Source organism: Arachis hypogaea, chromosome 3, assembly GCF_003086295.3.
Source record: "Arachis hypogaea cultivar Tifrunner chromosome 3, arahy.Tifrunner.gnm2.J5K5, whole genome shotgun sequence".
In the NCBI taxonomy this organism is placed as follows: Eukaryota; Viridiplantae; Streptophyta; class Magnoliopsida; order Fabales; family Fabaceae; genus Arachis; species Arachis hypogaea.
The window spans coordinates 2,531,764-2,675,072 of record NC_092038.1 but is presented as its reverse complement, the minus strand read 5'-3'; the positions used below and the strand labels follow the sequence as shown (position 1 = coordinate 2,675,072).

The window sequence follows — 143,309 nt, the reverse complement described above, 5'->3', positions numbered from 1 at the left end:
TTTTTATTTTTTATTTTTATTTTTAGTGTTTTTTATTTTTTAAACTTTTGTAAAAAAATAGAAAGTAAAAATAAAAAATAAAAAATATTTTTTTATTATTTTTTATTCACAAAATTCAAATAACAAAAAATATTGAAAATAAAAATAAAAAGTATAAATATAAATCAAACATACCTGACATGAGAGACCTTATGTAAGTTAAACATGTTATACTTGTTGTCTTTTTAAACTTTTTGTAAATGCTGAAAAATAGTTTGCATTTTCTTCTATGACACATGTATTTTTGGACATTTTAGAGGTTATGAAAAATAAACCAGTATATATTCTTGAACATATCACTAAAAATTTGTAAATAATCAAATTTGTCCTTAAAAAATTATTTATTTTTTAAATTAGTTTTTGAAATTGTTTTAGTTAAATTTATCTTTTAAAAATTTTAAGTTAATTATATTGATGCTTTCATTACTTTCTTTGTTGATAGTCGCAAAATTTACTAATATAATACGTTAAGTAATACTTCAATATACACTTAAAAATTTTAATTGACTATTTATATAATAAATTTATAAAAATAGTTTAAATCAAAATTTAATTGAGAAAAGACCTTAAAATATTGAAATACCTTAATTTAAAGTTAATTTAATTTAATTTTATAAATTTATTATATTAATTGTTAATTAAAATTATTAAATATGTATTATAATATCACTTAATATGTTATATCAGTAAATTTTATACTATTATCAATAGAAATAATGAAAATACTAATACGATTAACTTAAAATTTAAAAAAAAATTAATTTAAAAAATATATAATTTTGTAAGAATTATTTAAAATTTAATTTGTGAAATTTGATTTACATGAATATCCAATCATATGAGAGAGCTTATAAAATTCAAATTGATTTGATGTGGGTTGACCGAGAGAAGACTAGTATGTAAAGCGGGTACTGTGTGCACCTAACTTTTGACTATAGGGCATTGAATTGAACGTGTAATGAGTTAATGTTATGACAGTTGGAGAGAGTAGGTATGTATGAAGTTTGAAGCTTTGAAGATAGAAGACCGGTGGGTTAATGAGGTTGGCGATTGAGGTATATTCAATTTCGTGGCATCATGATCAAAGTCAGAACTCAGAAGTAGTCGCAGTGGGGGTCCAACATAATATACGTAGATGTGGGATTTTACTCGTTGACCATTCTGTCCCCAAATCTCTAACGTGTGAACTTGTGAATCCATCCACCTATGCGCCTATGCCATGTGCTACAAAGTTCAAACTTACTAAATCTACTATGGGCACAGAATACCAGAATACATCCAATAAGACATTCAAAAATAAAACATTTTTAGATAAATTATACTTATTATTCCTCTATTTACTTTTTTAAAAAATGCTAAAAATAATGTTAGTCACACCAATATGAAATTATATTTAAGTGTGTTTATGTTAGAATAAATTAATTTTATAGTCTAATTATTCATCTTAAATAATTAAAAGATATATCATATGCACAAATATATTTAAATCCATGAAAATAATTAAAGAATTGTCTGTTATTAACTTATGATGATTGAATTTTGATTGATAGTGGATTCTCAACCTTTTTCGACTAAAGTGTTTTGTATTTTTTATAAAGTTGAATAACAACATAAAAGAAAATATAAGAGACAACTTTAGCATATTAGAAACTAAAATTTTTAAATTACTATTTGTATTTGGAAGTGACTCTTATTAATTTATAAAATTCAAATAAAATAGAATATTTAATTTTATTTTCATTTAAACTTAAATCAAAAGTAATATCAACTTATTCTATTTAATATTTATAACAATAAATAAGATAACTCATATATAAGTATTATAATATGAAATAGTTGATAATAATTAATTATATTATTGCTTACAAAACAGATTAAAAATTATAATTTTTTAATATTTTATATATATTTAGAAAAATATTTTTTATGTTTCACTGAAATAATATATAGACACAAAAACAAATAGTGTCAAAGAAATGTCATATATAAAATTTAAGATATTATAGATAATTGGATATATAAAAACACTAAATCAGTTATCATAAATTTATATATAAATATATGTATAATTTAATTTATTTTTAATATATATTTTATATTTTAATATATCTTTACACAAATAATTAATTTTAGTATATAATGAATACGGTTGATATGATATATGTGTATATATGAAATATGATAACTCAATAAAGTTATTTATTTGTAATACTAAAGTTACCATACTAAGTCTAATAATGGAAAACTATATTTAATTATTTATATGTTTAGCCTTTATTTTGTTATTGATAGAAGAACGTGAATGGCAAGGTTAGAGTTGTTTTTTGACTAATGGTGACAGTGGGGAGGAGGAGGGGTGTAACAATGTCCCTTCTAATTTGCACAGCGGATATATGGGTGATTGCAGCATCGTCGTTTTCTCGAAGCTCCACATGTAAAATATTATTATGCATGGATCAAAATAATATTTTGGATGCTAGTAAGGTGTGAACAAATCGGAAATGGTGGGTTAGTCTCAGTTATCGGCGCAACAGTCCAATTGCTCCATCCAAGCCCACATGCATTTGCCAACGTCCACCATGCCCCCTCACCAGGTACAGGCCCCTCAAATCTCCATCATATATATTACTTCCATTTCGTACCAAATATGCAATATGTATAAATAAAAATTAACTCTCTAATTTATTATTCGTATAGAATATATATTTATATATATTATTTTTGGTTTGGTAATTAGGTCATAGATATATATGTACATTTGTAATTAATATTCATATTATTATATAAAAACAATTAGTTTGAAGCATTATAGTACTACTTGATTCATCATTTTTACACTTTATTGAATCAACTATGTTACGTTACGAGTTAAAAAAGCTAATTATTTATACAGAATATATAATAAATGTATATATAAAATATCGATCTATTACTAATGAAAATTAACATGGTAATTTAGGTTTTTTTTTTACATATGAAAATATTGGACATGCAGCAATTTATTGGCTAACAACAAACCTTTAAATGGAGTTTAACCTGTGGTGTTAAAAAAGTTGATGTGAATTCTTGAAAAAACTAGTAAGAGTATTAATAATTTTTTCTCCAAATGTCAATATTCTAGAAAATATTAATATTTTTTTTATAAAATATTTTTTTGGGTAATTTAGTGCATAAATTTTATTTTTATAAAATTAAATTTCATTATTTTTAAATTTAAAATGTTAGATGAAAATATTTATCATTTAACTAAATTTACATTTTTTTATTATTTTACATATTTAATAAATAAAAAGTAGACAAATAAATACATTAAATCTATGGCTTCACAATTTCCCTCGATTTCTCAACAACTTAACTCTACACACCGACATTATCGTATGTTCCCACCTAGTCACCTGCTGTTGACTCTACTACATTAATGTAAGCGCAATTCTTTTATCATTTAATTTACCTTGATTGTTTTTATAAAAGTCACGAGTTGCATAGTACTACTTTCTTATAAATTATTATTAGTGATGTATGTAACAATGATTCACGTCTTAAAACCATGATTATATTTATCATGTAAATTCATATAATGTCAATATTCTCATTATACTTTGAAACAATGAAACTTGGTTTATTGGAGCAATATTCAATTTCAATGTAAATCAATCTCTTTCTTTGTACTAATATAAGATGGTTCAAGTGATGAGAATCTTGATTCTTTAACTAAAATCTTTTATTCAAATTTTAGGGAAAAAAATATACACATCAATAAGGCTTTATTTGTTTTTTGAAATTGGGACTAAAATTGAAAACTAAAATTGAGTATTATGTTAAATAGTAAGATATTTGAATTAAAATTTTAGTTTTGAGATACAAAATTTTAATTTTTTTAAAAAAATAGAGATAAGAAATTGAAATTTTTAGAGATAGATCAGAAGCTAAAACTTTTTAAAATATTTTTTCATAAAAATACTCTCATTAAAGAGTAATGTTTATTTTTATTAAGAAGAAGAATAATAAGACATTTATTTTTGTTTGTGTTATTTTAATTTTATTAAGAACTTGATGATTTATACTATTTATAATTTTGTTATATTTTTTTAAGATTTTATTATTTTAATTTTAATTTTTATTTTAATTTTTATATTTTATTTTATTAATATGTATAAAATATGAAATGATTGAATTTTATATTTGTTTGAAAAAATTTGATTCTTTTGCGAGTAAAGTCGGATAAGGTAGGATTGAGAACTTTAGAAGATGGGTAGGACTATAATTCTCAACCCCAAAAATAAAGTAGTATTGAATTTAAAAAAAAATCAATCTCTAAAAGTAGGATTAGGGTAGAATCTAAACTCTATTCTACTCTACCTATTACTAGTTCTAATCTTTCAATTTCAGTCTTTCTTTCGAACGAAGTGTAACAGATTCTTTCAGTAGCGTTTGTTTTGAGGTATTGAGACGGAGATTGAGAGACTGGACTAAGTATCATGTTTGTTGGTTTAGATATTAATACTAAAATTTCAGTCTCTGTCCCTAAAATTTCATAATTTCATTATCTTCAAAAAGTGGAGATCAGGGGACTAAAATCTTTAGAACGGAAACTGAAACTTTAATAATATTTTATACCTAAAATACTCAATTTCAATTAATTAATTTCAATTTTACCTTTTATATAAATTACATTAGAACTTTATTCTTATTTCAACCTCTTTTTCTCATTCTCAATGTCTCTCTTCCAAATATTATCTTCTAATTAGTTGGATAAGACCAATTCAACTTGTGCGTTTGTTTTTTGTTTGTTTGGTTGGTGATTATGCTTTTGTCTTTGCTATGGATTAGAGTATTAGACACATACTCAAATTTAATTTAGTCTACTGTTGAAGTATTTAGTACTGCTTTTTTTTTTTTGGGTCGTGTCTGATTATAAACAAAAGCCCATACTCCCACCCAAACTCATGAAGAGAGAATAATAAGTAGTGCTAGTAAATATCTCAATGACGAATACATTAATTAGAAAGTTAAAAAATATATATATAAATAACTTTTTTAAGTTTGTATGCATTCATCGTAAAAAATAAAATTCAACGATTATTCTCTTAAAATAATCTATTTAAAATAGTTTTTGCTAATTTTTTTTTTTCATGAGCTTATTATTAGTGCAAGAGCTTCATTACGCACAAATGCACCATGTTACATGATTTTGATCCAACCAAAACCTTCTTACGTGAGAAGTGACATTTTACACGTCAAATCATGCACAAGCATTATTACTAATGGAGACTTAATTAGTTAGATTGGGCCCATTAATTAGGAGAAGATTAGGCTTAAATATCTACCTCCGAAGAAACTAATGTTAATGATATCCCTTCTAGTTATTAGGCCCAAAGAAGGATTTAATTTGTTGAGAATCTTATTATTCCTATACCTTTCACACATAAGGACAAATATGTCCAATTGATGATTCTAATTAGTATATATGGATGGCCAAACAAGAGATGAATTTGCCAAATGTTAATCAATTATTTTTGTCTTGGAAACTTTAATTTGCTAGATTCCTTAGCTTTTGTTTTGTGAGGTTCATGTATGTTGGGTTATGAAAAGGGGTGGAGAGGAAAAAATGGTTAAGAAGAAGAATAAATCACTGTTTGGACGATGTCTAAGTTTTAGAAAATTGAAGAAAAAAAAAGCTATCACCGTATCTAAGGGAGAATAATTTTTTAATACCATAGAAAAAGAGGGGTCTTTTATTGAACTTTTTATTTTTAATATTGGAGTGGTAGTAGTATTTTTTAAAATGTGGATTGTTGGGGTGTTATACTCAAATATAGAATCGTTTAACTAGAGAAGCAGAAATCGGACCGTCCGATTTATTAGAAGTACAGAAATCTGACTGTTCGATTTTCAGAGGTACACAAATCGGACCGTCCCATTTGTATTTAAAATAATAAAAAATTTTAAAGTACAGAAATCGAACCCTCCAATTTGTACTTTTCACAGTTTAAAAAAACACCAAAAATTACAATGTTAAAGTATATCACTACTTCTACTTCTATAACAAAAAATTAGCCTCTTTTATTCAATAAACTATAAATTATGATTTTTCTCCTTCGCTTTCCAATATCCATACTCACACATATTATAATCAATCAAATTAAACTAATAAATTAGTTTTAAATAGAATAAGATCCTTTAAATTATTACAGGTTAGATGGTTAATTCAGAAAGAAACAGTGCTGTAGCAAAGCCTAATGAGTTGGACGCCCCACAAATTAAATTAGTTGTGTAAGTTAAGATTATCGCATCATTATTCATTAGGCCAGGGTTGTTAAAGCAATGCAAGTATTGAATTAGTTATTTATTCTTGTAGTATGAAATAAAGTATATATCCAATCGGTGATGAGATTATAATGACTAACAGCAGATATATTCTCTAACATATAATTAATATAGCCATTAATCACTTATCACTAAGTCACATATATAGATCTTCTTGATTATCATTGCATATTGATTTAAAAATTTAATTTTTTCATATATTTTTAGTATAAAAAATTTATTCAGACAAATAATAGTGCATTATTATATTGAGAAAAATAACTAAAAGATATTAAGAGGTCAATACATTTTATTAATATTATTTTATGCTAATATTTATTTTAGTACTATTAGGATTTATGGTTTAAAATACATAATTAAAAAATTAGTAATTAAATATTAGAATTAATTAAGGATTAACAAAAATAATAAATTTTGTTAATTATATAATATTATTTTTTAACAATTATCTACATATATAACTTTAGTTAGATAACTGTCTAAGTCTAATACTATTTATAGTATTAATACATCAATCTTGTTTAATGTGTATAGATTTCAATGTGAATGTTAGATTTAGAGTGTCCATATATAGTTACAAGGCAACATGTATCTCTAGTTCTCTACTTATAGCAGCATAAGAAGAGCTTAGAGAAAATTATTTAATGATGTCCACTCCACGTTCCCCTAAACTTTGGATAACCACAAAAAGTAAATTGCACTATATATAATCATTAACAACTTCAACTTTCTAGTATGATGATTGGTGAAACCCATTTGTATATGCATCTATATATCCCATTAAACCACGTACCCAACATGTGAATATGGGGGGTACACGTTATTATAGGTCTCAGTCAGTGTCACTATTTAATTTTAGAGATTAATAATAATAATAATAAGCATGATAAGTTGCGTGTGCTATCCCTGCCTATCCACCACTAATTAATTTTGGTCGAAATATATAATATCCGTTTATCATAGACAATTATATTTGAACTATAATGTTAAATTTAATTATACTTATTTATGATATTCAGAACCGATATAGCAATAACTAAATCTATTTGCATGATACATGATCATTGACATCAGAGTTATCTTGAGATTATTCACGGTGGTCCAATTTAATTCGTTGGCGCCATATAAAATGTTCCTTTTCCTAATCACTAGATATTCACATTGAAATCCGTACTAATTAATAAATCAAAAGTAGATCACACTATAATTTAAACTTTATAATAATAATAGTTCTTATTAGTAGTTGTTGCTTTAGGTTTGAATTTTGATTTGGAAAAGTTCTGGGGCAGCAATTTTTTACAATGTTGGCCAGTATTTAACCATTTGATAGTTACAAAATATAAAAATTGCTATTCTCCTAACACTTCTCTTTTGATTATATAATTGTTTTGTTTGGATTTTGATTTTTTTTTACGGGTCGATTAAATTTATATTAAAACTTTAATTTAAGGAGCAAATATATATAACTTTCTTAAAAGAGAGTTTAATTCAAAATTTATCAATTAAATGTTGAAATTAATTTTGCAAATAGTGAACAATAAATAAACTGTATTATGTGTGTATGAATTGTCATATGGAAGTTCCTTCATCCATTTTTTATATTTTTATTTATAGACAATTGTCTTCAACTTAATCTTCAGTTCTTGATTGCTACCTTGGGTTCACCCACGTTCGTATTTAACTTGATTTCTAAAGATTTGAATCCACATATTGCGTTGATGGCTTCTCCAACAAAGATTTAATGATTATCATCATATGAAAATATATCATTTTGATTATTGGATAATAGATTGTAGAGCTTGATTTTATTTGAAATAAAAGTGTTACTTTTATTTAAAATATTACAAAATAAATAAGTTACACTTTTTAAAGAAGAATCATCATAAAAAGATGTTTTTGGTATGTTCACAGGAGTAACTACTTATTGCGCTTACTTGAAAGTTAAGCAAGTTGTCCCACGTGTTACCTATCAATAATGGTCTGTAAGTTACTAATTTCTCATGCATTTTACTAAGTACTTAAGACACTATTCACTCAACTATATATTTTTTATTATCATATTTTATATCTTAAATCCTAAATTTTAAATTTTAAACTTTTACCTTTTCTTCGATTTTAATTTACCCCTTAAGTCAAAATATCATTTTTATAACGAATATAATATACATAGCAAGAATTCTGTTACTTCGACTATTAATATTTTCGACCTAAACGTTTAGTATTGTGGTCAAAATTCGTACCAACAATAATTATATTTCTACTTATAATATTAAAATATTATATCAAAAAAATATGAATATTACCAACATATATATCTATTAAATACTCTAATTACACACACACATATATATATTAGTATTTTTCTTGTGTTGCCATGCTTGTTGGCCATTTGCATAGAAGCAGAGCACAAAAGTACAGCTAACACCAATATAAAGAGTAATCTTATTAGGCATGTAACAGAGATCTAATCAATAATAATAAATTAATAAATATTTTTAAATTATATTTTATATTAATTAATTATCATTAATTAATGATGATTTAAATTTTATTTTTTTAATAAAAAAAATAAAGGCAATTATATATTGAAAAACAATTGAAATAAAGGCTACTACATGGGATTCACCATTCCCAAATTAGTAATGGGCAATCTAACAATGGCAATAAATTAATCAACACATGATGAAAAGCTCATACCACATGACACCATTTAAAGATGCACGATTACATATACAAGAATTAACTAACTAACTTACATCGGTTAAATGGTTAATTATTTTATTTTTTTTAATAAATATTATGAATTCAAATTTTATTTTTTGTGTATAATAATAATTTATTGATCAATACTAAATTTTGAAATAAAATTTTAATATGTAATAAATTAGTTTTTAATTTGATCTGTTAAATTAGTATCATAATAAAAAAAATCATATATATATATATATATATATATATATATGTTATATGTGTGGGTGTGTGTGTGTTAATGTTTATCAGTAATTCACATAATTAATCTTTATCACTAGTTAGCTTCTAGTTCTAATAATTAAATCAAATAAGGTGGAAAGAAAGAGAAACCAATTAATAAGAAGATAATAAACCCTAGCTAGTGGTCAACCCACAATAATTTGGTGGCATCCACGCTACTACTCATCCTTGAAGAATATATTTTCCCACTCACGAACATCTTAACCTCATATTATCAAAGCATCCATATGCTACAATTTTTATAGTATTAATGGAGTTTAATTTTAATTCTAATTAAGGACTTAACTTGCATTTGCATTGTATGTAGTAATTAATTAATTAAGTGGTTTTTGTATATAATTAACATATACAGCTCGCAGTGATGCCACATCCCACTACTCTAGTCTAGTTTCTTCTTTCTTCTACTTATCACGTTGATTAATATTAACTTATAATTCGTGATTAGTAGCCCCTCAATCTGGTAATTGCTGTAGTGCCCAATGAGAATCGCACGGGGAATTCAGGCCTGAGTTTTGCATCCAATTATAATACATTTGAGTGTCTTGTTGTGGTTTAGCTATTTATTATCTTAATTAATTATTCCCTCCTCCACTTAATTAGTTTCTGAATGAGATTTGTTTCAGATCTTTCTAGCGAACCAAAGCCATGTTTAAATTGAAAAAAAAAATATTACATGACTAATAAAATTATTATTTATTCTATATGGTAAAAACTCAGGTGCAACCAACTTCACGTGAAGTTAATAGTTGAAAGTCGTTAGATGAAAATTTTGTCAAATAAGTCAAATCATCTAACGGCTTTCAGTTATCAACTTCACGTGAAGTCGACTGCACCTGAGTTTCTACTCTATATTTATCAATTCTAAATACTAATTTTTTTTAAATTTTGAATTTTACATTCTAAATTTTAATAATATAAAAGTAAATTATTAGTGTAAAATATTGATTAGTATTGATGACAAATATTAATCTCGTAACATTTTTCTTGAAATATATTAAAACTCAAACAGAAAAGCAAGTTTTACCAAAAATCCATAACATAATATACATGTTGATCTTATTGATTATTTTACGAGAGATTCTATATATCTTTTTCTATTGCGAATACAAATTTTTATTTCACATTACTTTTTTTTACCTTTTTTTAATTAAGAGAAAAATTTAAATTATTTCTATCACTTAAAATCAGACAAAGAGAATATAAGATGAGAAGACATCACATTCAACTCAAAATCTTAAGATAATAAATTAATGAGTTTTTTATCTTATAAATTTTTACTCTTTTTTATTTTTTTTTGATATAAGACTAACTTTATACACCCTTCACATTTATAACATTAATAATAACTTCTTTTTTTAATCTCCTCTTGAAGAGGTGAAGTGGAATAACCAAAAGTAATCATTCATGGTTCCAGCCTAAGCAAGCTAAGAATATAGGGGGGGCTAAAATTAAACTAAAAACCCATATCTATGTACATTTTAATATTGTGAGAATAGTAATTAAAGATTAATGATTTCATCCTACTCTCCACTTGTCTAAAGTATGATTTGTCCACTTCATCAATCATGACCTTTCTTCTTTTAGAAAGCTTCACCTTTCTAGTATCTTCATATATCTCTCATCTACAAAAATATAATTACTAATAATCAAGGCCCAAGGGACACAATAATCGATCAAATTGTGTATACAATGGTCAACTTGCATCATTGAGCCATTCCCCTCCACCCATTTCTTTTTTGAGATTTGTTCCATACTATTTAATTTCACGCACTACTATATATATTCACATTTTATTTTAGTTTTATAATAGCTAAATATCTCAAAATTATGTGGTGGTCCATTGGATAATTACTTATTAGGTTTATATAGTAATTGTGTGTTTTACAAATATATGTTATGATTATTATTTGTAGAAGTTTTAATATTTTTTATTTTAATAAATGTAGAACAAATATATTATAACATTAAAATTTGGTGTGTTTATTATAAAAAGTTTTTAAATTAGTGTCTTTAATTTATACAACATATTAGCTAAACCCTTAATTATTAGTTGAAAACTAAAAAGAAAAAATCTCACACTAACTTTAAATAAAGATAAATCATATAATGTAATTAAACACACTTAGATGAATACAACTTGATTCATCACTCGCTAAACATCTTTTTACAAACCCATCAAACTGTTTACACAATTATTATATATATATATATATATATATATATAATTTTCTCATGAAATGGAACATGTTAATTTTGTATTAACATTAATTGATTTCTTATTATTACATCTTTTCGGTTTTCATTGATCATATGCAATAAACAAACAAAATGGGAACAAGAAGTCAACAATGGGGAGGACGAATAAATAGTGGCACACACTGGCATTAGTGTTAGCTTGAGTCATCTAGCTAGATTTCTAGATATAAATGATTAACATGACAAATCAGTGATGGCCCAAAAGCAAGGGGTAAAGAATAACCAATAAATTAAAAGAAAGTCAGTTAGATAAAGATATTTAAAATATTTTTAAAAAATATTTTTAATAATTAAAAGTTAATATATGTAATTTATTAAAACATATTATTTTTATAATAACTAAATTAGATTAGACAAGTTGATTTGGTTAAAATATTAGTAAATAAAATTTTGAACCGGTTAAAATTAATATTGTTTTTATAAAAAATAACTACAATACTTCTATTATTAAAAATAACTAAAATATTCTTATTATATATATTGAAAATTTTAAATCCTAATCCTATAATAACACAAAGAAAAGAAAAGAATTAGAATTTAGAGTTATATATATAATAAGAATATTTTAATTATTTTTTATAATAAAAATATTATAATTACTTTTTATTAAAAAAATTAATTTAAATTGATTCAAAATTTAGTTCATTAATTTTTTAATCAAATTAATTTATTTAATCTAATTTTAATATAATAATATAATTTAATTAATTATATATATTAAATTTTAATTATTAAAAAATATTTAAAAAAATATTTTAAACGTCTTTATTCGAGTAAATTACAAAATAAAAATCTACCTGCTAAACTAAATAATGATCAAGACTTCAAAACCTATGCAATAACAATATAAAGTACTAATTCAATACTCTTTTAATAATAAAAATTGAAGATATACCAAATTAATGTAATACTTTCGTATATAAATTAAATTATTATCACTGCATAAAGATCCGAATATAAGAAAGATATAAAATAGAATAATATTTTTTGTTCATATCAGTGAATTTTTTAAATACTATTTTATTTATTTCAAAATTTAAATTATAAATTTTTTATTTTTTATTTTAAATTTTCAAAAAAATTATAATTAAAAAATAACTAATATTAATTTTTTATTTTTTTCAATAAATTAATAATTACGCAATTGATGATAATTAATCTATAGAGACCGAACTTTTGTTGTCTTGGATCCCTTTAATTTTCTTAATAACTATATAACATATTTAGAAGTGTGATGAGTGAAGAGGAACACGGTGGATATATATATTATTACCACAATGCTAGTAACTAATTCTATATAAGTCAAAAATCAGCCAACTGTAAATCAGAGGCATCGGTAATTTTAATTGGCACACAGATGTTTCTTTTTCTTGTAAATTGGATGATTTTTGATATGATTTCTATGTTTCATGTGTTACGCATTAATAAAACACAATTAATTGTATAGAACCAACTAATTAATAATCAAAACTAATTATAATTAATTATGTTGTTCATTCTTGCCTGATTATTAGTTGTTTCTATATACTTTTTCATATTATTATGAATTAAGAATTAAAATAAAGCAGAGTTGAGTTGTGAGAGAGAGCAAGCACACACGCACATACATATATATAGAGTGGGAGTGGCAGCATAACTCCCCACAATTCATCTCCAAGTTTCAATCATTCCCACACAGAAGAAAGAGGGTGTGTAGAGAGAGAGAGAGAAGATGGTTGAAGAGGAATTCCGAAAGGGTCCTTGGACCGAACAAGAGGACTTCAAACTTGTGTCTTATGTTGGCTTATTTGGGGATCGTAGATGGGACTTTATAGCTAAGGTTTCAGGTTTGAAGGTGGCGGGCGATAAGATACAATATAAACATAATCAAAATACATACATATATATGATTTTGTACGTCCTTCTTCGTCGTAGGTTTGAATAGGACAGGTAAGAGTTGCAGGTTGCGATGGGTTAATTATCTCCATCCTGGTCTCAAACATGGTAAGATGTCTCCCCACGAACAACAACTTGTCATGCACCTTCACTCCAAATGGGGAAATAGGTTTGCTTTCTTTACTCCCTATCTTTATTTTGGTAAAAATTCAGATGTACAGTTAATTTTATAATAAAAAATTATTAAATAATTTGATAGATTTGACTAAATTATACATAATAATTTTGCCTAAAAAAATAACTGTTAGTCTAAAAATAATAATAATAATTGAGAACTATTAAATAATTTAATATATTAATGCAGGTGGTCAAGAATTGCAAGAAAGTTGCCAGGGCGAACAGACAATGAGATCAAGAACTTTTGGAGGACTCAGATGAGGAAGCAGAAGGCACAGGAGAAGAAGCGTGCACCTGCAACCACACAATCATCTCCATCATCTTCGTCTACTAGTTACCAGTCCTCATCTTCTTCCAACAAGGATATTGGGGAAGAGAGCTTCTACGACACTGGAGGGCATAATGGTAATAACAACAACATCACTAATAACACGATGGTGAAAGAAGATGATGGAATAATAATTAATAGTGATAGTAACAATGTTGTTGATGATGATTACTCTATGGATGATATATGGAATGATATCGCCATGTCTGAACAACACAACAACTTTATTTCTTCTTCTTCTTCTTCTTCAGAACCACTGCCACTATGGATGATCATGGATAATCAAGAACAAGAACAAAGTAAAGTCTTATTCCCTTCTTCCTATGAACCACTCTTAACCACTTAATTAGGAGGATTCTTTTTTCTTTTTTCACAAAAATTAAGTTCATGTATGTATAAATACGTGCCACGTGTCGGTCTTATAGTGTGACACAGCTGTAATCTAATGGATGGCTGATGGATCTGGATCATGCACCTTCACTACCTTAGTGTCATGTCAATGTTTGTGCTTTAATTTCACTTTAATTTCAACAAACACTATTGTATGTTAATGTTCTCATCAATGTAAAATATCAACAGGCAATGCAAATTCAAGCTTTTAATCTTATAATAATGTGTTTACATATGGCGCAACTTTATTTAAAAATATTTGTAGCCACTAGGTAGCTAGTGCGTGAATAATTGTATAGATTTCCAATTAGAATAATGTAAGATGGCACCACGGATAAATAAAGAACAAGACCACACATCTTCCTATATATAATAGGAGACTAGTGGTTGATTTGGTGCTCGACAAGTGGTGGATCTATTCACCCGACACGTGTTGAGTCATATGATAAAGAAAAAAATAATATTTACTAACAAATTTCAACAAAAAATAAAAAACAAGGATCCAGTAAAGGTCTTCATTTTTCTCTTTTTGTACTCTCTTTCCATCTGTATCATATAAAATCCCATCTGGAAGAAGAATTACATGCATAAATCATTCTCACAAGTAAACAAAAAAAAAAAGAGAAAATGTCTCAAACCTTTGATTACCTGGCTGATTTAAATGCAAGAAAACTGCAATGGAATTTCAAAGTATATGTAATACGTGTGTGGGAACTCCCTAACAGATACAATGAAGGAGAAGTTGGCACCATTGAAGTGATTATTGAAGATAGTCAGGTAAATATATTTACTCTATTCAAAAGTTTCAAAATTTTGCGTGATATAAGCAAGTTCTAAATATATTCAAAAAACTGCAGGGCACAAGGTTGCAAGTCTCGATCCCTAAATCCCTGGTGAGCAAGTGGCGGGGTGTCTTGGTTCAGTTTCAAATGTACATTATGACCAACTTCATTGTTGTTGACAACCAAAAGGGTAACATATCAAGGGGAAAGTATTTATTATTCTTCAGTCATAGGACAATCGTCAGTCATGTTGAGAATCCCAGTTTTTCGCTAAATGCTTTTCGATTTAGAACCATCCGTGAGTTACTAAATGCTGAGAAGATCGATGACTCTGCATTGTTTGGTAAGTTGGTTTTATTAAATAGTTGTTCAACTTCTTTCATATTCAAATGCAATGCCTAGCTATGGTTCTCTCAAATGTGTGTACTATTTATTTTTTTTTAGACATGATTGGTGAAGTAGTTGGTAAAGAAGATCCAAAAGAGTTGATCACCAGCAAAGGAAAGGAGACTAAACGACTGGCTGTTATCTTGGAGGACCTAGAGTATGTACATTCAACACTATAACAACTATATTTCTGTGCGTATGTAGAAATTTCTATTTTCAAAGAGTTAATGTGATGTCTTTTATATTTATAATGTTTCAGAAACAATAGGATTGGGTGCACTATATTTGGTGAAATGGTTGACCAGCTACTTCGTCACATGCAAGATGGAAGGGTTGAGCCACTAATAGTTGTGGTCCAGTATTTTAAGGCAACCAGATGGAATGGCAAGACATCTGTCCAAAGCCATTTTGACATTTCACAGCTGCACATAGACTCCAACCTTAAAGATGTTGCTGAATTTAGGAGCAGGTTAGTTGAGTCTATCTTATATAATCACTAAAGTGGCTTGCTTTTATACTTTGTATGAAAAATTCTGTGGTCTATATGTATATTTGTTGATGAAGTTGATGATCCTTTTGAACCAATGTGTAGGCTGCTTGGCGGTGAACCATCATCCTCTGTGAGGATTAGTCAAGTTCCATCAAAAACAGCTTGGTCAGGGGTTGAGGAGCTTAAACAAGGTGCTGTGTCAGTGAAAACAATTGAAGAAGTCCTTATCCAACATGAGGTAATCACAACTATGTTTTTTCAAATTTTTGTTGCCCAATGTCTATTTAGATTGGTTGCTGATGCAAAAATACTTGACATTTTAATATGGCTTAATAGGAAGGTCCAGCTTGGATTGCTGCAAGTATTGTTGCGATTAATGTTACGAAGGATGATTGGTTCTATAAATCATGTAGAAAATGTCCAAAGAAAGTAGAAACTCCTATTGGAAACAGATATGAATGTGGGAAGTGTGGCCATACACATGGATCTGCAGCCCTAAGGTTCTTTTGTATAATATTTGTATGGAACTTTTTAAATAAATACATGTTCATTTGTATTTTGTTTGTATTATAGGTTCAAAGTCGAGGTGATGGTTTTTGATGGAACCGGTAGCATCCGATTGCTACTATGGGACAAGGAAACAAGTATGCTATGTGGGAAAAGAGCTGAACAGATTATGGAGGACGATGTAAGCACCTATTGTTATTCTTAAAAATTGCTATCTATAAGCTATATAGGAAGAGTGAAGTGTTTTATTTGTGTACAGGTTATAGTGGGAGATGAATATCCCAAAACACTTGATAACATGATGGAAAAAAGAGTCCTTTTCAAGATAAATATCAAAGAAGCCAACATTAATCAATTTGATCATGTGTACACGGTTATGAAAATCTGTGATGATGAGGATATCATTGACAAAAATCTTCCCAAAGAGTTGTCTACTAATCTTCCGAGTAATGTCAGTGTAAGTTCTTTAAACAATTTAGTGCTACCGATAAGCGTATATTCTTATACATGGTCAATTCACTGTAACATCTAAGTAGACCAATTCATTCCCTAAACACAGGAAGATGGCTGCAACAACTATTTGGAAATTTCAGAAAATGTGGCTAATCTTAAAACTGATTGTGATACTGAGTCTTCTATGGTATGTTCAAAATATCTATTTTCTTTTATATTATTACAAACAAGTGCAGATTTCTTGACAGCTTTTAAGATGAATTGTTTAACCTGATAGTTTTCTGTTATTTATGTGTTATAGGATGTTGTGGAGGAGTGCATCTCATCCCTCAAGTACAAAACACCATCCAAAAATATTACCAATGGATTGAAGAATTCTCCTCTAAGTCTGAATGAAGATGAGGAAGAAGGCCAGCTATCAACCAACAGGTTCAGTAGGAAGATGGGAAAGAGACAGAAATGTGTTAACCTTGATGCAGATATATGAGTAATTGAAAATTTGATTTATATTTTGAGTAGTAAAAGAAACTCTATTGCAGTCACCTAATTATGTGTTTTGTAATTGTATGACTTTCTTATTATCTTTTTATCATGTAAGACTTGGTTAGTCAGGTGGCATTCAATTTATGATGAACTTACCTAATTATGTGTTTTGTAATTGTATGACTTTCTTATTATCTTTTTATCATGTAAGACTTGGTTAGTCAGGTGGCATTCAATTTATGATGAACTTACCTTAGAAACTTGATTGATTCCTAATTTTATTTCTAAATACTTTGCTTTGTTTTGACATGGTCAGTAAGTACCTGTATATACACCTTAAAAGAATTGTTTTTAGTAAGAATTCTTCTGAATGAATTTAATCATCTAATGTATACTATGGCTAATTTCGGTATGTACACTAACTAAAATTGTTTCACATGGTTAGAAATAAACTATGTACACATCAGAGTAAAAAGAAGTATGCATTCACTATGAAATTTTGATATGGCCCGTACAACTACTTAGATAATAGTGTGAAATATGTATGAAATGCTAGATATTAAAATATAATAATTTCTAAACTACGTATGAAAAGTTACTATATGCATCGTGATTGAGTCAAAATAGTATTTTACACGTGATATTAGAACAAAAAGTAGATAAGGATAAAAAATCATTTAAATACAATTACATTCTTATCTTATAACACTAATAGAATTTAATTTAATAGAAAAGATGGTCAGGTAGAATATAAAGCAATATCCAGCTGAAATACATAAACTATCTATTTATGATGGACTATGTTACGCAAATTTTTATAGGTGAAAGGATACATATAATTCAGTTTCATATTAAATTTCTAACTTATATGTATCTTTACTAAAGTGGGTTCACTAAATATGGTTTGAGTTGTACCCAAGTGATTAAATATGTTTTTTGTTTAATAGATATATTAAATGAAATAAATATGCCATAAATTGGAACATAGTGAAATGTGACCTTTATGAACTTATTTGTTAGGGATATTGACAAATAATTAATCTGATTTAAACTATTTAATATACTAACTTTGGCAATAGAGGTAAAATTTTTGAAATGAGAACTATCTATATGTTAAATTTAACCCAATTTCAAAACAATGAATATAAATATTTAAAATGTAACTATCAGAGTTTTATTATCAATGAAGAAATTCGTTGGTCACATGATCAATTTTAATTTATAGTATAATAGATATTACGTAAAGTATAGACCCTAAAGCTTTTTTTGAAATATAGCCACAGTATACAATAAAAAAAGCTAACTTTATTTCAAGTAATCCCTGTGTACATTACGTGAAAAAGAAAGGTCAAAACATGTAAAAACATGTTAAACCAGATACAATGAAAAAAAGCATGATGGATACTCTGATAATTTTTCTAGGCTATAGACACAGTATAGATAGTAAAAGATAAATTTATTAATTGTTATTATAATCAAGTCCTCCCTATGTACATTGCGTAAAGAAGAAGCGTCTTCAATATGTACAAAAACTTAACAAAGCAGTGTTAAATGAGGTTATCGATGTACATGTTTTTAATATACATTACCATATATTGCTAACAAATAACACCACAGATTAAAGTAATATTGTTGATACCACTTTTGGCATTTATAAAATGTCAACTAAGACAGTCTATCGCTGAACCTATGGTCAATAATCAGATAGCTTTTAATGAGCTATGATAGTTGTGTAAAGTGCTATTGATTTTACATAGTAATATATATTATTCGAAATTTTCAAAGCTTGGAGTTTATCTAAAAGGATGAAAGTTAAATAAAGCCAACCCCTATTAACTGCATATCTTAGGTTCGGGAGGACATCACGCGATGCTATATGACCCAGTAGTTAATTTATTTTTGTTAAAATAACATTCTCAGACTAATATAAAATGTTACACATTAAATAAGTTTTGTGTTTACAAATTTTGTGTTTATCATTTATCTATCATCCATTACAACTTACAAGGACCAACTAAATAAAGACTTAGCTTAGATAGGTATGGTCATAATCGTAGGAATTTATATACTCTTTTTAATCCCAAGTCTCTTCAAAATCACAGCAAAATGGGTATTTTCAAATTTGGGTTTTTCAATCGTTGCATTGCAAATAAAAACATTAAATATATTAGGAAATTACAACCATGATTGTGATAAGGAAGAATTGAAAAAAAGATTTAATAAGTACATGACAATTTTAATCATCCTAATTCAATATTGAAATATTGGATTATGTATATTGATAATTCAACCATTAAATGCATTAGCATAGCACGTACTAAGTAGAGTTATTAACATAGAAATTTAAATTAAATCTAAATGTAATTTGACGAAAGAAAGAATTGTAAAAATTTATTGTAAGTCATTCTCACTGATAATTTACAATAGGTGAAATACTTGCAGTTAAAGCAGATATAATTTTTACATAAAAAAGTGAATAAGATTGATAAGACAAAAGTCTCTCAGAAGTAGAATATTTCAAATGTATCTCATAGGAACTACATCCAAGATGAATTAGTTATTCACAAAATGGGAATATATATATATATATATAAATAGCAAAGATAAAAGCATAAAACTACAAAATAAAAGTAAAGATATCTAGCAATGGGCCACATTATGTCTTATATCCACTAAAGCAACTCCATGGAATATTAATACAGCATCACATTAGTCAATATAGGATGAATGCATTCTAAATCATTTTTTGAAGTTGTATATATTTAAAATAAATTGTCAATTGTATAATGTTCCGGTAAAATTCATGATATAGCTACACGAGCATATAGTCATGTATTTGCCCATTTCATAAATTATTTTATTATACAGATGGGGAAAATGTCAGATATTTTGTTTTTAAAAATTTAAACTACTATAAAATAAAAACTTATAAAAATATTATGTGTGATTCCAAATGGCTCTACCGAATACTTTTTGACCGTTGAACATGGCTTGGAAATATTATTTCCTATAAAAAAAATTGCTTTAAAAGTTGATCTCCTAATATAGTTGCAGAGTATGTATTTGATAATGTCTTACTTTTTATGGTTTGCATAAAATTATGAATAATATTGAAAAGTGATACTTATACTCGGAAGGAATATCAACCATAAGGATGATATAGACACTACGTTCAAGGTGCACCAATCAATCACAAAATTTGTATAGATATCTATAGTAGACCGATATATTATTACTGAAAAAAATGATTAAAATATAATATAAAGTTATAAGTAATATACTCAGATATGCCTTCTAACTACTTCGTTCATACTAAGAAGGTACTGTTCGACATATACTATAAGTCATGGCAGTTAATAAAAAAATGTCCATATTTAGCGTTAATAAAAAAATGATGGTTAGGAGATTAAACTAAGAATAGAATGTGGTAATTTCTATAAAGCTTATATCCATAATAAAAATCACATATTTTCAAAGGATAAAATATTAGATTTTATGTATTATATTTGTCTTTGTAATGTTGGTAAAAAATAAGTTCAGGTACAAAAATTTAGATATTTTAAAAGATGAATGAAACACTTCTATAAGAATCATCAGTTACTATGTATATAGGTGCATGTGCCACCTTTTATTGAGGTTTAAATATAACTTATAAAAGAGAACAGCACAACGCCATAATTTCTTCTTAATTAAGATATTCATTTATAAATGTCATTTACGGCCTTATGGATGAATCTACCAAAAAATCTATTACTAATCATTTGTCTAACCTAGCTAAAAGCCTTTTCAAAATCATTTCTAATATGAGTGACATTACACACAAGAGAGTCCCCCTTCCCCATATCAACGATGAATTGTTGTGGAAGATTTTCAGCAAGTCTCATCATAAAACTGTTGGGAAGTGCAGAATGCTGAGCAAAAAATGGAGGCACAAGCTATCGAGCCCATACTTTGTCAAACAACATTTCATGGAGAACAAGCTCAGGGATAAGCGAATGATCATTGGGGTTGGTTATCTTCCTTTTGATGAAAAATCTAAGTGGTTTCTGTGCGTTGATGTTGCAAGCGGACAACAGTTCGATTTCAACATTCCTATACCCATAGACAACTTTGGCTATTATGTTCTCATTGGTTCTGACCAGGGCAACATTTGTCTGAAGTTTTCACAAGGTGGCTTCAACTCTACACTTATGATATTGAATCCTCTCACCAGGAGGATGGCTTTTGTTACTGACAAGGCTAGGAAGCATTGCTCACATGCGGTCTCTCTATATGCTTTTGGTTATGTGCTTGATACCATTGAGTATCGCATAGTGCATGTTTACAAGAAGCACTACAAAGACAAAGTACTCTCATGGACTCTCTACAATTCTTACGAAGCAGAGTGGACCTACTCCGGTAATTTCCAAACCAAGACTCAAAAACTTGGCCCAAAGAATATTGTAGACAAAGGTGTTGTCTATTGGATAGGTTGGGAAGGGGTTAGATTTGAAGAACCAACCTCTATAATCACTTTCTCTCTGCAAAGCAGATTATTTTCTGAAGTTAATGTTCCACATGAAGTGAGATCATCAAATAATTCACTCACAAACTTCAATAATGGCGTTGGTTTCATATCATATAACAATATTGGATTCACAAGGGAGGTTGTTGTCTGGGAAATCACTCCCAAAGCTAATGATAAACTTGGGTGGGAGAAAATGATCAAGGTATCGGGAATTGGTATCCCATACAACCCAACTATCTTTGTGGGAAAGGACATTATTTCTGTTATGGAGTTTCGGGGTAGCTTTGGGAGTGCGAATGACTCTGAGAGCACAGATCTTCTTATATCAAGATTTAAGTTCATGACTGCCCGCAGGAAGCATCTTCTCCATAGGAACTGGAACGAGAATGTTTATGTTAAGTCTATTTCTATGCACTTGCAAGGACTCTATCTAGTTTGAATCACTTCCAGAAACCTCATCCATATATTAGTGTGTTCTACTCTACTATTCTATGTGTGTGTATTTGGAGTTAAATGTTTATGGCAATGTTTTTAATTTTTATTATGGTTGTCAATTTCATGTTTTGAGCCAGCTTTGTTTTACAGTTTGTTCACGTAAGAGTAATGCTTCACCAATATTAAGTAAACTGCTACCTTTTGTTAGTAATCCAGCCTTATAAAAGGGTTATGGAGTCTGCCAAACAATGTGCAGCCTGTGTTGATGGAATATATGCATGTGTATACTACAACTAAAAAATTATGCAAACAAGTTTTCATTCTCACTGGGACTTTAGAAAAGTATTTCTGTATTCTGGACCTTAATATGTTGTCAAAAGTTAAATTAACATCATGAAGAGATAACTATCTCTTAATCAGCCTCACATCCCAAACAGTTGACGATGTCTTTATATATAAAAACCAATTAAAATAGCAAAATAAACTTCATAAAATTGATATAACAAATCCATTACATAGATTATAAAAAATATAGAATGAACCTCTGTTAATTTAAAGGAATTCAGGCCATCAGATGTGCAATATATATACTTAGAAAAAGGAGGTTAATAACCTATAGGATTTATGAGGATAAACCATTCTCAACAGGCATCTATATGGTTTTCCATAATATGGATTCGCATCTTGCCATTAAAACTCTATGCAATACTTATAAAACCTTTAAACATCTTTTAAATATATAAACAAATTAGTAATGTCAATTATAATTTGACTCGAGCAAAAAGTAAAATTTCATTTGATTATCTAAATTAGCTTATTAAGGAGTATCATACTTTATGTCACCGAACGGTTTTTTATTCCTACCAATAGCTATTACCAATACTCAATAATAAGTTAGTGGTATCAATTAAAATCTGCTTTGCCATCAGGTGATAGAACTTGGTCACTTGAAGCAAAAAATCCCACAAATACCAAGAAAGTTCCATCATATTATCTGCCCGATTACCCCTCATGTAATACTAACAAAAAAAAGTTTGTGAACATTGGTTGTTTAAGTCAATCATCAACACTGGCTTAACATGGAGAATATACAAAAGATGGAAAAAGCAAATGCTTCCATAGCAAGAAGAGAAAGGAGAGCTATTATTGAAGAGAAGAGGAAGAAGGCAAGGATATCAAACGAAGTTCACACTGGTTCTCAAAAGGAGTGCAGAAATCCTCTTCAAACAATAAACTTAAACTCAGACACATCCTCTTCAGGTATCATATTTGTGCATAAGCATATGGGTTATTAATGTCATTTATTTTAAAATATACTATGAACAAAACTCAGATTATAGAAGAATGGATACAGAATGCAAAATGATGTTTATTGGTTTAAAAATCGTTAAATCTTTAGGTTCATTACATGGCCAGCTGACAAAGTACATATTGTGTTCGGATATGTCAAACTTTCTAAGAGGATAATATAATTTGTATATTTGGTTTCAGGAGAAATACATACATATTTAAAGAACAAGAGGAAAGTTGATGTGTCGAATCTGTATGATAATATTAGGACACCAACAAAAAAGATAATGGGACCGACAATATCTCGAGATAGTGAACTAAATCATATGATGGGAACTCCTTTGTCAAGTAATAACTAATACTCTTACTAAATAATAACTTTATACTTTGACACCATGGAAATTGCTAATACATTTAAGCTATGCGCGTCCGATTCAATCAGGTTCCATACAACTATATAAAAATTACCTTGCAGGAAAAGAGAATAATATTTATTGGAAAAATGGTGACACAAGCATACAAACTTCCATAAGGTTAGAAGGCACGGTCAACAACGAACCTAATTTGGGTTTTCCTATAGAAAGAAATCTAGCAAGCAAGACACCTGACTCGAGAGGTATTTTATATTAGCAAAAATAATATTCAGGTTGTTTTGATAAATCTACTTCTATGATACAAAGACCATCATTAACTCATGGTGGTTGTTGTAGTTACAATCATTTATATCTTGACAATATTTTTCATACATTATAACTGAAAATGCAATTACTGTACATTATCATTAAGCAAAGTAGTTAATACTTCAAATCTACACAGATGATGCCAAGAATGCCAGACGAGAGAGAGCTTTGAAACTAGCTGGAAAAAGGCAAACCATTCATAAAAAATCTGCGGGAGGTATTCCACTATTGTTATCAAAGCTTAATAGACAAGTGTATTTGCAAATAAGAGGGCGATAATAAATATCTGTATTTTTAGGTAGGAGAGATTCTAGCATTATTGAACTAGACTTGAGCTCAATAACAAGCACACAAGAAGTTAGTCTCGATCAAAGTACATATTCAGACATAGGGAAAATGAACAATATGGAGGTTAATTCATTTCGGTGCAGCAATGAGTTTTCAGGCAATTCAATTTTTTTAATATATGTTTAGTGGTTTTATATTATATATATGATCCTTGATTAAATTGTACTTAGTCTAGAATTTGAATAATATACTATATTTATATTGACCCAGTAGAGCAAAGGAAGTTTATTAGGGGACCAACGACATCGCCACCAGCTGTAGGATCCAACACACGAACACTACAAGCTGGAAAAGGTATTAGAAGTTTTTCAACATGAGTAAAATTAAAAGTTTTGTTATGTTTATATCTCACTTTATATAGCATTGCTAAACAGATACAAGTATTATAAGACTGTTGAAAAACAAGCCCAAAACAACACATAACAATGCAAGCTCAGGTGCAGTGACTTTGGCTATTTTAGTATAAGATAGTGAATTTTGTCTAGAATACTATGTAATATGTTAATTATTTGTTTATAGGTCCTGAATACTTGAGCATTGGAGATCCAATGCATCAATGTGAGTATTGTAATGCACTCTTTTGGTATGATGAACGCACAAACAAGCACTACAAAGCAACTGAACCTAAATACACAAATTGTTGCAAAGGAGGCCAAGTTCAAATACCCCATTTACAAGATGCTCCAAAGGAACTATACAATTTGTTGTATGAAGATAGTCCTAAAAGCAAGCACTTTCGTGACAACATTAGAGCTTATAATAACATGTTCCAATTCACTTCAATGGGTGCAAAGATAGACCGAAGCATCAATCGCAGCAAAGGACCGGCTACCTTCATTCTCTGTGGAGAAAATTATCACTTGATGGGTAGCCTCATACCACCAGAAGGCAATGTCGCCAAGTTTGCTCAGCTATATGTGTATGATACACAGAATGAAATCCAGAATCGTATGAACATTTTCAGGTTTGTAACAAAATACTAAAATTTAACGACAAATTCCTGTTAGGATTCTATAATGGAGAGTATAGAGACTTCTTATTTAGAAAATGTTAAATATCTTATGTACATTGTTGTTGGTGTACAGCAGAGCAGAAAACCAGTTAATTCATGAAGATATTGTAAAGGATTTAAAGAAGATGCTAGACGAGCACAATGTCCTGGTAAAGGCCTTTCGTATGGTTAGGGAGTCGATGAGAGTTGACTCACGTAATTCTGTGAAGCTTAGGCTCTTGGGTAAAAGGGGTAAGGATGGTAGACGCTATAATCTTCCGTCAACAAATGAGATTGCTGCATTAATAGTGGGTGATTTTGATATTGATAACAATGACAGAGACATTGTCGTAGAGACACAGACTGGGAAATTACAACGGATTAATCAACTTAATCCAGCTTATCTTGGATTACAATACCCTCTTTTATTTCCTTATGGTGAGGATGGTTTCAAGGAAGATATCTCTCTCAGCAAACCTACATCTAATGATGGAAAAGGGAGACAACACATGTCTATGAGAGAATTTTTTGCTTTTAGAATACAAGAGAGACTAGCAGATGGATCTCCATTGCTGTATTCAAGGAGGCTCTTCCAACAGTTCTTGGTGGATGCTTATTCAATGATTGAATCATCTAGATTGAATTATATACGTCATAATCAAGACAAATTTAGATGTGAAATGTACAAACAAATAAAAGATGTTGTTTTGAATGGTGAAACTACACCCTCATGTAAAGGGAAGCGAATTATACTACCTTCTTCATTTACTGGTGGTCCTAGGTATATGATACAGAATTATCAAGATGCAATGGCAATTTGCAAAGTTGTGGGTTATCCAGACCTATTTATTACATTTACATGTAATCCTAAATGGCCAGAGCTTGAAGATTTTTTTGACAATAGAGAACTACGTGCAGAAGATAGACCAGACATGGTTTGCAGGGCTTTTAAGGTGAAGTTGGATTGTCTCATCAAGGACATCAAAGCAAATCGCATTTTTGGGAGGGTTAGTGCAGGTGACTCACTGACTATACTCCAAATTATATTTTTTTAGCAACTTTATTTTACACCTGTTTATAAATATAGGGTTAATTTTGATATGCAGAACCTGAAAAATAGAGATATTTTTCTATGAATATAAACTTTTTATTTGAGCAAGTTATATGTCTTTTGCATTAAAATGTGATCATATTGAAAGTGAATAGAGTGCTTTAGAGCAGTTTAGATGCAGTCACATGTTAATTTATTAATGAGTGATGATTTTTATCCATTTCATAGCTTATAATAATGAGTCATTAGCTATTAGATAAACAATCATTATACCAAGTAAAGGCTGACATAATAAATTTTTATATTTTTAGTGGTGTACACGATTGAATTCCAAAAACGCGGATTGCCTCATGCCCACATACTAATTTTCCTACACCCAGATGATAAGTATCCCACTGGAGAAGAGATAGACCAGATTATTTCAGCTGAGATTCCAGATAGAGAAAAAGATCCTGTTTATTTTGATGCCGTTGAAAAACATATGATGCATGGTCCATGTGGCAATTTTAGAAAACAATCACCGTGCATGGAAAATGGAAAATGCATAAGGCACTTTCCAAAAAGATTTGTTGATGAGACAACAGTTGATGAAGATGGCTATCCATTATACAGGCGCAGAGATGATGGGAGAATTATTAATAAAAGTTGTGTTGATCTCGATAACCGTTACGTAGTCCCACATAATAGGTTTTTGCTGCTGAGGTATGGTGCACACATTAATGTTGAGTGGTGTAATCAATCGAGATCAATTAAATATTTGTTTAAGTATGTGAATAAAGGGAATGATCGTGTAACTACTGCATTTTACAAAAGTGTTGGTGAAGACGTAGAAAGTGATGAAATCGATGAGATTAGTATGTACTATGATTGTAGATACATATCTCCATGTGAAGCAGTTTGGAGGATTTTCGGTTATAGCATTCACTATAGAGATCCTTCAGTCGTTAGGTTGGGGTTTCATTTGCCGGATGAGCAAAATGTGATATTCAAAGACCATGACAACTTAGATGAGGTAGCTAGAGAGGCTTCGGTAAAGGAATCTATGTTTCTTGGTTGGTTTGAAGCAAATAAAGAATATCGAGAGGCTAGGTCCTTAACATTTGCTGAGCTTCCTACTAAGTTTGTATGGAAAGCCCAAGAACGGATATGGGTTCCACGAAAATCGCATGCAGTCATTGGAAGAATTTTTTTTGTGCCTCCTGGATCTGGTGAAATTTACTATTTAAGACTACTATTGAATTTAGTCAAAGGCCCTACTTGCTATGAAGATATCAGAACTGTTGACGGAACTGTGTACTCAACTTTCAGAGATGCATGTTATGCACGTGGCCTTTTAGATGATGACAGAGAATATATTGATGCAATACAAGAAGCAAATAATTGGGGTTCCGGAGAATATTTGAGAAAATTGTTTGCAACACTTTTGTTTTCAAATTCTATGACAAGGCCAGAATATGTATGGGACAACACGTGGCATATTTTATCTGATGATATTCTACATAGGCAAAAGAGAATTCTTGACAATCCAGGTATTCTAAAGTTGATTTACCCCTAAGTTATCTGACATACTATTAATTTGTACATAATACAACTGGCCAATACATATTAATAGGTCGGATTAGGTTTATAATGTTGTTTTGGTTGGTTTATTACATTAGTGTTTGGTTAAAAAAATGTATTATAGAATAAAAGAGTGGTAATAGAGAATAAAAAGTTCTCATGATATAAAAATTTAGTTGAACAAAGTCTAATTTTTTTTGTAAATTAGGCATTAACAATGACTACTTCATACGAGACAGTAAGATTTTATGATCGAAAAAAAATTATTATCAACAATGTTTGTTCATATTTAGAATGTATACAATCAATATTAATGTAAAGAAATAGAAGGAAAAAGATATTTTACTCTGTATAACTACTCAAAAAGTTAAATTACCATTTAATGTGTTTATGAATATGAAATCATGTATATTGTAAAATTATAATAATTTGAAAAGTGATCTTGATAGTAGTTTCTTCTATGTGTTTTTACACATTTAACTTTCTCCATTACGTTGGTGTCTTTCACAGATTTAAGTTTAACAGAGCAGGAATTGAAGGATCTAACTCTTATAGATATTGAGAATAAATTGAAGACTTGCAACAAGAGTCTAAAAGAGTTCTCTTCCATGCCATTTCCAGATATGGAAATGTGTTCCTCTCATTTGGTTTCAAGCGGCATCAATCGGTTAATTTCTGATGAGCAACAATATGATAGACACAGATTAGCTGATGAACATAGCCTTTATTTACAACAGCTGACAGATGAACAACACCATGTTTATGATAGGATTATGCAATCTGTCAATGATGGAGTAGGTGGTGTTTACTTTTTATATGGATATGGTGGAACAGGAAAAACTTTTGTTTGGAAGACATTGGCATCAGGGTTAAGATCAAGAGGTCAAATTGTCTTGACGGTGGCTTCAAGTGGCATAGCTGCTTTGTTATTACCGGGTGGTAGAACAGCTCATTCAAGATTTGCAATACCACTTAATGTTGATGAGTTTTCCACTTGCAATATAAAACAGGGCAGTGCATTGGCAGAATTGATCATAAAAACAAAACTTATTATTTGGGATGAAGCTCCCATGGTCAATAAGCATTGTATAGAAGCACTTGATAGGACAATGCGAGATTTATTGAGATTCAAGAATGTTCATAGTGAAGAGCAACCTTTTGGAGGGAAAACAATTGTGTTTGGTGGTGACTTTAGACAGATACTCCCTGTTATACCCAAAGGAAGCAGGCAGGATATTGTGAATGCGACTATCAATTCATCCTACATTTGGAATAGTTGCAACATGTTGAAACTAACAAGAAATATGCGGCTACAAGCGGATGATGCTAATGTACATTCGTCTGAGTTAAAGGATTTTGCAGAATGGATACTAAGCATTGGCGATGGTAAATGCGGGGAGTCTAAAGATGGAATTGATACAATTCAAATTCCCAATGACATTCTGATAAAAGAATGGGAGGATCCTATAGCTGCTATATGTAGAGCAATTTATCCCGAGATGTTTTGGCCTTCAAATTCTGTCTATGAAGTCGAAGATCGAGCTATCCTTGCCCCAACATTGCAAATAGTAGATGAGATTAATCGATACATGATGAGTTTAAATCCATGTGAATCACAAACATACTATAGTTCTGACAAAGCATGTCCAACAGAGCCATCTAATGAGTTAATCGCATCAATACACACTCCAGAATTTCTAAACACAATTAGGTGTTCGGGGATTCCAAACCATGAGTTGACAGTCAAGGTAGGAACACCTATCATGTTACTACGGAATATTGATCACTCGGCTGGATTATGCAATGGAACCCGATTGGTGATAACAAAGCTAGGAAAACACATTATTGAAGCTAAAAGCATGACAGGAAAGAATGCTGGTCAGAAAGTTTTTATTCCAAGGATGACCCTTAGTCCATCTGACCATAGAATACCATTCAAGTTTCAACGCAGACAGTTCCCTATAATGGTATCCTATGCCATGACAATTAATAAGAGTCAAGGACAATCCTTATCAAAAGTTGGATTGATTTTAAAGAAGCATGTTTTTACCCACGGACAATTGTATGTGGCTATTTCGAGAGTTACAAATAAAAAGGTCTTAAGATACTCTTATGTCATGAAGAAGAAAGGAGCAATGAGACAGATAATGTTGTTTTCAAAGAAGTGTTTAGGAATGTTTGACAAAGGCTATATGTCTGCCACATTTTATATCAAAGTTCATCTCAGGTAATTTATAGATTTGAAGAGTTTTATTTAAGCATTCTATATTATTTTGGATAGACTCGCCCAAATCACCACAAATTTTATATTGAACCACGCTATCTTTATATATTCAATTATTGATGTGCACTAATGAACATTTTTATCTTTAGGTGCCTGGTGTAAACAAATTAATCGAGTTCACTTACTATTGTGTCAGGAGACAATTCAAAAAAGAGAGACGGAGAATGTTATGTCACGAGAGGTATTCTCCATTAGTTTTTAGAGATTGTAGTGGATAATTCTCAACATATTTTTGCTCTCAGCTTATATTTTAATAAGCTGAAAGATCAATTATTTTTTCATTATTTAAAAATTTCTGGAATTCGACATATTTTTTTGTTCTAATCATGATTATGATTTTCATGTTATTTGTAGCAAGTTTTTATTTGAATAGTGCATATACATATATACTAAAACAGTAACAATGTGATCAACTATAACAAGAAAAACACTACTCACAAATCAATTATTAGTCAGACTAAAACAAAATTATCACCTAAATCTGAAATCAATTATTAGTCAGACTAAAACAAAATTATCACCTGAATCTGAACTAATATATACATAACTAATAAAACACATAATTATTGTCCACAATACACAACAAAGATAACCCAATCCAATGCTCAAATAATATTATGAAACATCAAGACATGAAAAATACAAGTTAAAAGATGAATATTATGAATCAGTAACATACCTGGTGTGCCAGTATAGTTCTCACCATGAGAGAAATGTAGTTAATGACAGCACCTTCTATCAAAATAACAATGTATTCCCATTGTTCCTCTTAATTATGTTGTAAAACAACACTATACACGCAAAGAAAATTTCAATTAGGCCTAAAAAATACACTCACACATGGATGTAACAACATCTAAAGAGAATTAGCAATAGAATCGTTATCCAGCGAGTTGCATTGATTAGTTGGCTGAAATCAATTTATTTAAAAATCATCTACCTTAAAACAAGCAATGACTATTTAAATATCAACATTTATAAATATGATAAATAAACATTTCAAATTTAAAAGTGATTATTTACACTTCAAAGTTACAATAAATTTATCCAGATGATAAGTTTTGGCAAAATATCATTACAAAACCATCTCTATGTAAAATTGTATTATTTTACATGGAAGCAATATCCCTAAAAAATCTCTTACATTATCAGTTGTTCGAACATATGAGATTTCACAAATTGGATGAAGCTAAATAGAAACATAGAAGCATATAAAAAGGCAAATAGATAAAAGTATGCAAAACAATTAAGCCAACTGCCATTATCATGTATAACAGATAAAAAGGCAAATCAATAAACATATAATCATACAATTGTAATAAAAACTATCAACTATACTCACAAAAAAACATCATGTTCTTATATTGTTTACTTTTTTAATTACCTCATAGTATGAAGCTTCTGTCATGAGTGGTCACCACTTTGTTAACAAAACTTTATCTACAATCTTGCCAATTTTCATCTAAATATCATCCTATCCACCATTGTCAGGAGCAGGACTCTCCACACAAATTAAGAGGGAAACACGTAATAAAAGTCAAAAAAAATTATATAAAATTTACAGAAACATTAACAATAGATTTAATTTAATTTGTTAAATTTAAAGATGGAGGCATAATCTATTAATTTAAACAGATCAAGTTATGCAGGCACATTTTGAGAATCTCACTAACTTACTTATAATCTGGTGAAGAAGTAGATCGACGCAAATCCCATAACCAACCCGTCAAATTCACCAGTATGATCTATAAATCTGCAATATCTCTGCATCAGATAAACTATGTTAGTGAAAACCAACATGTGTAAAACTAAATCTATTCAACAGAAACCCAATTTGAAAAATCAAAAACAAAAATAATATAATTTGGTGATCTCCGAAAAAAAGATACACCTGTTATTATTAGAAATAGAACGCTCTTATAATCGGAGACTCTCAAATCAGATCTCATAAGTACCTTTATATTTCAGATGGCTGCTCATGGGGTAAGCTACAAATCTCCTGTAGAATTATGGCGGATGGCATGGTAAAAGAATTGTAGAAATTGCATCATCAGCTGCACCGTTATTAGCACCGTCAACACCATCAACGGTAATCCTTTCCTTGACAAGGTCAACAACTCCAAGAAGGAGAAGACCACTGGTGACAAGAAAGTGATATATTTCTCTTGATTTTTCTTAATGCGTGTAATTAGTGAGGAGAACTTCTGATCTAAATCCACTAAGACTCAAGAACTATAGTTCCTGATCTGATCCAGCTTTCTAACTCTTGAGCATCCCAAGTTCCCAACTCTCCTGACTGTTTAATATTCTAACCTATTAAAAGTTGCATCTTTTTCTTGATTGGTGAAAAGTTAGGTGCCAATTTAAATTTGAATGGTAGTAATAGTAAATGTGTGTATATCTGTATATACAAGTGGGAGTGGAAAAGAGAAAGATACGTTTTTTTATTATTATTAAAATATTTTATTCATGACAATAAGTTTGAAAATGATTTTTAAGCGGGAGTTATGATCTTCTCTAATTCAATTAGTATATATAGTATTATAATAAATTTAAATATTTAGTTGACCAATTATTAGAAAGTTATAATATAGTTATCAAACAAAAAAAATAAATTAAAAAAATTAAAATATATTTTTTATTTTTAAAATATGTAAATTTTTTTAAAAAGATTTTATTTTATTTTAATTTATTTTTATCTCAACAATTTTTAATTTACATTAAATATATTCTTAATTACTATTTTTTTATTAAATTTTGAACTAATTTAACAAAAAGTTAACAAAAATAATTCTTAACACAAGTTAATCAAATATGGTTGTCATATATTATTATTGGATAGATCATAATTTTTTTAAAAATTTTAATTGTCAAGTCTATACTTTTAAGATAAAATTAAAATAAATTAAAATTTTAAATATTTGATTAACTTTTAAAAAATTTTAAAAATAAAAAATACTTTTTACTCTTATTAAAATATATCAACTTAAAAATTATTTTTTTTTAGTTGACGTAACAAAAAGCTTATAATTCTTTTGAATAATTATTTCTTATTAAATATTAAAATTATTTCAAATACAAAAATCTACTGTCCTTTAATTTTTTTTTCAAATGATACATGTGCAATAACGTTAACTAATATTTTCAAATTGTTAATTATTTTATTAATATACTTTATATAAATTAGACCATTTACTTGAATGAATTTTCTATGAATCGAAATCATCGATCTAACGAATATTTTAATGTATACATTATACCAATTATTAACTTATACGAAATAATATTTAATTTGGAGTCAATTTTGAGTCATTGTTTTTAAAATTTATTCTTATTAAATCATATCATTCCATTTCACAATTTATTTATATATTTATATATATAATAATTCAATTATATAATACGATGAATAGTTAAATACATAAACCGCGCATAGCGCGGGCACTAAATCATTAGCAACAAGAAAAGTGTAAAAAAGAAGTAAAAATAAAATCCATCAAGAATGTGAATTACAATTAAATTTGTATTTATCCAACTCAATCATATATTATGATGAGAGTTTCTTACTTGATAATTAAGATTAGTCCTTAGTTCACATAGAACAATATTCTGATAATTGTTATATCAAATTAGAATCAATTAAAGAGAGACTTCTTTGTCATTAGTCTTTTCTTTGACATGCATCAAAAGAGAAATATTTATTTAGTTATACTATAGAAATTGAAATCCTCTATCAACCTTTATGCACTTATTTATCAACAACTAATTGCTTAGTCATATCAAATTTTAATTCGATTGTTATGAAAAAAAATCTCAACGGTTGGAACTTAATTAAAAAAATAAAAATCATTTTCACTAATAAACTTTGAGAATAAAAATACTCATCTTTATTTTGCTCCCATTCACCAGCATTATCATGTATATTGGCATGAAGAGCTACCTAAAAAATAAAAAATAATTCAATTGAACAAAAGAGTATAACAAACTTTATTAAAACAAAATTATAAATTCTGACAAATAAATTTTCAGACTTTAGCCTTCTATTTTTCATTTGCAAACCACTTCTGTCGTTGATGGTGGAATGCAGAAGAAAATTTTTTGTAGATAACCGTATCCACTCCACAACAACAAATTCATTCAGCGACAAACTTCATACATTTTTGTTCGAATAGAAAAATGGATTGAGACCATTTTCTAATACAGAATAGAAAAGTATTATCAGAAGTTGTAGAGATTCAATAGAATTCAATGCAAATTGCCCACTTTAAGTGTGCGAAGATATGGCTATTAAATGTTGGTGATTTGGTAAAGGTGGAGTTTGATACTCTAATTTTTATATGCACAGATATTAAATGGATACATATGTGCCATCAAATTTTAATTAAAGAATTGTGTTTAGTGTGTATACAAACACGTGTATTTTAGTTTCTTAAGTGATCAACACGTATCATATTAGGTGGCTTCAATAGAGTTTTTTTAGTCAAATTTAATTATTTTTATTACATCAATTAGTCTTTCTTTAAAATTTTACTCTTGAATTAATCTGACATTTTGATACATTTAATATTTTAAATTGATCAGGCCCAAACTAAAGCACATGACTGAATGTAACAAAAGATTGGATCGGATATAAATAAATGTTGATATTTTTTAATTACTGATACTTAAAACACATATTATTAGATTTTTTTTACATATTTAGTTAAAATGTATTCTAAATATTACTAACTAAATAACAAAAGTGTAAATTAATAATATTACTTAAAATCTTAAAAGATATTAACTATTTTACATTTTATATATTTATCTTTTTAATCACTCATATGTTTAACAAATTTTTTTAATCAATATATATATTATTTTTTTGATAAATTAACTATTTATATACATTACTATAATAAAATAAATTAAAAAGTTTTTAAACATATCTAAATCATTAGTATACTAATAATTTTAACTGCTATTTTTAATTTATATATTATAGATTTTTTTAATTAAAATTAATAATTAAAAGTATTAATTTATTAATGTATCAATACACTTAAATCTTTTTAAATAAATTAACTACATGACTCGCGCGCAGCGCGGGCCATACTCTAGTATGAATTAAAGTAATTAAGTTAGACTTTTTCATTAAGTTATTGTGTGACCAATTAAGATAAGATGGGCCATAGATTAGGCCCAAGGTTATTGGTCCATCTCCCTAATGGTGCTGACGGAGTCTCCCTCCACTGCAGGTAATGCAATTCTATCTGTGAGGGACTGCAATGAATGGCATACATCACACTTCACACATGTTTTTGAAAATACCGGTGTGCTTTTAATTGAGTTTTTCTTCTTTTGATCCTTTAATCATGATTTCAGAAACAAATTTTGCAGTGGTGCTTTAAAATAAAATGATCAAATTTAAATCCATATATAAAATTTATTTTGACCCTCTTGTTTTATTAACAGTTATATATTTGAAAATAATTTCTGATCCAAATTCCAAAAGTAAAAATATTACATGGGTTGGACTTTGGAGTTAGACACACGTAACAAACTAATAGTTGACCACACCCTTAACGAACTTAACTAACTATTTCTAGTTATAGTAACTCTTTTTACTTAACAGTTACCACAACTCTGGACATATTTAATTCCAAGAAAATGATATTTGTTCATTTTATAAAAAAAATTAAATATTTCATTTTCTTGAGTATGTGGCACTGTTTATGAGGCGCAGAGAAAGGAATAGCAAAAGAGGAAGAATGGGTGGCTTATCAAAACTGTATCTCCTCTCTTACAACTCTCTTCAGGCAATTGGCTGGTAACTTCATTACTCCTTCATTCACTTTCATAATTCTCAATTCCCTTTTTGTCCCTTTGTTCATTGCTCCCACTATGTTCCCTCCACAGGGCTGTTTCGTCATTTCAGATTTTGTGCAACCTCCTATCCACTTCTTCTGTCGCCGGAGCTTACTCCTCCGCTGGAAAATTGATAAGTCAGTTTTATATTCCCAAACTACCCTTCCCACGTTCCTTTAAAACCCTAGTCATGAGCAATTCAGCACTGCTTATTCATAATTACTATCTTAACTGTATACAGATCCAATTTTACTAGTGTTTCTGAATTTATTTAGGGTTAATTTCTTAGCGTAACAATGCAATTTAGGTTTTCTGCAATGTGCTGCATTCTTGGAAGTTATACATGGAGCCATTGGTGGGTTTTACTCTACACTCGAAAATCAAAATCACATTCCTTGCAACCAATTTCATTTTATCAACATTTACATTGCAATGCAGAAATTAAATTGTGTAACTTTTCAGGGCTTGTGCCAAGTGGAGCATTGCTTCCTCTCATGCAATGGGGAGGGAGGACACATTTTCTGCTTGCTATTGTTAGCAAACTTGATGAGGTTCTTCACTTTCTTCTCTTTCACCATACACTTAATAATATCATGTTTGGTTTAGATTTTGGTGAAAAAAAAAAACTTGTTCATTGTAATGTAGCTTTTGTGCAAATTATGCTTTCTGCAGGTCCAGCAGTTACCTTCAGTTTTTATCACCTTTTTCGCATGGAGCATAAGCGAGGTGATTTGATTTTTAATTATTCTATGGATTGGATTGGATTGGTTTGGTTTGGCTTGGTTTGGTTTCATTTAATTTTCTAGCATGACCTTGCAATGTGAACAGTCATAAGTTACAAAAACATTACCAAGTTCTGATGCACATAGTGTGTTATCTATGCACATGCATGACATGGCCATTTTCCTAATAAGATTTATTAATAAGAAAGATGATTGTGCTGCAAAAATCTTTGGAGATGCAGGTCATTAGATACTCACATTATGCTTTTAGCTGCATTGGAAATTGCCCTTATTGGATAACCTATCTCAGGTGATTCTTCTATTTTATCACAATTTCTCAGACTGTCACATAAATTAACTGAAATCTGAGTTTAAAGTGTTCTGTTATTAGCACAATACATTTCAACTTTTTCTCAAGTCTAAGCTTGACTTGTTTTATCCTTTAATTAGGTACACTGCGTTTATTGTGCTGTATCCTTTGGGAGTAGGTCCTGGTGAAAGTGAGTTTACATATTATATGGCTATCTGGTTTTCTGAATTTTGTTTCTGGTTGACTTTAAAATTCACCCTTTCCTTTCATATTGTAATGTCAAACTGTTTTCTTTTCTTTCTTTTCTTTCTTTTCATTATATTAAGTATTGCAACTGATCAGTGAATATCATGCAGTTTGGATCATGTACCAGGCACTTCCAATTGTAAAGAAGAAGAACCTCTATTCGGAAACCTTTTCAGGCCTCCCATTTAGCTACTATGATTTCCTTAAGGTATGTTTAACATTTTGTTTAGATATTTCAACAATGATCTATTCTTGTAGCTAGTTTAGTTATGGCTATTATCCCTTCAAAAGAAGGAAGAAAAAAAGAAAAAAAAATACAAAGGTAACTGCTATGATATGTTTCCTATAAATGGAGCTGGTATTTTAATTTGCATTAAATAGAAATTAGAAAGAGTGGTTATATATAAATGGTCCGACTTATACTTTGCTATATATATTTCGTTCATAATTATCTTTGTGAAGTGTTAATTTATGCTTCATTTCTTTGAATCAGGTTGTACTTATCATTTATCCATTCCTTTGGCTCAAACTTTATCTGCATTTGTTCAGGCAGCGGCGTTCAAAACTCTTTAAGCGCCAAGATAAGAAAAGAGCGTGAGGAGCCATTGATCTTGATTGTTATTGACACCTTGTTGAACTTCTGAATTTGTATTATTAGTTCCATATACACACATAGTTTCGTTTCAATCAAGCTGAGATGATAACTTTCTTTAATGAGGGCACTGCAGACACTGATTTGTATTTGCATATACGAATATTTTTCTGACTTACTGACATTGTAATGATGCTAGCTAATGCAGTTCTTGCTTGCTAGAGAATGTGTAGTTCTGTAAACTCTGCTGATTTCTACCTTTTGTGGATTCATATTGAGTTATTGACATATTCAATAAAATAGCTTAGAAAGTTAGCTTGTTCAAACTAGTTCACTCCTTTGGAAGAATGTGTATGTTGTTGCTTGTTGAACTACAGATTTTAGTGTCAAGATTAATGGTTTTTGTCCAATGATTTTAGTATCAAGATTAATGGTTTTTCTTTTTCAGTTGATCATATGTTAGTGTAGAGTTTGACCGAAATGATATTTTCTTACAGAACATTGCAAAGTAAACAGGAATCAACATCTTGAGAAAAAGGAAATATTCCAAGGTACAAACAAAAACAACAGAGATCAAACACCTATATGGGAAGCCAAACAAACCATCCACCACACTTTTGATAAATATACCCAAGTGTGTGGTTATACTGTTTTACCCTTCATCAGGAGGAGTTCAGGTCTTTCAATAATCTGTGGTTGGAAGCTGCTCATGAGTGTTTTGGTTGATGAAGAAAAGCTCAGAGACATGTGCAGCAATTCCTGCACCAATAAATGGGCCAACCCAATAGACCCAATGGTTGGCCCAGGTCCAGTTAACAACAGCAGGCCCAAATCATGGATGCACCATCAAAGGCACCACCAGCCAAGATGTTTGCACCAACAATGAAGCCAATTGCAATTGGTGCAATTAGTCCAATGTTACCTTTCTTTGGGTCCACTTCAGTTGCATAAACTGTGTACACCAACCCAAAAGTCATCACTATCTCAAAGACTAATGCATTTGCTGCTCCAAGCCTCCAACCCCGGATGAAAGTGCAAATGCAGATGTTTCCTGCAATAGCATGAATAAAAGGTTTCCTTAAATTTAGCACAAAAAGGGAAACATTTATGATCACTAGTCAGGAGGGAAAAAAATGGTTAGAATTACGGCCGAAAAATTTGCTTATCATTTTCGAAAAATGTAAATTTCTTTAAAATGGACTTAATTTTAAAAATATAGGTCTAAGTTTTTTTTACAGGTTGTGAAAAATAATATTTTATCCTCTTTCGCATTTCATAGGTTACAAAATTTTTTTTTTCTACTTTGTAAATATTGAAAAAATTCAATATGCGAAGAGTTATGATAAATTAACTTGTATGCGATAAAAATAATAAAATTTATAAAAAAAAAATGATAAAAACTTAAATACATAGAAACAAAATAAAAGAAATAGATGAATGGAGTACAATAATTAATAATAATGTCTTATAGTTTATAAAATAAATCAAATAGCAGAAATAGTGCATCATAGGAAGCAAAAAATTTTACCCAATAAAAAAATAATTGGTAAAAAGAATGAGATTTTTTTTAGCATATATGAATTTTTATAATGAATAAGTTATGAAATATAGAAATAGATAAAATAAAAAAAGAGTGAAATTGCGTTTTTTTAATAAATTGAAGAAATATTCATGACTACATAATTGACGGTGGAAATATAATTATTAGATAATAAATTACATGAAAATATTAATAGAAATATTAGATTTGATATTAAAATAAAAATATAAATAATAAATAAAAATATGAAATTTAAAATAAAAAAATGAAAAACTTTTGGTAAACAACAACTCAAATATTAATGTGATAATAAATTAACTCAAACAACATATGTTTGAATGAGTTGAATCGATATAACAAATTAGCTATGATTAATTGATTATTTGGTTTAGTAAAATAAATTAAATAAATAAAAAATATCTTATAGATATGCTGTATAAAAATTATAACACTTTTAAAAATCATTAATCAAAATACATTAGATAAAAAATTAAACAAAATTAATTCATTTATTTCAGTTAAATCAAATAATTAATATAATTAATTAATTATAATTAATGTAATCAAATAAAAGATTAAATAATTTAATATTTATCTCTATTAAATCAAATAAATGATTAATTATAATGCTTTTAAAAACCATTAATCATAATACATAAGATAAAAAATTAATGCGAATAAAAATAAAATGAATTTATTTATTCCAATTAAATCAAATAATTATTATAATTAATTAGTTATAATCCAGTCAAATCAAATAATTAGGATTAATTAGCTCTTACTTAAATTTGAGGAAAAATATTAAAGATTTAGAGTATAATTATAATTATTTAACATATATATATTTATTATAAAATATTACGTTTTTATTATTTTGATTTTTGTAAGCCTATAAATACTTTTTTATATTGTATTATTTTACACAACTTAATCAGATATACAATTTTTTTTTCTTATCTTTCTAACTATTTATATAGAATTTCCGGTGCCATTTGTTAACTTAATTTATCAAAATAGCATCCAAGAATGAGAATGAGAATAAAAAATATTACTCTATCTTTTAATCTTTTAAATAAATTGTCCAAAATATTTTAAACTATATTTAACTTTGACAAACGTCTTTTTATTCAATATACATTTTAATATATCATGATTAATAAAATTTATTTATACTTTTATACCGTATTTTTTTAATTTTTATTTTCAATTAATTTTTTTAATTTTTTTTAATTATCTCCAAAAATACTAAATAAAATTCTCAAAATTACACTATAAATTACTATCTACCGAAAAATATTAACAAATAAATTAGTTTATTTTTCAAAGTCTATATGATTTATTTTGTAAGAATATTCACATCTATAAAAATCTATCTTCTTAAAATTGATTATATTATATAATAAAGTATATAAAAAAATTTTTATTATATAAAATTACTAAAAGATACAAGTCCATTTTTATGAAAGAGAGTAACTTCACAATATTTTATTATTGTTGTATATTTTTTTTTTTGAATAGTTATATTTTTAATTATATACAAGAGCATAGTTGAAAAATAAAATATCTCGTTATCTTTTTTTGGTGACTATCTCGTTATCTTTGTTATACAAGAGTATTAGACACTTTTATCCTAATAAACATAAATATATTCTAACAATCTATATACACAAAGTACTTAAGAGTACTAAAAAAGTATCTAAGGGTACCTAAAAAAAATACTTAATTAATAAGATAAAATACATACTAAATTTAAATAATTATATATTATAACTTTTATAATACTATTTAATATACAACCTTAATTACAATTACCAAAGATTGAGGTAATATCTTTCTCAACTATCTTCATGAAAGCTAAACACATCCAAATTCTCTCATGTAAAAAACTTGATTTGAGTCTAAATGCAGTGACATTTGGAAAAAAGTGAAATTTCACTGTAGGAATCTCTCTTGAATATGTTGAACATGGCATACCAAGAGAGGGATGAATTTAGTGACAGTGTTTACAATATAATTCTTTTTAAAGTTTCAATTGAAAAGTTCTCTTCATTCTCCATGGTAACACGCTTAACATTAATGTAATAAAATGGATGACGCCATGATACGAGGGTGAAACGTGCTAGGGAACTCTATTTTATGCAAACCAAATCTTAAGATACTTGTTTTTCCTACGGAAGAAATGAAATATGAAAATCTTTCTATACCAAGCTGTTTGACGAAAAAGGACCTGGTTCGGCCCAATTGTACAATCCAATAGTTATAGCCAAAGATGATTTTTTCTAGTTCTAAGAGAGTATCCGTGCCTATTGTTTTAATCCAAACTTTGTCACTCAAAAGAAAGTCTTCTGTAAATGTACCTCCCAAATATATTCTTGTTTCAATGGACACTTTCAAGTATGTATAATTTGCAATCAATACCTAGGCAGTTACACTGTGGATCATTACAATAAGGAACTTGTATTTTTGCAAGTTAGAAGTTTTTGTGGGGATTTATTGAGTCCCCACACTATAGCACTTCCAGTGTCCACTAAAGCTTCTGTGTCAGCAAATTCAAAATCATGTCCCACCGTGAATCTTGTAAGTTCGTTTATCACTTTAGTTATGGCACAGGTGTATTTGGAATTATTGCTCCTGTGCTGCTGCTTGCATAGCTCTCCATTTGTACAGCGATAAAAGAATGATTCTTAGAAGTCTTGCGTGCATCGCAATCACAAATTATTAGCATTGAAAAGTCATTTTTGGTGGTGGTAGTGGTGGTGGCGGTGATGGTAACAAAAGAGGTGAGAAATATAACCTTGCTAAATTTTCAAGAAAAAACATTATTGGGAATAGAAGGATTAGGAGATGAAGACAATTCTATTAATGAAATAAAAGGATGTGAAAGAAGTGATTAGAAGGAGGAAGTGGTGATGACGGTTGAAACTAGAAGAAAGAGGTAGTGATGCAGTGTAAATTGCATTGAGTGATTCTTCCACCTTAACGTGAGATCGGTCAAAATGTGTATTTCTTTATTGTCAAGCAATTTATTATTATACTTTAGTGGGAGAACCTAAGTGCTTTCTCTTACTCTCGACTATCCTTCTGCTCTGAGCTCTCACCGAAGTAACCTGCGTGGTGGCTTAGTGACACTGCGGCTGTCTTCTCCTCTCCTGTACGTTACTTTCTGCATTTTCAGGCCTCCCATTTAGCCACTGTGATTTTTTAAAGGTATGTTTTTCATTTGTTTAGATATGTCAAGAATTATCTACTCTAAATGGAGCTGGTACTTTAATTTGCATTAAATAGAAATTAGAAAGTGGTTATATGATAAATGGCCTGACTTATTCCTTGCTAAATATATTTTGTTCGTAATTATCTTCGTGAAGTGTTAATTTATGATCCATTTCTTTGAATCAGGTTGTACTTATCATTTTTCCATTCCTTTGGCTCAAACTTTATCTGCATTTGTTCAAGCAGCGACGTTCAAAACTCTTTTAAGTTCCAAGATAAGAAAAGAGCGTGAGGAGCCATTGATCTTGGTTGTTATTGACACCTTGTTGAACTTCTGAATATGTATTATTAGTTCCATATACTGATATACACACATAGTTTAGTTTCAATCAAGCTGAGATAATAACTTTCTTTAATGGGGGCGCTGCAGACACTGATTTGTATTTGCATATACGATTCTTTTTCTGACTTACTGACATTGTAATGATACTAGCTAATGCAGTTCTTGCATGCTAGAGAATGTGTAGTTCTGTAAACTCTGCTGATTTCTACCTTTTGTGGATTCATATTGAGTTATTGACATATTCAATAAAATAGCTTTGAAAGTTAGCTTGTTCAAACTAGTTCACTCCTTTGGAAGAATGTGTATGTTGTTGCTTGTTAAACTACAGATTTTAGTGTCAAGATTAATGGTTTTTATCCAATGATTTTAGTATCAAGATTAATGGTTTTTCTCTTTAAGTTGATCATATGTAAATAGTGTAGAGTTTGACTAAATTGATATTTTCTTACAGAACATTGCAAAGTAGTAAACAGGAATCAACAACATCTTGAGAAAAAGGAAATATTACAAGGTACAAACAAAAACAACAGAGATCAAACACCCATATATGGGAAGCCAAACAAAGCATCCACCACACTTTTTAAAAAATAAACTCAAGTGTGTGGTTTTACTGTTTTACCCTTCATCAGGAGTTCAGGTCTTTCAATAATCTGTGGTTGGAAGCTGCTCATGAGTGTTTTGGTTGATGAAGAAAAGCTCATAGACAAGTGCAGCAATTCCTGCACCAATAAATGGGCCAACCCAATAGACCCAATGGTTGGCCCAGGTCCAGCTAACTACAGCAGGCCCAAATGACACTGCTGGGTTCATGGATGCACCATCAAAGGCACCACCAGCCAAGATGTTTGCACCAACAATGAAGCCAATTGCAATTGGTGCAATTATTCCAATGTCACCCTTCTTTGGGTCCACTGCAGTTGCATAAACCGTGTACACCAACCCAAAAGTCATCACTATCTCAAAAACTAATGCATTTGCTGCTCCAACCCCAGATGAAAGTGCAAATGCAGATGTTTCCTGCAATAACATGAATAAAAGGTTTCCTTAAATTTAGTTATCCAATAACCAATGCACTTTTTATCAAATAACAGTTTTCTTCTTACCAATCCACCAGTGGCGAATTTAAGGAGCAAGCAAGCAACAATGGAGCCAAGCAACTGAGCAATCCAGTACAAAATGCTTCTAAGGAGGGTAATGTGGCCACCGACAAAGGCGCCAAATGTGACGGCAGGGTTGACATGGCCACCGGAGATGTTAGCACCGACGGAAACCGCCACGAAAAGTGCAAAGGCATGGGACAGAGAAGCCGCCACTACACCAGCTGGTGTTGCTGCACCATTGTTCGTCAGCTTGTCTGTCAAAACCAAACATCCACCCATTAAATTAGTATTAGAATTAGTCAAAACTCAGGTGCAGTCAACTTCACGTCAAGTTGTTAAATAGTTTGATTGATTTGACTAAATTTTCATCTAATAACTCTTAGTTATTAATTTCAGGTAAAGTTGGTTGCACGTGAGTTTCCACCAACAAAATTATTATAATTGAAAATTTAGAATTTGATATTTTGTTAACCATTAAAAAAAATCTAAATTAAAAATATAACTATTTATGTCTTTTTTTTTTCTAAAAATTTATTAGGAAACACTTGTAATATTATTTATGTGAAGATTGTTAGAGCTTACTATAAGCCATGCCAGAGCCTTCCCCAGCAAAGACAAAGATAAGCATGGAGATGAACTCTGCAAGCGCAGCCTTAAGTGCATCAGCTTGGCTGAACTCTGAAGCATTTCCAATGGCGATTCTAGAAATCGGCATTTTTTTATTTAATTAAATGTTACCTTAGGTTGCTAATAAGCTTCTTAATGCGATATTGCTCCTAAACTAGTTGTATATATAGCACTTAGAATTTGAATATTTGGTGTATGTAACGTTGTCGAAGTTGAAGAGCAAAATGGCACAAGGAAAAAATGGTTGAAAAGAAAAATGTCGGGGCCTCCGGTTTGTTCTGGTGATGCCACGTGGACGGTGTGATGTGATGCTATGGGGGCTGGATCACCGACCGATGACTGACTCGTGATTAGTGGGGCCTTTCATTACCATTTGGACCCAAATTTATATATTCACGAGTAAAGTCACAGATAAATTCAGAATATGTATATTTCGAATAAATTAATTTTTTTTAAAAAAATATTAATAAAAGTTTTTAAGATAATAAACATAATTTAGTTAGTTTAAATTAAGATTTTTTATTCTAATTATAGAGATTAATTTAAAAATAATATATTTATATCTATTATTCTAAAAAGTTTTATTAATATTTTTTTGAGGGTTAATCTGTTCAAAATATAATTTTTTATGAGTTTATTTGTCACTTTATTCTATATTGATTTACTTTGTTTTGCAATATAATTTTGTAAAGATTTTGCAAAAATTAATTCTTAAAATATTACTTTCTGCATACAAAACTGACTTTATTATTTTTTCTATTATATATGATGTATAATAATTGTCATTTTCATTGTGTTTGGAAGGGACAAACAAATTCACGATGATAACTATGCTACATTAGTTACATATAATTTTTGTTATAAATTTTGTTACCTCGTTCTTGTACTAAATAGCAACAATTTTTTTTTCTTTCTAAGATTAGACTTAGCCTAATTAAGCATTATGTCACTATTCACTATAGTATTAGCTAATTGCTAAAGTGAGTTGTTAGATAAAATTGAAAAATAAGTAGGTAGCTTTGGGAGAAGGTGGAACATAGTGGGTTGGATTTATTTGAATGTATAAGCATATAAATATAAAATCATGCATAAAGCTAGTTACGACTGCTAATTTTACATTAAAATAATAATACCTAAGTTTATGGATTGAATCTGAACCACTAATATAGCTACCAAGTACTATTTAAATGTATGTCCTCAAATATGATGGATCCACAAGTATTTTTCAAATTTTTAAAAATAGTTGTCCTATTATATACCCCCTGGTTCCTAGCCCTACAAAAATGTCTTAATATTTAAACTTATCGGCTTCATTAATTTAATTATGGACGGCTTAAAGGGGGGAATAATCTAAACCAAGTTGACATCTCTTTTGGTGTGATAACAGAGAAACAATGCAAAATAACGAATTTAGAAATAACTGGATTTTGGAATTTGATAGTGATGTTGTATGTGCTGTGACTTGTGAATTGTGATGATAGGAGTGTATTGGTACCATGATATACCAAGGTAGTATTTGATTATTGTCATGGATTTGAAAGTGATGAATCTAGAGAACTTTATAACAAGAATTCATCTCTTTTTTTTTGGGTGTTAAAAAATTTATTAGTGCAAAGGGAACTTAAGACTATACTATTTTTCTCGAAGGAGGTTCTGAGAAGAAAAATAAAAGAATAGAGTTCAATACATTTTCTTTTCTTTTCTTTTTCTGTGTTTTTGGACATAGTTTTTCTTTTTTTAAGGGTCGAAATTTCAGTACTTCAGAAGCAAAAACTTCAGAAGGTTCCATCATTGCAATGTTGATCCAGTCCATGTTTAAATGGGCCTAAAATTTAAGGTTTTAGTTGTTATAGGGAAGTCTGAAATATGGGCCTACTCAATCATATCTCTGTTTTATGGGCCAAATATAAGCCCTAAAGTTTCAACCCAACTTAGTGTTGACCAAAAACAAATATAGGGGCCTAACATGCATTATTTTTCAGTTCCAACAAAATAAATTAATTTAAAGAGAACATATTTATTTTTGGCATGGTGATTTAATTTTAATTTCAATATTTACCTGAGGAACAAGTATTAGAAATCCAGAATCCTTGGCATATATATACATGATGAAGTCATGAACAAACTTCAAAGTAAAGCATAATTATTAGTAAGCATATGTGTTGGCAAAAAGTGTATATTCAAACGCTGAGCGACATGATTTACACTTTGTACTTGCATTCTAACTCTCTCCATCATTTTTGTACCTTCGGATTTCTTCTTCTTCTTTGTTAAATAATTTCATTTTCACCTATTCACAACCTTGCCAAATTTTCATTTTAATTTAAAAAAAAAAGTCATGCATCTTGGAAGTAATTATAATTATTATTGGAGCGTTACACTTTTAGACTACGATCCCTTTAATATTCCAATCAACAAGAAACAAAAACATAAGAATAAGGCAATTGCATGTGATGTTATAGTTTGGCTACAATACTCTTTTATATTCTCAAGGAAGCATCTAACTAAAATCATTGCAAATTGAAATTACTTTGAACATTATTTGACCTAAGTTACTATTTATCTAAAAAGGAAGGATTAAAGTTTTGAGTAGATTCGGTTTGTTTTCATGTGGGGGGCATCACACATTCACACATAACTAATAAACACCAACTCATTCACCAGCTTGTCTCCCTTTCTGCAATAGATAGGAGCCTTTGTGCCTTTCATTTCTATGTAATCATTATAGTTTTGTTCTAAAGTTGAAAAAAAAAAATTAAAGGGTTCATTTTTGCATTGCTTTTTGGCCACTTATTTACATTGTCTGGTTATTATCCCGTTATCGTATAATATCTTATTCTAGGATCCTAGAAAAATAAAAACAAAAAAACTACTGTTGTTGTTGAACTTTTAAATAAATATCAACACCAGGAACTAATTAGTTAGATAAGCCTATAATAATTGATGTATGGAAAATAAACCTGGCTAAGTCTCATCCGATTATGTATAACCAACTCCAACCAACTGAGTTGGTTGAGTGGTTAATTCATCCGGTCACTTAGGTAAATATTAGAAATTTGAATACTATTTTATAAATATAATAATTCATTAATTAATGACAAATTTTTAAATAAAATTTTAATTCGTGATATATATATATATATATATATATATATATATCAATCAGATACTATATGTGCATATATAGTATATAAAAAAGTATAGGATATTAATATACTATGTGTCAATTTATTGTCAATAATAATTAATTATTATATTTTAAATACATGTATAAGAAGACACATCTAGAAAATATATTTATAAAAACATTTCTATAATACAGCCATAAAACAAATATTTTTATTAGACACATTCACAAAAATATTTCTATTAAATATAGCCATAAACAAAAGTCGGTAGAAATTGGTAAAAATATTGTTGATAAGATAGTAGTATTGATAGTATATAAATGATGCGTAGAACGAGATCCCTAATTCTCCATGCATTTACTTGTAACAAACCACAAGCTAAGTTGCATTATATTGCAATGCATTGCATATGTTACAATAATGAAGATTGAATTTTAGACTCTTTTTTATCTTAAAAGTTTTTATGAACTTTTTGAATTAATAAAATTGAATTAACAGATAAAAATACATAAATAATTATATCTATTAAAAATGAAAAATATATAGATATAAAAGTTGAAAGTTTAAGGGACTTAAACTAAGTGCCACCCCTGAACTATAGTCTAGAGTTGATGTCCCTGTTTACATTTGAAAGTGAGATGTGAAGTGTGAACATGCATACATTAGTGATTAGTAGGAAGAAGTAGAGAAGTGAAGTTGGTGATGGACGCGTCTCAACCTTGGATGCTGCACATGAATCAATCTGCTGTCTCCATGTGCATTTCATTCCACAAACATTATCTAAAATAAGAACTCAACTCCATAATCTAAGCTCTTAGGAATGGATATAAATATATAATTGCCTTTTAATTTGAATCTCAAGTGTCAAAAATAACGCCGCAGCACACCGATTTCATAGTCTGTATACGTAGGATTTAATTTGTAAGCTAATTTGTCAAAATAATTAAGCTACATATATAGCTACAAATTTCTCATCAAACGTGGTCTTATAAATTCATAGTAATTGAAAACTGCTTTGTCAAACAAGAAAAATATTATGTTACAGCTCAATTAATTAAATTATTTGATCTAATTACATTGCTTGAATTAATCGCAGTCATCTCGTCCGTATATATCAAACATGCATAATCCATAAATTAATAATGTAAGGCTTTCTGTAATTAATTATACCTACACAAATGTGAATCTAACTTCTACTTTTTTTTTATAGTCTTTCTTAATTTGACAAGTCAAAAATTAATTTAAAAATAAAGAGAATTCAATACAATAAAATGGAGCGTTAAAATAAACAAAACACTAACAAACAACAGGCTGACAGCTCAAAGTTTATATCAATTCTAGTCATCTTTAGTATTGTCATCAACAACCAAAGAATTTACCATACCAAACCATTTATCAAAAAAGTTAAAGGACCTCTACCACACTTAAAGCTTGATTTTTAAAAATTCTGTCATTTTTTTAGTCAAATTATCCAAATAACAGTAAAGAATTCAATAAACCACCACTTTTTCTCATCCTTTCTTGCTGAAATATTCGTCCAACTTTTAAAGTTATCCAAATTTTATTTACGAGTCTATCTCAAATTAATAAATTAATACATATATAAAACAAGGTTTATATCTCCTTTAACAAATAATTAATTATTTATTATTATATTAATAAAAGTAACTAATTTCTAAATATATAACTTAAATTTTTTTCTAAAAATGTAAATTTAATTAAATGAGAGCGTTGTAAAACTCTTCATACACTGCATACATTAAAATTAAATTCATTTGCTTAGTCAACTTTTTGGAGGTGCATATAAATGACGACAAAGCAAAACAATAAAGATTATTATTATTATTATGTGAACAAACATTACACAAACACGAACACAAATGCATGTGCATGTGTTGTTGATGAAGCTACATATAGTGCTAGATACATCGTATTAAGGTGTTAATGACTTTTTCAATGATAATTAATTTCAGCAACTTTTGTCGTATTCAAAGCTTTGTTGTTATGTTGCATCCATTAGCTTGTGCGGCTTTGTACGTTTCCTCCTTCAAAACAAACAAAAACTAAATTAAAATACTAATAATATTTACCAAAAAAAAATATTTATTATGAGAGGAGCACTAACAAAGTTTTTAATTATTGGATGGCACAATCTAAGCTAATTACATAATAATTAATTATTGTAGTAAGTGATCAGGGAAGTGAAGTTTTGCTTTCTCTTGTTTAGTTGCTTTAATAAGAAAGACTTATTATTTAATTTGTCTATTGTGTGAACTTCTTTTTATTTCTTATTTCGGCAGAAAATCAATTTTAAAAGTAATAAATTTATTGTGGGTTACTTTCTTTTCTCTTCAAAGATAAAAAAAGCCTTTTTTTTTTTAAATACATTCTTAACATCAATAAACTAAATCAATTAATTGAGTGTAAATTCATTCGTTTAAATAAATGTTGAATATAAATTTTATCTTATATGCATAAAAATATATTATTGGAGATAAACTCTAGAATAATACTTCATATAAACTGTGTGTATTAAAATAATTTATGAAATTCAAATTATATTAATTATGTCTCTGAAATTAGCAAAAATATATCATGTTAATTTCTAAATAAAATTTTATCTAAAAAAAGAAAGGCATAAATATGGGGACATAATTAAAGAGGTGGTATCCTGCTTCCTCCTGCCATGTTCCTAAACTTGTATAAAAACGTGAAAGGGGCAAATGATTGAAATGCAAAATAATGGCAGCTATAGAGAAATTAATTAAGGGCATGGATGGCAAGTCAACTATTATATAGCCTTCAGTTTTATCGGATAGTACAGGCTTCAAACACATCTCAATCTAGTATACTATAATATAGTATACTATAGTATTGGGTATGGTAGTGTGGCAGTTGCAAGATAATGTTAAAAATTGTGTCCAACATCTATGTTTTTTTTTCGCGGTTTTTCTTAATTCGACAGATCAATGACTAATTCGTCGCGGTACTGAATTCCATTTAAGGGTTTGTCATTGGTCAATGAATTGCTGCATGCACAAGGTGAGATTCAAACCTCCGACACTTGCTTAAGCGGACTAGTGAGCTAACTATTAAACCAACCCAACTTAGTTCCCAACATCTATGTTTTAACACTTATAAATGTGGTGACAAAAAAGCTTTTTTTTTTCTTTTTATCTGCCATAATTTATGTCTTCAAACAATGTAAATGAATGTAGGTAAAAGCTATACCAAGTTACTCAATTTTCAATTGTTTTCAGTATTTTTTGAATAAAATCATTTACGGTAAAAATTTAAACTGATAAAAAAAATATAATTTATTATCATACAAGAGAATTTTTTAAGTTTAAAACACATAAATGATTATATATAACAATATTTTTGGTTTGAAATGTAAATTTTTTAGAATATTAAAAATCGAATTTTAGATCTTTTAAAAAAAATTAAATTATATTATAAAATCACATACTTTAAAATTTAAGTAAATAATTATATCACTAATAATTCATAGATAGAATTTTAATATTGCTCTTCTAATTGAATATGAAAAGTTTTTTTTTATGATATTGTAAAGTAAAAAAGAAAAGAGAAGAAAGGCAAGGGCTAACAATATAATAATGACTAAGCTAATAACCTCCAAGCGTGTGTATTAATCGAAATTAGTTGTAATTGAAAATAAAAAAAAATCAACAGCTGTAAGAAAATAAAAATTAAATGATGAGCTGTTGGCGAGGCTAAAAGATTTGGATATAAATTTTTTTATGTGTTATTCTCAAAAATAAGTAGGATTGAGATCTTATTGTAACAACTATAAAAATAAAAAAATTTTCTTTACCACAAAAAGTAAAACCTTTCGCCAAAGGGTGTCTAGGAAAAGAACAAAATGTGAAGCAGAAACACCCAGATTTATAGAAAGAGTACTTCAGCTGTTGTTGATTCAAAAACAAAATAAAAATGACTGAAGATAAAAGTTAAAGTGTTTGAAGTTTGAACTCAACAAAAAATAACTTTTGTGTTCCTCCTAAGACAATGTTATTTTCTCAAAAAAAAATTTTACAAGACAATGATTTTTTTTAGAGACAGAAACTTAAACTAAAACTAAACTAATATAAACTATAATTTTTGATTGGACGATTGTGCTTAAATATAACCTTAAAAGTATTGACTTGTATAACAAGTAACCTAAAATTTATATTAATACATATTAATTAATTATTACAAACAAAAATTAGACTCATTTAACAAAATTACATCCCTCCCTAATTAATTTACATGATACCAATAATAACAAGTTTGGATTTAATTGAAAAAAAAGAGTACCGCATTAATTAAAACATTAATTCAGATAGCTCCTCTCCTTTACCCCTCAAGAATAATAATAATAAATAAATAAATAAATAAATAATAACATACTTATTGGTGTTTTTGGTGCAATGATCATCGTCATTCTCCATGTCTTCCTCCTATATATAAAAGAGAGAATAGACTATATTTTAATCGTTCTCCCTCTCCTTCTCCTTCCTGCTTCATCAGTTTCTAGCTTCTACTCTCTTAGAAGCTTTAATTTCAAATTAACAACAATGGAAGACGTGTATTATTCGGCATTGATTTGCCAACAGGTGCGGTGTTTCACATTGTTTCTTTCTCTTTCTCTCTCTTAATTTTATGTCTTGGTTTTCAACTTTTCATGCATTCTCTTATACCCAATTATCTTTTATGTTTTATTTATGCTTCTTGTACATTCTTGTTTAATTCTTGTTCAATACTTAAATTCAAAATATTGAGAGTTATATATTTTCTGTTTAATACATATAGTATATAGTGTATGTTGCATTTAATTTATCTCCTTCAATCTATTGATCATATGTTAAAATTTTCTGGAAAGAAAAGAAGGATTAATTAGTCCTTGAATATTGCTTTTCCCTTCTTTATACATCTTCTTTTCATTGTTTGTTTGTTGTGTTGAACGTTCTGTCTCTCAGTGAAGATATTTTTATTTTTCTGTGCATTATTACATTTTCACAGGGCCCATTTTCAAACATGATATATGCTCCATAATTTCATAGTTGACCATATTTTTATTTTATTTTCTACCCCTTTTCTTTAGTTCTGGAAAATTTGTCCTTTATTAATGTCCATATTTGTTTCCTTATTTACCAAGGAAGGATTTTCATCTTTTTTCCGTAAAACATTGTATTCAATTAATTATAGGTTATATATATATATATATATATATATATATATATATATATATATACTACATGGTTATATGTGTTGTTTAATTTGTTCTTTCCTAATAAGAATCTTTGACAAAACCAAAAAATAAAAAGCTAGTGTGTCAAATCTCACTTTAATGTCTGAGAAAAGCATCAAAATCATGACATTGATCTTGGAATCTTCCCTAAAACAAAATCACTTTCTCTATCTTTTGTTTGTTATAGTTTACTCTATCTCCATTCCCTTAATATTCGCCTTAAATTCCAACCCGTAATTTACGTTTCATTCTCAGCAGAAATATCAGCATTGTGTTTATATCAAAGTTCTTATTTTTCAAGAGTCAATGAGTATTTTACATAAGTAAGAATTGACCCAGTTTCTGATTTTTTGTTTTTTTTTTCAGAGAGATGAAGAATTGAGGCAGAAGCTTGAGGATGCAAAACATGAAATTGAAATCTTGAAGAATGTGAAGTTGGAACTCTTGAATATGTTGAACATGGCATACCAAGAGAGGGATGAAGCAAAGTTTCAACTACAGAAACTAATTAACAATTTCATGCCATTTGATGCCAATAATAACAATTATTCTTATTCAAGCATCACAGAATCCAAGAGTGTGTCACATGATTCACTAGATTCTCCTTTCTTTGACACTGTATCTTCTCCTGAATTCTCAAACATCAACAATGTAGTTGTTGATTCTTCCAACAACAACAACAACATGGGGCATTATCTATATCAGAACATGGTTCAAGTTCAAGACAGGAATTTCTCAAAACATGATCCTGCTGCTGAGATTATTGATTTTCTTGCCAAAGGTAGAGTCTTGCCTCAAAAGGGTAAGCTCCTTGAAGCTGTGCAAGAATCTGGTCCATTGCTTCATACCCTTCTCCTTGCAGGGCCACTTCCTAATTGGAGAAACCCTCCACCATTGCAACAAATCAATGTTCCACACTTAACCATCAATGAGGATTATTCTGTCAATTCTAATTCCTTTGTAGAACATGGGAATTCTTTATTGCTGCAGCCAAAGCTCCTTCCATCATCACAATCCTTAGTGTGTTCTTCGAATCCTCTATCGGTGTGTTCGGCTTTTATGCTCAACTTTGATGGCGCTGCTGGATCATCATCATCATCATGGAACAATGCACGGCAATTGAGTTCATCAAGTCCTAGTGTTAGGTTCCAAATTCCTTCAAGGAAAAGGCAAAGGCATCAATGAGCTTAATTAATTTCTATTTTTGAGAGTTTCATTCCCAGAGTCCTAATTTTTCCACTATGTAAATGAAGTTAACAGCAATCAATGTAAATGTCATATCTTGCATTTGATTATTGGCAATAGATTTTGGTTTTAGTTTAAAAAAGGTTCCTTTTCTGTGTTCTGTTTATCAAAAATAATGTCTTTGGATGCTAAATTTTGTTTATTGTTAACAACAGAAACACCCTTGTGCCTGTCACAAACACAATACTAATTAGTATTTAATTATGATATAATCAAAGACCCTTGCTTCTTAATCAGCAATATGAATCTACACTCCTCGGTTTTATCCACAACCGTCCTTAGATGCTCATATTTACGCTTTGGTTATATTTTGAAACTCTGTAGCTTCACTTTCATTAATCTGATTAACACAGATGTCTTCTGAACCTGCAGAACCTGAAGCCACTTCTTTCCTAATTTTCTCAATTTTGTTTTTTTTATCTCCACTGGTTTACTTCTGGATACGGAATCTTCTCCTACATGTATTAAAATGCGTGATGAGATCTAGGAACCATGCTCATAGGGGACATGGAGATGAATTAGATATTGAAGATCCTTCTTCTCCACAGTTTCAAAACAGTGGTTTGGAATCTTCGGCTGTTGGCTCTCTTCCAATGCACCAGTTCAAGGTAAATGAAGGAGGAGAACACAAGCAGATTAACACAGACTGTGCCATTTGTCTTGGCGAGTTCGAAGAAGGGGAGTGGTTGAAACATCTTCCAAATTGCTCCCATGGCTTCCATGTTCGGTGCGTGGACGAGTGGTTTCGGTCTCATTCAAGTTGTCCTCTCTGTAGAACCTCTCTCTCTGTTATGTCCTAAGGCATACTTTGATTGGGGATGCACATTTTCTACCCCTCTGGCAATGGAAAGCCAACGTCATACGTAGGAGTTGGTTCTGTTTAAAGCATAGGTTAATGTGGTAACATGTATACATAGGATCTAGGAAGAACATCAAATGTTTGTTGTACTTTTGTGTTTCAAGCAGAGTGCAAAGTACAGTATAAGATTATGAATTGCAGTAGCAGCCAATTTTGCATGTCTCAAAAGTGTCGAGAGTGAATTGTGTCACTTATCCATCACCTTATTATGTCCATATCCTATTTAATAACAATAAATTATTATTCATTTGAAGAAAATGGTATACTGGTAAATCAACAAATGATGTTAACGTGACATTTTGTCAAAATTAACAGCGACTTTCAATAAAGACGAACATATGACCAAAACAACACCCATCTGGCAGTATTTTCGGTGCCAGAAGTATATTCATAATAATGGCTGCTTTACAAATAAGTTTAACTTTCGGCTGTTTATAAGCTGCTGAGCCAAACGACGTTGGTGTGAATATAAATCTTGATATACAAGGAATTGTGGAATCACCAAAAATAGGGGATGACGAGATGCTCATTTTAATCAATTTAAATAATTCCTCAGTCAAAATTGAAACACTAGGTTTGCTCAGTGTCAATTACAGCAAAAGACACCAAATAACAAAGAAAATACAGAAATTTACCCTTCTTTCAAATGTTCCTGTCAACAATAACCACAAACTACCTAAAATATAAAAATAGCAAATTGAAAATGGTGAAGTCAAGCACCAATTTAAATGATCCCAATCTTGTTAGCTACGTCCAATGCATCATAATCTGGCGTCAACCTAACATATGCTTTCTTGGTGCCATCAGGCCTGCAACACAACATTTCAGAGTCAGAAATTGCACCATACATGGCCATATTGGAATCCGAATGCAGTAAATCACACTCTAAATGGGTTTTCTCAAACTATTTCAACTTCAAAGAATACCTATATTCTGGCCAGACAAGCTGAAATAACAGACAATGTCAGGTGCGATATTTTCAAACAGTGCTTTGTGAATTGTGAACAGACCCTCAAATCAGTAGAACCAAAAATCAAAGGGATGATAAAAAAAAACAGGTGCTTGATCTTGGAATGAATCCAAAAAAAAAACTTGATTTTAGGAAATTATAGATTAAGGTCCATAACATAAGACAAATTTAATATCCCTAATCCATAATGTATTTAAACGAAAATGCATTGTCATTATAAAATAAATAAATATGACCCTAGAACTAACTAGCCACTTTAATTTCGAGGCAATATTGGTGCAAAAAATGACAGGTGATATGTAATAGAAATGGTTATTCCCTATATAGTAGATGTAGAAGTTATCTTCTTTTGTCTGAGGCAGTATAAGATGTACAAATAACATCTCTGAGGCAGTATAAGATGTACAAATATGTTATTTGTACACCAAAATCAACCACCAAAATCAGCCACAAATGTATTTGTGTATAAATACGTGATTTAATTTATTTTCAATGTATATTAGTAACATGTATTTTATAATGGTGGCCGACTTTGGTGGGTGATTTTGGTGTACACGTAATATGGTAGAAAGATGTAATAGACTATGCATGTAAATTGAACTCTTAGCAAACATAATACATATGAGGATAAATGATTGGTTGAGAGTGTAACATCATATTCTAGTATGTCAAGATAGTTCTTATCATATAAATTATAACATGTATCATTTTCTCTAAGACTAAAGAGTCCAACATGTGCCTCACTTAATCTTACAATTTCTGTGATTAAAAGTGACACTAAAATCATTTTTGCTTCTAATTACTAACAAATTCGTAGCAGTATCAAACAAGCATAAACGAGTAATATCAAACTAAAAAAAATCAAATAACCACTGAACAAAATATTCAAAAATCTGACCTGATCAAGGTGTTGACCTTCTTGGCCTGAATATCATACATCTTCTTCACGGCATCCTTGATCTTCTTCTTATCAGCGCGCAGGTCAACGATGAAGACAAGAGTATTGTTGTCCTCGATTTTCTTCATGGCTGATTCGGTAGTGAGAGGGTACTTGAGGATCTGGTAATGGTCGAGCTTGTTCCTCGGCGGCGCACTGATGCGAGGGTACTTAGGGTTCCTATCCTTCTTCAGTGTCTTCGGTCGGTGGAACGTAACCTTTGTTCTGATCTTCTTCGCCTTCTTCTTGAACGTAGAACCTGATTTCACCGCCTTCGCGGTTTTCAATGCCTGCGCCTTCGGATCATTCTTCTTCGAATTATCAACTGCAGCAACAAAAAAAAGAAGGAAAAGAGAAGAGATGAGAATTGAACTGAGAAATGGAAATTGAGAATTGAAGAGAAGAGAAGAAAGGTTGAAAACGGAGATGAATGAATGTACCTTTAGCCGGAGCCATTAGGGTTTTTGGTGGAGAGATTCACAAACCTGCGCGTTACAGAGGCTGAGGAAGAAGCTTACACTAGGGTTTCGGGAGTCTTATATATGACTCCAATAGCTATAAGCGAAATTACCATAATGTCCCTCTCCCGGTTCTTTTTTTCGTTCAGGAACCTAGGCAGTGAGAACGGGTCGAGCCCATTTATATTATGGGCCAACAGCGAGGATCCAGGCCCAGGATAACGGTTTCGTTATGTTAAAAAATAAAATTAATATAATCTCTATGGACAAAAAAAAAAAATGTAGATCTCCAAAGTCTAATCTGCATCATCAGAAATTCAGCCTAATGATAATATTGTTATATAGACGCTTATTTGATTTCCATAGGAATATAAACTTGTGAAAGGGTTTTGTTTAGTAGACAATAATTTTTGTAAATAATGTGAATAATCGTATTTAGAATTGATCTAATAAAGTAAAAAAAAAAATACTCCATCCCTAAATTATCTCATAAACCTTAACATTATGATAATCATCTGTACACCTAATGAATTGAACATCCAGCCATTGTTAACTGTGCATGAGTAAATCGAATCAAAAGAAATAACCATCCAATTAAAAATAATAAACATAATCATCTGCATATCTATTGAATTGAACATCCGATATATCTATTGTTCATATTATTTAATATTCTCATTGTCTACCTATACTTTTTCATATTTTAAAGTATAGGGAGATAATGAGAATTCTAAACAATGTGAACAATGGATATATTGGATGTTTAATTCAATAGGTATGCAGATGATTATGTTGATTCTTAGTTGTTTGGTGGTTATTCCTTTTGATTCGGTTTACTCATGCACAGTAAACAATAGTTGGATGTTCAATTCATTAGATGTGCGGATAGTTATCTTAATGTAAGGGTTTAGGAGATAATTTAGGGTGAAGTATTTTTTTACTTTATTGAATTAATTATAGAGCCCATTGTTCACAAAAATCATTGTCTACCTAACAAATCCGAATCATTATTAGTATTTGTGTTTACTTCAATTGGCGGCACAAAATGTGGAGCATCAATTTGCTCAGAAATAATGACATCATTGATATGCTGATTATATTTATGTGACATTAAATTCAGATTAAAAAAAATGATAACATGCTAATGAGTTATAATTCAAATGACATAGTCTCTCCATACTCATTTAGAGGTCATGAGTTCGAGTCTTCCTATCTTTGGTAAAAAAACCCAACAAGTTATGGTTCAAATGACATAGTCTCCCTATACTCACTTAAAGGTTGCGGGTTCGAATCTCCCTATTTTCGGTGAAAAAAAAATGGTAACATACTAATTCCTAATTTGGAAAGTAATAAATTCAAATATCAAAATCCTACTATTATTCTGCACATTGTCAATTGCAACGAAGCTTTTGATAAACTTGTACAAGACTGATGATCATTCTCATCTTGACATTAGTAAACTACCCTTCCTTGCTAACATTTTTACCATTTAAACCCTACCCTCTTACATTAGCAAATTCATACAAGGTCATGTGCACAAACTTAAAGCTAGAAGCAAAAGATCAGTCACTGAATTGAACTCATTCTCATTCAGTGCGCTCTGGAAAAATTCTGCGTGAATTCCATAACACTTTCATGGCGCCTAACTTTGTTTCAGCATCTGCAAATGTGGTGCCTGTTGCTTCTGATGGATATGGAAGCCGCAACCCTTTTTCAGCTTTAAGCTCACTAATATCCACAACATAAGTTTGTAATTCATCCAAACTCTTTCCATTCCATTTACCGCGCACCTGAACTACCTTTCCTTTGCCAATCTCATCTCCTCGCGCATCTACAAGCACAACATACTGACCCACATTGCAGCGGACGGATTCTGGATGACCACTTTCGGCAGCTTCGGCTAGTGAAGGCTCAGAATTATCACCGGAAGCTATTCTTGCAAGAGTTAGAAGATCTCTTCCGGCATTGGATGCATCCCCATGATTGTCGGGCAAATCATGGGTCCCCAGCATCGACCCTCTTTGCTTGTCCACGACTTGATTGTCTCCATCTGCTGCTTTGACATCCTTAGCTGTGCGGGCTAGCCTAGCTTTTCGATTGTTCAACCTGATATCATAACCATGAAATTCCATGAGAAATCAATACGTAAAAATAATTTTATCAATATCCCAGAAAATGCAAATAAATTCTAATCTCTAAAACAAATATATTGAGCTATGCCTCACCAATTTTTAAGCTGAGAAGATGAAACCTCAGAACCCTGGAAAACATAATGCAGGAAATGTTAGAGAAGAAAAATGTGTTAAAAAAAATACTAATAATTAGTTTTGCTGCATCTCACATACATGAAGACTTAATTTATCAGCCCATGATTGAAGTGAAGCAGCATTTCGCTGCATATCAGGCTCATCCAAGAGTGCCCTCTCAATCAACATCACCTGTTTATCATTCATTATAGTTCGCTTTCGTTTTCTCCTCTGTACAGTTTCAACCTTTTCATCCTCTGCGCTTTCTCCAACCCCAACTTTTTTATGAGGCTCAATTGATTTTGAGTGTTCGCTATCCATATGAACAACAGTATTCTTTCTTTTGGCAGAACTAGAATCTGAACCACTCGTTTCAGCATTCTGAGCATCCTTATCCACATCTCTTGCACCTGATACACTTTTCCCAGATGTAGCTTTATCTTCTTGATTTTGCCTAGTCAAGTTATCACTTTGATTTGTGTTTTCATCTCTGTTATTCTGCTGGTCTATGCCTTGGAATGCAGAATTCTCTGACACTCCTTCCTTCAGGTTACCACTCTTGTTAAGTTTAGCACGTTCTTTTAGTAAAGGTGATGAGCCTCCCCCAGTACTCAGAGCATCCTACAGGAAATCAAACTTCACTGTTAAATTCATTGTGTTGATGACAAGCTAACTGGTGCAAGTACATAATCCAAGTTGAGAATTTAGAATTGACTACATTTAAAGGAATTGCCTATTTCTAAATTACGATTAATTTTATCTGCATTTTCTTCAGCACAATAAATCATGAATATTCTAAAAACAAGTAGCTATAAGAGTCATCACAAAGTGCAGTTGGGGTTTAAGGGGAAAAAAAAAAACCTTGCCCATACCTGATAACGATCGTTGTTGTGTTTAGGAAACTTATTCCAAGATAATGACTCCTCAGTTTTGCTATCCTGAACAAACTTATCCCAAGATAGTGAACCCTCAATTTTGCTATCCTGAATTTCTCCAGCATAATAGAAGAAAAGGTATTAATATATCAGAAACAAACAATATTAATAGCACATATTAGTAGATAGAGACTTACTTGACCCTGATTTCCCCCAAGAGGAGTAGTAGTTAGGGATTGTAGTTCGCCAATGAACACCCTGTGAACAATTTAAAATATATAATCTTTGAGCGTGCGCGTGCACACACAAACCACAAAAACAAAGCTGTAACCCTTCTTATGCAATTATTTAAAATTTTACAACCATTTTTTATTTAGTTAAGGAGAAAAAAATGAACTGAACATATATTGTTGAAAGAAAATAAGAATTGGATTTTGCTATTTTGTCCCCGGATATCTACTTCCCTGACATGCATGAGTCATCCTATACAAAGCTAATATATCAACATAAAAATAGAATTAAGCAAGGGAGAAAGTGACCTTAGAAGATGAAGATCCTCCTCATTTAAAAAGTTTGGAACCAAAGATTCTGCATGACTTAACAATGAGCCTATGAAAAAGAAAAGTTACTAGTGAGAAAGCAGCACAGTATTGCTCATAATAATAATAATAATTCCAAGAAAAGTATTTCAGAATAATCATTACGGAGATTCCTGTTAACCGCTGCAGCTTTACGAGAACCAGAAGTTAAAGAAAACCCAGGAAGAAGGCCAGATAGATCCATTTGCAAGCATTCTTGGACCTTGAGAACAAAAAGGTTCCTCTCCTGTTCTGTTTAGAATTAAAAAAAGAAAAAGAAAAAGATGAATGATGTAAGTAGCTGTGCATAGATAAGACAAAATTATACTAAAATATGCAGAACATGGGCAAAGAACCGACCTTCACATATGTTGGGTACAAAACAATGAAGGTTTGCAATGACTTTGACAAATAATGATGTCCTATGATGTGCATAAGAAGCACAAGGCATGCTGTTATGGATTAGGTTCAATCCCAAAATTGTTTGATGCTGATTACTCAGATCCAGAATCCATCCAACTGAGGCATATATATCATATTCAAGAGTTGCATCCTCTTCTGTCCCAGGGAGATTAGAAGAACACCAACAAGATAAAAAATCTCCATGGGAGAGTGAAATTATTGCTGTAAGAACTTTAGTCTGGAACGAAATCACACAAAAAGAACATAATCAAATTCCATAAGCAGAAGCAAATTTGACAAAAATCAAAGAAAATGCAAAAAAATATAAATTATACATGTTAACTACAACAAAGTGGCAAATTTCCCTTAAGAGTTGGTCACTTTCTCATGAATATTTGTGAGCAACTTTACAATAAAACAGAAGTCACCACCCTCATAGATTATCTCAGATTATCTCAGCCTCGTAATGGAAGTGAATTCTACATTAAAGAAAGTACTATTAGATGGTGGGGAAAAACTGATAATGGTAACTTACGAAACAAGCTGTCATGTAAGACCGGAAGTTTGAATCATCAGATAAGATGTCAGCCAGACGCATTGCATTGAGTTGTAAAAACCCCATTGGGTAACTTCTGTCGGTATTAGTGGGATGCCTAGGATCTCTTCCAAAAGCATTCTTCAACAAATCAAAAACCTACATTATGAGAGCAATATTAACAGCAAGATCCTGAAAGGAAATACATGCACATGGTTAATGCATAAGAAAGGCAATGTTCAAGACAGGTAGGTCTATCATACAAAAGTTTGAATCGTTAAAGGCAAAAATTCTGAAGATTGTCATAGCACGAATATCAATTTAAAGATTTTCTGAAGAAATCATACTTCTACTTAATAATCCTAGCTATTTTATTTGTACAACACTCAGATCCAAGCTTGGACTATGAGCAACACACCCTCATATTATATTATATTTGATCGGAGGGGTAGAATTCCAAAAACGCTGATATAATCCAAATTCATTAGTTTCAGGCAATAAGTTGAATTTGATCCAATAGTAATCAGCAATTGCACAAACAATTTGGATCCCTATATCTTCAACAGGTTTGCATTATAAGAAATCAATAGGAAAACAACCTCGGATGCAATTGATTTAGCCAAATCTAAACAATGTGACGAGCTGGCAACTTCATCAAGAAAAGAAAGGTTTTCTGCTTCACACAAGCTCAACAGCTGCATAAAGAAAATTGTGACATTATTATTAATAAAAAGTATGCGAAAATTGAAGAAGCAGCAGAAGAAGGAGGAGGAGGTTGCCATTGCACAAGGCCTACAACAGGGATGGTCAACTTTAAACAGCCTTATCCACATGACAACAGGCTGTTTACATTACTCTAACCAAGCATGAAGGTGCTTTTGTGCCAATGCTCACCCTCTAGTATGCAGAAATTATGTAGATTATATTCAAAAGCAGGGATCTATGACAGATTTTGCCACTGGACTCACAATAGATAGTACTTTAGCTTTTAGCCTCGAAATGGCAGCCACAATCCGAGATGTAAAGGATGGTTGAACGTTTAACTTCAAGATGGATCGAGCCAGAAAAAGAATGCTGCCCCTTCTACATAGTTCCTGAAATGAAAAACACATGCAGTTCATATATGTACGTATAAAACAATGTGTAATTCATTCCATTAATCAGCATTATGACATCAAGCATCTTTCGTGTAGCTACGTCTCAAGTAGCAAGTTTGTAAAATGAAGTCTTTTGCGCCATAAACTCCAAGATCTCCCCATTTAACTTTAGTTTGTAGATTGCTTAGCCATTAAACAAAGTAAGGGACAGTATTAGGAAGTGCGGTACGTCATTCCAAATTTCATTACATAAATTTAAGGACAAATCACCAGCTCTTTAAGTGTTAATCTAAATTAGTAAATTTAAGTCTAGTTTGTAAAAACCTTATTTTTAAGCAGGCGCTCCTTAAACAATTTCTGTTGGCACAAGGACTGGAGAAATTGCAGAGAAGCCTCACACTGCTGACAGAGATGATAAACTGCTTGTTCAGCTGTTAGATTTGACTCCTCGGAAAAGTGTTTATAGATAGCTATCAGTGTAACCTCAAGATATCTAACAATCATGCGAACTGATCCAAAAGCCGCATCCATAAATATGTCAACCTGTCACAAAAGCGTTCTTAATTAACCATAACCTAAATGTATTGACCAAAAAATTAATTTGAATTTTATAAGATATCATGAGAAATAGAGATTTTAATATTTTATACAAAATAGAACATAACTGACTGGCAAATGGTTCTAGATGCATGAAAAAGTGGATTGAAATAAATACTACTTAAATTGCCATTAAGTATTTTGTAGGTTTAGGAAGAAATTGTTGTGTTTTGATACCAAAATCATTTTTTAAATTGTTCTGAACAGAAGTTCTGTTTGGATATATCTGAGACTTAGTAAAAAAACCATTTTTCAGTATTTGCAGGGAAAAAAAAGGTTCTAAAAATCGGTTACAAATTATATTAGTCCCCGTTTAAACATGTGTCCAATGGACACTAACAGAATAGCAATTTTAATCCGAACAACTAAAACATATGATGGAAGTGATATTGTACCTTTGGGTGTGCAAGCAATACATGAACAATGTCTTGTGATTGTGGCGATATAAACCCTGTTAGTAGATGTAAGTTGCATGCTACAAGAGTTGAATGCAAAAGGAACATATGACTAAAAGCATGGCCTTCCTGTAGTACAAACACAAATCTCAATAAAGATTGACAATAGATGAATAGAAAAGATTAGACAGTAGAAATAAGAACTGAAGAAAACCTGTCTGTAGCCACTAAGGACAATAAGTGTGTAGAAAACTAAATCAATTAGTTGTTCCAACACTCTGATATCATCAAGGAAAATCTGCAATGATATTCCAAAAACAGAAATCAAATTCAACAATCAAAGGATTAGTACTTAGTACTTAGGGTGATATTACTTGCAATATAAATTGGGTACCACAATCATCTTTCAGTGAAGAAGCATTATGAATAGAAGAGTAGATATTAACTCTGCTAAAGCTATATTTATATGTCTCATGTGGTCAACATATAAACATATTGTTTAGACTCCTAAGGAGAAAATGAAAAGATATTATGACTCCATTTAGATTAGGACCAGTTCCACATTAGCTAGCTCACAACTCAATTCTAGAACCTAGAATTGAATTTACACTCATACTTTATGTCATAGATAGGGTATCCTAACACAAAGCCAATTGCTAGGTAGACAGTATATGTACTTAAAATCCTTTATGAATTACAGGAGTATTCTTCAACCTTTAGATGTCATGCCTTTGTTGCACTAGAAAACAAGTTTGTGCACGTACACACACACGCGCGCACACTTACAACAGGAAGAAAAATGCAGCAAATGTTAACAAGGGTGTAACCTGATCAAGTTTAGGAAGTCGGGGGGCTAAATCACACAAGGAATGCAACAGACGAATACCACATAACACGTATCTAAACATGGCTTTATCTCTGCTAGATGAGATTAGCACTGCAGTTAGGTGCAATGGAAGAGAACTTGCAAGCTTGTCCATATCAATCTGTAGAGAAACACAGTTAGACAAAAATAAACCTTATATTTAATATAAAATAATATAAATCAAATGTCGAGCAAGAGACAACCTTAAGCAGCAATCCTTTTTTGGTAGGGTAATGAATAGTAAAGCTCTCTGCATCCCTTAAAAATTTATATAGATCCTGAGAGTGAAGCTCATGCAATTCTTTCACTGCCGATATCAAGTTTATTGCCTGTTCGAGCAAATAAATAGAACAATTCATTTTCCAGCCACTGAAAAGGTTGATTGGAAGCTAAAGAGAGTATAATGGTCCAAGTAATATTTAAATTGTTGACACTTGCCTGTGCATTACTCCGAGATGGTTCTTCCTTATCAATCCTCATTCTTGAAAATCATTATAAGGGTATGTTAGCAAAATGAATTTAAATAATGTACACACAGGTTTATAGCACAAGCATAAGAGAATTACAAACATTGACTTCATAACAAGAGGTAACTGGAAAAATTTATCTCAAAGCCATTATTTCAAATGAAAAACATGAGTTCAAACCACAAGCATTTGAGCACCTTTTAATTGCATTATCTTGTACAGCCATTGGCACAAAATATCTTCCCTTCTAGAAGACTTCAGATATACACTTCTTGTTGTCCTGAAATTGAAGATTAAGCTTCAAACTTATAGCATTTTGGAGCATGAAACATGACTTGCCTAAATATTGCTCAAGAAAACAACGCCTTAAAACTACTATGCACTTTACAAAGTTTCAACTAATTCTCTAAAAGAAAAGATTTACTGATCCACTACTACATGGCTTTTAATCACAGAATTCAGCTCTTCACTTCATGACCCTCTCATATAAAAGTCCCACAAAAAGTTTTTTTTTTTTTTTTGGGCAGGGGGAGGGGGGTGTTTGGCAGAGGGGTTGTGTCAAGGTTTAACAACTGTACCCACTTCAATAGATACTAATATCACTAAACACATGTACTTGTAGCAAATTCCGATCTCATTACATACAGTGATATGTGTATTTAAGAAGACTACAGATATATTATGGGACATTTTGTGTCAAATCATTACCACTCCTTCAAGAAGAAGCCAGCAAAATATACCTTCCCATGACACTTTCCTGGTTAATGTAAGGTTACTATAAATTTTTTTTACTCCACTCATTTTTTACTTTTCTGAATTTATGTAAGGTTATTATAAATTTGAGCAAGTCACCATAGTGGTATCATCTAGTGGGAGGAGAAATTAGAAAAATATTTTATAATAACAAAATTTTTTGCCAATAATAAGATTCAGCAGGGCGCTGCTGCCATCTTTCTCCCTCTATGAGATACTAGTTATATATGGTACCCATGAATTTAATCATCATCCATGTAGAATACAGTTTCTGCAGAGTAAGCAGTCATATATTTATTTTATATTTTTATTTCTAGTGAAACAGACCCGAGGTCCATGCATCTGATTGGTGTCCTCTCTAGATTTCCTAACCAAGCAAATAATGAGAATACTTATTCTTCTTTTCCTTTCAAATAAAAAGATTGTACAAAATGAAATAACTCTTACTTATATTTATTAATTCGCCACCCTTATAATAACCATGGTTTGGCTTCCGCAAACCTAATGATGGAAAATAACCAAGCAAATAATACAAGCTCTTCTTTCCCTTAAAAGAAAAAGGAAAATAATCCAATTAAAGAACCATCTATAGTTGAGAAAACATGGGCTTCACTCTATTCTTTGGTATCTGCAACAAGTAAACATGTCCTTGCTTGCCAATTTTCCTATACTCCTTTCTATGTGCCAGAACACTAATTTCCATTAAGCCATACCTAGGAATTTTTAGTATATGACTTACATTTACTTTAATGTCTTTTTAAATAATCTATCGTGTCAAAAGCTTTACTTGCAACTCAATTTCTTATTATAGTAAGTATTAATAGCAAATAATTTTCTCCTTCTTCTTTAATAAAAGAAGAAATTTAATTGAAACAAAAAAATAGATAAGATACCCCTCTTTAACTAAGCAGTTAAAATCAACAGAAAAAGTACAGGGAAGAAAATGACATAAATGAGTTCACCTTAATCCCTGTCCACTCCATATCTATCAAAGACACTAATTGAAATAATTCATGTACGCAGCAGTCATCACGAAAGAGAAGCCGCAAAGTTTCATCTCATAGCAAGTCCAAGGATAAAAATCTCCATGTACAATGTTTTATAAATGCATAACTCCTATTCCTCCATTAAATGCTCCCAAGCAAAACTCAAACTCAAATTCCATTTCAACTAAGTGCAACCTCATCATGTTGCAATACCATACAAATTGTCATAGTCATATCTCTACTCATGAAATAAGTAATAATATAAGGTTGGAAACGAAGGAGCTGATGCAAGGAAGGTTCAGCTAAGCGAGAAACCAAGCTCATATAATTTTTCTTGCCTTGAACTCAATCCACATCAAGTTCCTTTAGTTCAATAAGTTATTATCAGTTATTATCATGGTTTGCTTTACTTTAAAGCGATCTATTATGCTCAACGAATTTATTAAGCTCAAATTTTAAACTATAAATTCATTCATCTCTTCAAAACACTAAAATCCATTACTCTTATGCATGTGCCACGCCTAGCTAAAATAATAATTTGGTCCGAATCTTAAAAGAGAAATTTATAAATAAATACATAAGCTGCTATTAATTAACTAAATTACCAGCATCATCATGAGGTTGGAAATTACGCAGAACCAATTCCAGTTGAAGTTCAACTGAATTCGACGAATTCACAGTTGACCACAAAAAAATCGAGCACTTCCGAAGTGCGAAGGGGAAGATGATTCCTAACTAAACAAATAACGTTTAAAATGATTTTATTTTTTCTTAAGAAAACAAAAACGCAAGATAGAAGATAGAGTACAAGCATAGGGAATTACGAACCTGAACCTGGAGGGTGAATAATGAACTGAGAAGAAAAGGCCAGTAAGGTAAAAAAAAAAAAAAAAGGAGTCTGAAAATTTTAAATTGGAGAAGGAAGCAGGGAAACCACTGTCGTGTTCTTCTCTGCTCGCTCGCACCTCTCGCTCAGATTCACCCTCACTCCTATTTTATTTTATTTTATTTTACGTTTCCTTTTGTTTTAATTTCTTGGGTCGTCGCGCTAAGACTCGGTTCGAACCCGTGGCCGTGGGTGGGTGTGGGTCTGTGGGAGTATAAAAGTTAAATTAAAAAATTAAATACTTTTAGAATATTTGGGCAATTTTTTAAAAATTTTAATTTTGATACATTGAAAAATGATTTACATGGTCCTCTATTCATGTCGATTTTGTTAAATAACAGTCAATATAAAAAAAATATCTTACTAATATAATATTTATAATTTAATATAATATAAATTTATTTACATTAATAATACATTAAAATTAATTTTTTTTCAAAAATTTTATAGTATTTTTTATTTTTTTATTAGCAATGCACAAAAATCTAAAAAAATAGATCAAAAAAAAAATATTTGAGAGAAAAGATCTTAATATCAACAATAAAACTAAAGTAAAATAATATTATAAAATGAATTATAAATAATTAAATAATAAATAAATTTAGTGGTATTTAAATTTAGCTATTGTATTTGTGCAATCATTGTCTTTTTGAGTTGAGTATAAACTATAAACACAAGATATAGAGATGAGATATAAAATTAACGACAAAAATATTGTGTTTTAAGATATTGAATTAATATATTTTATATTATTTAAAGATATAATTACTAATAAAAATATAATTTTTTATTTTTTATTATTTTTTATAATTATTTTTTTTTCAAAATTTGGTGTGTAAAAAAAATAATAGATTAGTCTTTCATAATTTGTTTATATTTAATTGATGAACTACCTAAATTACACGATGAAATTAACCCCTCCTATGATTGAAGGTGTTGGGGATCGAGAAAATTATGGCGCCATTGAAGAGTATGGAGAAAGAGTATCCTCTCATTGATTCTCACTTTCAAAGCTTTTGTGCTTCTCACGCCATTTTCTCCCGTACTCTTCACTTCCTTCCCCCAAATTTCACTTTTTTATTTCTCAAATGCACTCACTTGCTTGCTTGCTTACTCAATCTTCCACTTTGATTTTCAGTTGAAGATTTCCTCCTCTACGATCTCCATGCATTAATCGCTTCCGCAGATAATCACTCCTCATCAATCACCTTCAAGCAGGTTTATCTTCTTTTTAACAAGTAAAAATTAAAAAAAAAATCTGTTATTGAATTGATAAAATTATTTTTTTTTAATTATTTTGTAATGTGTAGGGAATTGATCAGCTCCTGTCAGTGATTGATACTCAGCTGCCACCATTGATGAACGGGTTGCAGCTCTTGGAAGATGCTGAATGCAATAAGCGTCTTTTGCCCACTGGATTCAAAGGGTACTTACTTTCACTTCAGTCTCTAGGTTACTTTGATTTTATGTTATGCTTATGATTATGCCTGGTGTTAATAATGCTGGAATTTTAGTGAGATGTAAGTGTATTTGGTTAAGCTATAAAAAATCTGATGAAAATTTTTCATGGATGAACTTCATGTCTATTTTTACACATAGAGCTCATCTAAGAACATTTCCTTCTGATTTTCATTTCAACTAAATATGTTCTTATAGGATTGATATTATATTTGGTTTCTAGTTTGGTGCGACGGTTGGTTGAAATTAGCACCCCTCAGTATTTAAGTCTGTTAATTCAGGATAGATGCTTTGCTTGGAGGAGGCTTACGTGCAGGACAATTAACTGAACTTGTTGGTCCATCCTCTTCTGGTAAGACACAGGTAAAAGCTACATTGTTGTCCTAAAAATTGTAGCTCGAGTATATTAAGAATGAAATTATAAATTAGGTGTCTACCTTGTCTATGTACATGATCCTTCTGCTAGCACTCATATTCTTGTTGTTATTGGCATCCACATAATGATGCTGCATCATCTCTTATTTGGTTGATATGATATAAATTGCCATCTTCTATTTCATGATATATTTGTTCGGTTCAAATATAGCATAACTTGGATCTTTATGTTTACTTTTTCTTTTAGGCTTGCCTAACATCTGCTTCAACAGTTGCAAAGAATGGTGGTTCAGTTATATACTTTGATACAGGCAACTCCTTTTCACCTCAGCGTATTGCACATTTGGTTGGTCAGACCTCTGGTTATGTCATTGGCAATCAGGTCTCCGTAGTTCCAGACTTTTTGTTATATTGTTTACCACTCTGTGTTTGTTGAGTGGCCGTAAAATTGTTTTAAGTTGTTTGTTTGTCAGGCTGAACCAGGACCTCTGCAGAAAGTAATGGAGAGGATAATATGCTACTCAGTGTTTGACATCTATCAAATGTTTGATGTGTTGCAGCAACTGAAGATAAATTTGAAATCTAAGGTACTCATTGACAGGAAATTTCTTGCTCGAATTAGTTGGTTGGTCTAGTATTTTTCTATCAAATAAATGCCTACTTTATATCGGCACAGATTGTTGAACCAGATCGTCGCGTTCAATTGCTTATTGTTGATTCAATCTCTTCACTGATCACCCCCATCCTTGGGGGCAGTGGTCCTCAAGGTACTCACTACATATCAGCATGCAAATTATCTTCATATGCTTACTTTGAATGATGACAACATGTACCTATTTTCTTTCTTTATATTTACCCATTTATTTTCTCCTGTCTATCATAGTTCAAGTTGAACTACTATTTTTCTTGTGTTGAAAATATGAAACAGCAAAAAATTAGGTAGCTTGCAAGACTACCCACATTTCTGATCATATGGATATGGTAACACATTCTGCAAAAATTTCTGATTTTCTTTTATGTGACCGGCTCCCTAACTTGTTAATGCTTTTCATTTCTTTCTTCAATTCATAGAGTCCTACTTTTATGGTAATAAAATTCGTAATCATAAAGCTTTTGTTGTCTTACTTATTATGGGCCATTTCAGGACATGCTTTGATGATATCTGCTGGGTATTTACTGAAGAAGTTAGCAGATGAGCATAATATTGCAGTACTGGTAAGCCTTTGCTTTTGTTCTGTTCCCTTTTTCCCTCGTGTAATTGGTAACCTTTCCAGCATATATAAGTAAAACAACTAAACTATTATAATACTATTATACAAATGTTTTTTTTTATTTATTTCCGTTCTTATTATTCATTCTATAAATGGTACTTGTAGTTTTGGTATGAACTCATATAATTGTCTCAAAAGTGCTGGTGACATAGATATTATCTTATTTGCTAAACAAGTAAATTTGCCTACAAGATTTATTGGGGCAGGAAAATAAACAACTAGACAAGGGTTGATTCATGACTGGTCTCATTCTTATTTAAATATTGAAGGTAACAAATCATATGGTGGCTGGAGAAGGCGGTACGTCCAAACCAGCACTTGGAGAGAGTTGGAAGAGTGTTCCACATATACGGCTCTTGCTTTCTCGTGAATATGGTAGCAATGTTTGCAACATATCAACACTAAAACATCCATCTGTGGTATGTTTGCCCTTTTTATGAGAATTTTCCACTATAATGAGGCATGCATTATGGTTTGTATTTGGAAAAAAAAGGTTTAAAACTTTCCTTTTATTGCTAATGCTTCTTTAGGTTACTAGTTAAGAGAACCTTTTTATTAATAGTTACCCCATTCCATATTCATTAGGACTGCAATGAGTTTAATTCTTCTTTTCCTTCTCACTAATATTGTAGGAGTTTGTTTATTATTATTTTATGGAGTTATGTTTCAGGCTTCTGACAGGGCTGCTAAGTGTGTACTATGTATTTGTGACTGCTAATACATCTTATTCAAGATTAGAACTCCTTGCTTCGCTGTATCTGTGAGTTCTTTCATACTCTTATCAGCATTCAGAATCAGTTCTATTAAGGAAATAAGTGTCCATGCCTTTAGACTTAAGTTGGCGTTTGCAGCACACTAAAATTCTAAAACAACGTTCTTGTTTAGTAAAGGTTACAAACATACAGTATATATGCTCACGTAAATGAAATATCCACTTTCATTGCAGAAAATACAATAATCACATATCACTTCATTGCATGTAAGAGACCCTAATATGCAAGATAAGCTGTGAGCTGCACCAGAGTCTCAACTCCATCAGTATTATGTTGCTGACCATTGACAGGGAAAGTCTTAATAATAGCAAATCCCTGAGCGTTAACGTACTTTCCCGTGCCTCCAATGATTGCAAGTTGTGACTCTGAGACCTGTGTTTGGTGCACACCAAAGAAACTAATGCTATCTGCATATCCATTCTCCTCAAACTTTGCAGTGAAAGCCATTACCTGGCTGGTCCCATCAACTGAACTTGCCACATAGAATCCCTGTGCTTTCCCCACTAAACCTGACCCCAACTCTTCCCCCTCGGTTAGTTCATCATCGAACACTGTCATTGTCCCAAACATCAGCTTCTCCAGTGTCATTCCTTCAGGGAGCTGATTGACATTTCCCACCGAGAAACCAACCCCGTTATTGTTACCATTATTTCCATTGGTGTTGAAGACACTGGCTGTGGTTCCGCCGAGGCCTGTGAGGAAAGGGAGATTGTTGTTGTTAAGGAGTCCAGCGTTGTTGTTGTTCTGTGGGACACCAGCATTCAGGGGAAGGTTTGCACCGTTAGGCTTCGCAAAGGCAACCTGAGCATTGAGTGCAGGGTTGGTTACAACTCCGGTGACAGCTCTCGCAGAGGGGTTTGAGCCCCCAAGGATTTCATGCATGAAGAATGAGACTGTTGGGTGGTGATCATCAAGAGCAGTAGGGGTGGCCGCTGCCGCTGCCGCTGCTGCTGCAACAGGTGAAGGTGTCACCAATGGCGCAACAGGGGACACAGCAGAATCAGGCTCTTGTGGTGCAGTGGATGGTGTTCCTACCTCATCATCAGCAATAAGGATTCGGGTTGATGTAGTTGAAGTGATGAATGCAATGAATATGCTTGCCAGCAACAGGATTGTGGCATTCATAGAAAGAGATTCAAGCTTTGCCATTACTGGAACGAGTATTTGCTCTGATACTTATATTTTGTTGTTATGCTTTGATGAGATGAGATGAAAGGTCATGAATAGAAAGGGTATAAATACTCAAAAAACTTGTATTCTCACACAGTTGCACGTAACAAAAATGGTGGAGTTGATGAGAGGAGTGGTTGATGATTGCACTGAGCTCATTCTCAATTTTTGTTGTGTAGCAGTTAGAACTAAACTGCACGTGTATTCCATTACACTATAATACAATACAATTAGCAAACTTAGAGATATATAAACAATGTGTCATAGGAAATTCGTTATTGAACATAACGCTAAGGCAAAATGTATTGGAAATCATTTAACGTGACTACTTTGAAAACAACCCTTAACTTCTTATTTGATTTATATAGTAACATTATTTACATATGTTCTTCAAACTTCATGATACAAATTTGGATATCAACGTACAGATATATCATCAACCTCTTTGAACTTCAAAGTTCAAAGAGTACTAGTAGTAATATAATGTGAATGTAAATCTAACTAATATTTAATTTCTCAAGACTTGTCCTTTGATACATGACGTACCCTTATAGGGAACGACTTCACCTTAGAGCAAAAATGTAAACCTAAGTAATATTTAATCATAATAACATAAAATGAATCATAATAATAATATAAAATACATATTATCGATATCAAATTTAACCGAAATCAGATATTAATAAACATATAACTAAAGAACCTTTATTTGTGTATATTTGAATAAATATATTATATTAGTCTTAAGTATATAAAAGATAATGCTAATGATTTTGAATTGACGTATCAAAAATGAATTTTTAGTGCTTTAAAATGATGAATTATAAGAATATTTTAGTCATTTAAAAAATTAATACTGAAAGGAAACTTTAGTATCTTAAATTAATTTTGCGAATATTTTAGTCCTTTTAAAGTCAATTTCAAACTTCATTCCTAATATAATTAAATAATTTTAAACCGAAAAAGATATTTTAGTTTTTTAAAATTAATCCTAAAACATTATTTTTGAGAAAATATTAAAAAGTAATAAAGTATACTTTATCTTTTTCCAAAATTACTCAAAAAGATATTTTAGTTACTTCACAATTAATTTAAAAAAGTATTATAAGATAATTTATAATATATTTTCAAAAGAGAAACCTAGTGGGTTTTCAACTTCCAGTCATTGATGAGAAACCTGCCAAAATAACATTAACATACACGGAAAATATTCTTTGTTTACTACCATCTAGATCTGCTATTTCATTAATATTTTAAGAGTTCTGATCTTTGGATTACCAAAATTTATTTATTTCAATTTGATGATAAAAAAAAATGAAGAGTTAAAGTATTAGTGTTTCACATCAAAATCTAGTTATAAAACTCTAAACGTTGGCACATGATATATGGTTAGAATTATTCGTTAAATTACTATTCCTCATATTTTAACCACTCTTGCTTATTCATTATTTGTGTGTGCGTGATTACATTACCTAATTTTTTGTCAATGAAAGAAACAAAAAAATTCAACGTATTAATAATGGTATATAACTATATATAACTATATACGTCCCATCTATATATTAAGTCAAGTAAGTGGACTATTAAAGCCCCATGCTAATTAATTAGATGACCATGCATTCTATAGATAGGCTTATTAACCTATGATATACGTTAACCATGCATTCTATAAATAGGCTTAACCTATATATGATATACCTACAAGGGTAGATACAAAGGCAAAAGGTTAGGTAAGATTTTGTTTTTTAAGTATAGACTAAAATTTTTTTAAATTTTCAATTTGTTTTACATATAAAATCGTTCATAAAATTTAAAATCAAATTTTAAAGTAGTCTTTTTTTAATTAAATATTAAAATTTTATATTAAATTATTTATAACAAAAAATTATAAAAAAAATTATTTTTGCTCTTGTGTGAAAAAAGAAAGGAAGAAGAAAAATAAAAAAAGAAGAAAAAAAATTGTTTATGATCCACTGCTATTTCCATTTTTTTTATTATTTTTATACGATTTTAGTCTCTAAAATAAAGACGATTTTAAAACTAAATTAAATTTTAGAGACAATTTCCTAAACAAAAAAATGATTAAGAACAAAAATAATTTTCGATTTATACGTTAAAAACCAAAATCATAATTAATTAACCCAAAGGCAAATTTCACCTCCCTACTCTTTCTCCACTATATATATATTATCGTTTCTATTATTCAACAAATTCATCAATCAAAACACAATCTAATAACCTAAGATGATTTCTCTTCCCATGATAATGGTAGCTCTTCTCTTCTCTCTTCTCTTTCTCAAAATGTTCTCTTCTTCTAAGAGAAACAAATCCTGTTTGAGTTACCCTCCAAGCCCACCATCACTTCCCATAATTGGTCATCTCCACCTTCTCAAACCCTTAATCCACCAAGCCTTCAAAGACCTCTCTCACAAATATGGACCCATTATACTCCTTAAAACCGGTTCGGTTCGGTTCGTAGTTGTAAGCAACCCATCTCTTGCCAAAGAGTTTCTCAAAGAAAACGAGCTCACATACTCTTCTCGGACAATGAATATGGCTATAAACATAGTTACCTACCATGATTCCACCTTTGCTTTTTCCCCATATGACACCTATTGGAAGTTTATGAAAAAACTCAGCACCAGTGAGCTTTTGGGGAGCCGAACTTTGTCGCAGTTTCTCCCCATTCGAACGAGGGAACTCCATGGGTTCATTCGATCTCTGGCTGAAAAATCAATGGCTAATGAGAGTGTAAACCTAACCGAAATGCTTATGAAGCTCTCCAACAACATCATATCTCAAATGATGCTCAGCATCAAGAGTTCTGGGACAGATAGCCAAGCTGAAGAGGCTAGGGTTTTGGTCCGAGAAGTGACTAAGATCTTCGGAGAGTTCAATGTTTCGGACTTTTTAGAGTTCCTTAAGGTGTTGGACTTGCAGGGTTTCAAGAAGAGAGCCATGCAGATTCATAAGAGGTATGATGCATTGTTGGAGAAGATTATCTCTGACCGCGAGAATCTAAGAAAGAATAAGGGTTGTGATGATGATGATGATAATAAAGTGAAGGATTTTCTTGACGTTTTACTTGATGTTTCCGATGATAAAGATTCTGAGGTTGAGTTGACCAGAAATCATATCAAATCATTCATCCTTGTAAGTCCTCAAAGTAAGGAAACTCAGGTGCTGTGAAGTTGATATTTGAAAATTGTTAAATGATTTGATTGATTTGACTAAATTTTTATCTAATAATTCTCAGATATCAACTTCACGTGAGATCGATTTCACCTGAGTTTTCACCCTCAAACTATAATCATCTACTATTTTATATTCGTATAAAATATATATTAATACATAAATAAATATAATAATTCATTGATAATATTTTTATATATTTGTATTGTTTATTCGTATTATTTTATATATTTTTTAATAAAATAATCAATCATAAAAATAATTGAATCAGTTATAACAAAACTATCAAACTTTTTACAAGGTGTTATATGTAAATTTTTTAATAAGAACAATAATATAAATAGAGTAAACATTATCTAAGTCAAAAGTAGGAAGGTAAGAATAATAATCACGTAATAAAAAAAGTGAGTTTAATTTTAATGCATTAATATTATAAAATATTTTATTAATGTATTATTTAATTATATTTATTTTTTTAATGACTATCATATGGTTAATATAAAAGATATTTTTTGTTGACATGAAGTTAAATAATTAAATACTCGTGTAAAATTGTTTTATACTGATAATGTATTAAAATTAAATTTTAAAAATTTGAAAATTTAGATGCAGTCGATCGACTTCACATGAAGTTGATAGCTGAGAGTTGTTAGTCGTTAGATGAAAATTTAGTCAAATCAATCAAATTATCTAATGATTCTCAATTATCAACTTCACACGAAGTTAACTGCACTCATTTTCACCTTCTAATTAAAAAATTTCAAAATGATTGGCATTATTATATATTATTTCAGGATTGTTTCACAGCAGCCACGGATACAACTGCAATCTCAGTAGAATGGTCAATAGCTGAATTATTCAACAACCCAAGGGTATTGAAGAAGGCACAAGAAGAGGTAGACAGAGTCTCTGGGAACCAAAGACTGGTGTGTGAAAATGACACTTCAAACCTTCCATACATCCATGCCATCATAAAAGAAACACTAAGGCTTCATCCTCCAATACCACTTCTTATGAGAAAGGGAATCAATGACTGTGTAATTAGCGGTTACAACATCCCAAAGGGCTCAATATTATGCATTAATATTTGGGCCATGGCCCGAGACCCAACAATATGGGACAGCCCACTAGAATTTAGGCCCGAGAGATTTCTTGAAGGCCAAGGGAATGCCTTAGATATCAAAGGGCAACACTTCGAGCTGTTGCCCTTTGGTACCGGACGGCGAGGTTGCCCCGGCATGCCCTTGGCCATGAGGGAGCTGCCTGCCATTATTGGAGCTCTTGTTCAATGCTTTGATTGGAACATGTTTGACTCCAAAGAGAAGTTGTTAGATCATGGAATACCTATCGATATGGATGAACGGCCAGGATTAACTGCTCCTAGAGCCCATGATCTTATTTGCATCCCAGTTGCAAGACTCAATCCTATTCCATTTCTACAACTGTAGGACAGTATTATTAATTTGTGATAAATAAATATTTTTAAGTTGGTAAAAATTCAGGTGGAGTCGATTTCACGTGAAGTTAATATTTGAGAACCGTTAGATGATTTGACTGATTTGACTAAATTTTCATTTAACAGCTCTCAAGTATCAACTTCACATGAAATCGACTGCACCTGAATTTCTACCTTTTAAGTTATAGTTTGAAAATCATAGAGAGGCATAACCTTTTTTTAATGTATTTTGCTTTATTATTTTGTATTTCTTAATTATTGTTAAAATAAATAAATAATTTTATATGTAATAAATATATAAGATACTTTAATTTTATGCTATCGTCGCTCTAGATTACTCTAGATCTGTTTGTGTATATATTCACCATGCATTATATATGTTTTTATGTTTCTACTGTTTAGAAAACAAAATTTCCTTTTGTGAAAACAATATTTTTATTTTAATATTATTATTATTGGTTATCTTAATATTAAATTCAGCATAGTTTAGGAGACATATAACATAATGTTGAAGTATTTTATTCTTCTCTAGAATTAAACTTTTTGGAGGAATCTTGTAATTATTCCTTTCTCGTGGAAGGCAAACTGTCCGCAGTTATAACCTAATTGATCCGAAGAAAGTCATACGACAATTAAAATGGAGATTTCGTTTTAACTAAATTGACATGCATAATAATAATGAGACGATGACTGCACGCAACATTTAAAGGTACAGGGACAACCTCCAATATTTTGAATTTCCAGATATACAACTTAACCTTAATTAACTAACTTTGTTTCTATTTAAACAAGTATAAAAAATTTAAATTTAAATTTATATATAATAATTTATTAGCCAACGTAAAACACACTTTTAAATAGAATTTATATCCACGACGAATTAATCTTTTTACTTATCGAATTGAGAGATATCGTGTAAAAAAAAATTAACTTTAATTAAGATAGATATGTATTTATATAGAGTAAAAACTCAACTCGTCGATTTCTATTTATCTTAAAAAAATGGGAGATCTTATCCAAAAATAAACATTGCATCCCTTAACTTTATTATTTTGGGACAATACAAACCTTTTGTTAATTAAAAATAAACAATAACATAAATTAATTTAGTAAGAGAAGTTTTGTTTGAAATTAGCATGGAGTTTTAAAACTCCCATAATGTTCTTTCTAATAATAGAACTAGAGATCAGATAACAATAATACTATCTAAATTTGCAGGTATTCACTCTACCATGGATTTTTAGTGAGTTCGAGTCTTGAGTGAGACAAAAGCAGAATTGAATTTAGATAATACTCTCATATTCACTCCGGTATATATATAATATATGTAATATATATAAAATAATTAATAATATTATATTTTTTTAAATTTTTACTTTAATTTATGTTATGGGTGTGACGATAGTTATATAAATTTTAAAATTTAATTTTATTTGTTAAATTTTAATAATTATAGTGAGACGGTTAGAATTCAATTCTTTACTATCCACAGATAAGAACGGAATGAATTCTATACGAATTATTGTAGGACAGGACGGAATTTGGTAGGACAAAAATCCACCCTCAAATTTTTGTCGGTCCTATTACCATTCCTAAATAGAATCAAGACGATTAACTACCACCATCACCACTACCACTATTTTTCTCATCTTTATTATTATATATACCTTCTACTTCTATCATTTTTTTTTGTGCAACCAGACCTTATTAAATTATTATCCTTATTAAGTTATTATCGTTATTATCTCTTCTACCATCAATATTTTTATTTATTGTTTGTTCGATGCTATTCTTTTTTTAGAAGATCTTCGTAATGCAATTATATTTTTTTCTTATAATATTACTTTTAAAAATTATATTTCTTGACTCAACCACTTATAAATTATTTTTTAAAAATAAATTTATTAATAATTTGTAAAGTTTAAAAATTACATATCACAAATAAAATTTTACAAAATCAATTATTATTATTATTTAACAAATTTTTTTAAAAGTTGCAGTATTTCTTTCTTTTTTTTTTTAATTGCGTTGTTCTTCGTTCATGAAAATAGATAGTAATCGAGTTAGCTCTTTAATTTTGTATATAACTATATATATTGATGTTTGCTACTTAATTTGCCACGCTTTTGCGTTCGTTGGTGACTTGGTGTCATACGTACGTATGATATACGCTATCATATCATCATAATAACATGGTCCATTGCATTTCTTATTGCTTGATAATATATATATATTACTTTTATATTGTAATAAATATTTATACACAGAAAATTTAAATTCAAAATTTATTAGCAATTTTTTTTATTATAATTTGATGCTATTTGAAGAGTCTTAGCTTTTTTTTTTTTTTTTGCCCTGGGCTCTTCTCAATTCAAATTTTTATGTTTGAAGTAAAAGTATAAATTGAAATTATAATTCCTCGCTCATGTCAAATTTCTGAAATTAAAAAATAACAAATATATTTCTTTTTCTTTATCCCAAAACAATTTTGGTAAATTAATACCACTTCAATCTAGACGTCCTCAGCTCGTTCTCGTGACTGGTATACATTTACGTAAATCATTTTCAACCCTTAATTAATAATGGCTAAATTAAATATAATTGTTATTGTTAGAATCTGAGGTTTGACTTTCAACTAAACTAGTAATAATGTAGTTGGAGACTTGAAAAATTAAGAAGAATATTAAAAGATTATTAAAATTTATTATTTATTATTATATTAATTATTAATATTTAAAAATATAATTTAAAATATATTATTGAATTATATTAAATTAAAAAAAATTAGGTTAATAATTAAAAGGAATGAACAAAAACAACTGTACAGTTGGACCATATACGCGCGCATGACCTTCTAAGTTCAAATTGTCTATAAAAGTGCGTAAATTTAAACCTTTAAGATATTATTATTATTATTATTATTATTATTATTATTATTATTGTTGTTGTTGTTGTTGTTGTGGTTTTTGTTGTTGTTTAGTGAACATATATTGTAAAAATACATGATAAATTTATTATTAGTCAAAAATTTTAAATTAATAAATATAAAATAAATAAATTAAAAACTTAATTTTTTATATTTTTAATAAAAAAAATTAATTACTTAACATATATTTTTAGAACACAAAATAAATAAATAAATTATTATTATTATTATTATTATTATTATTATTATTATTATTATTATTATTATTATTATTATTATTATTATTATTCACGTATCTCTAATATCTAGTTTTAGTTTTTACACTCTATATACATGCATGATGATAATATAAATAAGCTAATATATATGCACTGTTTAATATAATCTATAAAAAATTCAAGTCTTAGACGCTATATATCATATTTTAATTTTAATCAAAATTGATTTTGTAAAACGTAAGTTATAAAGTCAACACCAACTTAATTAGGTTCGATTAGATTTACGGCTGTGTTATTGTTACACAAACCAACTTAATTAGGTTCGATTAAATTTACGGTTGTGTTGTTGTTACACAAATCGTCCATTTTCAATGAAAAATGCTAAGATGTTTTCACAGTATTATTGCACGATTAAGCGTCTGAGATATGGTAAAGTGACAACTGACAAAACAATATAAAAAAAATATTATTTACATATTAAAAATTAGTTATTAAATTAATTATAATATATTTATATATAAATATATATTGATATGACCGTTATACATTTGTTACGAGTTATAGTTCGGTAGATTTTTTTATAACTGACGCATTAGCTCTACCGAATTTATGGCAATAAATGACCTTTGGTCGGTTATATTAGAGACAATCAATTGAGGAATATAGCTGTTATCATCTCCCAGTTGTAAAAGAAAACAATTGAGATCGGTAAAAGTATGAAATCATTGTTCTAAGCTAAAAAATCTCCTTTGATAGTTTTCTTTGATTGACTTGAGCGTTGGAGTGCTTTTTGCAGGTGCTCCCCCTCTTGTTTCACTTGGTGGTCGAGACGTATTGCAATTCATTAATAAGGTCGACCAACCTCTTCATCAAGACGAATTATAACTCAGTCGCAATCAGGCAGGAACATATATCATTTTAATTTATTTTTCAATTTATTTTATATTTTAATTATTAAATTAAAGTAGGAGAGTTTATAAATAGTAAAAGTTGTAAATGGAAAGTTGATTAAAATATTATTTTATTATTATATTAAACTACTGATTTTATTGCTATTGTTACCACTTACTACATATGGTGCATACATATAGTGACGGAATTCCGGTCCTAAAGTTTAGGAAAACATTGTTTTCTAATTTTTCTGCCGCTATTTTGACTAGATCTGTCATTAATTATATATTGACCAAAATAATCTGTTGCATCAAATCATCGGTAATACAAAAAATTCTAGTAATGTTTCCATCATTGTATTTATGATGGTTGGGTACGTAGCTTATCAAAACTGAATTTTTTTCAAAGATAACTTTCTAAAACCAAAGCACCTATGATAAATCAATCTAAAAAATAATTTTCAAGCAATAATAATTATATTTAGTAAATAATTTTAAAATTAAAAAAATTATATAATAAATATAAATATAAAAATAAAATTAAACACTTATAATATACAAGGTTATATTAAATTTTTTAATTTTGATAAATACAATTTAACTTTAAAAAAATCTCCTCAAACATCAAAATACTATTCGTATCTTTTAAAATTAAAGTTACAAACACAAACTTTAATCTATTTAATTTATCAAATATAAAGCGAGTTATTTATTTTTTAGAAAAAAGAATTTTTAAAAAAAATATTAAATCAAGCACTAATCTAAAATATTTAATAAATTTATTAATATTAGAGTATTTAGACCGAGTTAACATATAGTTTATTATTTTTTAGGTAATCTACTTCTAATAATCCCAAAAAGTAGTAGTTGAATCTATCAAGGTCTTTTAATGAAAAATTATTATTAAGACGCTTGATTAGATGCTCAATTTCTTTAGGATTTAAACCTGTAACAACAATGTTATCAACATATATTAAGACGGATATAATAGAATTTGAAGTTTAATTTTGTTGATAAATAAAGCAACATCAACAGCAAGTGTTATAGAATCCGAATTGTTTGAGGGTGTTAGCTAAGATTGTATACCAAGCTCTTGGTACGTATTTCAACAGCATTGTAATATTTTATATCGTTAGTACATCAAAATTAAATTCATATTACTTTAATATCAACAAAAATAATAACAAAGTCTTATTCTATATTAAGTAGAGTCGGCTATATAGATCAAATGACGCCACTGAACTCTATTGAACTTTATCATATATTATGTCTATAAAAAGTCATTTACATATAAATCTTGTTTGACCATTTTATAAATGGTCATCCCAGGTCTTTCTTTGTCTTTCACTTTTTATCTATCTTCTATCTTATCCATCTTTTTGACTGGGTCTTCTGTCGATTATCTTATTCTCACATATCCAAATCATTTGAGATGTGATTCTACTATTTTTTCTATAATAGGTGTTACTTCAACTCTCTCTCTTATATATTCATTTCTTATTCTATCCAATAAAAAAAAGATGAGTTCTACTGTGTAAAAGCTGTTGTACATCTACATATGTAAAAATAGTGTGGACATGTTTAATATATGACAAGTGTCTAGTTAGGAGGCCATAAGTGACATTCTGCAGTGTTAGTCTTCTTTTTTTTATTTGGTAAAAATTCAGGTGAAGTCGACTTCACGTGAAGTTGATACTTTAGAGCCGTTAGATGAAAATTTAGTCAAATCAATCAAATCATCCAACAACTCTCAGGTATCAACTTTACGTGAAGTCGACTGCTTAAATCTAAATTTTATATCATGTGACTTTAAAATTTTATTTGCTTGTGTAACTAGATTTATTTAAATTAATTAATAAGAGATAGAGTTGGGCCTAAATCTATTGAACTTTTGATATTGTTAGTATTAGAAAGTTAAATAAGTAGGCTTCATTGTATTGAGTTATTTGGTACCGAAACATGTATTTAATCTCAAAATCTCTTCAACAAAAGAAAAAGAAAAATTGAAATCCAAGAAAAAAATCAATTTGACTTGTACATTCTTATTCTTCTTGTAACGGAATATGTCTTTAAATTATTTTTCGTTAGCCTAATAATTACTTATTTCATATTACTTTTAAATTCTTTAAGATTAAGTTATAATTAGTTGTTTAATATTATTTTACGCATACTTAAAAATATCTTTTAAAAATCTAAAGTCCATATTTAATCTATGTTTAAATGAGCTATAATTTTGTGATCCTCATATTTTATAATATGTAAGCAATGAATTATTTATTTATTTAATTAATTTTTACTATGAATTATTTATATTAAATTGTCAACATTTCTTTCTATTAATTATAAATACGTAACTACCAAAAATAAAGTAAATATGAAAATGAAAACATTAAAAATATACCAAAGATAGTAGCTTGAATCAAAACATTTTAATCCTTCATAAAAAAATCCAATAATTTAACCAAACAAAAAAAAAGTAATTTACATCAATAAATTAATTAGAAATCAAATTGGTTATACATTTGTCCTAAATAGATCTATAAAAATTAAATAAGGCAAACTCGATTTAAACATTTAGATGAAAATCGAAATTAGCCTGATTAGATTTACTACTTGTACAATACAAATTATTGACATTTTTTATTTTTAAGTTAATCATTAACTTTAAAACATAAATATAAATAAAAAAATGTCTCCCATTTGGATTCAAATATAAAAGATAAAAAAATCAAAATAAATAACAATAGAAATTCATATTTTATGTTTTAGTTTAAATTTCAAAAAATTTATATTTTTACAAACTTATAAATTTAAAACGGAATAATAAATAATTGTTTAAAATTTATTAAAAATTGTTGTTTAATTCATTAGCATCTAAAGAATCATTACTTAGACTTTTGATGTTAAAAAATTTATTGTAAAGTATAACCCTCTAAAGTGACACAGAAGTTAAAACTTCAATTTTTTTAGAGTCAGAATAAATATTTTATTTAAATCCAAACAAAAAATATTAATGATATGTACAAATAGTAAATTAAATCAGATTGATTCGATTTATATGTAAATACTTAAATCAAAATTTTTTTATTCGATTTATATAACTCTATTTAAAACATGCATGTAATCAATTTTTATTCAATATATCTTGATAAAAATTAATCTCTAATAAATAATTGATATAAATTATCCCGAAAAAAGCTCACCTATCAACCCCATAATTAGGCTTGCTAAATTAATAGTATTGAACCAAAATAACATACCACTTTAAAAAATTCATTACGTGATATAAATAAAATTGTTTTGTATATAATTATCTATGTATGTATATTTATATATTTATTTTATTTTTGTTAGTTAAGTATTTATAATTAATAGAAAGAAGTTTTGACGGTTAATATAAATAAATCTGGTAAATTAAATGAATAATTGATAAATTGATATATTATAAAATGTAAGAATGATAAATTTATAGCTAATTTAGATACAGGTTAAAAATTTATTCTAGACTTTTAAAGGACATTTTTAAGTAAATGTGAAATAATATTAAATAACTAATTATAACTCTAACTTAAAGAATTTAAAAGTTATATAAAATAAATAATTATTAGATTAATGAAAATAATTTAAGGACATATTCTGTTATGAAAAGAATAAAGATGTATAGGTTAAATTGATTTTTTTTCCTGGGTTTAGAATTTTTTTTTTCTTTTTCGTTCAGAGATTTTGAAATTAAATTCATATTTCATTACCAAATAATCTAATACAACAAAACTTATTTATTTTGTCTTCTACTCCAACAATATCAAAAGCCCAACAGACTTAGACCAAATTCCATCTCTCATTAATTAATTTAACTAAACCTAATTATACAAACAAACAAAAGTTTAATGTCACATTATGTAAAAAGTGGAAATAAAACAAGCACAGTAAAATGTCATTTCTGGTCTCCTAACTAGACACTTGTCACTTGGTAGCGTTTGTTTTGAGGTAATGAAACAGAGATTGTGAGACTGAGATTCAGTCTCATGTTTGTTGGTTCAGAGACTGGTATTAAAATTTCTGTCTCTGTCCTCAAAATTTCATTATTTCAGTACTTCCAAAAAGTAAGGACACATGGAACTAAAATTTTTAGAAATAGAGACTGAAACTTTAATAACATTTTATACCTAAAATACCTTCATTTTAATTAATTAATTTCAATTTTATCTTTTATACAAATTAAATTAGAATTTCATTCTTATTTCAATTTCTGTCTCCTACTTTGCACCAAACAGAATACTAAGATTTATTTCAATCTCTGTCTCTTAGTCTCCGTCTCTCAGTCTCAGTCTTTCTGTCTCTGTCTCTCCACCAAACGCTACTTTATTGAATATATCCACATCATTACTACTAGGGGTGTTCATAAAAAACCAAAATGTGGTTAACCGGTTAAAAAATCATAACCACATTGTGGTTAACCAGTTTAATAAAACAATTTTAAAAATCATATCCATATTTTTTAGAATTGGTTAACCAAAACCAAATTTAAAAAAAAAAAAAGGTTTTTAACCTGTTAACCAAAACCAAAACCAAATTAAAATCAAAACCTAATTTCAAAACCAAATTACTCTCTCTCTCTCTCTCTCTCCTTTCTTTTTCATCTCTCTCTATGTCCTCTTTCTCTCCTTTCTCTCTCTCCTCATATCTCTCTTTTTCCCTTCTCTCCCTCCTCTCTCTCTCTCTCTCTTCTCTCTATCCTCTCTCTTCTTTTCTCCCCTATTTCTCTCCCCTCTCCCTCTCTCTCCCCCTTCATTTTTCCCTCTCTTTCACTCATTTTTCTCTTTATCTCATATCCCCTTCACTCTCTCTCCGCTTCTCTCTCTCCCTCTTTCTCCTCTCTCTCTCTCTTTCTCTCTCTCCCTTCCATCATCTCTCTCTTCTTTTTTCCTCTTTCTCTCCTTATCTCTCTCCCCTATCTCTCTCTTTTCCTTTCTTCATCTCTCTCTCCCCTCCCTCCCTCTCTCTCTCTCTCTATCTCTCCCCTTCCCCTCTTTCTCCACCTCGTCTTTCTTTCTCTCTCCCTTGTCTCTCTATCCTTCTCTCCCTCTTTCCCTTTCCCTCTTTCTCTCTCTCCTTCTCTCCCTCTCTCTCTTTCTCTCTCTGTCTCTCTCTCTCCTTCTATTCGCTCTCTCACTTTCTCTCTTTCTCCCCCTCCATTCTCTCTCTTCCTCTCTCTCCTCCCATTTCTCTTTCTAATAATCTCTCCCCCTTTTCTATCTCTCTTCCTCCTTCCTCTCCTCTCCTATCCTTCTCTCTCTCCCATATCTCTCTCATTTCTCCTCTCTTTTTTCTTCTCTCTTTTTCTCTTTCTCTCACACTCTCCCCTTTTCTTTCTCTCTCTCTCTCTCTCTCTCCTTTTTCTCCCCTCTCTTTCTCTATCTCTTTTTTCTCTTTTCTTTCTCTCGCTCCTCTCTCTTTCATTTTCTTCTTTTCTCTATCTCCTCTTTCTTTTTTACTCTCTATTTTCTCTTTCTCTCTCAACTTTCTCACAATCTCTATCCCTCTTCTATCTCTTTTCTCCTCTTCTCTCTAAAGTGAGAGAGAAGAGAAAAAGAAGAAGAAAACAGAGGAGGAGAAAAAAAAGAGAGAGATAAAAAGAGAGAAGAAGGATAGGAGAGAGAGAATAAGAGGGAGAAAGAGGACAAAGAGGGAGAAAGAGAGAGAGAAGAGAGAGATAGAAGGAGAGAGACAGAAAAAGAGAAGAAGAAAGAGAAAAGAGAGGAGGGAAGAGAGAAGGAAAGAGGGAGAGGAGGGGAGAGAGAAAAAGGAAATGGGAGAGAGAGAGAGAGCATGGGGAGAGAGAGGGAGAGAAGGATAGAGAGAAAGAAATGGGAGGAGAGAAAGAGGAGAAGAGGGGAGAGAGAGATAGATAGAGAGGAGGGGAAGAGAGAGAAAAAAAGAGAGGAGGAGAGAGAAAAGGAAGAGAAGAGGAGAGAGAGGGGAGGGGGAGAGAGGGGAGAGAGAGAGGAAGAGAAAGAGAGGGAAGGGGGAGAAAGAGGAGAAGGGGAGAGAGAGAGAGAGAAAGAGAGAGAGAGAGAAGGAAGAGAGAAGAGGAGGGGGAGAGAGAAAAGGAGAGAGATGAAAAGCAGGAGATAAGAAAAAGTTATTCGTATCATTTAGAAAGAAAATTATTTATATTAGAAAAAATTATTTATAGAAAATGCTAAAAAGAGATAAGAAAGAAAAAGGAACAAAAGCAATGGAAGGGGTTTCATTAGTTACAAATGTTACTTGTATTATTTAAAAAGAAAAAAATTAGATTAAAAAAATTCAATTAAAAAAAGTTTAAAAATTTGGATTTTTGTATGTAAAAATATTCATTTTTGTGTAAAAATCTATTTTTACATGTAAAAACCAATTTTTTTGTATAAAAACTAATTTTTTAATATAAAAACTGGTTTTTTTATGTAAAAACCGATTTTTTTATATAAAAACCAATTATTTTTTAAAAATCGATTTTTAATTTAATAACCAATTAAAAATCGATTTTAAATTTTACTAACCAACCAATACTATATTTTTGGTTAATAAAAAAATTGATTTAATTTTTGAATTAACCAAACCATAAACACCCCTAATTTTTACACATGTAAAAAGTAAGTAACTTCTACGCAGTAGAACTCACCATAAAAAAAATAAAGAAATAAACATTTTAACTATATCCAGCTTAGGTAAACAGTAATGTGAAGAAGTGTTTCAACCCCATTAGTAATGTATTGATCAATTGATGGAGGAAGTAGTGTCTGAATCTTTGCATACCCTTTTGCATTTGAATATTTTCCTGTCCCTCCAACAACAGCAAGATATGATTCTTGTGCTGCTGTTCTATGCACACCAAAGAAACTAACACCATCTTCTTCTTCTTCTTCTTGATCATCTTTTTCATTGTGAAACAAGGCTGTGAATGCCATTGTTCTGCTACTTCCATCCAATGAAGTAGCCACATGAAAGCCCTGTGCTTTTCCAATAACCTCTGACCCCAACTCAACCCCTTTTGTAATCTCATCATCAATCACTGTTATTCTTCCAAACAAGAGATTCTCAAGTGTTGTTGCTCCTAATGGAAGTTGATTTGCTTTCACATAAGGAACATTCTTATTATTATTGTTCTTCTTGTCAATAATCACCTTGTTTCTTCCAGTGTCTTTTACCATCACAGTTGTTGGTGAAGCATAAACAATGCTAGAACTATCATCAACAATTGGTATGCTACCTTTCATTGGTATGATCCTGTTATTTGGTTTTGAGAATGGAATCTTAGTGGTTTGTGTATTGGTGATGGCACCAGCAACAATTCTCTCAGAAGGGGTTGATCCACCTAAGATATCATGCATGAAGAAAGTTATTGAATCCATGACTTTATCATCTGATTTTGCATAGCTTAAGAGGAAGAAGAGGTGGAAGAGGTTAAGGAGTGCAAGATTGTTGGCCATTTTTTCTTTATATGTTAGTAGCTAGTAAGGTTTAGTATTTGTATGATATAATTAAGTTTATAAGTGGAGATCGAGATTTTTATAAATGATGAGTGGGTTAGATAGATAGTTAGTTATAGTTACAAGAATTTGGAGTGGTTGCATTAACCTAATCAACTCTCACAAGTGGAGTGGCTAATGTTATAGCTGAAGTCTATAAATCTCTTATGTGGTGAATACTTATAAATTATAATTTCCAATTTGACCAAATTTATATGTATATCTTTGAATTCATATATCTAAGTACAAATGAGCATGTGAATACTTGGTACTCACTACTCAGAAGAGTATATAAAGATGATATTTTATATGGAGATAATATTTATTTTGGTGTCTGATGTTACACTCAAATTTTAATTTAGTTTTTAAAGTTTTAATTGTCTCAATTTAGTTCCTAAATTTTCAATTGACTCTGTGACGAAAATCATCGGAGGACTAACGTGATTAAAATTTAAAAAGTTTAGAGACTAAATTGAGGCAATTGAAACTTTAAGAATAAAATTGAAGTTTGAGTGTAACTTCGTGAATCAAACTGAATAATTTTTCATTTTATATGAGTTATTCTAGTATGACTATGTTTCAGAAACTATAATATTTCAAAAAGTATTGTTAAAATTAAAATAACGTTTTTTATTGTTAAACAATGCTTTTTAAAAATTGTTGCTCAAAAAAAATATTATCAAAATATAAAAATAAATGTGACTTTAATTTTAATAACACTTATATAATTATGGTAATGACTGTAACATAGATATACTAAATGTGAGTTTTATGGTGCCTTTGTTATAGTGCCTAAATTGCCTAACTTTCCTTTTAAAGTTAAAAATAAAATGTTTAAAATAAAAAATAAATCATGTAAAATTTATTAAATATAATTTATTTATTTCTTTTAGTAATTTAGGTATAGAGTGATAGGCACCATAGCATTCACCTATACTAAAATCCAACATTTTATAAACTGGGTAAAACTTGGCTTGCCTTCACGTTATTTAAATTGTTCATCAGATCCAACTATCATTTTTTTTTCCAGGATCCAACTATGACTTTTTTTGGTCAAGGGATCCAACTATGACTTGAGATGTGAAATTTCAGTTTTCAAGAGTAGGCTAGTTTTTTTTGTCCTGAAGGTTTCAATAAGTAACATGGGCTGTAACAAAAAGTTTGGTTCAACTACTTAGCTTTTACCGTCTATTTGGTACATGTTTGTATTTTTCGAATGTAACTTATTAAATTTGATTTTTGAGAAATAATTTTTTAAAAATTGTAGTACTTATATTTAGTAAATTAAATTAAAAGTATTTTTTTAATAAATACAAATAAGAATAACTTATTTAATAAAATACTTTTTAAAATTAAAAATATAACAAATATAATTATAAAGATAAGTAATTTAGATATTATTAATACACAAAATTATATTAAACTTTTAATTTTAAAAATTCAAAAATTTAAATACTATAAACAAAAATATATTATCTTTTTAATTTTCTAAACACGCACAAAATGAGAACACAAACACCTATCCTAAAAATTTTAACAAAAGCTAAGCCTTAGTTTTAAAATAAGTGGACCTCTTATATTTAGCATGCTTTGGCTTTTTGTTTGTGACTAATTATTAAGGTTGAGGGCTTCAAGGATATGTTGATTATATCAATGGGTCATGGACTTAGAATCCGTTTAAGTTTTTGACTTATAAAAAAGTTATATTAATATTATTTGGTATAATTTTTAAATATATTTTTTATTTTTTTAAAAATTATTTAAGAATTTTTTAAAAATAAAAAATTTAATTTTTTTCATTTTCAAAAACTATTTTATCACTTCTATTTATTAAAACAACTTTAAAATAAGTATTTTTATGATAAAAATTTAAATATAAAATAATTTATTTATAAATTGTTTTTAATATAAGCTCTTATGTTTTAACCTCTTTTTTCAAAAGAACTTAATTAAGTTGTTTACTCAAATTGACCATAAATTGCTGTTACCAAGGAGGGACATAAAATTCTATCAAATACCAATTTAAAAAGAGTTTAACTTTAATGCAATATAAAATATTTTATATACATAATCATTTAATTATATCTATTTTTTATAATCATTTACGCAGTCAATATAAAAATGATTATTTTTACTGATATACCGTTATATGATTAAATGCACGTATAAAATAGCTTTATACTAATAATAGATCAAAATTAATTTTTTAAAAAATTATGTGACAAATATAATTGCAATACTAAAGTTTAACCTTTTAACCACTTTAATGATTTCTATAGTGTGGTTTTTGACTTAATTATCATCGTAACAATCTCAGGCTTGAAAACATGTTTGCAGATGATGATGATATGATCGCATGGAATTTTAATATATAGATTATGTCCGAATGTCTCATAAAGTAGGAGAACCCAACAAAAAGACTTTTACTAAATCACATGCATGCATGTCGCATGTATAGATATGTGAAATTCATTAAATAAAGTTTTTTACTCTTACCACTTTTTCTTAAACCCATCGTTTTCAATTTCCACTATATTCTTTTGTTTTCCTTTTTTCTGGGGTACTGAATTCTATTTTTCTTGTTTGGTTGCATATAATAATAAGCACAAATTGAACCGTTTCCTTGGGATCGTGCTTCTTCGCCTTTTGTATTTTCTGCTTGGCCGAAAGGTTACTTTTCATTCAATTGCCCCCATATTATCATTAGTATATTACTAATAATAATTAAATAATGCTAGGGAACTAAGATTGTTCCGGTAAAAAATTAGCCAAATACTTTTGGATAAATTTAAAATTTCTATGTAGATGATACTTATGCTAATTATTATGATGTTTCTTTTTTTTGTAAATTGGATAGTTCTAAATCTATTTTTTGATTTATCATGTTTTAGGCATTTGAAGAGGAAACTAATTGAATCAGTTTCCATGATTCACGTTGTAATGATACTGAATGTATTTCCTCCTAATTTAAATGTGGTAAAACATTTAATAACCAATATTTTAAATCATAAATAAATAAAACTAATTACTATATTTATAATTAATTAAGTTGTTCTATTCTTAACTGATTTAGAGTTGGTTTTATATACTTTTCCATAATATTATTATTAAGATTAAGAGATTCAATTTGCATTCATTCCAACTATGCTAAACAATTAAATTCTAGACAAATTCTATCTTTTGGACATAGGAGTTAAGCTAGAGTAGTAATCCTAAAAACCTGGATTCTTCTAGTGTAATCTCTTTGATTATAAGTGATCCAAAATTAGTGCTGGACATTTATCGGTAAGTCTCATTAATAATCATAATATAGATTCCTATATTATATTAGAAATAAGTTAACTTAATTTAATTTCAAAAATTAAATGATAAAATAAGAGGTGTTCAAATTATATATTTATATCTAATCAATATAATTCTTGCAAAATCCATATATAGTGGATGGTGCGGCGATCCAATACAAAAATTTTCCCGCTAAAATTTTATTTATTACATTACAAATAATCTAATTAGTGCTCCTTGCTTTTCAACTTTGTTAATGATAACCCTTTTCGTTTTATAGCCCTCCACGATTTAGTCAAAGTAAATAATGCAAATAAAAAAGGCGCATGAAAATCATGCACATAATATGGATATAATTTCAATTCTTCTCTTCATTTCCACAAAATGCCTTTTGTCTTTTAAGTTAGCTAGCGCGAAAAAAAAAATCCAAAATTAATAAAGTAAATTGAATGATCTCGTTCGTCCGCTTAAATAAGTGTGAAGTGTCGAGGGTTCAAATCTTGTCTTATGCATATAGTAACCAATTGGTCAACAACAAACTCTTAAACAAAGCTCAAATTTATAATAAATTAATCATTGATTGCTGGTTTAAAAGATACCATAGAAAATTAAAAAAAAAGGATATATACTCTATTATCATCATTTCATTAACATTTAGAGAACCATAGAATATAGAAAGTGAAAAAATAAAGCCAAGCCTTCCAACATTTGATTTTGAGATTATCAAATTAAATGAATCTCTACTCTTAAAATTAGGTGGTGAGATCTAATTGTGAATATTTCAATTCAATCATGTTAGATAGATTTGAAATTTCTTCAACTTTGATCATATTCAATTATTTTATTTAGTGTCCATCAATTGACATCCATTTTGGATGTTTCAGAAAAAAAGAACATTACTAGAACGTAAATACTAAATAGTGTAACAATATATATGAATTAAAATTAAAATGTTTATTTTATACTCCATAATATGATGATATAATAAGTGGACATTAAAAAGGATAAGTGGGCCGGGCTTCTTATGAATTGTGAGACCCACCAAAACCAAATTCCAAAACATTGGACGAACATGGTTGATTAGCCGAAAGAGAAAAATTGAACCAAAAAGTTTATTTATTTATTAAATTATTAGTGCTGGCTTCTATATATATGCCTCGCATGCATTACCCTGTCTCCAAAACTAACCCCAAAAGTGCAGCTATATATTAATCATATATATTCCATCAACCCAATGTTTTTTCGTGTGCATAAATGTAGCCCCACAACAAGAATTCCTGGGTTATCTATGTTTACATTGTAAGGTTCACTCGTTCACCACCACCATCATTATTATTATTAGAGAATTGAGACCCCATATTTTTTTTCTTTTTATAAAGTGAATGTTTTGAATAATTTTTTTTTGTATTATAAGCAAAATAGAAAAAATTAAAATTTTACGTAAAATCAAACAAATAAATTAAGTACGTAAAACATAAAATTTTAACAAAATTTAAATTATAAAATCATCAATTTAGTAAAAATTTCGTAAAATCGATTGATTCATTTAAAATCGTAATATCAAAATATTATAAAAGTTAAATCCAACTATTATGATTATAACCTATATATCATTCTCTTTACTTTTAGAAAGAGAAGAAAAATTCAATTGGACTATACTATATTATCAACAAACATAATAGTATAGTAATAAAGTAATTTCCTGTTTAAACCTTAAACCAGTTGATTCTCAACTAAACTCATTATATATTATTAGAAACAAGAGAGAAATTTGAGAAAAGTATTTTGTGTATTATTTGGGTTGTGTCTAAATTGTCTGTTCAAGTTATCTATTTTAGTTGTCTATTCAAGTTGTCTGGAATGATACAATATAAAAAGGTATTTATAGGTACTAAAAAAATCGTAATAATAAAGACGTAATCTCCTAAAATAAATATTCAGATATACTAAATAATACTAATTGATCCTCATTGATTCTAATTATATTCTAACATATAAGAACCAAAAATTAGGTTAGTGGTTCTGCTATTATTGGAATGAACATGAGATAGAAGGAGAAATGATTATATATATATAGTCACAATAACTTAATAAGCTTGGACACAATGAAAATGAGATTATTCATAGAAGTGGTGATGATGATACAAATAAATAAGAAAGAAGAAGATAGTGATGATGATGATCATGATGATGATGATGTGGTGGATGGATATGGCCAGAGATGAGCATTCTTGACCTTGGAAACACTGGCCAATACCCCTAATGGCGTGACGTCACCAATGATTGTCACCTTCTTTGTCTCCATGTCTATGCTGAATGATCTCACTCCTTCCATTCTTGATATATGTTTTCTAAGTTTTCCTTCGCATGCTTTGCAGTGCAATGATACCCTCAATACCACAACCTGCAACCTTGCTTTACTTTCACATTACTATTAACTCAAAAGTAAAGTAGCAATAATAGTTAAGAATTGTTATATAATTTAGAGAAAAAATCTTAAACATCTCTGACAATTATCTCGACAGACAATGAGGCCTTGACAAAAAAAAATATCCAACTCGACTCGTGAACTTTATTTTTATAGGATTAATTAGCCCTTGTGCCAAAAAAAGTCAATGTTGAGTATTTTTTTTAAGAGTCTCATAATTCTTTTGAGATAATCTTCAGAGGTCGAGTTGGGTATTCATATGTTTTATCAAATTATTTAATATAATAAGTATTAATGTTTTTACTTGAAAATATTTATGTTGTGTGTCAGTTTAAAGTAATATTATAAGTAGAGTTTAATTTTGATTTAGTATAAATGTTGTAAAATAATTTGGAAAAGTCTAGGGGCCAGCAATTTTTGTGATTGTTAGTTATCAACTAGCCATCAATGATGATTTGATGGTGTGAGATTGGTGTGAAATTTCATCCAATGGCTCACCTTCCTCTGCTGGTTACATGCGGGCCAAAATTCAATAAAACTGCTGACCCCTAGCATTGCTCAAATAATTTTACACATACATTTAATTACATAACGTTACATTATCAAAAAATATAATTGCCTTTTATTTTGATTGTATGAATTTTGATTGTATGAATGCTTATTCAAAAGAACGGATAAAACATGCATCAAAATTAAACTATGAAAATAATATATATATATATATATATACACACACAAGAAGTGTTTGGTTTTGTATGCATGCATTGATAGATGAGTAGTGGAGGTGAAGTGAATTAAAGAAAGATGAGAAACCTGGTTTGTTGAACGAACAGAAGATGATCTAAGAAGATGATGATCTCTTTGGTGGGGCTTATAATTATCATGAGAAAGAACCAAAGAGTTGTTAGCTGAGTCAGAAACCCTTTGAATGGTGTCAGTAGCAAGGAGATATCTTCTTGATGAACCACTAGTAGTATATAAGTCTCTAAGTTCAACAGAGCTATGTCTTCTCATCACTACTTCACCCATGTTCGATGATGATGAACAACGACTAGTACTCTTTCTGGGCTTTGGATTCAGTGGTATCAATTGGGAAGAAGAAGATGAACAAGGGAGAACAATGTTGGGTAACTGGGTCTTTTTGCTCCTCTTTGGTACCATAGAACCATGATGATGTTGGTGCATGCTTGAGGTTGCTGTGGAAGAATTTGAAGAACAAAACAGATCCATTAGTTTCATGGTGTGTTCTGTTATGTTCTAAAATACAGAGTAGTTATAATAATAATGGAAGAAGCAATGGCCTTTTTATGCTATGTTAGTATGTTATAGTAGCTGAATCTATCTATAGAGGACTATAATGTATGTGTTAGGGTCCCACTCAACTTGGAAGATTAAGATATATATCTTATTAACCTTTTTTAATATATTCTTTTAGTGATTGGGAATAAGAAATTGTGGTGAATTTTGGTGTGAAATGATTACTACCACTAGAGGTGGAATTAACAAAGTTTAGAGGGTGTAACCACCTTCAATTATTGATGCATCATTCTTAGATTCTTTTAATTTATTTTTCTTTGCCAATGAGATTAAAGGTTTGTAATTTACATACATATATTAATAATCTTGAGGAGTATAATATTTCAACTATGAATTTGGAAAAATTCAACTTGTTGAAGGGAAGAAAAAAAAGACATACATATGGACCATATATACGTGTTGTATTGAACGTTATATCATTTCATATACCTGTATATCAAGCATCAAATTATGTACTAATAAACTAATTAAGTCTTTGACTTACCCTTTGATATTGAGTTGACTCAGTTTGATATCTAACAATATATAAAAATAAGTCATCAACTGGGGAGCTAAGAAAAATATTATGTTTTATCAAAGATAGGAAGATACAAATTCACGATGTCTTAAATGAGTATGGGGAGACCGAAACTATACTATTTGAGTTATAAAAATAAAAACACAGCATTCTATTTGCATACATTTTTTTTTGTAACTATTGGATACATGTATGTTAGGTGTTCTAAAGAGACCTTGCATTAAGCCCAATAAAACAAAAAATTTCAACGAAGCCCATAATTTGTGACAAAAAACGAGGCCCATTATCCACGTTTTAACTTCACTTCAATCAAACTAGGGTTTAGTTTACGGAAGAAAAAACCAGAGCGCATTGCAATTAGGGGTTTTGAATTTTGATTCGCTTTCGGTTTCAGCAGCATCAACAACTTTGCAATGGGTATGAACTATGAAAGAAGAGGAATGCTACTAACACTAAAACATAGAAATTCTTCCTTCAATTCGATTCTAATTTTTTTTGTCTCTTTTGTGTGAATTGAAAAGCGAGATTGAAGGTGTACGAGCTGAGGAACAAAACGAAAGCAGAGCTTCTGAGCCAATTGAAGGATCTGAAAGCTGAGCTGGCACTCCTCCGTGTTGCCAAGGTCACTGGCGGAGCACCCAACAAGCTCTCCAAAATGTGCGCTTTCTAACTAACTCCATTAACCGAATAACTAACTTTCTAACTAACTAGCTCACTGACTCCGTTAATTAACTGAATGGATGCAGAAAATTGGTGCGGTTATCGATAGCGCAGGTGTTGACGGTTATTTCGCAGAAGCAAAAGTCGGTGCTGAGGGAAGCTTACAAGAAGAAGAAGAAGTATCTGCCTTTGGATCTGCGTCCTAAGAAGACCAGAGCTATCAGAAGACGCCTCACCAAGCACCGGGTACCGTAACCCCCTCAATTTTTCCTCATTGTTGTTCAATTAAGCTAAAGACCCAAATTAGTTAAAAAAGTTTCAGATCCTACTTTGTTTAGGTTTAGGATTTAGGGTTTAAAGAATAGAGTTTAGGGTTTAGTTTCTGAACAAAATTTTATTCTCTAGGCTCGAGAATTGTTTCGTCGGATAGTTGTTATCAATAAAATTTCTAGAGTAAACGACAAATAGGTACTTTTTATTCCGAAGACAAATATGTCACCTACTAATTAAAAATAAAAAAGGTTAATCACTTTATAAAATATTTAAGTCTCTCCGGAGACCAATTTGTGCTTATGGGTGTTTGTGATTGGGGAAATTATAAATAATTCTTAGGAATTTTAACATGGGAATATCATATTTCCATGTTTGGTTCAAAGTTTGAAAAGCTATTTCCAAGCAAGTTTGATTTTAGTGAATCAAAATACCATCATTTTCAATTTCCACATTTTTCCTGGGTATATTTGATTCCCATGGAAATGGAATCTGAGTAACAAAGTAATACTTGAACCACACACATCCTATATATTTTAGACAAAAGAACTTAAATGTCTTTTCTTTTAGAAAGTCAAGAACGTTTTTGTATTTTCAATTGGTTAGAGATTTATGTGTCTTTGAATTAAAAGATTAGGGACTTATTTGTCTTTTTCTCAAATTTCTAATATGCTTATTGGAGGGATCAGTTTCTCTAATGGGAATAAATTTCGAATTAACTTTGCGCTTGTTCGTTTAAGCCGTGTTAATATCCTAAGCTGCCATGCCTTGCAATGATTTTGAACAATGCTTACAATAATGGACACTCTTCGTATTGAGCTGTTGTATATTTCTGGCAAACACTATATCTAGGCTCATATACCACTTAACCTGCGTTGAATTTTTGGGAAGATATTGATATAAATGGCATTACTAGTGATTTTTAGGGTCATAGAGTTAAACATGGTTATGCTTTGCATTTCTTATAGGCTTCTTTGAAGACGGAGCGTGAGAAGAAGAAGGAAGTATACTTCCCATTGAGAAAATATGCAGTTAAGGTGTAATGTTCTCCTTGTTACTTGACGAAATTCTCAAAGTTTTGTTAAATCTTCATGAATCTTTTGTGCAAAACAATTTCTTTTTTTGTTTTAATCTAGTCAAAGCTTGCATCTTTGTCATTACAACTTTATTAGTCAATATAATATTCAAACATTCCAAACACTGTTGAAAGAGAGTATTATCATTGTTTGTTTGATTAGTCTTCTGAATGAGGTATTATGTCTTATGACAGCAAAATAACTACTCCCTTTGAACGTTGTTTGATTACTCTCTCAACCCAAGTACACATTTCAACTCCGGCCATGTGATGCTATATACAATTATTAGAAGTCAGTCATTGTAAATGTGATTCATATCATAATCAAAATGAAAGAAAGCTGCAAATTACCCGATGCAAGCTACAACATGTAGAGTGCCTCGTAATAGAGAAATACTAGAGGCCCATCAGAATTTAAAAGTATGGGATAAAGGAATTGACGTATAGTCTCTTAATGTTTTCCCTCGTAATATTCATTTATTTTTGTTATAATAAAAACAAACAACAACAACAAAGTCTTGTCTCACTAAGTGTGGTCGGTTACATGAATCAAACAATGCCATTGTACTTTGTCATGTATTATATCTACAGAGAAACTGTTTATATGTAGATCTCGTATGATCACCTCATGGATGGTCTTCAAAGGCAGAAGAACCTAAGAAGACCTTGTCAATGACAGCTAAAAAGGGTTAGGCTTTAGCAGAAGAAGGTTATGCAAATGGTGGCAAAGGTATATGTATAGAACGATGTTTAGTGATGAACCATTAGAATGTGGAGTTTAGTGGGAGAACATTGTTAAAGATAGCCGTCCATAACGAGCCTAGTCTTGTTTTGTACTTGGACGGCAAATATAATAATATTAGACAATGCAATTTTCCTTTTGACCATATAACACAAGTAGCAACAAGCAAACCTTGTGAGTAACTCATAGTCATAGCAGCCCATTCATCCCGTTCAAATGTGTTAATAATCTAAGAATTTTTAGTTATTATCTTTATATAAAAACATCTTCATTTTAATATATAAGATCACTATCATTTTATATTTCAATATATTTTTTACATAATTAACTAATTTGGTTAATTGATTTTTGATAGATACGAAATGTAGTTATTTAAAAAATCATAGAAAAATATCAATATATCAATATTCTTCATATCTAATAGTAGGGCCTGAAAACTCAGAACAAGGTAAGAACATTAAAATAATAATCCAACTAACACACAATCATGAATTCAAAATGAATGATCAACATGCAAATAGAAGAAGCAACCTTTTCTGTTGGTCAACGAGCCGTACAAGCTGTACCACATGCAACAATGTGTACGGATAGGACAACATAACTAACATGGATTAAAATAACAATTATGTATGTAAGTTTATTTTAATAATAATAAAAAAAATTGAAAAGAGTGTGTAATGGCCTTATCATAGTTATCACAATGACGCCGAAGGCTTCTAAAAGATTGCAATTTTCAAATAAGGGAAGCTTCCACGTAAATGATCTCAACTAGTATAGGTGAGTTGATAACTTGATCATATTAAAACTTTATCATTTTGACTTTCAATATTTAATTTAATACAACGTGAAATATAGCTAGAGATTAATTCAATTAATCTAGACTTGAAACTATACTACGTAAGGAAATGTTTTAGTTATACACCTAATACACGTAACGATAATCAGCCTATACCATCATATATATACGTTAAAGCTTAATATATATTTTCTGTTATTGTTTTGACTGTCTAATTAGAAACATGATTCACCGCTAATATTAGACATTTAACATATTATATTAATGATATTATTGAATCATCATGTAATTAACTTTAATTCATCATATTTTACTAAGTCCTTTAATTTAAATTATAAACTCCGGTACGTACAAGGGTACAATGAAGTGGTGAACAAATGTGACATAATTTTCATGGAGAAAGAAAGGAACTATAAAAGAAATAAATGGCATCTATCTTTTATGGGGAATTGACAGAAGTTAATTATATGAATCAAGTGCTCGTCACATAGCTTATCCAAAAAGTTAACAAACATTTATAACATGTTTATCTATAATTATAATAAAATTACTTTTATAAACAATGTATATAACCACATACGACTAAGTATTCAAACAAACATCATTTAAAGGCAGCTTCGTTAAACAATAGTGTATTTAATTTAATAATAATGTTTGCGCATCAATTTGGTCTTCGAAAATAGTGAATTAAATTGTTCTTTTTGCTAGTTCGATAATAATGTGTCACAAAAAAACTATTATAATTCATAATTGTACATTTTATGAATCAATCTGAAATTTTTAATCTTTCGATAACTAAATTAACCCGCGTATAATTCTTTGTGGGATTATTAGAAAATGTTGATCAACCAGACATTTAATAAATAAATCATATTATTAATATCTATTAATACATTGCTCTATATACAAATGTAATGGAAAGAATATGATATAGGACGAAAGAAAAACGATTAACTTCAGGTGAAAACTCAGCTAAACTCCCAATTCCTAAATTTTCTCCCTTACAAAATATTTAATTCATGAGATTTTTAGGTGAAGATAGGAATTTTATTTGAGCTATAATTTGTTGGCTCCAAATATATATGTTGTAATACCAATAAAAAATAATAAATTAATATAAAATGATCATTATATATATATGATGATGAAAAAGTATACATGTGATTAATTTTAACAACAATATTTAAATTGGGTGAAAATATGAGATTTTGAGTTTAGTTAAAACTTAGAAATTTGGAGCTTGATGAATTTGAAAATTAATTTAAAGATATGTACTGTTTACTTGTGTTAATATACGTACTAATTGTTCACAAAATTAAAAAATTATTTATTTTTTATTTTTTCTTTCATTTAAAAGCTGAATAAAGAACAATATTTAAAGAATATCTACTTGTAGTGTTATTCATACAAAGCACATATGTTTTGGAGTTGTTTAGCAATTTTAAAATGTCAACTTGTACAATTTGAAATTTTCAGATACAAAAGTAATTAAGAGGTTATTTACTTTTACTAATTGCTAATAATGCAACATCGCTATTGTTATAGGTCTTAATAACAACGCAACATGCTGGCGGCAACTGCCATATTTGAACAAACATTAATATAATTATAGGGCTTTTTAAAGATAATTAAAATTAAGTAGCAAATTGCAAACACATCAAATCTCAATTAAGTGTGTTTTACACACTCATAGCTAGACAAATTAAAAACTCTGCCATAAGGCAGGAACGTATCTAATTATTACCCATGAAAAAAAAATCAATTTTGTTATGTCTAATAAATACTATTTTGACATTAGTATTTTTTTTAATAATTAAACACGTATTTTTTGTTTTATTAATTAAAAAATAATTTAAATACACAATTAATTAATATCAACCGTATTTTTTATACGAGTGTTGATGAGAATCTTAATTCATGAATAATATTTTTCTTAAGAAATTCATTGACTCGAACATAACATAATGGATCATCATTTAATTAGTAGCCCGACAAAGTTTTTAATTTTAAGAAGTGAGTCAATAAATTAAACAATCATAAGAAGAAAAACTTTAAACGCAACTTGTTGCAAGTATCCAATTCTTGTTTCAAACTTATTACAATTTGAGACTTTACGGCGTAACAAAAACAACGTACCGAGTCATTCTAAATTTAATAATAGTAATAATAATATACGCAAATTGCGATTAAAAGTTAGTTATATACTTTTTAATGATGAGTCACCGTCTGTAAATGATTTGTGATGTATGATAGTATCTTGTTGCATATAAAGAACGTAACAAAGATGTCGATTATATGCTAAAAAATATTATCATCAAGATTTTATTAATTGATAAGTGTTTCACGCCTTATGTGAGTTAGCCTGGCTTATCCAAGAAGACAAACATATATGTTTGATCAATCAAATTTTATCCATAAAATATTTGAAGTAGCTAGTTATATTATTACAAGAGTTAACATTTCTAAATATATATTTTAATAGTTTAATTTTAATATATTAATAGTATAAACAAATTTATATAATCATTCAATTAGCTAGATTTATATATTTAAATAATTTAAAAAATAATTATTCAGTACATGAAAATAAAATTCATATTTTAACCATATTGTCTCCTATATAGTGTGAGTTCTAATTAATGAAATATATAATTGAATTAATCATTTAAAAATAGTTTATAAGTTATAATTAAATTCTTGAAAAATTTATATGCCCTTTCTTGTATTATAAAATACAAATTCATAAAGGACAGGAGAAAACAAATTTAATTAAGGGAGTAAGATAACTGCTTGTCTGAAACCCTAGTAAAAAATTATGACACCATTTTTCTAATTTTTATTTTAAAAATATAAAAAGACTCCTACAAAACTAGTATTATGTTGCTATTGCGGTAGAAAGTATCAGCCATATATTGTGGAATATAATTGTTACGTAGGTAATCTGAGATAGGTGAATTGGGTTTGAGGAATTGGCCCAAACATCAATAGAAGGTAATCTTTGACTCGTTTTATATTTGAGAGTCGCTGTCCAAGTTGTGTATGTAAGAGAATGAGGGGTAGTACCTGCAAAGATACTCCGATGTCTAAGTTAGTAAGGGATAAGCAGGTTTTTAGAGTGTTAGAACTTAGTTTTACCTGAGTATGTCAGTGTATTTATAATGGTGATTCAATAATCACCATTGGAGTAGTTCTACTTCTAAAAGTGGATAACCATCTTTTTATCTTAAGATTGTTGGGATATTACTTCTAGAAGTGGATGAGAGATTTTAGAAACAGTTACTTTTGGAATAAGTATTATCTCGGCTCATCTCGATCCCGACCTCTTTCATGAGAGGTCATTAGGTGGTAAGACCAACCTTTGGATTAGACCTTTTTGGCTTACTTGAGTCTCGATCACAGTTTTAGACCAGAATATGAATAATAATATAATATTTAAAAATATTATGAACACTCTAAAAATTAATCACCAAATATAAATATATATATATATTATTTAATTTATTTTTAATATATATTTTATATTTTAATATTTATTTTATATAAATAACTATTTGATTACTGATTTCTGTTGAATACATAACATGATCGTATAATATAATTGATTAGCAATGTTTCGATCGTATATTCATTTCCGTACTTGCCGGCAACTTCTCATTTGAAGATTCATACATGAAATTTGACTTTAGAAGAAATATATCAATTTACAATTAAACCAAAAAATGATATGAAGTATATAATATAGCTAAATACGAAATGATATAAGTCAACGGAAACTCCCTTAAAAGAGGATGCAGTAAATTTAAAAAAAAAATTACCAGTTGAAAGGAGGAAAATGATCATTTTTCAATGGATGAAATTAAACGCAAGCATTGTTTTGCATACAGATAATATATGTATAAATTATTATTATGTATCGGGTGAGTAAGAATCCATCCTTAACAAATTAAAGATTGAAAGGAAATAAGCTTATTAACAGTACGTAGTAACCATAAGAGTGGGAGTACCCTTTGATTGTTCCATTCCATCTTTAATTGGAACCTCTTTTATGTACATAGTTTGAGATAGGTGATAAGATGTAGGTGTTAATTTTGTTGCTTCAATACCCAAGAAAAAATTAGAGACTTTATCTGAATATAAGATTCAATGTTTATTATTCTTTTGAATTGAACTGTTACAGAGAGAAAAAGGAGAAATAATGAGAATTATTTAAAAAGAATTTATATAAAAAAATTAAAGCGTATTTGTTATAAATACAATCAATTAGTTGCTATTTATATAAAAAAGAATAAGTTTTGAAAATATCTAATTAATTGTTTTCTTCAGCAAATCAATTAGATAATTCAACCAATTAATTAGATCTCTCAATTAATCAATTGGATAAGTAATAAAATCGATTAATTAGGAAAAAAACTGAATTTTTGCTCATAAAACAATCGATTATTGTAAAAAAAACAAGAATTTCAATTCAGTATCTAATCGATTATTTAAATAGAATTTTTTTTTGCAAATTATGATTTTTCCACTACAAATAACACGTATCTAGTGATTGATAAACGATGATTAAGGTCGCTGCAACGTAACAAATCGATAATCACAATGAATTATAAACATTGCAATTATATATATAATTAGACAATTGAAAAATAGGTCGATGATAAATTAAAAAAGTATTAATATTAGGATTGAAAAAGATAAAATTAAAATAGAAATTAAAGATAAATATTAATAGAACATCAAATTATTAATAATAGAGTTATAGATAAAAACAAGACAGATAATAAATAATAAAATAATAATTTATAAAATATAGAATAAATTTTAAAATCAAATAATATACAAAGAATCAATTAATAAATAAAACTAAAAAAAGTGAATTATATGATAAATATGTAAGTTTACAGATTTTTTTTATGGAATGAAAGAGAGATTGAAAAATGTAGAACCCATACTTTGAATAATAATAAAATAATAAAAAATAACTATAAAAAAATTTATTTTTTCTCTATACCACTTCAATTTATATAATAGAATGTTCCACTAAAAATTTACTATTTAATAATGATTAAAAAATTTTAAAAATATATTTTATATTTTTATTACTAAAATTATTTAATAGTCTAGGCATTTTAAAAACATCAAAACCGGAGCCAAACTAAAAAGATAACATAAGAATATGAGGTTGTTACAACTAAGAGTTTATTTATGCAACATGATTTTCATAGCAGCCGTCTCAATCGCAAAAGAGTAAGTTTATATGTATCCAGCCTCGAGAGATAAGATCATACAATATAAACTAATTTTTCTTTTGTTTATACAGCGTTAATTAAGAGAAACTAGACTAATGTATCATGTAACAATAATCTTTTAAGACTTTTTTGCTGTTAACTGCATAAATCTCAATCACAAGTGCCGCCAAAAGCGAATGAGAAAAGAGAAGGCAGATGGAAAGTGCGTGAAAATTAAATGATCAGTCATCAAATTTAGCTTTCAGTAATTATTACCGTACGAAATATATGCAGTTTTCGGAGTAAGCACACCAAAATAACGAGAGCAACAAACTCTTAAATAGATCTTCATATCACGATGGATTAATCTTTAAACTGTCAGATTAAAAGATACGTGGAAACAAAAATATATGTATATTTACTTTCCTTTTTTTAATGTCTTTAATTAATTTCTCAATGAATTTGAGCCGCCAATAATAGAGATAAAGAGAAAAAGAAAACCAAAGTTGAGGTTTGAAGAGAAGTTAGTGAGTTTTGACAAGTGTTGTTGTAAGTTTGTGGCTATGTCTTGTTCCTATTACCTAATTGTACTTAGGTAGCAGGTCGGTTTTGGTTGCTCAACTTGCCACTGTCTTCTTTGTTCAATCATCATAAGTGAGACAGCAGAGTCAAACAAAACATAATAATAATATAACTACACATAGGGGTGTCAAAAATCTCCAGCAGGCAGGGATCTCCGCGGGAACCGCCCCAAATGGGGCTCCGATGGTGGGGAATTTTTTCCGTGGGGATGGGGATGGGGAGCAAAATTTTTCCGAGACAGGCGCGGGGACCCGAGCGGGGATCCCCGCCCCATCCCCGATAATTCCCCGAATTGTTAAACTTACTTAAATACTCTTACTTTATTTCTAACATAGGGGGTATTTTAGTAATTTCACCCATTAAAAAATCTTAATCCTATATTCCCTTCTCACCTTTGTTGTTGCACCCTCTCTGACTCTCTATTCCCATCCAAACCCCAACTCTCCAGACTCCAATCACTCACTCACTCTCCACTTTGTTCAAACTTCAAAACCCTCACAGCTAGCCACCGGCCACTCTTGCGCCGTCACCCTAGCAGCTTTACTGCGTCGTTCTCTCTCCTCAGGCACGACGTCCTTCTCCTCTCCACTTCTGCGTCTGCGTGTTTGCTTCCATTCTCATCACTATATGTTAACATATTTGTCTCTATTGTTTTAACAGAGAACATGGAGATGTTTGTTGGAAGTTTTATGCCGACAATGAAAGAATATTTGATGTTAAAGACTTTGTTTTATTGCTTTCTTTATAATGGAAGTTGCATTTTAAGATTTTATTTTATGGACTATGATTTGCTATGTTGTATTTCTGGACTTATAATCTTAGATAAGATATGTTTATGTGTTTGTAATAATATTTTTTAGTTTGTTTTTTTATTTTTTTGATATTTTTTACTATAATTTTCATATGAATGTTAAATATAGGGAGATGGGAAATGGGGCCCCGCGGGGAACGCGGGGAATGCGGGGAACGGGGATGGGGACAATTATCCCCCCATGACGGGGAATGGGGCGGGGACGGGGATTAATTCTGGGGGCAGGGACGGGGAGTAGGGAAGCATCCCCCGCCCCCGCCCCGCCCCATTGACATCCCTAACTACACACGTTAACTTTGTACAAAAAATAAATCCTTAGATTAATTATATGTATAAAAAATATATTAAAAATAAATTATTAATTATTAAATAATTTAACATATTTAATTAATTTATTATTTAATAATTAATTTATATATATATATATATTATTTTTATAATAATAATAAAAAATAATATTATATATACACTAAAATTAATTATTAAAATCATATATTAATATAAAATATAAAATATATAAAAAAATAAATTAAAAATAATACATATATTTATATGGTATACAATTATCATTTTTACAACAAAATAATAATAAAAATTTAAGTGGAATCGATTTTAGTAACTGAATTTTTACCTAAAATAATAGTCGTACGTATATACGCGTACGCCGTTGAAGGCAATATGAAGTTATCATTTATCAACCTCTGTATTGTTTATTTCTTTCTAATCCTTTCTTCGCTCTATAAATACCCCCGCTCTGTTCTCCTAACTCAAACCTGAAAGCTCAAAAATCGTAATACTACTAGCAAGCAGTAAGAGAAGCTATTCAAAATGCCGAGAAAAGGAATGAGAAGTATCTTCTTCAAACCTTCACCTTCTCATCATCCGCCACGTCACTACTCACTACCACCACCCTCCCCTCTTCGCACCTTCTCCGACACCCTTATGGACGATAACATCCATACGGCGGAGTCACTTATAACCAAGTGGGATTATAATAATAACAATAATAACTCCGTCAGTTCACGCCTTTCAAACTCTAGCTCACTCTTCAGCGGAACACGCCTGGATGCCAAACACTACGTTGACGCCGTCAAGGGCCTACAGGCCGCTATGAAGTACCTCGTCGCACAGGATCCCTCCTCTGCTTATCTCCTTCGAGCACAGTCTCTCATGCAAATCGCAATGAAAACTCTTGAGAGAGAGTTTCACCAGATCTTAAAGGTCAATAGGGAATACCTCGATCCCGAAACCGTTTCTAACCGCTCCGAAACCGTTTCTAACCGTTCGTCAACGGATTTCGGCCAGAACAGTTTCTCTGATATCGATGAGATTGTTTCCGACGACGAGTTTCGACTTGCCGGAGAAGGAGTCGCTGATGCCGAGAGAGCTTCCATGCTTGCCGTCAACGATTTGAAGGGAATCGCGGATTGCATGATTTCCACTGGCTACGGAAGAGAGTGCGTTAGGATTTACGTGTTGGTGAGGAAATCGATCGTTGATGAAGCTCTTTACAATCTTGGAGTGGAGCAGTTGAGCTTCTCGCGTCTCCAGAAGATGGATTGGGAGGTGGTTGAGTTGAAGATCAAGCACTGGCTGAACGCGATGAAGGTTGCCGTCGGAACTCTCTTCAACGGTGAGAGGATACTCTGCGATAGTGTCTTCGCTACCACCGCGCCGGAGAAACGGATCGCGGAGTCTTCCTTCGCTGAGATCACTAGAGACGGCGCCATGATGCTGTTTGGATTCCCGGAAATGGTTGCAAAGTGCAAGAAAACGCCGGAGAAGATGTTCAGGACTCTCGATATGTACGAAGCGATCTCGGAAAACTGGCCGCAGATCGAATCCATCTTCTCCTTCGAATCAACCGCCAGAGTCCGTACGCAGGCGGTTACTTCCTTGGTGAAGCTTGGCGACGCCGTGAGGACGATGCTATCGGAATTTGAATCGGCGATTCAGAAGGAACCGTGCAAGACGACGATTCCCGGCGGTGGAGTACACCCAATCACGGGCTATGTGTTGAACTACATCTCTCTCCTAGCCGATTATAGCGGCGTCCTCGTTGACATAATCGCCGATTATCCACAGTCTCCGTTGCCGGAATCTTTCTACCGAAGCCCGATCCACGAGGATAGCACGTCGTCGTCCTTCTCCACGGTACCGTCGCCGGCAATCTCAGAGAGAATCGCATGGCTGATCCTCGTGGTTCTCTGCAAGCTCGACGTGAAAGCGGAGCGCTACAAGGACGTGGCGCTTTCTTACCTATTCCTCGCTAACAACATGCATTACGTAGTAGAAAAGGTTCGAAAATCGAACCTAGGGTTGCTCCTCGGTGAAGAGTGGATGGCGAAGCACGAAGCGAAGACGAAGGAATACATAGCCAAATACGAGCGCGTCGGGTGGAACAGCGTGCTCACTTCGCTGCCGGAGAATCCCGCGGCGGAGATCTCAGCGGAGCAAGCTAAGGCTTGCTTCGTTAGCTTCAACACAGCGTTTCACGAAGCCTGCAAGAAACAAAGCGGGTGGGTTGTACCCGACCCGAAACTGAGAGACGAAATCAAAGTGTCGATAGCTTTGAAGCTGGTTTCCAAGTACGGCGAGTTCTACGATAAGAATAGGGTCGGGTCTGATTCGGCAATACGGTTCTTACCCGACGATATTGGAAACCAATTGTCAGATATTTTGTACGGCATTGGAGAATCGAGTAGTGGCTCGTCGCATGCTTTGACGACGTCGTCTTCACGTCGCTCCAACGGAAGCAGAAGGTGATGATGTTGGAGTGTTGGACCATGAAATGTCTTTTGTGTTGCTGTCGTCACGGCTCACAATAACCTCAAATAATAGAGTGTATCTGTAATTCTGTATACTATTCAAGTATTTATACTGTATATTGGTCGTAACATATATGGTTTCAATTTCCTTATATAAACGACGACAAAGATTGTGAAGAATGCCAATGATAGACTATATTTCAAGCCTACTAAATATAAATAAATTCAATTAATTTAAAATTAAAATTAATTTTTTAAATTTATTATTTATATTATTTTAAAATAAAGTTGTTTTCCTATAATTTTTTCAGGCTTTCGTCTTGGAAAACAAACGTTATTTGCATACGTATATATATTTATATTGACTTGTGCTTTGTCATGTACGAAATATATGATAAATCATAAATGTGTCGCGTGCACGTGGTATTGGTATTCTATTAATAAAAGAGAAAATTTCACTCTCCTCCCTGATGCTAAAATGACATTTCTCTCTTTTCTATTTTATAAATGTACATTTTCCTCCTTTCTAACTTTTAAAAACCCTCATTTTTAATCCATTTTAAACTTTTTGTATTAACTAATGTTAACTTTATCCATTTTTTAAGAAAAAAATTATTTTTAAAAAAATATTCATTAGCAAAAATTTTATTTTTTATTATTAAATTTTGCTTAATAAAATATTCTTTAATAAATTATTTTTTTATTGATTAAATTGTATTTTTAAAAAATTTAATAATTATGTTATTTTTTTAAATACCTTTTAATAATTTTTTAATTATTAAATTATAATTTTACCAAAATTTTTGTTAACAATTTGTTTATATTTTACTATTAATTTTTCGATATCTATATATTATTTTAACATTAAATAAAAAATTTTAATAAGATTATTTTTCAATATCAATAAATATTAATTGTTATACATATTACCAGTGGTAAGATTTTTTTATTTAATATTAAAATAATATATATTAATATAAAAAAATTAATAGTAAATATAAAAATAATTGTTAACAAAAATTTTAGTAAAATCACAATTTAATAATTAAAAAATTATTGAAAAATAGGTATCTTAGAAAAAAATAATTTAATTATTAATTTTTTTGAAAATATTTCGTTAAAAATACAATTTAATTAATAAAAGAATAATTTATTAAAGGATATTTTGGTAAGCAAAATTTAATGATAAAAAATAAAATTTTTGTTAATGGATATTTTTTAAAAAATAATTTATTTTTTTTCATTAAAAATGGATAAAGTTAACATTATTAACACAAAAAATTTAAAATGGATTAAAAAGGAGGTTTTTTAAAAGTTAGAAAGGAGAAAAATGTACATTTATAAAATAGAGGGGAGGGAAGTGACATTTTAGCATATCGCAGAGAGGGGAGTGACATTTTCTCTAAATAAAATATCGTGGAAATTCAGTTAAAGAAAAATGTAGCAACCACAAGAGTCAAGACATTCTATATTACATAGCCACCAAAGTGTTAGGATTTGGTTGAATTAGTCCCACATTGCTTAGGATAGCAAATGGAGTGGGTGGCCTAGGCTATAAATATGAGGCTAAGTTCTCCATTTGTTTTTGCACCAGTCAGAAACACTTTAAGCTTGTATCTGATTTTTCTTTTCCTCTGTACTCTTTGATTAGAGAGTGTTGTGAGGTGTAGTTAGATATTTGCTTTGAAAGAGTGTGGGTGTACTGGGTGCCGGTGAGAGAAAGAAGTCTATGTGTTGTAACAATTTTCACATAGTGATATTCTCTGGTTGTCATTTGACAACGGCCGTGGTTTTTTCTCCGGTAATTGGAGTTTCCACGTTAAATTCTTGTGTTGTGATTGTGTCTATTTTATTTCTCTGTCAAAGGTGTTTTCTCAAGGGGGAATTGTGTCTTATTCCCAACAAGTGGTATCAGAGCTTCGGTTCGGTGGGATTTATTCTTAGTATGCTCTGTGGTTGCAGCCTAGTCTGACCTTCCACATCAGAAAAGAATTTTGCCCTGTGGCTTGAGGTTGATCTTTGGTTGCTGTTGTTGTTGCTGGAAGGCAGTGTGACACTGTGAGAGTGCAGTTTGGAAAGGTTCTGGCTAAGGAAAGGTTCTGGCTAAGGAAAAACTTGGTATTTAAGTGTGTCCATTGTGACCCACCTCTCTTTCCTGGGGACCCTTCCTAGTGCACGGTCTACAGTTGAGTTATAATATTCCAGTATACGGTTGCAACAATGTCAGGATATTCAAGTGCTGTGAAGCTTGAAATAGAAAATTTTGATGGAAGAATCAATTTTGGCTTGTGGCAAATACAAGTCAAGGATGTGTTGATACAATCAGGTTTGCACAAGGCGTTGAAGGAGAAGATCTCTGGTTGCTCTCTCTATGAGAGAAGATGATGTTCTCTAGAAGACAAGAAGTATCCTCATGGTATTACCGCACTGCCATGGATAAGGATGAGTTGTGGCAATCAGGTCCACAATTGCACACGGGCATTGGTTGGCGTTGAGATGCAAGGTGTGTGGCGGAGTTAGGTCGATGGCTGAAGAACTTCCAGGAAAAGCCAATTTGGAAGTTGCACCATGAATTTTCAGCAAGGTTTCGATCTGTACCAAGGCGAAATGCTTGGAGTGGTCTAATTCCAAGTGAGTATACTTTCATGGTGGAGTATGATAGTTCTCTGAACTATGATTGTCGGTATAGACAATGGCAGCAAAGAATTGTCGGTGTTGACAATGGAAGCTGAAGATGTGTGACTATTTCAATCAAGGTGGAGATTGTTAGGATTTGGTTGAATTAGTCCCACATTGCTTAGGATAGCAAATGGAGTGGGTGGCCTAGGCTATAAATATGAGGCTAAGTTCTCCATTTGTTTTTGCACCAGTCAGAAACACTTTAAGCTTGTATCTGATTTTTCTTTTCCTCTGTACTCTTTGATTAGAGAGTGTTGTGAGGTGTAGTTAGATATTTGCTTTGAAAGAGTGTGGGTGTACTGGGGTGCCGGTGAGAGAAAGAAGTCTATGTGTTGTAACAATTTTCACATAGTGATATTCTCTGGTTGTCATTTGACAACGGCCGTGGTTTTTTCTCCGGTAATTGGAGTTTCCACGTTAAATCCTTGTGTTGTGATTGTGTCTATTTTATTTCTCTGTCAAAGGTGTTTTCTCAAGGGGGAATTGTGTCTTATTCCCAACACAAAGACCTATATTATTTAGGAATTTAGACAATCTGTTTCTTAGTCAATTTATGAATGGCTTAAGGCTTAATTAAGCAGGCCATTGAAGACTTATTTGAAGATAATATGATGTTCTCAAAGTTCTAATTTCTTCAAAAATGTCAGCTTAATTGCTATTGCTTTCATTTCATCATCTTTATTAATGTACAATAAATTAAAATACTAACAAACTCTTATATGGCAATTGAAAATTGTTACAGCAACACTTGTGTGTTATGTTACACAATAAGGTGGATGATGTTTTGATTTCTTTTTTTATTTTGGATTTTTATGATATTTTTAACACGGCAGGACAATTATTAATCCGTCACAGGTCAGTATTCTATTTAAAAATTTATTGTCGACCAATTAATTACTATATGCATAAAATAAAATTCGAATTCTTGATGTTTATTTAAACAAACTAGTAAATTAACCACTAGACGAACCCAATAAAAATTGAAAGTATTCCTTTCACTTTAGTAGTTTGATTTTTATTTGAATTAAACATCATGGGGCAATTTTTTATGACTAAAACTTACAAGTAAATGACGCATGGTTGCTGATTACGACCACATTATAAATTATTTTCGTAAAATGTTTCTCCGAAGTTGTAGCCATTATAATCCAAATATAATAGAGTTGGTATTTGTATTCACATACGGCCAAAAACAGTATACATAACAGAATATCTTTTGAGGGTTACATTAGATTCCTTGTCTTCACTTGGCACAAAACGTGCTAGCTAGATTGTTAGTTCATGTTATGATAATAAAATCAACCTAGTGGAGATTTTGCATAGTAAAATATTCTATTACAGTTGAATTGGTTCTAATCTTTTAACTTACACTACCCACCATTTTACCTTGTCTTTGCTCTGTCCACTTGGTCAACAACAATAGCATCCTACTATATACATTAGAGAAAAAAAAATATTAAACGGGCATTTTTTATTTTTTTTTATTTTTTTTTAAATTTTGTGAAAATAAACAAGTATAATTTTATTAGTTTACTATTTTTTTCTTTCAAAAAATCTTAAAAATAGAAAATATTAAAAAAATACTAATACAAATCAAATACACCTTAAGTGTCTGGATATTTGAGTATACATATATCATTTAATTTTTTTTTTAATGAGAAAGACACTTTAAATCCGAATTAAAATATCAAATATAATTCAAAATTCTAATATTAGTAGTAGTAAATACTTAACAATTCTGGTATGTTACTAACAGTATTTTTATCAATTTTTGTCAACTCTTGTTTATAATTGTATTTAATGGAAGTGTCTTTATAAATGACTGAATGTGTCTAATAAAAATGTCTTTTTTATAACTGTGTCTAATTAAAGTATCTTTATAGATGGATTTTTTAGATGTATCTCTTCATACATGTATTTAAAATATAATAATTAATTATTATTGACAATAAATTGGCACATAGTATATTAGTACCCTATATTTTTTCAATACTTAAATATTATGAGTTTAATTTTAATATATTAATATAAAACATTATTTGATTAAATTCATGCATTTAGACTTTACATGTTTAATTAATTATGTAAAACTTTCATAGATTGAAATTATATAAAAATTAAATTGATATTATAAATCTTATTATTTTAAAAATTTAGAATATTTGTGTGTTGGCATTGAGGTTGAGAATATGTCTTGATATGACATATATCCATGGATGGCATCCTCATATTGATCTTCACACTCAACACACACAAACACCATCCACCTTCATTTTCTCATTGTCAATGCACCCTTTTCCCACACTTTTCTTATCACCATCAAACCATAAGCAACAGGCATGCTACAACAATACAAACGTATATATATTATTAATCAAAACCAGTCCAATAGATATAAACAATCAACCATAAACCAGCAATAAAATAACACACAAATAAAGAAAGAAAACAAGGGCCTCCATTGCTGCAAGCACACTTTTTTCTCATCCAATGATCCAATTCATTGACTCAAATCCCCCCGACACACAAACACCATATAAACTCACACAACAATAACATAAAACAACAATTTCTCCATAAATTCTTAATCTCAACAACACAATCTACAAACTCAAAATCCTCAAATCCAACAACATGGATAGGCTTGTGAAACCAGACAGAAATGAAGTGGAAGTTGTGTTCATCAAGTCACAAAAGTGCAGCTCCACTTTCAAGCTCACAAACCTAATGCACACAATGACAGTGGCAGTGTCACTAACAACAACAAACCCATCAATCTTTTCAATCAATAAACCCTTTTCCATAATCCCACCACTTTCATCATCCAATTACATTCTCCAACTCACTCATCACCACCACCCACCACTCTCCGACCCTCCTGATGCCGTCACCGTCCGTACCGCCATGCTTCCCGTCGGAAAGGCCCACCATGACGACCTCCGCCGCCTCTTCTCCAAGCCTGGCCCCCACGTCTTCCGCGACGCCGTTTTGACCATCTCCCTCGTCGGACCCACCGTCGCCGAATTCCTCATCACCACCCACCATACCCAAATCCCCGAAAGCTTCAAGCTTTTCACCAATTCACTATCCCAATGCACAAAGCCCCAACTTACGAACCTTATAAAACCCGCAATTGAACAAAGAAACGTAGAAACCGTAGCCGTTTTGATCAAAGCCGGCGCGAACCCTAATTTCAGAGACTCAACGGGAAAATCCTTAATCCCTTACGCGATTCGGCACGGGAATTTCGATATTCTGAAGCTTCTGGTAGACTCTGGAACCCGAATTGAAAACTCGGTTGACCTAGTTCTTCACGAAGCCGCGGCGATGAACAGAATCGATTTCATGGAGCTTCTATTGGACTCGTTCCGTGACGAATTGGACGTGAATTTAGTGAATCGTAACGGCGAAACGCCTATTCACGTGGCTGCGATTCACGACCACGTCGAAGCAATCGAGTTCAGCGTTTCCATCGGCGTAAACCCTAACGCCATCGACATTAACGGATCCACGGCGCTTCACTTCGCAGCTTCTAACGGAAACTTAAACGCCGTTGAGTGTTTGTTAGAATGCTCGAACGTGAAATACGTTAAGAATCGGTTCGGGAAAACGGCGTTTTCTTTAGGCGAAGAGAATAAGCACTTTCACTTAGCCGAAACGCTGCGTTTCGGTGACTTGCTATTCCGTGCTGCTAGGGTGGACGATGTTCACGCGCTGAAGAGGTTGTTGGGGGAAGGCGCGTGGGTCAATCGGAGGGACCAGAATGGGTGGACGGCGCTGCATTGGGCTGCGTTTAAGGGTCGGATTAAGAGCGTGAAGGTGTTGGTTGATCATGGCGCGTGGGTTGACGCGGTTGATGATGCAGGTTACACTCCTTTACATTGTGCTGTTGAGGCAGGGCACTTGCAAGTTGCTATTTTGCTTATTGGTCATGGTGGGTCCCAAGTTAGCCTTAAGAGCTTCCAAGGTGTTGTTGCAACTCTTGATTTGGATTCTCTTGAAAAACATGTTACTCTTAGATCATCATCATAAATTCTTAATAGATCTTTTTTTTTTTTTGAAACGGTTGGAATAATGGTACAAATTTTTTTTATGGATTAGCTATGTATGTAATTTTGTACACTAAATTTTCATCCATGAAAAATTTTGTTTCATTTCTCACTTATAACCAAATGTGTTTAGAGTAAGAAAATGTACACTCTTGTAATTTGGTATATCAATTTTGTAAATTGTTGTTTTTGGGATATTTTTAGGATATGTTTACAAGTTTTGATTTTGTAGGAAAGGGAAATATTTGAATTGTATGATGGACTAAGATTTATACTTCATTTTGTTCTATTTTCTTCCAATTTTATAACTGTTACATATTTTTAGTGCTTTGAGTAAAAAATACTCTCTTTTCTCTTCTCATTTGTTAATCTCTAATTCTCTATACAAACCTTATGAACGAGATAGTGAAATGATTAGAGAATTAATAAGTGAGCTCTTTAACACTAATAGTATATAATGAATGAATTACAATACAAGAGGTAGTTCAATATTTTAAGTGCACTTAAGAATTTCTTATTGGTTTTTTTCTTGTACGTTTTTAATACAATCAATTAGTTTAATTAATGAAAAATATAGTGTAATATTTTTATAGTCATAATTGATAACATATAATAACTATAAAGAGAAAGGGATATCATGTATAAAGTTGAATTCAAGAGGGACCTCTTCAGTTTTCTTTGTAAATTTTATCCTAAGTATGGTGGTTGATGAAATAAGGAATTTTGTTAGAGCTACTATAGATTTTTTATTTTTTTGGGTCATGGCAGAGCTACTATAGAGTTTAATAACACTGGCCAAAAACTGATACAATGCTCTCTTAGATCCATGACCTCTTCATTGTTAAAACTTAAAACCATTTTCATTTTCTTGATTTTTGGGGATTGTTATTCTCCACTATTTGAAAATTAAAGCCCTAATGTTGATCCTAGTTCTAAATATATTTTTAGTCCATTGTGAATTTATGCTCTTAGCTAAAACTTCCTTAGCTTGACTGTAATTTGTTTTCAGGTAACAGCTGACTATTATATAAAAAAAAAATGTTGAAGACTTTGTTAGATAGACAATAGTTTTTGTGAACAATATGAGCAGTGGACTCTAAAATTAGCCAAATAAAGTAAAAATACACTACACCCTAAAATTATCCATCTAAATCTTAATATTAGGATAATCATCCGGACACCTAATGAATTGAATATCTGATATATCCATTGTTCATATTATTTAATATTTTTATTATTTATCTATACTTTTCCTGAGTCTAATGGAATAACTTATTTGTAATATTATTCATGTACAATATATATATAGTTTAAAACTTTATTTTGGATTTTGGACCCCTAGAAATAATATCACTTGATTTTAAGTTTTTTAAAGAGATTGTAACTCAATACTAAAATAAATTTTCAAGCGTATTACGAGGCTATAAAAGAATTAAAAAAGAAAAAATGGAAGGGGGTGGGAGAGGATAATTTAGTATAGAATTTTTTATTTTTTTGTTTCTCATAATTTTTTATAGGTGAATTTTATCCAGCTCTCCTTAAAATAATATATAAATTATTCTCTATGTTGTGTCACATCTTAATTGGATATTTGCTTTTAATTTGAGTTACTATCTTAACCATAGTTAGATTATATTATAATTAAACTTTTAAAAAGGATAAATGTATAATTTATTAAAAGATTAAAAACTAATTTTTTTAATTTTCCAAATCACGTAAACAGTGACCCTAATCCTAAATTCTTCTTCCTCGTTTTCTCTCAATGTCACTCAACAACTCTTTCTCACTAGTCAACCTCTCCCGAAGTCTCGAACGGCCGAACTCCAAAGTCCAGAAGTCACGATCGCGTTTGTGGCTCCTGGTTTGCGTCGTCGCGTTCTCGTCCGTCACTGCTGTCACCCTTGGCCAAAGTCTGATTCACCGTGCTTGGACAGGTTGGTTTTCTTTCTTCTCTATGTTCTTGAAACTCCCTATCAATTTTTTTAATTATTCAGTTGGCTTATAATTTGATTACGGTCAACGAGACAATGCTACTTGAGAGGCTCAACGAGGATGAATGAATGGGGGAAGAACGAAAGGCCGAAAGCCATAGCAGAGGGTTAATATACATCTTTTGAAAATGATTTGGGGAAAAAGTCATATTTTAATTTTTAATACTTTAAAAAATTGTATAATTATTCATTTTAAAAATTAATTTAATCATAAAATAGTCTAACCATAATTAACCTAATAACCAATTAAAAAATGACACGTCACATAAGATAAATTACATGTTACTTTATAAAATGTACGGTAGAATTCACCTCTTTTATATATTCAAGAACTTCATTAATTAAAAATAAAGGCATTGTATATATTTATAGCCACACTAAGGGACTTTTTACAATCTAGATCAACAATCAAGTTTAAATTAAATCTACATTTCTAATCAATGAAAAACTATAGTTTTTAGTTTTGCAAAATTGATGTATAGATTTCATGGTTACTGAGCTATAAGGCTTTTGTGAGCCATTTAGCGGATAGGTAAATAAACTTTTCTATTACGAAAAAAAAAAAAAACGTTGGTTCAGATGTAGCTTCCAAACACTATGTGAACTTCCAAAAATAAAGTATATATCATGTTCTCATGATATATGATCATTACAAGCCACTGATATGATACTTAAAATAGAAATAAGTACTCAATTTGTTTCATAATATCTGTTCTAATATCCATATAAAAAGACAAATTTTATTTAATAATATATTTACTACCTTTCTTAGAAATTACATTGCTATTATTAGAGTAAATATGGAAAAAAGAAATCAATGCTGCATAAGATATTTTAATATGTTAAAAATTACAAATGGAGATATTACGAAATGGATGAAATATGGAAAGAAAACGACCATGGTGATGATTGTGATGTGCAGACGTGGTTCCCTTCAATTAGGTAATGGTTTTGATTAGGCATATAGATCTCGAAAGTTTGGATAAAATTGAAACGTGAATGAATGTGCTCTAATTTACAAATTTATAATGGAGGTAAGGTGAAAACAAGAAAGATTTGGTACATGGTTTATATTACCCTAACATAGAGACACTCAGCACCTAACCCATTTCTTGGCCTTAAGCCAAGTTTGGTTATTGGGCTAAAGATAACCAATTTAATCAAGGACCTAACACTTATTTTAACTCCATAAAAAGAATATGTAATGTTATAAGAGGAATACTGTAATTTTATCTTTTTTGCTACAACATATAAATTTCAATGTTAGTTTCTACATATGCAATATTTGTGCAATATTTGTGCTTTCTGAAAATCCAAACTCAACTTCTAAACAACGGAACTAACTCCTGTCAAAAAAATAAAACTAGTGGTTAGTTCACTAGTCTGCTTAAGTGTTAAAAGGTTCCAATCTTGCCTTATGCATATGACAACTCATTGGCAAGCGGCAAAATATTAAATGGAGCTCCGATCCGCAGCGAATTAGTCATTGCCCTGCCGGATTGAGAGATACCGTGAACAACAAAAAAAACTACTAAACAATGGCCCCTATAGAACTGTTGCTGTTGCACAGATCCATATTTGTTCTACCAGAGAGGGCCGCAAACTTATCATTAAACCGTAACAAAGGACACTTATCTATCAAGTTTGAACCAAGGTATGCATCTTTGAGGAAGACCGTACTTCTCACACCTTTATTTGTAAGGTAAAATATCCCATGATGCTTTATCAAGCAAAGCAGCAACTTAGACGGCAAACGACACTTGGCCTGAAATGCATCCAGCTGCACAGATGTCATCCTTTTCTCCATGGTCAAGCTAAGGAGCTCATGAATCACAGCCACAGCACGCTTTCGGGTTTCCAGAGCAGTAGGGTCAAGCCTCCTTGCATTCAAGTAAGGAGAAGGAAAATCCATCCTCTGCCACCTCTCAAGATTCTCAAGGTAACTAACGTTCGGCCTAAAACCAGGAGGGAAATTCATTTTGAAAGCAAAGGGACCCATATAGTTGCCATCTTTTGAAATCCTTACTTTTATCCGAACCCCACTTTGGTTCGCGCTCAGAACTCCTTCCTGTGCCAACCTAAGTGATAATTGGATTAGCTAGCTGATGTGTGCTTAAAATAAATTCTAATCAAACCATTACTATGCTATTTTGGTTAGTTAATTTATGTAGTTGGTGCCGCTAATAATGAAAATGTTATCAAGAGCAAGCATCACAGCTTTCTTTCAAACGAAAAGCAAATTCTTTTCACCTTCAAAATCGATGAAAAGCAATAATGCACAAATGAGCAAGTACCTAGCTTCCCTGGCAGTGACAGCTAATGAGGAGTCCCAATCCTCCAACTCAAGGCAATCCTTCCCAGCAACACGCTTCACTGAAAAAAAATGAGGGTACTTAGGAACCAAAGACTCCCTGAAATCACAGGGCAAGCCCAATTCAGGCCCAACAAACTCGAGAGTCTGCAGGGGTACCCGGCAATCAACAGACAGCATCAGCAACTTCCTAAGATTATTAACCAAGAGGGGCTCCATCAGGGCCTTGGCTTGGGCTTCCTCCTGGGCAACACTCTGGGCCTTAAGGGTGAGGGACACGGAAGGAGGTGATCCGGAGACACGGAAGATGGTCGGGTACCTTTCAATGAGGGCCATGAAGTCCCATTTGCGGACAAAGCCAACATTCTTCTCAAGGTCCCGGAGGAGGAGGGACTGGGTCTTGTGGGATTGGATGATGGAGGAGAGCTCCAGAATGAGGGAGGGCTTCTTACGAAGCTCCATCACCCTGTCGAGATCAGAAACCCAGTGGTAGACCTTCTTCTTGGGCCTGCTTCCACCACTTGATTTCTGCCGAGTATGTAGAAGCCATATGGGGGAACACTGGAAGTGGCCATGGGAGCTTCGGAATGGAGCATGGCGAAGCATCAACAGGATCTGGCCGACTACAAAAAGGTATTTGTGGGGGGGGGGGGGGTTTAGAAACAGAGAAAAGATCTTCACCGTAATGAAATGATGAAGCAAAATGAAATCACAAAGTCAATGTGCCACATTTGAATTCAATCTCAATACACTTTCCATATAAAACTATGCACTATTGTCATACAAATAAACAGTGAAGAATATAGTCGGATATTTAGATGACATTGTGAAACTCTTTTAGCTGAGCACCAATATATATATAGGTGCTCAGCTAAGTATAAGAAAAAACACACCTTATCTTGTCTCCGGAAAAATCTGCCAAGTCCCAAGGCCAAATGTGATTGCTCCAAGTAGAACAGCAACCATCTAGATAATTTTCCTTCCAGAATAAATAAAATAAAATTAATGAGTTTAAAAGAAGGTTGGATCTTTGTGATCACAAATTCAGCATTGCAAAAAACAATATTGAATGAACAAATAAAGAATCAATAGAAGGCATCAAATAGTACATATCCTAATGTCTAAAAAAACTGGTCAATACAAAAAACTTTCACCATTATGTATCAATCAACCTAACTATCAACTCATTTCTATTTTCAATGTTGAAAAATCGATTCTAATTATAAGTCAACTTCCACACTTCAATTTGATGCCTAGATTTTCTTATGGAATAAGCAAAACCATGCTAATAGTAACACCATAACTTTATTTGGTCAACATTCCTCCTATGATATGCTGAACTTTATCGCCTTAATTTTAACCTATTACACATGGAATATTAATAATTCTTCATAAATGATACTGATTTGAAACTTATTTTAAGCTGCTCCTGTTCCTCCATTATCTACTTTGCGAGTTGGTTAGTTCTTAGTCCCTGCCTCTCTTCAAGTCAGGTATCCAAATTGTTTCCCTTCAAATTTGCAACCCACCATTCCTCCCTTATCAACTTCCTCTCCTGTATCTTGTATTATGAAAATTACACAAAGTGATGCTACATCTTTTTTAACTACTTAAAATAGAAACATTATTACAAGTATGCAAGTACTGTACTTAATACCTGCAGTCACCATAAACATAACACCATCACAACTAACAAAGATAAAAAATATACACGGAAAAAATACATATTATTGGTACAGTAAAAAGAATATTTTATAGAGTAAATTTTGTAATAGGAAAAGAATAATAAATAGGATAATTTACATAAATAAATTGATTGGAGATCAAATTTACACAAATGTTGTGAATAGAAAATGGTTACACATCTATCCTAAACAAATCTATATAAATCGAATCAGGATAATTCAATTTAAACATTTACACGTAAATCAAATTAACCTATTCAATTTGGCAAGCATCCAAGTAAATCGAATTAACCCAATTCGATTTACTAAAATAGGAGAGAGAAAGTTCGGTCCCATCATAAATCGAACCAGTGAATTTTGATTTAAAAAAGGCATAGTTATCAAAACCGAACCGGTAATCGATCCAGTTTTACGAGTGGGTCACTGGTTCAACCAGTGGATTACTGGTTGAACCAGTTGATCCGGCACAATTAAATATAAATATAAAATTAGAAAAAATAAGCTTAAAATTATAAATTCAAAAGCATGTCTTCACAAACTCATTAAAAACAAACAAGTATCAATTCCAAGGTTCTGAGAACCGGACCGGTCATCGAACCGCTCTAGTCACTGGTTCACTGGTCCAACCGGTCTAATTGTGGTTCCACCAGAAAAAACCATTTTAAAATAAAATAATAAATAAATTATAAATAAACATCCTAGAATATAGAAGCAGCTTGTGAGTGACTATTGAAAGAAATGCTAATTCAAATAGTACAAAGTGTGAAGATATCAGATAATACCATGATATACTGAAAGAAACCCAATAAACAACACTATAATCGCTATTCCAAGAAGTCCTGAGAGAATGCAAAGCTAAATTAAAACAGTAAATCCATAAAGTAACATTTCAAAGAGAGATAACAAGTATATCAATACTCAATACTCTTAATTGTTACTATCCTATTCCACAACATATGCAAGCTATAATGTACAAATACTTCGTTTCTACTCAAATATCTGTACCATAGGCGTATCTGCATCATATACTATTAAATTAAACTTCCTAATTGTGACTATAGTTTTGATAAAATGGCCGTATTTACATATTCCTATTTGTGCAAAACGGAAGGCAAGACTAGCTTAGCTTTAATTCTCTTACAAGAAACTAGTATAACTTAGAAAACAACACTGATAAAGCCATGAAGAGATTCTATTAGTTCCTACTAAACAAAACAATTAGATCAAAACTAAGGGTGAATTTTCAGTATTAAGAAATCAACTGTGCTCTTGAATCTCCAATTCAATTATGCCAGTAATCCAAAGAGTTGACTTACTATACAATGAACTAGTGCAGAAATAGAAGGGAAGATGAAGAGGTACCAGAGGGCAGAAAAAGAGTTAGTTTTCTTGTTCCTGCGAGTGTGAGCACTGACGCTGCGGAAATCCTTTTGCAGGTTCAGATTGCCATTTTCCTTCTCAGTTCTGATAAAGAACATTGACAATTGAGAAAGATGATCAACACAACGCAAGTGAAGAGTGAAGAGTGAACATTGACCCATTGAGAAAGATGATCAACACAGCAGAGCCACAAAACACAACAGCACACCAGAACCCAGAACCCACAGCAGCAACACAGCCAGAAAATTAATAGCAGCACAATTAATACTACCAACAGCATTCAGCATTTAGCATTCAGCAACAAAAATTATCATTCAGCAACAAACAGCATTTGATTTGATTTCCATTTTTAGCATTCAGCATCAAACATTACAAAACAGCATTCAAGTAATCCCTAATCACAATAAACCTGAAATCAATAAAGCTACACAAAAATTTCAATAATGATTTGATTTCCATTTTTAGCAGCAGCAAGAAAATTTCAGCAAAAATTTCAGGAATTAAAAAAAGAGCAGCAACACAAAATCAATTATTTGATTTTCCATTAATCCATTCACAATTTCACATTCAAATATCAGCAAACAGAGCATAAAAGGAAGAGAAGAACCGAAGAAGTGAAAGCAGTGCCACTAACCTTCGACGGAGACACGGACGGCGAGCGGCGACACGGCGGCGAGCTGCTCCAACCTCGAACGGAGAAGCCAAGGAGGACGGGGACAGGGGGAAGGAGGACGCCGAGCTACAAGAGAGGGCCTGGGCTACAAGAGAGGACGCGGAGGCGCCGACAGCACGGACGGCGGCGGCACTGCGGCAGAACCGTTGCAGGCAAGGTTGCGAGAACCGGACCGGTCAATAAACCGGTAAGGTCACTGGTTCAATGGTTTACTGGTTCGACCGGGGTTGAACCGGGGTTCAACCGGTTTAATTAAATATTAAATAAAATTATTAAACTTAATAAAATTCAATAATTTATAACTTAATAAAATTTAATATTAGGCTTACCAATTAGTCCTGCTAATAATGGGATATGTAAAATTTTGACTAAGTGTCAATTTTATAGGGTAAGGATATGATTAGGCTTACCTATTAGTCCTCCTAATAATTTCTCAATAGGAAAAAAGAGGAAAACTTAGCTTAAAAGTTATCGGGAACTTGCACTACAGCAACACCAAAACCTTAGACAATAGAATATACCTATGCTTAACAGATACAGTTCGGCAATTAAAATTGAAGGCTCAAAGCATATCCAAAGAAAAAGAGAAACAACAGAAACTCCCTAATCCTACATTTGAAGAATTCAGTAGAATCCATTTCAACTAAAAATATTCACAAATGCTATTGAAACTTTTAGGATTCACAACCCACAAAACTGAAGTCTTACACCAGAAGAACTTACTAGTAAATCAACTCTTTAACTACTACAATGCCGAACAAGTTCCATATAAGTAAAAAGAACTCGCCTATTAACCAAACCACTGATCTAATTTCAAGCACAAACTCTTTCAAACCCACCTAGCAGGCTAGCACCTACTACATAAGCAAATCACCAAGGTGGTGATCAACCAAATACCATGAATAAACAGAGTACACCACTTTGTGCATACAGAAATAAACCACCCATAACTAGGAAGTTCCAAAGATATAGGAACAAAAACATCAAAGATAAACATGAAGTCATGAACAGAAAGGAACATGAACAGAGAGCAACATGTTTTCTGTGATAGAGAAGAACAGGAACAAGAACAGAACCATGAACAGAATCATGCCCGCATACATGAACCGAGGTGGAAGGAAGAGTATTACCGGCGAGCTGGGCGAGGTGGAGAGCTGGGCGACGACGGTGGAGGTGGGGAGCTGGGCGACGGTGATGGAGGAGAGGTGCGACGGTGGAGGTGGAGAGCTCGGCGACGACAGTGGAGGTGGAGAGCTGGGCGACGACGGTGGAGGTGGGGAGCTGAGCGACGGCGATGGAGGAGAGGTGCGACTGTGGAGGTGCGAGCTGGGCGACTACGATGGAGGACCGGAGCTCCGCGACGGCGATGAGTGGTTGTGGCCTGTCGGAGGGTGAGAGGGTGAGAGAAACTGAGTGGCTGTAGCTGAAGAGGGTGAGAGGGTGAGAGGGTGAGTGGCTGTGGGCTGTGGCCTGTCCGATTTAGGGATTAGGGTTCGTGCTGTTCACTGAAGATAGACCTTTTTTTTTTCTTCAAAACGACGCCGTTTTGAAGTTTAATTTTCAAACTAATAAACCGTGAAAAAACCGGACGGTTCTCTCGGTTCACCGGTTAACTGTCGGTTCGACCGGTTTTTTATCGGTTTTTTGCCAGTCGGTTTCTGACCTTATCCAGATCGATTAGGTGACTGGTTTTCGGTTTTTCCGGTTGAACCGGTTGATCCGGTTCGTTTTCAAAACAATGGTTGTAGGGAGAACCTAGGGTTTTGGTATGGTGATTTTGAACTTTGCTTCAGAGTTCAGAGGGATTGTGATTCACGAATAGCGGGGCAGGGGGTGTGTTGGAGGAACGGGGTGTGAGTGAGTGAGTGAGGGTAAACGTTGTTTTTTAAAAAAATAAAAAAATAAACCGGCGCCGTTAATCGAAAACCAGCTGGTTATTCGTCCGGTCCAACCGACCGGTTCTTGGCCAGTTAAACAGTTTTCGAATTGACCGTTATGAGCATCGGATCTGATCTTTTTTTCGTTAGTTCCCAATTAGACTGGTTCGACTAACCGGTCCGATCCGATTTTCAGAACTATGATCAATTATTAAACATAGTTAATAATGTAAAAATAAAAAATAAACTAGTCAACTAGTACAAAATACTTGTTCAATTTAAATAAAGAGAGTAAAACATAACACAATAAATAAATCAAATCCAATGAGTGATCTCAATCGGCATGTATATTTTTATCGGACAAATTTAGAACTTGACCAACATTGCCTTCATTTTGATTTGCATCTATATCTTGCATCGCATTGTTATCAACTAATTATACCAAATCAATACTGCCTATGTAAGTATCAACTCAATCAATACTAAGAATTAAATATATTCTTATAGCAACAAATTCAACTCATTGATAATTTTTAACAACAAATTCAACTATGATAATTTTCAGCAACAAAAAAAATTGGCTCCAAAGATAATTTACAGCAGCTAAAACAATTAGCTAAGCGACTATTTCAGCAATGCTGCAATAAATTCAAGGTTCAGTGATAATCAAAAACATATTCAACTTAGAGATGATTTTCATCAACTAAAAAATTAGTCCGACGATATTTTCAGCAACAAATTCAACCTATACAACAATAAATTCAATAACAAATTCAACAATTCCTAGTTCCGTCATGATTTACAACAACATTTAGATCAACAACAAGGCATTAATTGATCTTAGTGTAAGAACCAAGCTTAATTACTCGTTTAATTAAGTAATTAATATTGTCTAAAGTATGTTTCAAAAAATTAAAGTGAAAATTTGAGGACTTAAATATGATTTTTAGACTCAGTAGGTCTTTCTGAGACAGAAAATGTATTTTCTGCGAAAAACGTGAAAAATTGCGAACCGACAATCGAACCGGTTCGAGTCTGCCCGGTACTGCGCGAGAAAAGTAAAAACAATAAAAAACCTTAGAAAAATATTAAAAATGGAAAACCAGGCATTATTTTTAAAGGTTTGGCCCAAAGTCGGGCCGAACGGACTAAAAATACTAACGGGTTGGATTGGACCCAAGCCTAACATATATAAGGATCTATTAATGAACCCAATCAGCAATAACACACTCACAAAAACACACCATACAACTGAAAGAAAAAGGGGAAGGGAGAAGAGAAGAAATACTATTCACACCTATGTTCTTTTCACGATATCTCGAGCTACGGTATTTCGATTCGCGTGCCGTTAGCAGCTACGCGAAGCTCTCGCCAAGCCCGTCACAACTATTTAAACATTGTGTTAAGTTTCTCAAGTTTTTCTGCCCAGTTTTCGTGCTCTTGTGAATTTCGAGTTTTAGGATTTGGTTTTGAGTGAAATCTTGTGTTTTGGGTGTTTAGGTACACTCTAGCACTTGATTGCTTGTAATTTTGGCTTCCAAAACTGTTGATCAAGGTAAGAGCTCATGAAATCCTTGTGAATTATGTTTAAATTAAAGTCCTAGGTTGATTTGTGATTGTTTATGTGTATTTAACTTGGTTTTTGTGGGTTTATGAGCTATTGGAACTTGTTGGTGCTTGTTGAAGTGGAATTGAAAGCTTGGATTGTGGTTAAAAACACTTTTGGTGCTTAATTTGGATATAAGGACATATTGGAAATCGGCCAAAGTATGGTTTCGGTTTTCTCTATGTAGTATATAATATTCATGGACACTTAGACTAGTGACCTATATGATAGGTTTGAATTATAATGGTTAATGAGTTGTTGAATATTGATATATGATGATTTATTATGGATTGATGATGATGATTGATTGTGTGAATTGAAAAGTGAATAGTGATAATATATGTAATGTTGAGATTGATGAAATGGTAATGTGGTTGGAAAAATGTGGAAGGGGATTGATTATAATGTAATATATGTGATATTGAGGTCGAGAATAATATGTGAAGGAAAAATATGGTAAGTTGGGTGTAATATGACACAAAGGATAAATTTTGGTAAAAAATGGACTTTGAAATGGCTTTAGTTGGTTTTGGTTGGTTTAAGTTGTAAAATTGAGAAATTTGGTAAATTGTGAACTTTTGGTAAAAAGAGAATTTTGGTGAATTTTGTCTGGTCATAGCTTTTGTCTTAGTTTTCAAAATTGGTTGAAAATTGTATGAAATTAAAGCTTATTGAAAACTCTTCAAAACGATATAAAGTTTGTAAAATTTGGAATTTTGAAGAAGAAGTTATGATCAAACAATGTTTGGTGTTAAAATCTGAAATTCTGCAAAGTTGCAGAATTTTGTGATTTCTGGTATGTGCGCACACACAGCCTTGTGCGCACACACACCTCTACGAAAATTTTTACCTGTGCGTACGCACACGCAGAGGCAGGCAATCTGTTTACAGCGCTAGCACAGCTTGTGCGCGCACATACCCAATGAGGAATTGCAACCTGTGCGTACGCACAACCCTACGCACGCACACGTTGGGAAGGCCAGTTTGTTGAGGGTGCTAGCACGGGTTGTGTGAGCGAACAGACATTATGAATTTTGGTACCTACGCACACCTCTATGCGTACATACACTTTTAAAAATTTCTTCTGGGCGTGCGCGCACACCCCTGTGCGTACGCACACGCTCTGTTTCTCAAATTTTAACTTTGTTTTCAACTATTTCACCTTCCCAATAAGATTGTAAGTTTCTATAACACCATTTTATGACTTTTGGGCTTAATCTTGAGTATGAGAACATGAGAAATAACCTAAGGGTTTTAGTTGATGCTGTTTTTAAAAGTTAGAAAATGGAGGCTAGGTTTATGGTGCACTGAGGGTGGTTTGACGGCATACAAAGAAGGATTGGTATATGAGATAAGAACTGATGAACGGTTGAGTTCGGAGATGAAAATGTTGATTGATAGTAGTTGAGATGAGTCGAGGACTCGAAAATGAAAATGTTGATTGACAGTGGTTGTAATGAGTAGAGGACTCGGAATGAGATGATGGATCCATGATATACTGAAAATATTTTCTGAGAACCACTGATGTATCACTTTATAGTGAGATTGTTGAGACGCTATACGCTCGGCAGGGACGGCGGTTGGATCCTGCCTGTCGAGGTAGCAGCGGAGATGTTAGGACGGTGGTTAAATCCCGCTTACGTTGAGATGTGAGGTCCGTGGTAAGAGTATCCCGCTCACATCCCTTCGGATCAATAGAGCGTGCAGACGCAAAACTCTGGACAGTGATCCGAGCACTATATCTCGGGGTTCCCAATGATGATTCCGGAGGGCGACATCTCCATGGAGATGTGTCGGGTTGGCAGTTGAACCGACAATGTGATATCATAGCCAGTAGGACAGGCATTCATCATGTGCATTTTCTATCTGTTTGTTTGCTTTGCCGACTTGTAATTTTATGCCTAATTGAACAACATGCCTATTTGCTTACTTGACTACATGCCTTATATGCTTCTACTTGTGTATTACTTGCATTATATATAATTGTGATTTTTGCTAGGATTGAGGAGGTTCGCAAGGCGATGGCGATGGAATCGCATGGAGGATAGGTTGGTGAAGGCTGTGGGACAGCAGTGTTTGGTTAGAATAGAAATCCCCTTAAGATGAGATCTTGTGATGGATATGGATCTCAGGATTGCCTTTAGTGTCTCGGGGTCTTATATACTACATCACTGGGCACTGTTACCATACTGAGAACCTCTGGTTCTCATACCATATTTCTATTGTATTTTTCAGATGCAGGTTGCAACCCACCTCGATGAGTTGCTTGGATGGTGACAGAAGCAGAGGATCCTGTTACTCTTGGAGTCTTTTTGGTTTATTTTTCTTTCATATCTCTCATTTTGTATTTTGTTTAGCCTAGAGGCATATTTTGAGAGAACAAAACTTGTATAAGCTAATTTTATTGTCTGGTTTCATGTATGGTCTGTATATGGCTAGCCGACTTAAACTCCATGAGCCGTTGCTGGATTATTATGATATTATACTCTTTATCTTTTGTTATATCACATATGTTTCTTATGCTTTAAGTTAGTAGCTTCGTTAGTATGTTTGCGCTTTGTAAATCCTATTTTGAGCTATATTCTTCATTGGGCTTCTAGATTATACTATTCTTTCTATATATATTAAATGTATGAGTTTAGAACTGTCGTAATCTCTGGTTAACCTTTACTTTACAACGCGAGGTAAAGTTTAGGTTAATTAGGGTGTTACACTTAGCAATTCAGCATCATCTCAAAATACAGCGAAAAGAAAAATCTGAAAAAAAAAGAACAGGGGACTCACCAACGGTCCACGGCGACGGCAACGAATAGAAACTAGAAGACGATGAGCGACAACGACCCGACGAGTGGCCTCTCGTGCAGGCAACGAGGAGCCCAGAAACGAGACTTGAGTGAGATTGAGAGAGACTCTAATAGGCTAGGCAGCGAGAGAGAAGATAGAGTTTTGAGTATGAGAACTCAGGAGAGAGACGTTCTAAGGGTGATAGGTTTCATATTTTAAAAATATAAAACATGACCCGGTTCAACTTGTATAAACCGGCCGAGTCACCGATTCTTTACAAAACTCGACAGGTTGACTCGGGTGTTTTTAGGTCTAATGCGGAGATGGTCCTGATGAGTGACTCGACCCAATCAGGTGACCGGATTAGTGAGTTTTTTTTATTGAATAGGATGGATCGAGTCGGATTTAATAACAATGATAAAAGGCGAAAGTTAAAGGGTAAATTGAATAGACACGATAAAATTAATACTGCCTTTTTTATTATATAACGTGGATATGTTATTTATTTTACATTACTTTTTTGAATTTATTTATATTTTGGTACTAATTTGTCTAGTATAACTCTTTCTATAATTATCTCTTTATAATATTTCTTTTCTTGGCGTTAAATTATGTTGTTCATAGAATGAAAAAATGAGTGATTAAACATAAGATAAAATGACAAATAAGTCTTTGATTTTTTGTGTCGTGAATATTTTTGTCTCTAACTATTTGAAAATATATTTAAGTTTCTAATCTCTTTAAAAGTTAGACATATATATCTCTCTGTTCATATGGGTCCATCAAATCTAACGTAAAAGTTTGATGTAATTTTTGTTGTGCTAATAGAGAAGTACAAATATAAATAAAAATACAGAATTATTCTTTGAATTATAATTTATATATAATATATAAAGATATTAATTAATTTTATTTTATTATAATTTTATTTATTTATTTATTTATTTATTTTTTATTTTATATTTATTTATTATTTTCTTTGAATTTAAATTTTTTAAATTTTAAATTTTTATTTTAAAAAATAAAATAAAATATTTTATTATTAAATATTTTTTATTTTTTTAATTTCACTTTCAAAATAAATAATAATAAATTATATTTTATTCTCTAAAACAAAATTCAGGGATCGAAATTCTTTTCTCTAAACCTATTAAAAAAGTTAAGAAAAAGAAAAGGAAAAAAGGAGGAGGCGAAGTTTTTAAAATTTGTCGTATTATAATGGAAGGAACGAAGCGGGGTATGTGGCATAGTCGTTTATAATATGGTTCTAAAAATCGAACCGAACCGAAATATGTGACATAGTCGTTTACTAAATTATAGTTGTTACTAACTATAAATTTTTATTTTTGAAGATGGTTGAGAGTAGTTTGTTGGATGGCTTTTAATTGGTACTCTTCTAACTGGTGGATAATAATTTCAAATGCCTTGTGACACCAGGTTTTTCTCATAATTCAAAGTAAGGTTCTTATCATAATTCAAAGTAAGAGTACCAAAAGAGTACTAATTAGAAGCCATTCAACTAACTAACTAACTACTCTTAACAGCATTCAGGTAATCCCTAATCACAATAAACCTGAAATCAATAAAGCTACACAAAAATTTCAATAATGATTTGATTTCCATTTTTAGCAGCAGCAAGAAAATTTCAGCAAAAATTTCAGGAATTAAAAAAAGAGCAGCAACACAAAATCAATTATTTGATTTTCCATTAATCCATTCACAATTTCACATTCAAATATCAGCAAACAGAGCATAAAAGGAAGAGAATAACCGAAGAAGTGAAAGCAATGCCACTAACCTTCGACGGAGACACAGACGGCGAGCGGCGACACGGGCGAGCTGCTCCAACCTCGAACGGAGAAGCCAAGGAGGACGGGGACAGGGGGAAGGAGGACGCCGAACTACAAGAGAGGGACTGGGCTACAAGAGAGGACGCGGAGGCGCCGACAGCACGGACGGCGGCGGCACTGCGGCAGAACCGTTGCAGGGAAAACCTAGGGTTTTGGTATGGTGATTTTGAACTTTGCTTCAGAGTTCAGAGGGATTGTGATTCACGAATAGCGGGGCAGGGGTGTGTTGGAGGAACGGGGTGTGAGTGAGTGAGTGAGGGTAAACGTTGTTTTTTAAAAAAAATAAAAAAATAAAACGCCGTTAATCGAAAACCAGCTGGTTATTCGTTCGGTCTAACCGATCGGTTCTTGGCCAGTTAAACAATTTTCGAATGGACCGTTATGAGTATCGGATCTGATTTTTTTTCGTTAGTTCCTAATTAGACTGGTTCGACTAACCGGTCCGATCCGATTTTCAGAACTATGATCAATTCTTAAACATAGTTAATAATGTAAAAATAAAAAATAAAGAATAATACTTAAGTGGTCTTTAAAAAAAGTAGTCAAAATTTTAATTTTTAACAAATATTAAATATTAAATCAGTTTTAAATTTTTATTCTGTTAGATAAAATAATTTGTTTGACAAAATAAAATGTTAAAAACTATTGGAGGATTAAAATTGGTTAAAAATTGAAATATTTGACTAAAGATTTTTTAAAAACTATTTAATTAACTACTAAAAAATAAAATATAATAAGAAGCGTTTTTGTTTTAGGCTAATTATTTGTCATTTGACAATTATCAATCATTAATGGGAAACAATCATTAAGGAAATCTTAATAAATCAATCCTTTATAAAAAAATCTTACTAAATATCTTTTGAGGATATTGTTAGATAGCCAAAATATTATAAATAATAAATAAAAATATATAATTAATAATATTAGTATGGATAAAAAAATATAATTTTTTTAATTTAATTAATATAATTAATTTTTTTAATTATTTTTTTCGTTAATTACACCAAAAGTCAATTCCAAATTTAATATATACCGAATTTTAAAAATTTTCTTTCATTATTACATTCATAATTTTATAATTTTTGTCTCAAGTAAAAATTTTAAATTTTGATATTTTTAATACTAAAAAAATCTCAAATTACTTCAATACATTTTATATATAAAAAATAAAAACATCTTAAATTTAATTAGTCTCTATTTATTAAAAATAAAAAATATCTAAAATAATTAGTTTTGATCTACAAAATAAGATAATAAATAATAAATTAGTACCAATTCATTAATTATAAAAATTATATGTTTAAAATTATAAATGTTATACATATAAAATTACGGATATTAAATTAAAAAATTTTAACAACTTTTATTATATAACTCATATTTTACACTAGACTATTAAAAAATAAAAAATAAATAATAAAATAAAAAATATAAACAAAGATTAAAAATAAATTTTTTAAAATAATTATTAACTCATTATATTAAAATTAATAAATATACATATATATAAATATTAAATAAAAATATTAAAATAATTAAAATCATGATCTATTAGTAGTGCACGTATGAGATAATTTAAAGAATAGAATAAAATACATAATTTAAAATTTGGTAATATTAATTATAAAATTTATTAATTATGGACATCAGATATATAAAATTATAAATATTATTATGAGTACAAAATTATAGATGTTAATAATATAAAATTATGAATGATATGTATTACTTATGCAATAATTAAAAAATAATGTGTATGAATTTTATAACTAATAAATATTAATTTTAATTTTTGGATGTTAGTTGCATGTAATTATGGATATTATGTGTATTTACGAATGGCATAATCACGAATGTCGATCTGTTCAAATTTTTTAACTATTTTTAATATATACACCGTGTTAAAGTCAAATTCAAATATAATACTATTTGAAATGATAACTATAACTTATTGTAAATTTTTTTGGTATATTCTGATCAAAATCAAATTCAAAAAATTTCAATTGCACTAAATTCATAATTTTTGCTCTTGAATATCAAAGTTTCTTATTGTACTTTAGATATACTAAAGTCGTGCTTTTTTTCTCTTGAACATAGAGATCGTATACGTTACATAGTTTGCCTCTAATAATAAAAAAGTGATACAATAAATTAGTGGTTATGGTAATTATTATAATTAATGTCAATTAAGGACTATTATTATTACCATTCCTTGTTACTATAGTCTTTATGGCGATCGTAAATATAAATATCAAATTGTAAGAGGAAACATTAATATATGATTTAGTTAATGCCTAATAGTTAGGAATATATTATTATAATTAATATGGTTAATATGTGAGAACCATTAAGAGTGTGATAAGTAGAGTGAATTATAAAAGAGTAAGATAAAAAAATAAAAATATAATAACTTATTAAAATAAAGTTAATTTAAAAAAAATTTGATTAGCTATGACTAAAATTTTAGTTCCCAAAATTTTTCCATCTTTCAATATGTTCATTGCTTAATAGGATTTATCTATAGTGGATAAAATATAAATTGGTTCTTTAAAGACTAAAGAAAATATGCTATTTTTGTGCCTATGATGATTTTCCTATACTAATTTTTAATATGGTGTAGATGGTCTCTAAGTTGATAAAATTATAATGAGTAAATTGAAAGATAGTCCAATTATATATTAATAATTGTAAGTATTAATTTAGTAAAAAAAAATGAATTTGTTTGTGATAAATACGTATTTAATAAAATTAATTTATTATATATATATAAAAGTAAATATCAATTCTTAATAAAAAAATCAGTTATTTCTTTATTTTTTGTATTGATAAAAAGAAAAAAATACTATCAATTTTGTTAGTTTGTTTTATTGCTACCAAAAAAATATATAATTAATTCATATTTTAAACAAAATTATCACCAAAAGTACATATCAAATTTGAAATTATTATTTGCAAACTATATGTAATTTGTATATATTTAAACTGATTAATAGATAAATATTGGTAACTACATATGTCATAAGTAATATTATTATTAATAATACGATGATATTATTCAATTTATTATTCATATAATTCTATTAATTAAGCAAATATAGTTAATTCTTTAATTGTTTTTTATATATTTAAAATAAAAAATTTCAATTTTGTTTATTTTAAATTAATATAGTAATAAAAGACAAAAAAGTTACACATATATTGATTATGGTCTAATTTTAATTCTTTTAAAATTAATACAAGATAATATATTAGCAAAAACCTATATTCTTAATATAAAATTTGTATTTTCGTAAAAATACATATACATATGATAAAAAATAAAAATTTAAATTTAAAATCTCTTCTTTTATATACAAATACTTAATGCATCAAGTTAGTAATTTAATTTTTTTAACTTAAATAAGTTAAACAATTAGCAATTTAATTTGTTAATCATATATAAATAAATAATATTTGATATTATAAAATATAAAAAAATAAAAAATGCACTTTTACCTATAAATTTTTTTAATTGTATTACAAATTAAAATTTGGTTTTTAATTTTAAAATATTGAAACTCTAGATTTATTTTTAAAAAGTAAATATTTTTTCATATTAAACATAAAAATATCAAAATATCCTTTATGTAATAATTTTAAAATTGGTTGTCTTTAGTAAAAAAGTAGAGACTGAACCTTTATAAACTAACGTTTCAGATTTTATATTAGTATGTTATATGAGTCCATACCATAAATATGGTAATTAAAAATTTGGCCCTATAAGTATGATAAATTTCAAGTTGGTGGTATTAGATTTAGCCTAACTAATTTAATATCATAGATGAATAAAATTTTGTTTAAGTTAAAACGAGTGGAAAAAATTATAAAGAACGATCACCATAAATATTTTTATAAAATTAAATTTTTTTTATAAGAATTTTTTGTATAACTATTGTACTTATTTGCATAAAGTTTGAAAATTTGTATTGCACTTATTATATTTTGCAATGGATACAACTAGAATATAAATAAGATTGAAAATAACGAGTATAAAAATTTTTTTGAACTTTATAAACAAATTAATAAAAATTTAATTATAATTATTATTTTAGTTTTATTAATAATCAAGATTCTGTTGTGTATTTATAATTCTTATAAATATTTTTATAAAATTTAAAATTTTTTATTGTATTAATAGTTACAACTAATAAGGAGTAATCTAAATTCTAAATGTTTTTATTCAATCGTGTACATTTAATGAAATTTTTAAAATATAATTATTTGAGAGATTAAAAGGACCGATATTTGGAATTTAAATATATTTATGATTATTAATTATGATACTTTAATTATTTAAATTTAGAATTGTTCATATCAATTTAAATTAAATAGTATTTAATTGTTATAATTTAGTAAATATTTAGTAATGATAAATTAGTAGTAATCAATAATTAAAATTGTTTGTAATCGAAGTAGTTAATAAATTATTTAAGTCTTACAAAGAAAAATATACACGTATTTTTAAAGCAGTGAGATAAAAAAAAATTATTTTATATAATAATAATAATAATAATAATAATAATAATAAAGATTAAGATTTCTAAGAAATAAATATTATTTTAATTTTTAAAATTTAGAGCCAAAATCAAATTCGTTTTTAAGGTTATCTTTTATTTAAAATCATCTCAAAAGATTTTGAAAAGGACAAGTATTTGTACCAAAAGTAAAATAAAAGAGGTGAAGGATGTTAACTTTTTTTTGGTTTTTGGTCACGATAAAAGAAGAGTTGAAAGCTTGGATACAAAAAAAGTGCCACAAGGGATTGGAAGTTGGAACCCAGAAGGCAGAGGCTAAAAGGAATTAAGGTAGTATAAGAAAAGTATAGCAGTGTTAGTATAAATTTTCTACGAAAGGCCCAAAAGTTGTACGTAACATATAATAGCCATTGTCAGATTTAAATCTAAATTGTCGGCCCAAAAGAAAAATTTTAATGGTGGTGGAGCCAGTAATGGATTTGGCTCAGCCTAGCCTAATGGGAATTAGAAGACTTTTGGTGGAATGTGACTCTAACGCTATTATAAAAAAAAAAATAGCAAGAAAAACCTAAGTAAACACCCCCATATGCTTTGATAAGGGACATGGTTTTTTGGAAAAAGAAAAACTGGAAAATTTATTTTCTAAATATATATATGGAAGGAAATAGATGCGCTATTGCCTAGTTCAAAAAAGTCTAAATTTTGAACCAGGATTTCACTTTTAAAATGTACTTCTGATAGAAGTCATTACTCACTAGATTACTAGTTAATGATAAACGGGAGACCTCCTTATTAATTTGTATGTAGGTTCTTCTGTTTGGATGTTTTTAGTCCCGTGTTAATACCAAAAAAAAAAAAAGATTTGAGTCCAATTTATTCGTTTGCTTAAATAAGTATTGGAGGTTTGAATCTCACTTTATATAAGTAGTAATTTATTGACCAATGACAGATCAGTTCAAACTTGCAGCAGATTAATCTTCAGTCTGTTAAATTGAAAATACTGTGGACAAATAAAAAAATTAGGTCCTTCTGTTCTTTGTCTTAACAGTGATTGGTTCTAGTTTTCCAAAATATTTTGTTGTCTATTTTTAAATATTTTCGTGGCCCAGCAACTTTTATTTATGGACTTTAATTAAAAAACCGGTTAAAATTGATTTTCTTATTTCTTTTCAATTGATCTTATAAAATATGATATCCTACCCTACAACTACAAGATTTAAATGACATTAAGAAAAACTTATGAGAATCCCCCCTCCCCCCCAAAAAAGAAAAACCGTATGAGAAGATCCAATTTTGAGAATAAACTCCAATTGAAGCAAGAAAATTCTCTAAATTGAAATAGTGAACAGGATTTATTTAATATTGGGTACGGTATGGTTTACATAAACATTTTTATTTTTCAAGAAACATCATTTATAACCTTAATAATTAACTTCCACATCCGTCCCCAACTTCATGTACGATTTGGCCACATGAAATGTAATCTTAAACTCTTACTCTCATCACATGAACCGATTGAATGTTTTGCTATGACAAGTAAGTAGTTCCCTCGGAAGAAACCAAACCACAGCCTTGAAAACGAAAACCCACTTTTTATATATTTGGGATGCATTTTCATCCTCTATTTTTCTGACACCATTGGATACTTTTTGTTTCTTATTGTATATGAATTACTTATATCCTTAATAAATATGATTCATTAAAGAAACTACTTTCTCATGAAGTAATAATTATTATGATAATCAAAACGTTTCAATAAATGTTATATATATACTATTAAAAAGAGTTTGTAGAAATTGTTAGCAATAATAGCTTAAAAATAAATTTGCCAAAATATACACAACAAAGTTACTCGATAATTTTAACTTATTATATGTATGAATTCATATTAAAATTAAGTTATGCGTTACATGAGAGAAATTAAAAGTAACATAATAAAAGGGGCTAATTCATAAACGAAATTAAAACCCAATACAAACCTATGTATATATGATTTGGTAATGACGAAAAGAGAGTTTATAATGTTATAAGACCATAGACATATATAAGAAATATTAAAGATCTCTAATCTAGAGCCATGGACCACTATACTACCATAGTTACGTAGCTTTCTTATTAAAACCAAAAGCTGTCTCTTTTTTTCATCACCTTCAATTCACGCAACAAAGGCATAGGCCACAGCTGTGTCATAATGTGTCATTGGTAGAAATATAATTATTTTTTTATTAATTTAACCTTTTAAAAAAATAATATTATCATATGATACTAAAATTTTTATGATTAAAAAATTTAGAGTTTAATCATTATTGTTTTTTTAAAAAGTATTTTTTAAAAAAGAATTTTTTTTATTTTTTCATATTTTTCTGTGTATATTTGGAGTAAAAAACTTATTAAATATGTATGTATGTATTATGTATTTAATATTTAAATGTGTTGTAAAAAGAATATATATACAAATATTTCTCGGGCATGAATTAACTCGCACATTAAGGTTTAATTTTTATAAGGGTAATTATAATGATGTCTCTATAGAAAGATTCTATCTAATAATTCGGCTATAATAATAACTTGTAATGGTAGACTTTCCATAAAGCTAGAGAGGCATATAAGAGAGGCATATATATTATAGATTTTTGTATAAAAAAAGAAAGGTAGAGTACGTAGTAGTTGTTGGCATTAAATATGGGTGATCACATGAAATAAAATCCTACGTCAAATAAAGGGAAAAGTTCAGAAGAACATGCTACTAGTATACATAGATGAAACTTGAAACGAGACTCCTTCATTCACTAACTAAAAGATGCTTTGGACTTATTACTCTAAATAAACAGTTTAATTGATTTTTTAAAAAAATAATTCAAATAATAAATATTTATATTAAAAATAATTTATAAATAAATTATTTTATATTTAATTTTTTAGTTATAAAATTACTTATTTTAAGAAAATATAATACAATTTTTTTTATCATAAAAGAAGTCATTTTTTTAACTTTTTTATAAATATTTAAATATTTTTTTAAAAAGATCTAATTTAATTTTAAAAATTATACCAAATATTAATACTACTACTTTTTATAAGTCAACAATAAAAAATAACTTTTAAAACTTTTCCAACGAACCCTCCTAAAAAATTTTATAAATTTTACATTTTTTTCCAAATCACATATATATATATATATATATATATATATATATATATATATATATATATGTTATTAAAAGGACTTATATTATGAGTTATGAGCCTTTCACAAACGCATGAAATGAGAGATATTTGTTTAGGTTTGGAGTGAGATATTTGTCAAAAACAAGCTTTATGATGATAGCTCTCTCTATATTTTGGAGAGATAATTCGATGTTGATTGACGTGTATATGAAAATAAATCACCACCCGTTTCCCCATAATAGATAGTTGTAATTATAAAATCTCCTATAATGTATCTTTCTATGAATCCTTCTGCATAATAGATGAAGTAATGGATATTAATTCACACTTCTTAAAAGTGTACATATATATATATATATATATATATATATATATATATATATATATATATATATATATATATATATATATATATATATATATATATATATATATACTTTATAAAACTTTATTTATCAAATAATTAGAATATGTATATTGTCTATTGGAGTTGAACATAAGATGACTCGTTATAGTAATCAACATGCAAACGTTAGTTATATATGATCGGTAATTTTTTCAAAGTTTATATATGTAATGTCAATTAAGCTCAATTCTAATTAATACTAATCAATTCTCTATTTTTCTTACTAAGATGTCTTAGTTAAAGATATATAATAAGTTTGTCATTATTTAAATTTAAGTTGTTTGAAAGGTACCTAGCCTCAATTAGAGAAAAAGAGAGAGAAGATGAGTTTATCAGATTCAATCTTAAAGCGAAAAGTTAGTTACAGTTAAGATAGTTACACATTAGAGAAATTTTTTACATACAAGCATTTTTTTATACAAGTCTTTATAAGTGGATATTCTTTTTTTTACGCACGTTTTTCTTCCTCTTACTCTTCTTCTTCTTCTTTTCTTTCGTTTCTTGCCTTCTCTTTCTCATTCTTCAACCATTACTGCACGTTTTTACTGTACCTTCTTATTCTTCTTGCTGCACGTTCTTCTTCCTTTTCCTCTTTTTCTTATTCTTTTATTTCATTTTTTGCCTTCTCTTTCTCCTTCTTCAACCGTTACTGCACGTTTTCACTGCACCTTCTTCTTCTTCTTGCTGTATGTTCTTCTTCCTCCTCCTCTTCTTCCTCTTCTTCTTCTTCTTCTTATTTTCTTTTATTTTTTGCCTTCTATTTCTTCTTCATTTACGTGCTTTTCTCTCTGTTTTCTTTCTTTGTTATTCTCGATTTCCATTATTTTTTGACATCAAGCTCTGAAATCGTTTTTGAAGAAGAAGAAGCAGCAAAAAATGAGGAGGAGAAAGAGAAAGAGTTCTAAATTATGCATAAGGTGTACTTCAACGAATTTTGGGTGTATTTCTTAAATCCTTTGGGTGTGTTTCTGTAATCCTTTTGTGTGTATTTCTATAATCGTTTAGGTGAATTCCTGTAATCGTTTGGGTGTATTTCTGTAATCCTTTGGGTGTATTTCTGAAGTTCCATTATCTTCAAATTTGGCAAGAAACTCGTTTTCACGGAGGAAGAAGAAGAGTCGTTTATAATGCATGGTGAGTAGCGCACTTTGGAAACAAGAAGTGGTTGAATAAAGTGCGTTTATTTACTCTTAAATGTGAAAATGTAATAATGCGTGTTTTTTGTTGGACTTGTACCAACTTGTAAGACTTATAAGCCAAAAAGACTTGTATATGCAACAGCCTTCTACACATTATATATAACAAGCTAGTGTCATATTTTGTTCACTCAATTTATTTATATATAATAAATTTGTTATTATTTTAAATTTAAGTTGTTTTAATTTGTTTAGCTAGGATTAGATTTATATTTTATCATTTTGTTAATTAATCAATTACAATTATAACTACTTTCAGATAGTATATATTGTAATCGATTTATCAATGAAGGTGAAGATATAAGAGTATCAACCAAGTCATTTAAAAGATTTACATCATTGATGCGAAGTGATTTATAAAAATGACCAATATTTTGCGATACTTATATATACTTATTAGAAGATGAATAATAATTTAAAGAGACGGTGAAATTTCTCTTAAAAAATATTATCTGTAGTGGTGTTAATTATTTTAGCATTTAGTCATAAAAGATTTTAATAACATAATAATATTTTGAATGAAAAACTGACTGAATTTAATTAAATATGATGAATTATACTTAGAGTTTAAATATTTATTTTTAAGTTTTTGAAATAAATAATTTTATAATAGTAAATATTAATCTTATATATTATAAGTGTTGACATATATAATTAATTTTGCACAAAACGTATTGAGAGTTTCCCTATTGCTAAAAGATCAGTGCAGTACAACTGATATTATTT

General features: G+C 30.3%; 18 protein-coding genes across 27 annotated transcripts; 10 read left to right on the top strand and 8 right to left on the bottom strand.

The window, feature by feature from the left end:
- Positions 1-13,247: 13,247 nt before the first annotated feature.
- On the top strand, positions 13,248-14,606 carry LOC112787113 (uncharacterized). Its single transcript, XM_029295182.2, has 3 exons — positions 13,248-13,439; positions 13,528-13,657; positions 13,853-14,606. The coding sequence occupies exons 1-3, from the start codon at positions 13,325-13,327 to the stop codon at positions 14,337-14,339; spliced, it is 732 nt and encodes a 243-aa protein (XP_029151015.2). The 5' UTR covers positions 13,248-13,324; the 3' UTR covers positions 14,340-14,606.
- Positions 14,607-14,781: 175 nt separating this feature from the next.
- On the top strand, positions 14,782-17,774 carry LOC112787097 (replication protein A 70 kDa DNA-binding subunit A-like). Of its 2 annotated transcripts, none has more exons than XM_072232213.1 (10): positions 14,782-15,160; positions 15,241-15,508; positions 15,610-15,709; positions 15,812-16,021; positions 16,145-16,280; positions 16,379-16,542; positions 16,616-16,730; positions 16,809-17,006; positions 17,109-17,189; positions 17,304-17,774. In XM_072232213.1, exons 1-10 carry the CDS (start codon positions 15,011-15,013, stop codon positions 17,487-17,489), a joined length of 1,608 nt encoding a protein of 535 aa, XP_072088314.1. In that variant the 5' UTR covers positions 14,782-15,010; the 3' UTR covers positions 17,490-17,774. The 2 variants fall into 2 exon arrangements, with proteins under 2 accessions (XP_072088314.1, XP_072088315.1); XM_072232214.1 differs by having other exon boundaries at positions 17,086-17,189.
- A 5,732-nt stretch (positions 17,775-23,506) lies between these two features.
- Positions 23,507-30,733, top strand: LOC112768995 (uncharacterized). The gene is made up of 10 exons (XM_025813384.1): positions 23,507-23,687; positions 23,919-24,065; positions 24,534-24,614; positions 24,696-24,842; positions 24,956-25,039; positions 25,265-25,709; positions 25,831-26,753; positions 27,168-28,316; positions 28,858-30,574; positions 30,721-30,733. The coding sequence occupies exons 1-10, from the start codon at positions 23,507-23,509 to the stop codon at positions 30,731-30,733; spliced, it is 4,887 nt and encodes a 1,628-aa protein (XP_025669169.1).
- A 5,178-nt stretch (positions 30,734-35,911) lies between these two features.
- On the top strand, positions 35,912-38,674 carry LOC112787034 (uncharacterized). Of its 4 annotated transcripts, none has more exons than XM_025830337.3 (9): positions 35,912-36,440; positions 36,530-36,615; positions 36,786-36,833; positions 36,941-37,029; positions 37,151-37,204; positions 37,443-37,510; positions 37,651-37,700; positions 37,867-37,964; positions 38,250-38,674. In XM_025830337.3, the coding sequence occupies exons 1-9, from the start codon at positions 36,346-36,348 to the stop codon at positions 38,352-38,354; spliced, it is 693 nt and encodes a 230-aa protein (XP_025686122.1). In that variant the 5' UTR covers positions 35,912-36,345; the 3' UTR covers positions 38,355-38,674. The 4 variants fall into 4 exon arrangements, with proteins under 4 accessions (XP_025686122.1, XP_025686124.1, XP_025686125.1 ...); XM_025830339.3 differs by having other exon boundaries at positions 36,122-36,440; positions 38,306-38,674; XM_025830340.3 differs by lacking the exon at positions 36,786-36,833 and having other exon boundaries at positions 36,123-36,440; positions 38,306-38,674.
- A 356-nt stretch (positions 38,675-39,030) lies between these two features.
- On the bottom strand, positions 39,031-39,517 carry LOC140181344 (probable aquaporin TIP1-2). The gene is made up of 3 exons (XM_072224885.1): positions 39,496-39,517; positions 39,193-39,399; positions 39,031-39,107 (listed from the first exon to the last, which is right to left on the bottom strand). Exons 1-3 carry the CDS (start codon positions 39,515-39,517, stop codon positions 39,031-39,033), a joined length of 306 nt encoding a protein of 101 aa, XP_072080986.1.
- A 4,348-nt stretch (positions 39,518-43,865) lies between these two features.
- LOC112787018 (aquaporin TIP1-2) lies at positions 43,866-45,371 on the bottom strand. Its single transcript, XM_025830336.3, has 3 exons — positions 45,124-45,371; positions 44,545-44,795; positions 43,866-44,458 (listed from the first exon to the last, which is right to left on the bottom strand). The coding sequence occupies exons 1-3, from the start codon at positions 45,254-45,256 to the stop codon at positions 44,084-44,086; spliced, it is 759 nt and encodes a 252-aa protein (XP_025686121.1). The 5' UTR covers positions 45,257-45,371; the 3' UTR covers positions 43,866-44,083.
- Positions 45,372-52,806: 7,435 nt separating this feature from the next.
- LOC112786976 (uncharacterized) lies at positions 52,807-54,845 on the top strand. Of its 2 annotated transcripts, none has more exons than XM_025830333.3 (2): positions 52,807-52,915; positions 53,917-54,845. In XM_025830333.3, the coding sequence occupies exons 1-2, from the start codon at positions 52,877-52,879 to the stop codon at positions 54,733-54,735; spliced, it is 858 nt and encodes a 285-aa protein (XP_025686118.1). In that variant the 5' UTR covers positions 52,807-52,876; the 3' UTR covers positions 54,736-54,845. The 2 variants fall into 2 exon arrangements, with proteins under 2 accessions (XP_025686118.1, XP_025686119.1); XM_025830334.3 differs by lacking the exon at positions 52,807-52,915 and adding an exon at positions 53,628-53,783.
- Positions 54,846-56,183: 1,338 nt separating this feature from the next.
- On the bottom strand, positions 56,184-58,635 carry LOC112787002 (large ribosomal subunit protein uL23). Its single transcript, XM_025830335.3, has 3 exons — positions 58,002-58,635; positions 57,523-57,886; positions 56,184-56,463 (listed from the first exon to the last, which is right to left on the bottom strand). The coding sequence occupies exons 1-3, from the start codon at positions 58,015-58,017 to the stop codon at positions 56,379-56,381; spliced, it is 465 nt and encodes a 154-aa protein (XP_025686120.1). The 5' UTR covers positions 58,018-58,635; the 3' UTR covers positions 56,184-56,378.
- Positions 58,636-59,357: 722 nt separating this feature from the next.
- LOC112786942 (nodulin homeobox) lies at positions 59,358-68,889 on the bottom strand. Of its 3 annotated transcripts, none has more exons than XM_025830329.3 (20): positions 68,644-68,889; positions 68,421-68,550; positions 66,274-66,356; positions 66,048-66,090; positions 65,813-65,938; positions 65,572-65,730; positions 64,959-65,042; positions 64,745-64,873; positions 64,077-64,295; positions 63,624-63,749; positions 63,255-63,350; positions 62,656-62,814; positions 62,079-62,358; positions 61,845-61,970; positions 61,680-61,749; positions 61,338-61,398; positions 61,138-61,248; positions 60,365-60,886; positions 60,245-60,279; positions 59,358-60,125 (listed from the first exon to the last, which is right to left on the bottom strand). In XM_025830329.3, exons 3-20 carry the CDS (start codon positions 66,300-66,302, stop codon positions 59,606-59,608), a joined length of 2,895 nt encoding a protein of 964 aa, XP_025686114.1. In that variant the 5' UTR covers positions 66,303-66,356; positions 68,421-68,550; positions 68,644-68,889; the 3' UTR covers positions 59,358-59,605. The 3 variants fall into 3 exon arrangements, with proteins under 3 accessions (XP_025686114.1, XP_025686116.1, XP_025686117.1); XM_025830331.3 differs by having other exon boundaries at positions 68,421-68,546; positions 68,644-68,821; XM_025830332.3 differs by lacking the exon at positions 68,421-68,550 and having other exon boundaries at positions 68,644-68,839.
- A 691-nt stretch (positions 68,890-69,580) lies between these two features.
- On the top strand, positions 69,581-74,128 carry LOC112786925 (DNA repair protein RAD51 homolog 4). 2 transcript variants are annotated; one of them, XR_011879451.1, is made up of 11 exons: positions 69,581-69,743; positions 69,840-69,919; positions 70,012-70,127; positions 70,441-70,522; positions 70,782-70,916; positions 71,008-71,121; positions 71,211-71,515; positions 71,679-71,749; positions 72,075-72,224; positions 72,476-72,565; positions 72,752-74,128. XR_011879451.1 is itself a non-coding variant. In XM_025830303.3 (11 exons), the coding sequence occupies exons 1-10, from the start codon at positions 69,656-69,658 to the stop codon at positions 72,521-72,523; spliced, it is 975 nt and encodes a 324-aa protein (XP_025686088.1). In that variant the 5' UTR covers positions 69,581-69,655; the 3' UTR covers positions 72,524-72,565; positions 72,752-74,128. The 2 variants fall into 2 exon arrangements, 1 of the variants encoding a protein (XP_025686088.1); XM_025830303.3 differs by having other exon boundaries at positions 71,211-71,301.
- LOC112786938 (dirigent protein 10-like) lies at positions 72,727-73,727 on the bottom strand. The gene has a single exon (XM_025830320.3). It carries the CDS (start codon positions 73,725-73,727, stop codon positions 72,795-72,797), a length of 933 nt encoding a protein of 310 aa, XP_025686105.1. The 3' UTR covers positions 72,727-72,794.
- Positions 74,129-75,962: 1,834 nt separating the features above from the next.
- LOC112768987 (cytochrome P450 93B16-like) lies at positions 75,963-78,648 on the top strand. Its single transcript, XM_025813372.2, has 2 exons — positions 75,963-76,901; positions 77,735-78,648. The coding sequence occupies exons 1-2, from the start codon at positions 75,993-75,995 to the stop codon at positions 78,386-78,388; spliced, it is 1,563 nt and encodes a 520-aa protein (XP_025669157.2). The 5' UTR covers positions 75,963-75,992; the 3' UTR covers positions 78,389-78,648.
- A 10,293-nt stretch (positions 78,649-88,941) lies between these two features.
- On the bottom strand, positions 88,942-89,937 carry LOC112769272 (dirigent protein 9-like). The gene has a single exon (XM_025813742.3). The coding sequence runs from the start codon at positions 89,900-89,902 to the stop codon at positions 89,126-89,128; it is 777 nt and encodes a 258-aa protein (XP_025669527.3). The 5' UTR covers positions 89,903-89,937; the 3' UTR covers positions 88,942-89,125.
- Positions 89,938-95,273: 5,336 nt separating this feature from the next.
- Positions 95,274-96,964, bottom strand: LOC112786914 (protein SODIUM POTASSIUM ROOT DEFECTIVE 3). The gene is made up of 2 exons (XM_025830296.3): positions 96,465-96,964; positions 95,274-95,627 (listed from the first exon to the last, which is right to left on the bottom strand). Exons 1-2 carry the CDS (start codon positions 96,888-96,890, stop codon positions 95,406-95,408), a joined length of 648 nt encoding a protein of 215 aa, XP_025686081.1. The 5' UTR covers positions 96,891-96,964; the 3' UTR covers positions 95,274-95,405.
- An 832-nt stretch (positions 96,965-97,796) lies between these two features.
- Positions 97,797-100,379, top strand: LOC112786906 (large ribosomal subunit protein uL29). 2 transcript variants are annotated; one of them, XM_025830288.3, is made up of 5 exons: positions 97,797-97,902; positions 98,007-98,142; positions 98,232-98,391; positions 99,384-99,452; positions 100,101-100,379. In XM_025830288.3, exons 1-5 carry the CDS (start codon positions 97,899-97,901, stop codon positions 100,164-100,166), a joined length of 435 nt encoding a protein of 144 aa, XP_025686073.2. In that variant the 5' UTR covers positions 97,797-97,898; the 3' UTR covers positions 100,167-100,379. The 2 variants fall into 2 exon arrangements, with proteins under 2 accessions (XP_025686073.2, XP_072081805.1); XM_072225704.1 differs by having other exon boundaries at positions 99,686-100,379.
- Positions 100,380-108,338: 7,959 nt separating this feature from the next.
- Positions 108,339-110,660, top strand: LOC112786897 (exocyst complex component EXO70H1). Its single transcript, XM_025830278.3, has one exon. It carries the CDS (start codon positions 108,475-108,477, stop codon positions 110,410-110,412), a length of 1,938 nt encoding a protein of 645 aa, XP_025686063.1. The 5' UTR covers positions 108,339-108,474; the 3' UTR covers positions 110,413-110,660.
- A 4,677-nt stretch (positions 110,661-115,337) lies between these two features.
- LOC112786886 (protein VAPYRIN-LIKE) lies at positions 115,338-117,442 on the top strand. Its single transcript, XM_025830269.3, has one exon. It carries the CDS (start codon positions 115,728-115,730, stop codon positions 117,123-117,125), a length of 1,398 nt encoding a protein of 465 aa, XP_025686054.1. The 5' UTR covers positions 115,338-115,727; the 3' UTR covers positions 117,126-117,442.
- Positions 117,443-120,335: 2,893 nt separating this feature from the next.
- LOC112786881 (protein WHAT'S THIS FACTOR 1 homolog, chloroplastic) lies at positions 120,336-126,725 on the bottom strand. Its single transcript, XM_025830256.3, has 6 exons — positions 126,313-126,725; positions 125,144-125,394; positions 124,492-124,593; positions 122,338-122,423; positions 121,428-122,067; positions 120,336-121,211 (listed from the first exon to the last, which is right to left on the bottom strand). The coding sequence occupies exons 5-6, from the start codon at positions 122,048-122,050 to the stop codon at positions 120,665-120,667; spliced, it is 1,170 nt and encodes a 389-aa protein (XP_025686041.1). The 5' UTR covers positions 122,051-122,067; positions 122,338-122,423; positions 124,492-124,593; positions 125,144-125,394; positions 126,313-126,725; the 3' UTR covers positions 120,336-120,664.
- Between the last annotated feature and the right edge of the window lie 16,584 nt (positions 126,726-143,309).

Coding starts and splice junctions, on each gene's coding strand:
- LOC112787113 (XM_029295182.2), top strand. CDS start 13,325: ATGGTTGAAGAGGAATTCCGAAAGGGTCCTTGGACCGAACAAGAGGAC. Junction 13,440..13,527: donor CTTTATAGCTAAGGTTTCAG/GTTTGAAGGTGG, acceptor TCTTCGTCGTAG/GTTTGAATAGGACAGGTAAG. Junction 13,658..13,852: donor CACTCCAAATGGGGAAATAG/GTTTGCTTTCTT, acceptor ATATTAATGCAG/GTGGTCAAGAATTGCAAGAA.
- LOC112787097 (XM_072232213.1), top strand. CDS start 15,011: ATGTCTCAAACCTTTGATTACCTGGCTGATTTAAATGCAAGAAAACTG. Junction 15,509..15,609: donor CGATGACTCTGCATTGTTTG/GTAAGTTGGTTT, acceptor ATTTTTTTTTAG/ACATGATTGGTGAAGTAGTT. Junction 17,007..17,108: donor ATCTTCCGAGTAATGTCAGT/GTAAGTTCTTTA, acceptor CCCTAAACACAG/GAAGATGGCTGCAACAACTA.
- LOC112768995 (XM_025813384.1), top strand. CDS start 23,507: ATGGAGAATATACAAAAGATGGAAAAAGCAAATGCTTCCATAGCAAGA. Junction 25,040..25,264: donor AACACTACAAGCTGGAAAAG/GTATTAGAAGTT, acceptor ATTTGTTTATAG/GTCCTGAATACTTGAGCATT. Junction 28,317..28,857: donor GAGAATTCTTGACAATCCAG/GTATTCTAAAGT, acceptor TGTCTTTCACAG/ATTTAAGTTTAACAGAGCAG.
- LOC112787034 (XM_025830337.3), top strand. CDS start 36,346: ATGAGGCGCAGAGAAAGGAATAGCAAAAGAGGAAGAATGGGTGGCTTA. Junction 36,441..36,529: donor TCTCTTCAGGCAATTGGCTG/GTAACTTCATTA, acceptor TTCCCTCCACAG/GGCTGTTTCGTCATTTCAGA. Junction 37,030..37,150: donor TTGTTAGCAAACTTGATGAG/GTTCTTCACTTT, acceptor TGCTTTCTGCAG/GTCCAGCAGTTACCTTCAGT.
- LOC140181344 (XM_072224885.1), bottom strand. CDS start 39,517: ATGATAAGCAAATTTTTCGGCC. Junction 39,400..39,495: donor GATAAGCAAATTTTTCGGCC/GTAATTCTAACC, acceptor ATGCTATTGCAG/GAAACATCTGCATTTGCACT. Junction 39,108..39,192: donor GGCTGGTGGTGCCTTTGATG/GTGCATCCATGA, acceptor TTATTGGTGCAG/GAATTGCTGCACATGTCTCT.
- LOC112787018 (XM_025830336.3), bottom strand. CDS start 45,256: ATGCCGATTTCTAGAATCGCCATTGGAAATGCTTCAGAGTTCAGCCAA. Junction 44,796..45,123: donor AGGCTCTGGCATGGCTTATA/GTAAGCTCTAAC, acceptor TGGTTTTGACAG/ACAAGCTGACGAACAATGGT. Junction 44,459..44,544: donor AATTCGCCACTGGTGGATTG/GTAAGAAGAAAA, acceptor ATGTTATTGCAG/GAAACATCTGCATTTGCACT.
- LOC112786976 (XM_025830333.3), top strand. CDS start 52,877: ATGGAAGACGTGTATTATTCGGCATTGATTTGCCAACAG. Junction 52,916..53,916: donor CGGCATTGATTTGCCAACAG/GTGCGGTGTTTC, acceptor TTTTTTTTTCAG/AGAGATGAAGAATTGAGGCA.
- LOC112787002 (XM_025830335.3), bottom strand. Junction 56,464..57,522: donor AAGGTCAACACCTTGATCAG/GTCAGATTTTTG, acceptor GTTGTGTTGCAG/GCCTGATGGCACCAAGAAAG.
- LOC112786942 (XM_025830329.3), bottom strand. CDS start 66,302: ATGGCTGTACAAGATAATGCAATTAAAAG. Junction 65,939..66,047: donor CATCTCGGAGTAATGCACAG/GCAAGTGTCAAC, acceptor TTGCTCGAACAG/GCAATAAACTTGATATCGGC. Junction 62,815..63,254: donor CTAAATCAATTGCATCCGAG/GTTGTTTTCCTA, acceptor CTCATAATGTAG/GTTTTTGATTTGTTGAAGAA.
- LOC112786925 (XM_025830303.3), top strand. CDS start 69,656: ATGGCGCCATTGAAGAGTATGGAGAAAGAGTATCCTCTCATTGATTCT. Junction 70,917..71,007: donor GTTATGTCATTGGCAATCAG/GTCTCCGTAGTT, acceptor TTTGTTTGTCAG/GCTGAACCAGGACCTCTGCA. Junction 72,225..72,475: donor CACTAAAACATCCATCTGTG/GTATGTTTGCCC, acceptor GTTATGTTTCAG/GCTTCTGACAGGGCTGCTAA.
- LOC112786938 (XM_025830320.3), bottom strand. CDS start 73,727: ATGGCAAAGCTTGAATCTCTTTCTATGAATGCCACAATCCTGTTGCTG.
- LOC112768987 (XM_025813372.2), top strand. CDS start 75,993: ATGATTTCTCTTCCCATGATAATGGTAGCTCTTCTCTTCTCTCTTCTC. Junction 76,902..77,734: donor ATATCAAATCATTCATCCTT/GTAAGTCCTCAA, acceptor ATATTATTTCAG/GATTGTTTCACAGCAGCCAC.
- LOC112769272 (XM_025813742.3), bottom strand. CDS start 89,902: ATGGCCAACAATCTTGCACTCCTTAACCTCTTCCACCTCTTCTTCCTC.
- LOC112786914 (XM_025830296.3), bottom strand. CDS start 96,890: ATGAAACTAATGGATCTGTTTTGTTCTTCAAATTCTTCCACAGCAACC. Junction 95,628..96,464: donor CTGTTCGTTCAACAAACCAG/GTTTCTCATCTT, acceptor GCAAGGTTGCAG/GTTGTGGTATTGAGGGTATC.
- LOC112786906 (XM_025830288.3), top strand. Junction 98,143..98,231: donor CCCAACAAGCTCTCCAAAAT/GTGCGCTTTCTA, acceptor GAATGGATGCAG/AAAATTGGTGCGGTTATCGA. Junction 99,453..100,100: donor TGAGAAAATATGCAGTTAAG/GTGTAATGTTCT, acceptor GTTTATATGTAG/ATCTCGTATGATCACCTCAT.
- LOC112786897 (XM_025830278.3), top strand. CDS start 108,475: ATGCCGAGAAAAGGAATGAGAAGTATCTTCTTCAAACCTTCACCTTCT.
- LOC112786886 (XM_025830269.3), top strand. CDS start 115,728: ATGGATAGGCTTGTGAAACCAGACAGAAATGAAGTGGAAGTTGTGTTC.
- LOC112786881 (XM_025830256.3), bottom strand. CDS start 122,050: ATGCTTCGCCATGCTCCATTCCGAAGCTCCCATGGCCACTTCCAGTGT. Junction 121,212..121,427: donor GTCACTGCCAGGGAAGCTAG/GTACTTGCTCAT, acceptor ATTATCACTTAG/GTTGGCACAGGAAGGAGTTC.